A 141,534-nucleotide genomic window follows, 5' to 3' on the forward strand; every position below is an offset into this window, starting at 1 on the left:
TTTGATCCAACAATGTAATCAAATGACCAGCTAATTATGGATGATGGCCCAGCTAGAGACTTGGGCTAGGTATGGTATACGAAATCGTGTCGCAGGAAGGTTGATGCGAACGTAGTTGTCGAAGACGTTCTAGAGCGTTCAGACCCACAGAATATGTGGACAATCAAGGTACGGTTCTCTTTCAAGAAGTGCGCGCATTGCGATCTTTTCCATGTGTTGGATTATGAACTTCATTTGATTCTTATACCTTGCTTGGTTTGTTTGAAAAAGAAAAAATTATAGATAAAATTTTTTAAAGGAAAAAAAAAAAAAAAAAAAAAAAAAAAAAAAAAAAAAAAAAAAAAAAAAAAAAAAAAAAAAAAAAAAATATTTTTAAAAAATTAAAAAAAAAAAAAAAAAAAAAAAAAAAAAAAAAAAAAATAAACATTTGCTTTAATCCTTTACAAATACTATGTCACCAAACTCAAAATCAAGATGGTAAAACAAACGCTGCCTCGCCAAGAAAGATGCCACCGTATATACAAAGATTCTTGTCTAGACTCGGTCCATCAAGATCCATCACATTCAACGGCTCAAATCGCTAATAAATGCATAATGGACTAAGTCTAGACAATAATTTCACTCAAATATGTGGCATCATGCTATTCATCATGCGACGTGCACCTGACGGAACTATGTCTATAGTTTTTTTTCGAGACGCTATTAGCTGATTGTTTGTGAGGTGCGAAGTAATCTTTTCTTAGTCACGCAAGACTAGATGGGAGGCGAAGTCACTTTTACCGTTAATCTCGGAAGACAAATTAGCGTTTTGCTTGGGCAGCTTTTGAACGGTTGGAGACGATAAGTCGAATGCCCAACGTAATCCATGACAATGCATGATCTCACTCTCCCTATTAGTGCTGAAGGGAAATTCAAGTGTAAACTGAATCTTTCAAACACGACTACCAACAGCACGTGTGAAAAGATCATGATGGTCATGCACGATCTCAATCTTAAATTTAATGGTTGTACCTATGACTGGTGCCCCCAGTCATTTCATTGGGAATTTTCTACGATGTCGCTGATGGTGTGATTAAGTCATCGTTTTCGTCATCGGATCAGAGATGAAATTTAAGAGAAGGTGCGACGTAACTTGATCCGGCGGTTGATATAAGCGACCGAGAAATTAAGTCTAGGAATGCTGGATCATATGCCTTTGAAAGAGGACGTCTCCATCCATCTTGAGGTAATTGTTTTGGATAGACGAAGACATTATACGCTGCGCTCACTAAAAAGGTCGACCAAATCGTGATGCGATTCAACTACGAGTTACCACGGGTGCACAAAACATGGTTTGTTTCACTACTTTGTTTTGCCGAAAGGGTTTTGTTACGCGACTGTTGACTCGAGCGGTTAGGTAGGGTACATAATCTATGTTTCTATCTAACTTTCCTTGTACCCTTTTTTAAATGGTGTCATAAGTGGACTTTCGAGTACTAAGCTTAGAGGACAAAGACAATAGAAATGTCGGGGGATAAAGAGAGAGGGGGGCTTAAAATCCAAAGGCAAAGTCAAATGTAACTTAAACTTGGTTTGGATAGAGTGATTAGGAAGAAAAAGAAGGGGTTTAGATAATAATGAGAGAGGGAAAAAAAAAGAGGATTTGAGATTTTGAGTTGGACTTTTTATATGCTCTTTATATACACGTGATTTCCCTTCGCCTATCGACTTAGGCTTTTGAGATGAACTTTCTATCATATACATGGATGATTTGTTACGGCGCAGGTGATTAAGAACGTCTACCTTGAATCTTCACCACCTTATCTTCTCATGCCACGCACAAGCTGTCTCCACCAATAGTTCATTGTTGATTATTACTAATATTAATTCCATGTCGGGCGTCTAGATTTTCTTGACATCTTCAGCTTCTAGGAATTCCCGTCAATTATATAATACATCAAATGGTGCCCACATGAAACTTCTAAACTAAAGGAAAGAGACATCATCTGCTAACCATTTTAAGCTATGTAATAGAATACAATTGATGCTTTTCTTATCTTGTCAACTTTCGTATTAGTAATATATAGAATACAATCTTACCATATATTATATATGGGTTCGACAGCATAAGGTTGCAAGCATATATAGCTAAACATGCCCAAACGAATCGAGTTGCGTCCAAAGCTCATCATTGACGCTTCAACTTCATCGTGCACACGATATTGCTGTTCCATTCTAGTGCAATAGATGCCTTCTTTTGTACAAGCTCACCATTTTTAAATCCATTTGTATTCGAGTCTTGTTCTTATGCTGTGACGACAATCGACACCCTTATAGACATTTAGTGTAGATATTAAGTTCGGGTGATTTTTTCCGTAATTATATAGGTGGTTGTCTGAATCCCCGTTTGGTCTCATTTAGCACTAATTTAGGCTCATTTAGTACAATTTCTACAAATTCAGTCAGTTAACATTTTCATTCAGGTAATACAACCCGGTTGATAATTTCCATTTATGTTTCATTCATTACTATAGACTCAATGCGATAATTGATAGAGTCATTAGCTTAATCAAATGGATTAACAATGTGAACAGCTTATCTCTCAAAGAAGCCGTATTGTTCTATTACTCTTTTCAGCAAGGATGAGGAATGTTGTAGAAATTTTCTCCATCAAAATTGAAGAGAAAAAGGAAATTATGAACATCCAAAACACCGTTTAAATCAATGCGTGTTGTTTCGACTTGTGTAATATTGACATTGCTTTCTCTTCTTCCCTAGGGTTTCTTGTTTCTTTCGAAGTCCTCCGTGCATGACGTTGTTTTCATGCGTATCACAATCAGAACATTCTCGCCGCACATGTTAGGAGTTGGATTAATCCCTAGCTTAGTAAAATCTTATCCATAGCACGAATATATATGTGCCTACTGATATTTGTATTTGGACATGTCGATGTTGTACAGTGCAACAATGACTATACTTCGTACAATATTCTATTAATATTACCGACAACATAGTACGAAAAGATAGGTGAAAGAAAGGAGGCGACGAAATCTAAATGTTTTCATTGGTGTCTCCTCGCTTGAACTAGCCAAGGTTTCGGAATATATAGCTTGTGATGACAAATAGGGCGATTTCCTATAGATTGTTGAGTTCGCTAAGAATAAGTGAATGAATTTAACTCCGATTTTGTGCTGAAGCAATTTTCGCAAGAATGGGTTTTGTCCACATCTTGTTCGGACATCGTAGGCCGGCCACCTTGGCTAATTCTGGCCAAATTTGGTGTTGGAAGGACTCGATTAGAAAATCTATGAATGCAGAAGAACTTGATTATATAAATTTAAAAGTACACGAGCTTAATTAGAAATGGCGTGTAAGTACATGTATTAAAAATACATAATTCCTGGCACTTTGGGTCATCCTCCCAAAATTTGCAAGACATCTTATGCAGCTCATGAGTCAGGCAAGTACTTCATGAAGCGGGCATTTTTATGAATCCGAGATTAATTTGTTTAAACAGGGCTTCCTGAAAAAGGTTTTTTTTGTGAAAAATTATCAAAAAAGTCATAAACCTTTTCAATTGTATCAATCCTAAACTTTTTTTTTTTGCCAATTAATTTTCTGTAAAATTACCAAAAAAAGATTAATTTGTCTAAACCTTTAGTCCATCTCGCCAATTTTGGCTGGAAATCGCTAACGTGAACAACGACCGTCTTACGTGACATGATTAGCGCTGACGTGGACTTTTTTAAATAATATTTTGAATTTTTTATAATATTTTGTTTTTTTTTCTTTAGTTTTTCTTCTTTTCCTTGCACTTAGATTCTGCGAAGGTGTCACGACCCTCACCTAGCCAAAGCCGGTGAGGGTGCCGTGGCCCTCACCAAAGCCGGCAAGGGCGTCCTAGCCCTAAGTTTAGGGAAAAAAAGAAAAAGAAAAAGAAAAAGATAATAAAAATAATAAAATATTATTCAAAATTGTTAACAGCAACGCCGACCATACCACATAAGACATCCGGCTCCATGTCAGCGATTTTTGGCCATGACCGGATGGATTGAATAAGCACAAATGTAAAAAGATTTAGGACTCAATTGGCAAAATAAAAAAAAAAGGTTTATGACTGAATTGATACAATTGCAATAGGATTAAGACTTTTCTGGTAAAAAAAAAGACTTTTCTAGTAATTTTCCCAGATTCTTTGTATAGCAATCATACCATGTCACGTGATAAATGGAGAGAGACCCTCCAATAAGAAATAAGATTCTTAAAATTCCAATATTTGGCCAGAGTGCACGTTGTGCGTGGATAGCATGATCGATCAGTTTAGGGGTAATCATGGTTCAGGTGGGCGGTTCTAGTCCGGTTCCAAAAAATTGGAATCGGGAATCAACTGTTGGTTCCATGGATCCATCGAAAATTGATCCAATCCGGTTCCCAAGTGAGTCAATAGAACTGGTCGCTAATCCCCACAAAACTGCATTCATCAATCAATACCATGGTAAACCTAGTTTCTATGTGGGTACTTCTTTGCAAGAGAAAAGGTATATATACCGATTTGTAGCTAAGATTGGTGTAAACCGGTTTGTTCAGTCTTTGATTGATCAAGGAAAAACAACTTTACCTATTAATGGCTAGACCTTGGAAATCTTACTAACATAATGCCTTTCAATTGGTATATGCATATCAAATCAACTATGAATCTCACACGGGCCTAAACGACGTATGCTCACAAAATGATTTCCTTTGTCCTTCAAACGAAATATAGATGGACTAAGAAATGAAACTCTAATCGCTCGATAGACACATCAACGGCGAGTTAATTGTTCAAATGATGAGTACTTGTGTATTATAATTGACATTTGATGCTCTTCTGATTTTATCAGTTCATAAATCTTGAAGGATATACCAAAGAAGGTATCTGTATTTTTTTTTATACAAGTTCTTGTTGAATCTTTTTGGAATTTATAATTGAGGGTGGAATTTTTTTTAATATATATATACACACACCGGTCCGGTCCGAGTGGATGGGTCCACGCCTGGAATCGAGAATCGGACTAGTCCCCATGGGAATGCCAGTTCTGGGCTAGTCCAATCCGATTTTGGGCGATTCCCCATTTCTTTGCACCCCCTAGATCGGTTACCCCACATCGGTCGTGTAACCTACTTGTAGAATACTTTTCCGCAAAGCAAATATATCAACATCTAAAGCATTGAATTGGATGGCTTGAACTAGGAATTTCTGTCAATATTGATACAGTAACTTAGTGTTCACTTGAGCTAAAAAATGAAAGAGGGAAGGAGCCCAATATCAGAAGGAAGGGGAGGGAGGGGGTCAGCATGAAGAAGGGCCAAAGTGCAAGGGGACTGCCTGAAAAGCCATTCATAATTGCCTCTGTATTTCCGGTGGGTGGTTGATGCAGCCTTCAATGCTCTTGATCACTCCCTGTTCAGCTAGCAGTTAGCATGTGACGTTTTTCAACGATGTCTTCAAAGTTTTCCCTAACGAAGAATATAAAAATGACTAATACCAAATCAAATCATGAAGAAAAAACCTAAAAAATAATAGGACAGGAAGAAAAACAATGGAAGGGAACATAGCCAATCTCCTCGCGCGTTCCCAGTAGTTCCAAAATCTCTCTCTCTCTCTCTCTTTCTCTATGTCTGTTGTGTCTCTCTCTTACCAAGCTCTGCTTCTCTTTCTTGGGCTCTCCTATAAATGGGTTATTCCTCCTCCGTATAAACTTCATAGTTGAGTGAAATCTCTCTCTCTCTCTCTCTCTCTCTCTCTCTCTCTCTCTCTGATACTTGTTCTTCTGATAGAGAGAGAGGGTCATGGCTGAAAATGGAATTCATGGAGTTGTGGTGGACATGAAGGACTCGAACTCAGCCCCCAGGATCAAAGAAGAGGCAGGCCCCTGTTTCTGTCTGCCTTTCTTCCAAAAGGTAAGAAGAGTCGAGGACTCTCTTCCTCTGTTGTCTCCTTCCTGTTCTTCTCGTACCCGTGCTGCAACAGAAGAGAAAGAAAACGAAATCTCTCTTTTCCCCTTTTCTTTCAAGTTTGTTTGATGTCCTTGCTTCTCCATTTGATCTGTAATTCCTTGGCATCCTGCTGCCCATGATGGAAAATTTCGTGTACTCTAGTTTTTCGAAACATACGGATCTTTCGGAATTCATTTGGCAGTACGGATTGGTGCAGTCCTGTCCCACACTGACTCCGAAAGATCAACACGGAGTTTCGTGCCCACGTCCAAAACCAGAGATTTTCTCCTCGTTATTAGTCTCAAAGGTTAAACAGACGCAACTTAGGGGCAAAGTTAATCACCATAGAACCTGCACGAGCGATGTGGGATCGACTTTAACGTGTTCTTCGGCTGATCGCAGGTGATAGCGGAGTTGTTCGGGACCTACTTCTTGATATTCGCGGGTTGCGGGTCGGTGGTGGTGAACAGGAACAACGAGAAGGTGGTGACGCAGCCGGGGATAGCCATCGTGTGGGGGCTCGCGGTGATGGTCCTTGTGTACACCGTCGGCCACATCTCCGGTGCCCATTTCAATCCTGCCGTCACCATCGCTTTTGCCGTCACCAGGAGATTCCCATTGAAGCAGGTAACTTTAGAAATTTTTATACTCTACATTTCTAGCGAAACAAGTTCAATTTTTTTTCCCAATTTTTCTCTTATTTTTGACACTTTCTTTGGCGATGTGATTTGCTGTGGATGAATATATGTAGGTGCAAAAATTTTGATTTCCTATTTTTTGTAATTTGTCATGAAGCATGAAGCTTATGAGAGTTAATTCTTGACCGCTTACGAAGGAATGAAAGTTTCCATGAAATGACTGAAATTTCTCTCTGCAAAGCAATTTTTTCCTTTGGAAAGATAAAAGTAGAATGGGGCAATTAAATTAGGTAAAAGTTAGAGCTTATATTCAGCATGCATCTAAAATCATGTTTGATGCACTCTCTTAGATGTTAAAGAAAGGTAAGTTTTCGCTTTGAAAGGAGATACCGAGCCTCGCGAGGTTCTTACACATCGGTGATCGCCTCTATCTACCATGTCAAGGCACCCCAAATAGCCCATTCGCCAATTTGGTGATGATTGAACAATTTGCCATCTGTGTTCCAACTGTTTTTCCCTTAATCTAATGATGTTTGGATCCTCCTTTCAGGTACCGGCTTATGTATCGGCACAACTAATCGGGTCAACCCTCGCGGCCGGGACACTCCGGTTGTTGTTCACGGGGAGCCACAAACAATTCGCTGGGACAGAGCCTTCCGGGTCAGATCTGCAAGCCTTCGTGATCGAGTTCATCATAACTTTCTACCTCATGTTTGTCATCTGTGGTGTTGCCACTGATAATAGAGCTGTGAGTTTCTCTTCCTGTGTTGGTATCTTTTTCTTCTTTTGGCTAAGTTCCACATCTGTAATTCTGATAAAGAACTGGGCTCTATTATCTGAAATACAAATTAGGAAAAAAAAAAGTTGCTGTTCATCATGTGTGATCACATTAATCATCATAATAAACATACCCAATTATATTCTTATGAAGAAATCTTATCTTGATGGACTGTTTATGGTATGGACTTGATCCTGTAGTTTAATCCAATAGCGACAATTATCCGTTATATGAATAACCATTATGCCATTCTTTAATCATTCTGTGTTTGATTTGTTCAGATTGGAGAGCTTGCTGGTCTTGCTGTGGGTGCAACTATATTGCTCAATGTGATGTTTACTGGGTAAAATTTAACTTGTCTTTTCTATAGTTTTAACTCATTCCAAAAGGTCTTGATGATGCTTATTCGTGTCCACATTAGTCTACACAAGATGGTGACAAATATAGATCTTCGATTTAAACCAAAGTGGTCAAGATGAAAGCATTTATATTTCAGTCTTGTTTCTGTTTCAGAGCTTTCTTTGAGCAAGAAAGCAACCTTGGAAGAAAACTGAGAACATTGACCATTGAATTGTGTTCTCTCGTTTATTAGGCCGGTTACTGGAGCGTCAATGAACCCGGTGAGAAGCTTGGGGCCGGCGATCGTGTCTAACGAATACAGAGGGATATGGATATACCTACTCGCCCCGACCATGGGCGCGATATCGGGGGCTGCTGTCTACAACATCATCCGGTTCACTGACAAGCCTTTGCGCGAGGTCGTGCAGAGCGGCTCGTTCCTGAGAAACGGCGGGAGAAGCAGCTCCAACTGATGAGAGAGGAGATAGAGGGAGAGAGAGAGGGAGCGAGGGAGAGAGAAAAATAAAACGGTTTGTCAATGTCATGCAATTCTGGCACTTTTCGTGTTCGGAATGGGAATGTAACAGATCTTACACGGTTTAACATTATGAAACATCCTTGATTGTATAAAAAACAGGATGCGACTTGCCGTTTTAAAGCCTCCGCCGGCTATTATGGACAACCTTTGAAATCTTGGTCCCTTACTAGCATGTTGCCCTTTGATGTCCCAAATCAGATCTGCTTTCTAGTCCCACGAATTGTCACTTTCGTAAAACTCTTTTACTTCTTGTATGACTAGCGACCACCATGATCATTTATTTGTTAAACTTACTTATTTTGATAAGATGAGCAATCCCAAGCTATCAGCTCGACTAGTTCCGCGGATGCATGCTAATTGGCCCGTCCATGTTCATCGAGTAGAGCTCCCACCGCGCGTGGCCCCTAAAACCAGAGGAGCAATCCATACCTATAGAGGTCCCTGGGTCTATAGAACTTCTCGGCATTGCCCAATTTGATTAAGAAGTAATCCTCCATGGCGGGTGCGATCGGGAGAGGTGAAGGGGTGCGGAATCGAACCGTACATCTCTTGATCGTGGTTGTGAAGACCAATTCATCGTCACAAATCTAACACTCTTTTAGAAGTCGTCTGTCTGAATTAATCAACAGTCAATGTACCCGAGTCAAACCATGTTTTTGAAATCGAAAATCTTCTTCATTTGATTACTTAACGCTCGCTTCAAAAATTAGTAAAAAGAACCTTATCATATTGATAAAATAATATTGCCTTATACTAGTCCAACATCCCGTCCAAAGATTGAGAATTTTTCTTTTCAGTGGTAACTGCGGGATTTGGTGCTGAGAAGGTGCCACCTTTCATGGCATTTTCCAGCCCTATGCTTTCGCAGTGTTTTGCTCACAAGAGACAGAGAAGAAGATTCACCCCAGAGAGGATGGAAAATATGCATAGCATAATCGTAGCCGTGAGGCACAGTAGCACATATATTGATATATTGTCCAATGATTGCACGTTGGATCATTGTTAACCAAGGTAAGATTTAAGAATAGAAGATGTACTGGCATGCACTATGAATAGACAAGTAGGGCAAAGAATATACAATGTTGTAGAAGCCTAGAAGGAAGAAAGGAAAGGGGTTAAGAAGAGAATTTATGGAGGAGGAATTCTAGCTGAAATGGATGAGTAGGGCTAAAACAATCATCCTAGCGGTTGGAAAACTTCCTCCAACCTTGCCTCTTATTGGTGGGTTACCACTTACGGTTACCATAATGATTTATCTCGTTAAGTTTGGTGTGAGCGATGTCCGTAACTTGTAATGCATCAATTAAATACATGATCGGAGGAAGTTTCTTCTAATCAGAGTTGAAGCAAAACATGATCCTTACTATGCAATCTACGGTCCTATGTACTATCTTTTCCCCCCGCGAACATTATGAATAGTACATAGTTTTAACTTCCGGAGGACGAGTTAAGGAATTTGGTAAAATCCATGTTGAGGAGGACGAGATACATAGATTCCAAAATAAATATATACAGTAACAAAATTTGTATATTCTTCTGTACAATTACCATAGCCACCATCGTAGCCGATGAACACAATCATCTCCCATTGTTTGGCCTCCGTAGATCTGCCTCTCCACCCGCAACACAAAATCTCTGTCGAGAAATCTCCTTTATGCCCTCTACAATTTTACATACATGTCTTAAAGATAACAAAATCATTCTAAGTATGTAATGTTGTTACACAAGTGTTGTAAATACAGGAGCCAGCATCGAAAACATTATGCGATAGCATGATGAATATTGCGATGCACGTGTGAGTTGTGTTAAGAAAATCTTACACTACAAAAAAACAGGATTTTTGCCACGAAAAAATTTTCGTCGCAAATTTGTGACAAATTTTCCTACGAAAAGTAAAATTCGTTCGAAATTTCCAACGAAAAGTAAAAGTTTCCAACGAAAAATTTTTCGTCGCAAAATTCGTTGGAAATTAGCGACGAAAAATTTTTCGTTGGAAATTTCCAACGAATTTTGCGACGAATTCAAAAAACCCGGTATTGTTCGGCATTTTTTAAATTCGTTGGAAATTTCCAACGAATTTTCCCACAAATTTCAATTTTCCACGCAATTATTTTAGTGTGTACAATTTTCGTTGCAAAATTCGTGGGAAATTTCCCACGAATTTTGCAACGAAAACCCTACTCCTTCCTTATTCAACATTTTCGCGCTCATTATTCCCGCAACGATTCTCAATTTCCACTTTCTCTCTCTCTCTCTCTCTCTCTCTCTCTCTCTCTCTCTCTCTCTCTCTCTCTCTCTCTCTCTCTCTCTCTCTCTCTCTCTCTCTCCACGATCGACGCCTGCTCCATGCCCACCAAATGGTATTAAAGTTTAATAACGAAACTAATTTTGCCACGATTTTTCGACCAAAAAAATTTTGTTGGATTTCCAAATTTTTCGTTGGAAAAAGTTTTTTTTTGTAGTGTTTCCAACGAATTTAGCCACGAATTTTCCAACGAAAAAATTTCGTCGCAAATTTCCAACGAAAATTGAAATTTTTCGTTGGAAAAATTTGCGAAGAATTACCGACGAATTTTTTTTCGTTGGAAATTTCGTTGGAAAAAGATGTTTTTTTGTAGTGTTACATCAGAGAATTGTTATGATGTAGAGCAGTTCATAAGTCATTGGCTTAAGCTTTTGAGTGAAGGTGGATCTCATTGAATAGGTTGACAGGCTCGAATTTGGACTCTCTCAAGGCAATCTCCCCGAGCTAAAAGTATTGGCTTTATGCTGCGTGCTCTTAACAAATGGTATTAGAGCCGATGGTAGATTGGTGGGTCTCCCTATTTATTTCGGTTGTTAGAGGAACTAATATTTGTATTATTCAGTAAAGTTTTATATACATCAAAATAAACCCTAAAAGGTCCTAAAGGACCACTTTACCCTTTACCCTTCATACTGCTAACACTCCCCCTCAAGCTGGAGTATCAAGATTAATCATGCCCAGCTTGTTACAAATATAATCTACCTTCCCATTACCCAAAGGTTTAGTAAAGATATCCACAAGTTGTTCAACAGCTCGAATATGACAGGGAAGGATTACTCCACTCTGCAATCTCGGATAAAATGACAATCAACTTCAATGTGTTTTGTTCTCTTATGAAACACAGGGTTTGAAGCTATATGTACCGCAGCTTTATTATCACACCATAGATTCATGGATACTGAAGCTTTAAAGCCTAACTCAGTCAATAACTGTTGAATCCACACTAATTCACATGTCACTTGTGACATGGTTCTATATTCTGACTCGGTATTGGAGCGGGCAACAACACTCTGTTTCTTACTCTTCCATGATACCAAATTTCCTCCAACCAAGGTACAATAACCAGTGGTTGATCTCTTATCATCTAGAGATCCTGCCTAATCAGCATAAGAGAATCCTTCAACTTTGCCATGAACATGATTTTGGTAAACAATTCCTTTTGCTGGTATCTTCTTCAAGTACCTCAATTTCCGAATAACTGCATCCCAGTGAGATGTACGAGGATGAGGCAAAATCTGGCTTACCACACTAACTGAAAAGGCAATGTCTGATCGAGTAACTATGAGATAATTCAGCTTACCTACCAATTTTCTATATCTCTCGGGATTATCAAGAAACTCTCCTCTCTTAGCAACCAACTAGACCGCTTGTTCCATTGGTGAATCAAGAAGCTTTGATCTCAACATACCTGTCTCGGTGAGCATATCCAGAACATACTTCCGCTGTGATAGAACAATACCTTTATGTGATTGTGCCACCTCAATTCCTAGGAAATACTTCAACTTTCCCAAGTCCTTAGTTTGAAACCATTGCTGAAGATAGGTCATGAGTTCAACTATACTGACCAAGTCATCTCCCATGATGATAATATCATCAACATACACAATCAAGAACAGTTTGCCTCCCCCTGACTATTTATAAAAGAAAGAATGATCATTTCCACATCTAAATAGTCCAAAAGAAAGTACAGCCTCAGAAAATCTTCCAAACCACGCCCGTGGGGATTGCTTCAAACCATATAAAGATTTTTTTAATTTGCAAACTAGTCCTCCAGACTCCCCCTCAAGAACGAACCCTGGAGGTTGCTCCATATAAACTTCTTCATGAAGAGTACCATGCAATAAAGCATTCTTGACATCAAGTTGAAACAAGGGCCAATTATATGTAGCAGTAAGAGATATCAAAATACGAACAGAAGTAAGTTTGGCAACAAGAGAAAAAATATCATGATAGTCAATCCCATAAACTTGAGCATACCTTTTGGCAACAAGTCTTGCTTTTAAACGAGCAAGGAAACCATCAGGATTGACTTTTACAGCATATACCCATCGACGACCAATAGCAGTTTTGCCTGAAGGAAGAGGTACAAAGTCTCAAGTTTGATTAACCTCGAGAGCCTTTAATGCTTCTTCCACCACTACTTTGGTACAGACAGGTAATGCTACTACATGCCTTTCAGTTGCTTCTCGTAAGAAGCAGGCTGTGAAATCTAAAACCGGTTGTACCGAGCAAATTCCTCATCAGACATAACCACTACCTTGCCTTCGGAAGACTATGGAGAAGGGTTAGTACTAGAAGTAGTATTTGCAAACTAGTTTTGCTGCCCTGGTCTCCCATGTAACTTATAACAAAATTTCTGAATATGACCAGGTTTACCACAGTAATGACAAGTTCGTGTGGCCCCTGAATTATCGGTAGACATGTGGGATTGTCCATAAAGATGCTGTTGGCCTTGGCCTCTCCCTATTCCTGTGGCTCGACCTCCCCCTCAGCCACCACGTCCACTATATCCTCCACGGTTTTCTCCATCACTCCTACTACCACTATCAGTTCGAGTCTGGGACACAAGAGTTGCATTATCTATTATAGGTGTAGTATCTTGAGAAGACTCGCGAGATACCCGAAGAACCCAAGCAAACGTATCTGTGAGTGATGTAATAATCTCTCCTCCAAGAATCTGAGACCAAATGGTTTCATATTCAGGACCAATGCCTCCTAGGAATCCCATTACAGCCAATTATTCTCTCTGAAGCTGTATTTGCTGAACATTGGCCGAAATAGGGAGAACAACATTCAACTCCTCATACATTCTCTTAAAATCAGCAAATTACTGTGTAATAGAATGTCCCTTCCTTTTATATCGATAAAACTCCTGCGATAGCTCATAAATCTGTGACAGGTTATTTTGGCCAGAATATAACACATTCAAATACTCCCAAAGTTCTCTAACTGTATCAATATGAGTTACTAGATCGACTATATTATTCTCCATAGAGCTTAACATCTGAACAAGAATATGAGCATCAATAACATCCCAAGTTGCATCATCTCTGGCTTTAGACTCAGTTAAGTGTCTATGTTAATTCCTGCCTATCAAAGTAAATTTCACAATCTTCTTCCATTGATGAAAGTTAGAACTACCCTCAAGCTTCTTATCAGTAATACAATTAGACGAAAAGGAAATCAACTCAGTCATCACAGAACTATTCTTCTCATGATCATCCTCAATTTTACTCTTTGTCGGATCAGTCATTCCCAAATAATAAGAAAATTCTCACAATAGTTTCCCTCAGACAACTCAGCCTCAACAATTCAATAACTCAATATTACCAAACAAAAGAATATCCACAACCCACAAACATCACCAAATATGTCAAAACCAACCCATATATCTGCATTAATCAGCAAATACCAATACCTGAAGACATCCTCAAGATGCAAAAATAAATATATTAACTATATCAAGAAGCGACCAAGTCTGATGACCAAACAGCAACTCATCAAATATGGTGACCAAATCTGATGACTCAAGTCATCATTCAAGACCTACCGATGGCCAAATCCTTCAATTGTGTAATGACCTAGTAACTCAGCGACCAAGATTAGCAACCTAGCGAGCCACGGGAGGTGACTTAGCAACCCAGTGACCCAAACCAGCGACCTAGCGAGCTGCGCGAGTCACGCGAGGGAGCCACGCGAGTCCTGTGAGCCTCGCGAGGAAGCCGTGTGCTTTGTTGCGCGAGGAAGAAGAGTCGCACGCCTAGTTGCGCAACTCAGAATCACGCGAGGAAGGAATTCGCACGAGAGAGGGATGCGTGACAGAGACAAGCCATGTCAGCAATTGGTGACTGTTCCGGCGAGTGGTTGACGGCGGCGAGTGGCTGCTCTATCGACTAGGGTGAAGCCCTAAGCTCTGATACCATGTTAGAGGAACTAATAATTGTATTATTCAGTAAAGTTTAATATATATATCAAAATAAACCCTAAAAGGTCCTAAAGGATCACTTTACCCTTTACCCTTCGTACATCTAACATCAGTGTTTGATGAGTATCTCAAGGAATGAATCTAATGACCAACACGATTTCCGGGCAGGTGGGTGTTATGGTGTAGGAACGCGATCCCAATCACAGCCTTCAATGTTCGGTCCAAAGAAAGAGACCATGGATGAAAGTGAGCGTTGGAAATTTAGATGGAGATAAGTTGATGTAGAATGATGCACGTGTGAATTGTGTTAAAGAGATCCCACATTTGAGAATTGATGTGGTGTGAAGCAGTTAATATATCTTAATTAACCCATACCTCATTAATTTAAGCTTTTGATTGAAGGTGAGTCTAACTAGATATTCTAACAGGCTCGGGCTCGGACTCGGACTACCTCTTAGCATCTCCTCGAGCTAAGGTATCGGACTTTTGCTGCCCGCTCCTAACAGTGAATCTGGAAGCAATTGCATGAGAAGCATTTTAAGTAAAGCTGAGTTTGTGTGATTACACGGGGTTGCATGCATTAGATTGTAGGACTTGCCTCCCAAAGTTTAGGTCATGAGACCTCTATTGAGAAGAGAGAAAGAGTCACGAGCTGAGACCGAGATGACATTGATGGCCCGGTGGGCCGTGGATATGACACCAAACATTGTGGACTGTAACGATGAGCCCAAGCTTGACCTTGCAGTGGCAATGGCATCCTGTGGCGACTATGCAATGGAGAAGGAAGACCAAGAAGAAGAAGAAAGTAAAAGGAAAGGGAAATAATATTTCTTGAGTTGGCATACCAACACGTAAATTTAGCTGTGTAAGAGAGTCGCATCAGTTTGATTCGAAGGAGGCCTCATAGCAAGCGCAATTTAAAAAGTTAAGATACTCGGTTTGAACGGAAAACAATTTGAGTACCGATTGCAAAACGAGCAAACGTTCAAGCACTTATGAAGATTTGTGGAATTGTCAAGAATCACTTTCTCACATCCTAGAGCAGATATTAAAAGTTGCACAGAGAATTGTACTCGAGATATAAAGCTCTTTGGTGTGCAAAGTCTCTCATTTTACTAATGTAACCAACCTAGGTTGATAAATGATCTGTTTACATGCCATATAGATTAAACATAATTAAGCGTGTTGATATTCAAGTGTAAACAGATTCACTCATAAAAGGGTCAACTTGTTTGTATACAAATATGCATTGATTGACCCCTTCAATCCTTTCTAATATGATACGCTTATACACAATTAGGAAGAAGGACAGTAGAAGTGCCAAAAGTTGTGTACAGCGCTCACTTTAGTACCAAAATTTTTTTTCGGATCACTTAAGTGTCAACTCCGATTTGGGTTGCCAGAAATCCGACGTGGCTATTTTTTATTAATTTCTCAGTCCTACGTGGCTTGCCGGCGTGTCCAGTCAGCATATAGCCTCTAAACAACGTCGTTTAAAAGTTGTAAATAATGATCGTTTGAGTGTCAATTTTTTTTAAAAGTGATCACTTCAGTGCCAATCGTTGTTAAAAAGTGATCATTTCAGTGCTAAGCAATTGCCCAAACAAGCGCTAGTGCAATTTTGTGCTTTGCATCAGCTGCACAAACACGTGCTGGTGCAAGCACAAACCAGCAGCAACTAGTTGTACCACCTCATGTAGCTCGACCAATAAACACAACTAAAAACCCCTCCTCGACAAGGTAATTTCACTCCTCTCTTTCCTGCCTTGTTCTGGATAAGGGTCCACGAAACCTATTCGTAAATCACTAAAAATCTAAGTTATTATTTGATGATTGGTGACGATATTATTTTTCTAAATACTGATTTTAGATACCGCAAGCACATAGCTGGTGCAACCACAAGATGCACCAGCACTAACTTTGCACCAACAATGCATAGTTGGTGCATCTTGTGCTTGCACCAGCACATACAGTTGGTGTTAGCACAGCCAGCAAAACTAGCACACTAGCACAACCAAAAGCAATATATGGAAATGGCAAAAGCATAGACAAAATAAAGTCCATTGATATTAAACTTAGTTTTTACATTTGGTCAATTAAAATAACCAACTAGAACATTCCAACATCCAGGGGTTGGCTTCCTACAAACAAAAACATTCAACTCAACACCTAATAATAGGCTTAGGCTTTCCTCGCTAAAGACCGCTTTTCACTTCAAGTGCGACTCTACTTCGCTTAAGTAGGATGACGGTCTCTGCATCAACACTTCTCTTCCTCGGGTCAAGACCCTCCGCTTCAAGGAACCGCCGTTGATGCTGTTGCTGCGCTTCGCCTTCGTAATCTCCACTCCGATCTTGTTCATCACAGCCCGCCTCTTCCTCCTGCTCTTGATCCTGCATGCATTGCACAGAGACTATAGGACCAAAGCACAGATCGATCACAAGCTGTGTCAAAATCAAAACAACTATTGAGTGGTGAAGTAATCTTTGCTGGCTTATCATTCTCCATCACATTGACAAACTCAACCTCAAGGGGAGTTTCACTAGTGTCAGAATCATTCAATTCTTGAGACAATACTTTTTATATGCATTTTCCCTCCATGTTGACCTTCCTCGTGATCTTTTCTTCTGCAAGTCTCCCACAAAATCCCAAATGTACTATATTAAAAGGGATTAAACAAAATATTATATCCACTTCTGGATGGAATCGTTGCCAAAGACAACTCCATAGGGCTTTTTGCCCCCTTTTAGGCCAAAACTAACAGAGGCCTTGGTTACAAGTATAGAACTAACAATAACATGACAAATCAAAAGCCCATCGTAGGCCAATGAAACTCCATATCAGTAGAAAGGAAAAAGAGCTCAAAAAAGAAATTGCACAAAGATTGCAGGACCAAAGCACAGATTAATTACAAGCTACGTCAAAATCAAAATAACTATTGAGTGGTGAAGTAATCTTTGCTGGCTTATCATTCTCCATCACATTGACAAACTCAACCTCAAGGGGAGCTTCACTAGTGTCAAAATCATTCAAGTCTTGAGACAAAACTTTTTGAATGCATTTTCCCTCCATGTTGACCTTCCTCGTGATCTTTTCTTCTGCAAGTCTCCCACAAAATCCCAAATGTACTATATCAAAAGGGATTAAACAAAGTATTATCTCCCCTTCTGGATGAAATATTGCCAAAGACAACTCCATAGGGCTTTTTGTCCCCTTTTAGGCCAAAACTAACAGAGGCCTCGGTTACAAGTATAGAACTAACAATAACATGACAAATCAAAAGCCCGTCGTAGGCCAATGAAACTCCATATCAGTAGAAAGGAAAAAGAGCTCAAAAAAGAAATTGCTTATAAAGCTTCCTTAATTGTGAAATGGACTATTAGCCAACCTAAGCTAGCATAATTCCAAAAAAAAAAAAAAAAATCAAAGGCGTAAATTTTCTTCTTCGAAAGCAATAAGAGACACCGGTTTATGAAAGAGATGAAGTTAGAAACACGCATTGGAGCAACCTCAGAATCGCAGACAAATTAGCAAATAAACCAATGCAGGGAGAAACTGAGAAGACAGTATCCAGAGCAGAGTCGAATTCAGTAATCACCGAGAACTGAGGAACGGCATGATCATCGTGGAGATCGTTATTGTCTTCAACGACGGACAATGGCTCTTCAACCTCTGCACCGAATACCATCGATTTGTGATCGTCTTTGAAGACAGATGATGATGGTTTTTCCACCTCTGCACCAAAACCCACATATCCCCCAAGATCATTACTTCACTGCAAAGCAATAAAATTCAAAAAAAAACCCTAAACGAGAAACAAAAAAGGCAAGAGCTAATCGGCGCATATCTTCTTCCCCTCCATCGAAGCTTTGTCGAAACAATCCATCAACCCCTACAACAATAGCGAACCAAATCGAGCGATTTCAGTCTCCTACCCAACGCAAGAATTTCGAGATCTCAACAAGATGGTCTCGCATGAAGTCCCGATCAGTGCAACCACTAACCTTTTTCACCCAGATCTGGCATTCGCGTCAAATCTCAGTAAGATCTAGCATATCTCCGAAGCCGGCAAAGTTCGACAAACCATAGCGATTGGCGAAAGACGACCCCCAGGCATTGGGATTGGGGGGCGAATAAGCAATCGCACTGTGAAATCTACTGAATTGAAGTAGGAAGAAGGAGCTGGAAGCGAATCAAGCCTAGAATGAGGGATTGAGAGAGAGAGAGAGGTTAGTGATGATCTTGAGGATGGAGCCGAAAAACACAAACAAAGCGAGAGAGAGAGAGAGCGAGACTCTATAGTGAGAGGGGGCAAAATTCCACGTGGACTGGATTTTTTTAACAAATACGCCAACTCAGCTTATTTTTTTTTAATTATGAAAGCCACGTAATTATTTTGGCCGAAATTTCTCGCTGTTGGCACTTACTTGATTGTTTTTTCTCCGATTTGACACTTAAGTGAGCCGACGAGAACTTTTGGCACTAAAGTGAGGGCCGTACACAACTTTTGGCACTTTTAATGACCTTCTTCTTACACAATTAATTATTAATGTTAGCATGTTATTTGTATAAATACGACGCGTTTAGATAAATTAGATATCTTTAAACACCTCTAGACACGGTTATACATTTTTTTTTCATAAGGTTATAGTCTTTAGCGTTGTGTTCTATAAACTGCTGAATAGAAGTATCGCGTTTGGGTTTCAAAGTTGTGATATGATTAACCAACATATATGTTCATATCATACCTAAATTTGACACGGCACAATTACACGAGTTGCCTCAATAATTTTGATGTAAAGCAAGGGGAACAAAATATTGGATATGTGAATTAAACCCTTGTATACATTATTACATAGATTTACAATTATTCACGAGAACCGAATCAAATGCAAAATGAAATACCTAAAGATGAGGTTCAAAGAAAATAGATATGCTATATGTATGTAACTTGATGATTTCTTAATCCAATTTGTACGAGCACAGTGTTGATAAACTCTTATGGTAAGTAAGGCCTTACGAAATAACCAATTTAGACTGATACTAATGCCAACCTCTTCTGATGAACTCAAGCCCATTGATTCCAAATCCATGGTGGACCTCATCGACTTAGCCTACTTCAATCCCAGAGCACAAGCCTGTTTGTTCATGTAATCGATATGTATAAAACCGGTTTAAACTCGAGCATTGTACCATAAACATCTCCTTGTTGGTTCTGAAGCATGAACAATATGTCTTTGCCGGTCTTGTGAAAATAAGAAAAGCCACAGTTGATTCACATATGGTGACAGCAGATGAATGACAATAATGATTGGTATCCAGGAAGAGACTGTCCAAATAGTTAATTGCCATAAGGGCATATTGAACCTTTGAGTATTCCCTTTCCGTGCCTTTATTCATCAGTTTCATCCCACAAGTCACACTCTCCCAACCCTAGGAAGAAAGTTCTTGCGGAATATCCACAGTACATGTCATTGGCGCCAACAGCAGCCGAACAGCAGTAGACAGCAGTAGCGATCGTGGCGACTGACGGCCACTTATGACATTCAGTGGTTAGAATGGAGCCAAATTAATAGGGATGAACTTGTAGCAATATCATTGCTTAATCCTCACCTCTCGAACTTTGCACAGTGCTTAAACAGATTTACTTTCCATGTGCTTCCTTATCAGCTCCACCAAACTTAAACCCACTGTTTAAAGATAACTTGAAGCTCTTCAGTCCTCAAAAACAGCAACAAGCCAACATGTATTGAAAATTGTACGCACATCTAAAAGCGACATAGGCAACAAGTAACAAAGCCGAATACTCTTTGCCAACATATACTCGAGCACAGGCATTATATTTACTATTCAACTAAAGAGGAGAAAAAGAATCAAAGAATGAGCAGGAGTACATTACAAATGTCTCATTTATCAGTTTAAAAACATGTTTTAAATGGCCTTACAACTTTGTCCAGACCCCCACGAGTTTGGCCCGGCTTGGTCGCTGTTCCCCCACTTTGCAGAGGGAGGCACTCAAAACGCAGACGAATCATTTCTTTCAACGGAGGACAAAAGTGCAGATGCCAAAAATTAGATGTTACCTTTGTATCATCTATCTGCAGGCCAAAGTTCCAAACCATCACTGTGAGGGGAAAGCATTCCGAGCATCACTCCTAGCAGAATCAGCGCTCCACCTTGTTCGTGGTATAAGGATGGGATTGCAGCAGATTAGAGTAAAAAGTAACTCCACAGTAAACATAACCATGCTAATCCAGATAAATATGGTCCTCTTCCAATACCATAGGATCCTTCTTAAAAGAGGAAGCTCGGACTCCAGGGTTAGCGATGCGTCATATATTTCAGGGATGCCAGCTCCTGGAAGGAATTCTGCCCGTTGTGCAAGGACCACCTTTAAGCAGGCAGTGGGTACATCGCCTTCAATAAAACCTTGAAACTTCACGTGAATGGTTTCAGATTCCGATCCATAGCCAGCAATCAGCGGAACTACTTTAAGGAAAGTTAAGAGAAGGCGGATAGGCTCGCTTTTGAAGAGCAGCATACACGGACGGCTCAAACTTGAAAGTACTTCACCATCAGCGGACAGCAGATCAACCCTGACCTAACAAAAATTAAGGATTTGGAAGTCAGTCTTCAAGATAAGTGGTTATTTTATTACTTTGGTTGTAACCTACAAAGTTAGACCAAAAATAAAGGAGAAAAGATGAGCAGCAAAACAATACTATTTGTGCGAAACAAGAAAGAAGAAAAAGCTCATACATATACATAACATAAGAGTAAATAATATAGACATAGCAATGATAATGTCAAATTTGCTTGAGCCTCTGCTCAAGTGGGATAGATAGCAATACTTGCAGGGTAACTACAACTATTTCGGAGGAAGAAACAACACTTGATAACTCGTGCACTTCTGGTAGACCAGAAACTACCAACAAGTTTATCACTACTACAAGTAAATCTTTTCACATGAAAAGGCAACACTAGCCTAGGCTAAAAGCATATGGGTCGTGAACTGAACCCCCACTAAATATGTTGAGTATGTCTTAAATTCTCTATTGGCTTAGGCCAACTTTAGGGCTTCGGGGCAATATAAATATTGTTTTTTTCAAGTTATTGGGTTAAGAAGTTAAGACAGAAAGAGTCTTAGATTTTTGAGCCACCTTTTGTAATCCTTGAATCACTATAATGGATTTTGCTTCTCCTCTTCCCGTGGTTTTTCCCGTAAGGGTTTTCCACATAAATTTGGGTGTTCTTCATTCTTCTCAATTTTAATTTCGCTATAGTTTCCACATCAATCATAAAAAAAAAAAAAAAAAGCTTGTCACGCTACAAAATCCCAGGATGCTACTATTGGTGAATCAGACGCCTTGCAAAGAACCCTCAGAACTAGGATAAGTGAAAGTTCCCAAGAATCTGGCAAAGATCTAGAATTGCAGATTCCAGTGCTAACTGAGAAGAAGCAATAGCAACTCTTGAAGATGATGCTCTCTACGGTCAGTATATAGAAAGGAAAGGGCTAAGGCAAATAAATACATAGCGCACTTGGAAAGGCACACATCTACCTTAAACAAGACTGACATTTCGGCGCCTGAGCAGATTAAGTTCTATAAAACATATACCCATTCGCTACATAGCACACATATAAATCGCATCACACTATGAACAGACAAAGCATAACACAACATTTCAAGCCAATCAAACTGGACCCAATTCGACAGCAATAAGAAAGTTACCTGAAAGACACCTAAATATCTGTTGTACTCAGACTCTGGCAATGTCAAAGACACGGTTGCTTCCAGCTTGTGATGAGGAGGAATAACCCGCGATCTCCCACTCTTCCCCGCATCAATAATCTCACCACACTTGATACCGCATTCCACACCGGCACAAGAACTTATCGGTACATAAGCAGCCGGGCTGTGTTTCGTGTAATCAAAATTCAATTTCTCCTCTATCCTGATTGGCTCCTTCACCAGAAACCTCATTACAAGGCCACTGATCAGAGCAGCAGACACGAGTAAACCGAACAAGATGAAACAAACATAAACCGACCAAAAGAGCCCCCACCCGCATCGCAGCACGAGCTTCCAAAATGACTTATTGTCCTTGAACCATTCATGTACAAAAGGACTCATATTATCGCATACCGAATTCCATATGCCCGATAACTTCCCAGTTATAAACTCCCCGCCTCGCCTTATTGTCGCATAGGGGTCGAAGACGACCGCGTAAAATGCACGAAAACACCAAAATGGGAATGTGAAAAAGCTAACTAACAAGTTAATTTGGAATCCAATCGCCTTAATTAGCAGTCCCGCCATAGATAAGAGCAAACCCGAAGAGGCGGTTTCGCCGAGCGCAGCCGGCGAGTCAGCCGAGTCGCCGACTCGTTCATCAACCACCGTGCTCGCTGCAGACACGTCGTCCTTCCGCTCGCTCCCGCCATTACAGGCCTCGAACGGAGTCGCGATCGACTCCGCCGAGTCGCCGACGACTCCAGCATCGTTCGACGTTGTTACGGTGGAATCCTCGCCCTTATCGCGCCAAGCAATGTCCGGAACCGAAATCGAGCCCATCCCGTCCACATCCGAGCGCGCCCGCTCGATAGGACCCTCGCCTCCCTTCAAATCGCGATGGAGCCGGAACCTCTTCTCCCCGGAGCGGGCGGCGAAGCCCGATTCCGCCTCGGCCGCCCCTCCGGCGGGGACCCGACCCGAATTCCGGCGCCGGAGGCCGGAGGGGATCGCCGGCGAGGGCTCTGGCCCCGGTCCGTCGAGAGGAGAGGCGGCGGGGCCGTCGGGAGGCGGGCAATCGTAGAACGAGAAGTCGTCGGAGGCATCGTGGAAGACGGCGCCGTCGTCGTCGTCTTCGTCGCCGGAATTGGGCGAGCCCATGGAGAAGCGAGGCGAATCGGGCGGCTAGGGTTTCGTCAACATCCTGCGTTTCTCGGCGCGCTTCCGGATTGGGAACGAAAGGAAGGGGAAGGTTTTGCCGGGAGGCACGTGGCGAGAGGGGGGAGCGCCACGTGGCTTCTGGGTCCGGGGAGTCCTGGAAATGTGAAAGGAGCGGAGGAGGAGGTAAAAAGTCCGAAAACACCCAAAAGCTCGGGTCCGGCCCGACTGTTTTGGGGCCCGAATATCCCCGGGCCGGGCTGCCGGGCTTGAAGGAGAGGGGTAAGAAGAGAGAAGGGAGAGGCGGGGAGGGATTGGGCCGGGCCGGGCCGAGCGGCACGGCCCTCGACGGCCGGCGACAACGGGTACCCCCCCTGGCACCGTCATGAACGCCTCGGAAAGTTTTTGATATACTTCAATTGCATATCGGATTCAAGCTCATTGTGGGATTTTGGAGTTTTGAGCGATCTAGACAACTTACGACGTTGCTTGAGCTCTTAATAAAGTGTCCATAAACACTGTATGACTAACCCCAAATTAATGAGCCCGAGCGGAGCTCTTGATTTGGATACAGTAGATCTTTTACTCTAATTTCAGAATCTCTACCCACTCAGAGTACCATTAGGGATGCCGTAAGGCCTTACATCGGCACCTGGAATGAGGCTGTTTGCAAACACACAATAGTTCTCAAATCAGTGTTATCTAGCATCAATCATTAGGGTTTGTCCCGATAGACACCCTTCCTACTTAGTAAAAGAGAGGTGAGGAATTCGATTCCCCGCCTTCTTAGAGGGGCTAGGAATGGGGGCGTTTACTTTCAGATGTGGATTTTAACTCTCACGTTTTGTAAGGAGACAGGGCAAAAGTCTGAGAGTAAGTTGAAAGTTAGAGTATGATAGACAAAAAAAAATGTTATCTCGCATCACTTCATTACGAATCTCAATGGGTTTTATATACATGTTGTCTCTCTCTACAAACCTGGAAGTGACTCGTGGACCGAGCCACAATGGAGACCATATACATGGTGATCAGTTCCCAAATGGTTCGGTTCCTACCCAGGAGCTAGGAATCGAGCTAGAGAGATCAGTTCTCCATTTCTAGAACCGAAAACTGGACCATCTGGTCCTGAAATTGGATGCCAACTCTCTCTCTTTCTCTCTCTCATTGAGAGCACCACTTCCGCACAATCGCATTGCCATGCTCTCTTCACTCCAAGCTTGCTCGCCATCCCTATCATGTAGCTCTCGATCTCAACTCTGTCTCTTGAGCCTCCCTCTCTCTTGGTTTCGGGGTTCAATCAGGGAAGAAGGAACGAAGGTAGCCTTAAGAGGTTCGGTTAGTGATGGAAGCGAACGTGTCCTCCTCCACAAAGCGAGGCAACGCAGTGGATTTGTCAAGCGAGGGCAAGAAGATCAACAGAGGAAGAAAAAGGCGTGAGTGAGAGGGATTAGGGTTTTGTTTTAGTTTTGGGAAAGACTAAAGAGGCGTGAAAGCGCGATGAAGATACTATGAATTTTTCACATTTGTCAGAAATAAAAAAAATAACTTCAAATAAAAAAATCAATCAAGTCCGGATGGTTCGGATGGGCAGTTTAACACTTGAAATCGAGAACTTGGTCGAAATTCACCGTATCGAGAATCAAACCGATGCCCCCAAGGATCGCTCGGAACCGATCAGTTTGATTCGATCCTGTCCGAATGGTTTTTGATCCGAGCGATTCTTTTTGGTCGTCCCCGCACATAGATATGCTAAACGCGTGTAATAATTTCTCCTGGACCCTACCAGCTCTTTTGTCGGAGCAAAGGTCTAGTCCAGCTCCAAAATTATCAATTCTTCGTGATGAGGTCTCTGTCTCCTGTGGGACACCCACGTCGTTGTCAAAGTATGCAAATTGCATGCAATCACTCGACGATGAATCGACGCAGCCCCAAGCGGTCAAAGTCACCTCAAAAGCATTTCGATGCTTTGAACGTCCCTTCACCAAAGTAATATTCTTTTTAGAACCGTCATTAGCCAGTCTTTATGGGGAGTTTTGGGGCACTTTTCTCTTTGTAATGAAACTTTCATGATGCCCTAAATTTAGGGATAATGATACTATAATTATAAATGTCATAATTTTCGTACGGCGCTCACTTGAATGTCATAACTCTTTTTTTTTTCGATCACTTGAATCAATCATTTAATTTTTTTTTAAAGCGTTCACCCAAGTATCGGAAATCCGACACGGAATAATACTTATGGTGAACGTTTTTAAAAAGTTATGATACTTTAGTGAGCAATTAAAAAGTTATATGTCACTTGTGATCGGAAAAAAAAGTTATAGCAATTAAGTGAGTGTTATAACAAAAAAGTTATTACATTCAAGTGAGTGCCGTATAAAAGTTATGACACTTATGATGCCTTTTTTTTCCTAAATTTGCAAGGATACCTGGCATTGATATGATGCCTATTTGATGCCAAGTCAGCAAAATGGGCTCTAAATTATTGGAAAAAAAAAAAAAAAGAAGGAGAGAGAGCGATTGGACCATAGGACACATGGTGTAGTATGCATTCAACTCCACAACGATAGTTTGAACCATTAGAAGTTTTTTAGAACAAGGCATTGGTTTTATGCATTTATTCTTAAAATACATTGCAATTTCAAGGCCTCTAAGATTTTTTTTTTCTAGGGATAAGTGTATTGGAAGTAATAAAATTTGTTATGAAAGTGTAATTAAGTCCTAAAAAAATTTCAAGAAGTGCAATTAAGTCCTAAAAATTGTCAATTTGGTGAAATCAAGTCCTTCCATTAACTTCGTCCAACTTGATAAACGGAAAATGGTAACAAGTTTTAAGACTTGATTGCATCAATTTGACAAATTTTAGGACTTAATTGCACTTTTTGAAATTTTTAGGATTCGATTGCACTTTCGTGATATGTTTTAGGACTTGATTGCATTTTTTTGAAAGTTTTAGGACTCAACTGTACTTTTGTGACAAATTTTAAGACTTCTAATGCCTTGTTCGTTTTTTTCCAAGTGTAGTTGAATAATTCATCAAATGACTAGTGTACCTACTTAATAATACTCCAATTGTCCTATTCTTGGAAGAAAAATGCTTAGTATGAAGATCTACAACATTCATAAACTAAGCAGTGCGACAATGACAAATACTTGTTGGATATTGAATATAGCTTAATTTTGTAAATATATATTAGTCAAATTATACAAATGGTACATCAACTTTAGCCAAACGTGCAATGTGATTCATGGACATTTAATTTGTTTAATATGGTTTCTAAGCTTTAACCCAAAGTGCAGTGTGGTCCATAGACTTTCAATTTGTTTCATGTAGCCCTTGGACTTTTAGTACATGTTCAATTTAGTCCCTAAATTGCATGAAAAAGTTCACGGACTATATTGAATATTTTCATGTAATTCAGAGACTAAGTTGAACATGTACCAAAAATTTAAGGACCACATTGAATAAATTGAAAGTTCATGAATCACATTGCATATTGAGTTAAAGTTCACGGGATATTTCTATCATTATCCCATATATATTTTAGTTTAGCAAAACTTTTCGCTTCTAATCACGGGCTCAAGCCCTTCTAATGTGGCCTAGCAACGGTTCGCCCTACGAGGGCATTGACCGCAAGAGAGATCCCCCCTTCCAAAAGGTTCTGCCCACAATTAAATTGCGGTTATGTTCCCGTTCTTCGTCCATTTGCTTAAGCATCGAAGGATTCTCCCGAGGCTAAGCCCGGAGGATTCGTTTACACTTTCCAGTATGATGTTAGATCCGATCCTTCGGAGGTCCGAGCAAGTCCGACGGGACCCAAAAGACTCCACATCAACAAATTTTATTGCCCCATTAATCATGTTCATCTCAAAAGCAGTAACGATATTAGCGGGAGCGTTGATTGAGTATGGACAAATCTAATAAACTTTAAACTTGAGCTAATTTCGGCCTCAATCTTGATTATTATTTTAGGATGGAAGAAAAGATAAATGTATGCGTAGGACTTGGTAAGTCCTACACAGTATGATTAGCATTTTCTAGATCCTTAATTTTTGTCATTGACGAAATCTCTTTGTGATATTATTTTTGAATTTGACCAAAAGGGTTAAGATAATCAATATGCATCCATGTAGACAAAGGGAGAAATGTTAGTTGGGATGATTACATTCATATGTGTTCTTTGATATATATTCGCTGATGGTGATGATTTTTTATGCCACAAAACATGAGTTTCATTACATATCTTTTCTGTTTGCATAAGCATGTAGAATATGTAATTTCTGAAAATTGTGTTTCACACTTAATATTTCTAAAGAAGTTGTGTGAACATGAGCTGAATTGCATAATCTATATGTGATACCCTTTATTCTATTATTGCTTTTTGATTATGACAAAAAGGGGGGAATATAAATATGCATATATAGTTGGTTGGTTGTATTTCAGTCATTATTTGGAGAAAAACATCAAGCTCCAATTATATTTCCATTTATTATCATGCTCAACTTATTTAGTTCACATGATGAAAATTCATTCCTATTTAATACTCATGTCACTAAATAATTTGCGTTGAAGCAAGAGCTGCTGCCGTATAATGTTATTCTTTGCTCATATTATTTATTTGATTATCTCCTATTTATATTCATTGAATATCCTAAAATTTGGAGATTGCATTACGTGCTTAATAAGCCTTAATCTGAATTCCCATTTTTGGCAAAATCAAAAAAATTATTTTACTATTCACGCACGCAAAATTAAATATTTTAAAATATCTACATATTGAGAGATTATTTTGTCATTATAAAAATGGGGAAATTGTTAGAAAAATCGCTTATGATATTTTGAAGATGACAAAATAATGAAATGTTACTAATATGTGTATTGGTTAAGTAGAATAAGCTAAGAGATGCACAAGCCAATATGGTGATGATATCCTAATAGTATCATCTAAAGACTAGAAGTGCTCTGCTACTATCAAGTGTGAACAAGCCTAGAACGGAGAGTTCAGTAAATCTTGGAAGGATCATGGAAAGCTGAATAGCTGGGTAGAGCCATGATCGTTGATATGCTTTGGAGGACCAGAAAATAGAAGCTCGGGTGAAGTTGACATGAGGAATGTTTTGCCAATATAGAAGGATTCAAAGTACATAGTAAAAAGACATCTAGAAGCTGGATGGACCTTGATAAAGGATTAACAAATCAGGAAGAACATGAAGCTCTTGAGATCTTGGAGGAATCATGATAAGATTAACAACGTAGTGAAATCTTGATCTCTAATGTACTCACAAAGACCAATAGGTAGCATTTCGTAAGTCAATCCCTAGCGGGCAGCTTGGATTGACTCACTAGATTGCTAATATAAGCAGCTTACTATATCAACTATAATGAACATATTTGTCATGTGCTTAGATAATATCGATAAGACGACCTCAACATTTCTTTAAATTTGCAGGTCAAAAGATATATCAGCTAGCTTCCAGCCTAAAGCACTGGAAAGAAAATATGAAGCTAAATGAAATCAATTGTTGGCTTAATCAGAAGAATGAAATTTCGACATATAAAGCTGACATTATTTTGGGAAATCTCACCATTAACAAAAAGAAGATTTAATTGTATGAGCGATAAAATTCCCCGTGATCGTGTCTATCAATTCCGCCGGCTAATTAATCCTCTTGAAAATCTCTGGATTTAAATTCCAACCATCTCTTATCGGATTCAAATTACTGAAAGTTAAATCCGATAAGAGATGGAAACTGGCAGATAGCAAATTATGGTAAAAACTTATTGGTCCAATATGTGGCGCGTGGCAAAACTGTCCCCCTCATATCATAAGCGAAGTGCGAAGCGGCGAGTGCTGGACCGAACATGCTATTAACTCCGGCATTGACTATATGTCAGTAGGTTTGACCATGCGTAACCACATGACAGCTTGACTTTTCAAGGTGGAATAGGCTAGATCAAATTTTTTATGCTAGAACTTTCTTTTCTTTATTAGCAAGTAAATTCTACTCTAAGCTAGAGTTTACATCAAGTAAGGACTATATTTCTTAGTTATTGTAATTTTGGTGAATTTATACGCGTAATTAAAACATAAAAGTTTGATTACTCTATCACGAGTACATTATAATGTTATAAATATAATCTTGTGCATTTGAAAATTGAATTAATTGTTTTGAAGCTTACACTGAACTGAGAAGTTCAAAATTCCAGAAAAAATTGTGGAAAAATCCTCTAAAACTCGAGCACAAGTAATTGCAAATTTTAACTGGCTAACACCTAAGTAGCACCGACACCAACACGCGACACGTGACGCGACACGACTCGCCGACATGTCATTTCTCAAAAAATGAGAATTCCGACATATTGGGACACGTTATATATTATGTGTATATTTTTATATATACATAAGAAATAATCATTTTTATGATTATTTCAATTAAATTAATTTAATTCAAATCCTTAAATAAATAAATAAATAAGTAAAAAGTATTTGATGAGTGTCGGTATCCGACACGATATGGAAGCCTCCGGAGGGTGTCCGTGCTGGAGCTAACACCTTCCGCATCCACAAAAGTCACGAGGCAAAACAAAGAGAAAACAGAAAATTAGATAATCTGACAAAAGAAAAATTACAGGTGGTTGACATTTTTGTCCTCTGAAACCGAAATGATAAAGAAAGAAATTTTTTTTTTTTTTTGGTCAGAGATAAAGATAGAAAGTTGACTCTTGACTTCTGAGTTCGTTTGGCACCACCGGCGGCTACGCGTCAGCATGCATCTCCAAGGCCAAGAAAGGTGAAATAATGCACACAGAGATATATATAGAGAGAGAGAGAGAGAGAGAGAGAGAGAGTGCTTGAAAGCTATTCCTCCTTTTCACATCAGGCAAATGGATTTCGCTCCCTTGTCGTCTTCACGCGCTACACATTTACCAGTTTTGCTGTTTCTTTTGACATTACTCTGAGACCGTAAGTCCAAGGCGATAACAGCTATCCGGGTCTTAGTTTTAGCTGAAACCCACGTTTTTTCTCTTGATCATGGTTGCAAAGAACTCCTTCACTCTCCTGATTTTTGCCTTGAGCTGCTTCGGGGTGCTTAGATTGGCCGAACCAAAGGTTTCTCCCCAAGAAGGTGAGTGCAGAATCTTCATTTTGTTTGCATAATGATTTGAACTTTGGAGCTAATTGAAAGTTTTGTGGTGAGTTTTTCTGAGCTTTGCATTCTTAAGATGGTTTGGAGTAGCTAACTTGGCTTTACATCTATCTTTGTCCATGGAATTTTGTGTTTTTTCAGCCTTTCTTTAGTGGGTTTGAAGCACAATGAGATCTGCTGTACAGTAACATACAACAGAATAAAAAAGAACAGAAAAAAAAAAAAATCTAGTTCTCTCTTTCCTCACATTGTCCACAATTCTTATTTTGCTTTCCATTATACTGATTCTGCTGTTTCTTGGATTGATCTTGGTTGGAGTGGGTTCTCCTCTTGGGTCTGCATAGTAGAATTTCTAGACTTAATCTAGGAACTTGGAAGCAAATTTACAAAGATTTGTTTGGGGTTACGATTGTTTGTTATACTTAGTACTTTTTCATTAAGTTGTCCTGTTCTTGCTAATGATATCAGGCAAATATCCTTACATATTTGATTGGCTACTCAGGTTTCTACAATGACACTAATCTTTTGCGTTTTTTCTTCTTTACGTGGTTCTGAATGGGATTCAGTGGATGCTCTTCAGCAGATTGCTGCTAAAATGGGGGCCAAGTATTGGGAATTTGATGGCAATTCTTGTGCAGTTGTAAAAGTTGGTGTAACAACAGAAATACCGGAAGGAGCTGAGAGTACCATTGCTTGTGAATGCAACATCCCAAATGATACCCTCTGTCATGTCATAAGCATGTATATACCCCTCAGCTTATTACTCAGATTTAATGCATAGTTTTGCACCTTCACTGGAGAAAATAATCCTTTTTTTTTATGTATGTATAATCCACAGTCTCTTTAGAAGGGTTGATGTAACTTACGGCAGTAAATAATGTGAATTTTTCGGGCTGAATTGAGAATGTTTAGATTCTTGATTGCAAACACAGAATAGGAGGCTGAATAAACATTATGCATTAAATGACAAAACATGAAAAGGTTGAGCCCTCAATTTTTCTTGGGAAACTAGTTATAGCAAGACTTTGAAAGCTGAGACTGTGATTCAAATGAGAGCCTCACCAGTTATGGATTTGAGAAAAAAAGGACCTCTTTTCTGCAGCTGGAATTTTTTTTATACATGCAGACTAGGTAAAATATGTATAGTTGGATTGAGTCAATTTCCGCTATTTTTTGTAATATTCATCAAAAGGAACCAAGAAGATGCTGACTTTCTTTAAAAATTCTGTAAGAAGAGTAATATATAGAATGTTTAGATTGTATTCATCTACCTAATGTTACCGTGCTTAGTGGACTGCCAGGCTACTATTGAGTTTGAAATTCGTATACCATAATAACATCCAATTCCAAACATGACACTTTAGAAGATTATTTTAGACACACAGAGGAGCTCACGGTGCCCATCTGAGCAAGAATTTCCTAAAATATGTTTAGTATCTTTTCAAGTGTACTCTTTCATACTTCGTTTTACTTTTCGTGCTAATTGGTTAAGACACATTCAAGACAGTAAGTATAATTCTTTGTAACCTTTCAAAGAACAGCTTATATGCAGCACTGGTGAGTATAATCAATGGATGTGCTTTGCAAATTCAACAACAGATTTTCTTTGCATGCTTATAGCATAGCCCTTAAGGACCTCTTTCTGCTGATTGTCTGTGTAGAAATTGTTATTATTTGATTATTATTTGTGTGATGTTACTTGAGTTTGTCTAATTTTGGTTTTGATGCTTTGTAGAGTTCTCAAGGGCTATAGTCTCCCTGGAAGCCTTCCCCCTGAAGTTGCTAAGCTTCCTCACCTTAGAGAAATGTGAGACCTTGATAAAAGTGCTATCATGTTTCTTGCAGATATATGTTGATATATGGTCATGGAATACTTACTTTGAAATAGTACTTTACGAATAAATACTATCCTTTTTCTTGTAGTGACTTCGCTTATAACTACCTCTATGGGACAATACCTCAGGAGTGGGCTTCAATGCAGTTGACTTCAATGTAAGATCCTTCTAATAATTCTCTCTCGTACTGGCATCTCATTACCCTTGGTCTAAATAATTGGAGTGATCGATGCAGCTCTCTTCTCGTGAATCGCTTATCTGGGGAAATTCCAAAGACTTTGGCAAATATCACCTCTCTCACATACCTGTGCGTTTTCAACATCTTTGTCTCTGTTGCTTGCAAGTTTGCTTACAGCTGTGATAATGTCTATGGAAACTCTTGGTTGCCATGATTACCTTTTGCAGTGAAGCTAGGAACTTACTATGCAATTTCCTTGTCTTAAGTTATGTTGGTTCATACTATTAGTGATTTGACTAGAGATTCTAAATCAGATGCCTTGAGGCCAACCAATTCTCTGGCAATGTTCCTCCTGAACTCGGAAGTTTGATCAACTTACAAACTCTGTGAGATGCTCCATTGTTTTTTAATTGTCCACTCGTGCTGATTGCAAGTTTTGTATATGTTAGACATTCATGAGGGTTTATCCTTGGCATATTATGCTGGCAGGATGTTGTCCTCCAATCAGTTAACTGGAAACTTGCCGACCACTTTTGCTGGTTTGATAAATCTTACAGATTTGTAAGTTGTTGTCTTGTTCCTCCCATACAGATTATATATCTTAATTCAAATGTCTGATGACATGTTTCGATTGCATAATGCAGTAGGATAAGTGATAATAACTTCAGTGGCAGAATACCAGAGTTCATCCAGAACTGGAAACAACTCAATAGATTGTAAGATATTTTGAATTCTTTTAAGCTAGAGATGATGAAGAAAAGCAAATACTACTAATTCCAAGCAAGTAACTATGATTTTCATATTGTGATGTGAAGAGAAATGATCGCAAGTGGGCTGGAGGGGCCTATTCCAACTGGTGTCTCACTTTTGAATGACATGGTCAGCTTGTAAGCATACAGTATCCTGTCATGATCCGGCGAAACTCATATTTGAAAATTTGACGTGCAGTTATCAAGTTGAGAAATTTAGAGCAAGTTCTTATATCTTTTTCAGGAGGATTAGTGACATAATTGGTCCCAGACTGCTCTTTCCTAATCTCAGTAATATGACTGGCCTTGTAACATTGTGGGTTTGATTCTTGTTTCACTCATTTCTCTACTAGGAGGTCATTTTGTTACAAGTCACGGATGTTTGAGTAACTAATCTGTTACATTGTCAGGGTGCTAAGGAACTGTAACATATCTGGGGAGATTCCCTCTTACATTTGGAACTTCAAAGAACTAGAAGTTGTGTAAGTATAACTTGTGTGAGTTATCGTCTGTAAAATTTCTTAGCTTGCTTTTTGCATCATTTACAGTACAAATCATGCTAATGTCCATGTCACTCGTTCTCAATTTTGAATAGACTTTCTAACCATCTTCCATAATCTGAAAGATCCTTCGGAGAAGTTGGTACAATTTTTCATTGTTGCACAAAGGTAGTGGTTAATCTTGTCTGGGTGCTCGAATGAATTTGGAAGTTTCTTTTTTAGCCACTGTATGAGAAACAGTAGATGCACAAGTAGGAGTGCCAAAATCATGCTGTGCAAGAGAGCTGAAAGTGCATGACGATAACGTTCCATGATCGAAGGATCTATTCTATTGACGGTGTTACCTTGCATATGCCAGAAGTTTGGTGGAAAATTCAGTTGGGACTTTAACTTATACTGATTTTTCTTTTAATAAAAAGAACAGTTAACTTGTACTTTTTGTTTAAAACTCAGTTAACTTAAACTTGATGTATCCATATACCATTGTTGGGTACTTATAGGGTCCAACACCAAGTCTCAGACTTGTGCGTTTTGTAGTACTTGTTTGTTACTCAAAGGATCCAGCAATTACACCCTTGTATGACATCTCAAGTCAGACCACTATATTTTGGGGTGTTTATAGTGATTATTTAGTTTTGGACCTTTTACTAAATATATATCAGACTCTGATCCCTAACTGCACTTACATTATTTGATCGTGTCAAATTTAAAGTGCTATATACCAAACTTATGTTTCTACAAAATGTGCTATCGAACGAGGCGTTGTTGTTTTTTACATAGATTTCTCTAGCTGTCGGAGGCCTTATATTGAATCGGTGCAAATACAACAAAGTCAGGCATTCTGGGACTGACACAGAATTGCCTCCTGCTATGGTTGTCCACATCTTCCTCTTCCAATCCGCAATGGTGGACTGTTCTGAGCGCCTAGAATAGAGCCTTGAAAGTGGACATTTTTCCCACAGCCAAGACATGGACTGCTGCTCCTTCTTACTTGTACTTTACAACTGACAATCAGTGTGAGTTGCAATATTATAAATAGGTATAATTAATGACCTCAAAAGATTTGGTTCCACTCCTGATTAACAGCCACAAACAATACTTCACTGACATAGCCAAGCCATTATGGCAATAAACCATGCATCTTGTTTTTATTTATTTTTTCTGATTGGAGGACCACACTGATGTTGCATGGAATTTGTGTATAAATTGGGGATACATGATTCATTCTAATCCAAAGTTCGTTTTTCAGTTGGTGACCAAAATTTACTATACAAGAAAGTTACCAATATGGGCAGGGGGTTTTCTTGGTGGGATGTTTGGCATTAATTTCTGCATCCGGTCAAGTTTGTGTACATACTGTCTTCTCAACATTGCTACCCTCTGATTATGTCCTGTGCACAAGACTTAGAACTGGCTGTGTTATTGGAGATATCTCTTTTCAGTTTTTGGAGTAATATTTCGCATACGAACACTCATATTCTCCATTTAACAGGGATCTCAGCTTCAACAAATTAGTTGGTGAAATTCCAGCTACAATCACTGCAAAAAGTGCGAGATTTATGTAAGTCTGTATCCTATCAATTGTATGAGATATAATTAAATGAGTGGTGACATGACTGTGGACATGGACATTCTTTTATGGAAATCTTTGTTAGTAGGATTGAATTAAAAACAGAAAAATTGAGCCATGTGATCATCACATATGTCGGTGTTTTTATTTTATGCACCCTTAGAGGCAAAGCCACGTTCTACAAAACCAACATGCTTGTAGTAGCAGATGTTCCAACCTCAAATGGGCATTCAATCTGTAATTACGTCACAGTATATATTCAGATGAATGAATAATTTTTGTTTTTCTCATGCTTTTTGTTGCTCAATTATTTCTTCATCAGTGCTAAAACCACAGATTTTGTTTTTGCTAGCTTTCTAACAGGCAATATTCTGAGTGGACAAGTACCAGACTCGATCTTGAAGGATGGAACCAGTGTGTATGTTTTCTTCTCGTCAATGTTGATTTTACAAACTTACTTTCCGAATTTTTAGTTTGCCTCCTTTTGCTTATTTGGGATTAAATTGCTGTCAAATCTTCATCTTAAGACAAAATTACTCAAATGTTTTTTGTTGCATGGATGCAGCGATCTTTCTTACAACAACTTTTCATGGCAAAGCTCTGAGCAACGAGCTTGTCAGGGCAACTTGTGAGGATTCTCGTGATTTTTGCCCAATAAGTCATAGTGTTGTGTACTTAAGAAATCTGATAAGTCAGTTTTTCTTCTTCTGTCAGAGACCTAAACTTGAACCTATTCAAAAGCTCTTCACAAGAGAACAACTTGTAAGATTTCTCGTTTTTTTTTTCCTCACTTTACTTTCTTTACTCAGTTTAGACTTGTATCATGTATTATTTTTGCTAGCTCTGTTCAAACTATTATGTCCTTGATTCATTTTCAAAAGGCAGGAAGATTTATCTTTAACTATTGGTTTATGTTTCTACTCTGCTGCAGAAGTAGAGCCGTTCCATGCTTGGACAACTTCCGCTGTTCACGCTGTAAGTATGTTTTTGTGAGCTGCAAAACGTGTATTGGATAGAACGCCACTCTGTATTAAAACTTCCAATTGATATATATGACTCAGTAACAGTCTAATCAATTAAATGGTCACTTCAATGTTTCTCTATGGAAAATGAGAAGGTTTTCTTTTTCTGTTCATGGACAGCATCTCCTCATTATCTTGTTCTTGATATGCAGAGCATTCTTTTTGTAAAATTTTGTGAGACCATTGTCAACTATTCTCAACTTTTAAATTATTAGATTAAGGCGTGATTTAATAATGCTTAAACACTCCCCCTCTCTTGTAGGCTGGACTTTGGTCTACAACTAGAGCATGAAAATGTATAATAGGGAGGGCAAATAAAGGCCTGATAAGATTTGTATTTAGGACCTTTTGCTATGATATCATGTAAAATTTTGTAAGACCACTTCCAACTATTTAAAAAGCTTAACCTGTTAGATGAAGGCGTGATTTAATATTCAAATATGTTAACACTTTTTCCCGGCTTTCTCATTTAAGGTTCATCCATTTATTTTGCTGAAGTTCGAACTTGTCCTGACAGATTCGAGTTGCCGATATGTTAATTGCGGCGGACAAGATGCAAACATCAAAGAAAATAAACAGACTGTTCTGTACGAAGGAGATGGAGAGGTTGAGGGCGGTACTGCATTATACTTCTTTGATAGGGTTTGGAATTGGGGATTTAGTAGCACGGGTGACTTCATGGATGACAATGATTTCCAAAATAAACTATACACTGTCACTTCATCAGATGCAAACATGGATGTTCTGGATAAAACGGCAAGAATCTCTCCGATTTCGCTTACCTACTTCTTTTATTGCTTAAGAAATGGACAGTACACTGTACATTTGCGGTTTGCAGAGATTCAGTTCACCACCGACAATGCATTTAACAGTCTCGGGAAGCGAATTTTTCATATATATGTTCAGGTAGTTCCACGTGTTACCATCTTGTGCTTTTTACATCTTTTGAGTTGGACATTTCTCTCAACACGCTACAATGTCACAGGACAAATTAGTCAGGAAGGATTTCAATATCAAAGATGAGGCAGGTGGGGTTGAAAAACCTGCACTGGAAATATTTACTGTCAATGTGACCAATAATATGCTGGAGGTCCGATTTTATTGGGCTGGTAAAGGAACAACAAGAATTCCCCGTAGAAGTGTTTATGGTCCTCTAGTATCAGCAATTTCTGTTGTCTCTGGTGAGTCAATTGTTTATCTCTTTTCTTTACGTATAATTGCACCAGAAGTCATTAAATATTTTGCACAAAATTGTTGCAATCTACCAAACCAGTGTAATTTTTGCCTTTCCTTTGCATTGACTGTTTAATATTATTAAAGTCCAACTGCTTCATTGTAATTTGGTCCCAATGAATAAGTGTACTTATTGGGTGAGACATTACCCACCACAACTTAGGAATAAACCAGTGTCCATTATATGCTCCGACTAATGGTAATACTACTTTTTTTTTTGTAGAATGTCTTTGTAGCTTTCTCTTCGCAGGTCCAGTTTTAGTATGTGTGAGTAGAACTTTCTAGTTGTTTGAGCCTCCAGCTTGCTTCGTTAAAAGGTGGATTGAATACGTGTGGGAGGCATAATCTGGTCAAATTTTATGGGCATTTGGTTATCTTCAGAAACATTATACTTCTGCTAAGGGATGAAGTACACTTCCTTTTGCTGGCTAATTGTCCAATGCCGTGTCTATAATGATGAACATAGAAAAAATTTCAAATCTTTGTTTAGTCAAATTGCTATAGTAAAACAGCTCGAAAAAATGCACCTGCTGCTCTCCTCTATGCCAAGAGTAGATCTCATTCTTTTCTTCTCTCCATGTTAAAAACTCAAAACAGATCAAGTGCTTACATTTGCATTTACCGCCACATGGATGAGGACATGACCTGGTACATTTTCAGAATCATGCTTGAAACAGAGTGAATTTTACTAGTCTTGCAGTTTTGCTCGTATGATAATATATCAGTGGTATGAAACCATATATAGACACGAATATAGAGGAAACTGTGTGTCTTGTTTTTTCCAATTGAGTGCAGAAAGTTCCTAAGGAGGATTTGTATCTATTTTCTTCGTGAAATGAAATCATACATTAAATGACGTTGGTTTTCAAAAGCAAAATATAAGGATTTCTTTTCTTCATCCATTGTATAATCTAGAGCTTGGACTTTTCCTTTGATATTTTTCCTTAGTGCTTTGTCCAGAAGTAGTATTATTTTTTGACTTGTTTCCTTGGGCAGATTTTGAAGCTTGCGCTAGTCGTACAAAAAGGAGAATTAATTCTATCTTCATAGGAGTTGGGGTCTTGTGCTTTGTTTTCTTCGTGCTGTGCATCCTTTGGTGGAAAGGGTACTTGACTGGAAAAAGGGAGAGAAGAAAATCTGCAGGTTATACCATAAATCCCTCCCTTTCAACGTGGATCATACGTATATAAGTTTAAATGAAATCCTTTTTTGGGGCCCGATATATGTATGTCTATGTATGCATACACCAATCAAAAGAGACAAACAGAAACACAGAGGCGCATTTATTCACACATGTTCCTTTCTACTTGTTCTCCACTTCGATTCCTTCATTCTTTAATTTGCTACTCCTCAAGAAGCAAGGTTTTCTCGATGTGTTCAGCAACATATGTATTTTCTGTAAGAAAAAGGTTCTTCAGTTGGAAAATAATGGATACATGTCATCTTAATCTGCATTGCTACGAGATTTTCCTTTGGACATTGCAGAACTATTTCCTGCTGATTTTTTGAAATCTTTGTCCAGATGACCGCAAAGGATTGGATCTGCAAACACGGACTTATTCTTTGCAGCAAATTAAAGCAGCGACTAATGATTTCGATCCTGCTTTTAAGATTGGAGAGGGTGGCTTTGGTCCTGTATACAAGGTATAAAATTGCTATCTGTATCTCCACAATACAAAAGTTCCCCCTTGGTTTGCTTCGGAAGAAACTGTAAGTTATTGTGTGTGCAGGGTCACTTACCTGATGGTGCTGTGGTAGCAGTGAAACAGCTCTCATCCAGATCAAAGCAAGGGAATCGCGAATTTTTGAATGAGATAGGAATGATTTCTTGTTTGCAACACCCGAACCTTGTCAAGCTTCACGGCTGTTGCATTGAAGGGGATCAACTGTTACTGGTCTATGAGTATATGGAGAAAAATAGTCTTTCCCGTGTTATGTTTGGTGAGTTTATGAATTTTTCAATTGAGTTCTTGCTAAATCCTTGTGCCATGTGAACTAGACAATGAATGGGTATTTTGTAGGTCCACAGAACTATCGACTTCAACTTGACTGGCCTACGAGGCTTAAAATCTGCATCGGAGTGGCTAAAGGTCTAGCCTTTCTTCACGAAGAATCCAGACTTAGAATTATTCATCGAGATATTAAAGCTACTAACGTGCTGCTGGATCAAGATTTAAACCCCAAAATATCTGACTTCGGATTGGCTAGGCTCGACGAAGAGGAAAAGACTCATATTAGCACCAAGGTTGCCGGAACAGTGTGAGTTGCCATGACCTTGTGAGAATATCACAAAAACCATATTTTAACTTGTTCTTATATGTGTGACGTAGATGTCTGATGAAAGTTTGACCTAGAACTTATATCCTTATTTGCAGAGGATACATGGCGCCTGAATATGCCCTATGGGGATACCTCACCTATAAAGCAGATGTGTACAGCTTTGGAGTTCTTGTTTTGGAAATTGTTAGTGGTCAAAGCAACAACAGTTTTGTGCCGAGCGACGAGTGCCTTTGCCTCTTGGATTGGGTAAGTTCTTCTCATTTTTAACTGCCACAGGTGCTCTTTATGATGAGCAATCTAATGAGATGGCATGGTAAGACCAGATTCATGAGAAAGAGCTTCTACTCATGCTGTCATGTGGAGATAATATTAACTTTTAGATTATCTTGGTGTTTGATGGTAGAAATTTTGGGGCATTTCATCATTGAATTTAATAAAGGTGCTTGTCATATTAGAAAACGACCCGAAGCACAATATGGTGATCCGTTGGTTCCATGCTGAAGATACTAATGCTGTTATTACAGGCCTGTCAATTACAACAATCTGGCAACTTGATGGAACTCGTGGACGAGAAGTTGAAGCCTGAGATTGATCGAGGAGAAGCAGAAATGGTCATCAAAGTAGTTCTATTGTGCACCAATGCATCTCCATCACTAAGACCAACAATGTCTGAGGTGGTGAACATGCTCGAGGGAAGAGCAACTGTTTCAGATCCGATCCCAGAACCAGGCAAGTACAGCGAAGACCTAAGGTTCAAGGCTATGAGAGACATTCGCCGGCACACGCAAGGTCGAAGCATGAGTGGAAACCAATCGGGGAACATGACATCAGGGAACGTGACTGCGGTACACACTTTTGGTTCGTCTTCCGTATCCACCCACAATGAATTTGTGGAAATTAAACCGGAGTCAAGACCTTATTTAGCATAAGTGTCTGTTTTCTTAGATTTAGCAATTTTGCAGCTGCATCAGGGAAGCTTGCGGCCCATGTACAAATGTTATGCCACGGGTCGTAACCATCATGCGATGATTAAATGGTGATGCGTAGAAGGACGCATCATCTGTACAATATTCTCCTTTGCCGATTTTCCTAGTTGTAGTAGTCGAAAGATGTTTTTCTCTCGCCTTACCTTTTCTATCTCACCGTGGTCGTTCTTATTATGATTACCATCAGTAAACATGTTCCGTTCAGTTGTGTAGAGTTTACTCATGGAACGATATTCTTTTAGTCCTCTTTTATCTCCTTACCTATTTGGAATGGCCCTTTTTTTAAATTTAGCAGCTCCTGCAATTTGACTTTTTATTTAGATCAATTCCCTTATTTTTTTCTGAACATACAAATAGTGTTGTGTAGATCAATTTGCAAAATTTTTCACAACTCCTTTTTTTTTTAATCAAAGTTTGAGTGACATTTTAACTTGTTTCCAATGGTGGTACATGCAGATTTTTTTTTTCAAGGAAAATGTACTTTACATATTTTCATTTCTTAATGATTGATTTGACCGGACAGCGAGAACCATGTGTTGATGCTTCTTGTTGATGGTAGTGGTGCCGGCTAACAATATAAAGAGTTTGAACGCATGAATCATTGCCTAGAAATTCATCTTTCATCCAAAAGACGATTTTTTTTCTACTGATTCTTAACTAATTTGAGCACCGAAAAGATGGGGAAAGTTTGAATTGCTTTGCAGAGATAGCATTTCTTGATTGCAAGCAATGTTGGCTGTCTTCCTGCCTAAACTGAATGGAGCTTGCAAAACTTACACGAGAGATATAACATGAATGACAGTATAATGTAAACCAAATAAAGTGACAAATTATCATGAATCAGAAAAGGTAAAAGAAAGGTTGAAAGAACCAAACAGAGAGAGTAGCAACATACCCAACATTCAAAGCCGGACCTAGTCTAACTTTCATTAGTCCACTCGTGCAGGCGGACTGCCGAAAAAGCTGCAGTATTTGACTTTTGTTGCCGAGGTACCAAACAAACCGCAGAACAGCATCGCTTCTCCATCTCTTTCCTTTTGTTCTTTATTTTTCTTTTGCCTTAAGAGGACCAGTCAAACCGGAATCCTCCGTTCGCAAAAGAACGCGGTATCCAATTTATTACGGTCAAAAGACAACCTTGGAACGAACAAAGCAAACGCCCAAGAAACCAGCACCAAACTGCGGAGTCCAATCTTAGCCCACCACAACCCACCAGAAGAGAATTCACCCTTTTGACAACTTTGAGAGATTCCTCTTGGGATTGAACACCCCGCTCGATCGTCCCCCAGCATCCCCATCACCAGTGACATCGTTTCTTGATCTTCTTTTGGATCAATGAAAGATCCTCAGTCCATGGAAAGCTTGAGCTTGAGCCCGGATGATGCTTTGACCACCACCCTCTTGAATTCTGTTCAAGCTCTGGGCAGAGGATTTGATGTCACTTCTGATATCAGGCTCCTTTATTGCAAGGGTGCTCCTGGGTCTAGGCTTGTGGTTCTTGACGATGATCATGCGAGGGATCTTGAGGTGTCTGACGGTGTTGTCCTGCCGAGTGTGTCCGCTGGTATTGAGTGCTCGCAGGGGAGAGGGAAGATCGAGAGGACTAGTGTCCGTAGCTTCCATAAGGTGAGAGTTCTTGATCTTGAATTCTGGGTCATCCTCTTTCTTTTCTTGATTGATTTGTGGATTGTTTTTGGGATGAACTTGTCGGCATATTTTATTTTGCTTATTGATGGCTTGAGAGCGTTGGGATTTCGTTGTGGCGTGCTCTAACTTTTGGTTTTAAAAACTGCATCTGAGGACATAATGGATATGCAGCATCTCTTGTTGCTTCCAAGTTAGCTTCTGTATATGCGCACAAAAAGTTGGCAAGTCTGGCTTAGTTTCATTGATTTATCCATGTTCATAGGAGAATTTGTGGTTTGCTTCAGTTTTCTATTTCTTCGGTTGTTCTAAGTTGACCTGAAGAGAACAAACTCTTGCACTTGCGGCAGTCTTATGTTTATGTGGAGAGAATGAAAATGTCAAGCTTTACTAGGATATCCGACATTCCATTTAGCGATGTGAAGAACATTTGTCTTTGCACTTCAAGCTAATGGTACGGTGAGCACTGCCATCTTCCAAGCTTACACATCTTGCTCAAATTGCCTACATGTTTTTTATTCAGGGATGCTGCCCCTTTGGTTTCCTGGTAAAAAAGAACATTGAGATAGATCTATTGAACTAATGCTGAGTCCTTGGTGGTCGGGGAACTCATGCAGCTTATATGTTTGACAAAAATTCTCTTCCAGTCTTTAATTATATGAAATCAGGGATTAGTCAGATTGATAGCATGCGGGATATTATATCCAAATCTCACCCGAGCAGATCCTCAAGTAGTTGAGTTGAGATGTCACTATCCATTTGGGAAGATAGTTAAAATTAAGTCAAGTTGAAGGAGCTCTTAGAGGGCTAATGAACTAAGAGAGAAATTTGAGTGAGATGAGAAGAATTTAGATTGAGATGAGAAGAGAATAGATGACAAGGCAAATGAAAAAGAGATAGTGAGTTGAGAGAGAATATTGCTTCTGTATTTCATTCGTTAAGGAAAATAGCAAAAGAGAACTTATATCTGCTCTTACAGCTTCCTCACTCACAAGCCACTCACATGACAATGGCATAATAGGCAATAGAACTCAAATAAGCCATCATAATTGCAATTTTGCTACTACTATCTAACTAACAGCCATATGACAACCATCATTCTCTCGTCTACCCTCTCGTATGATTTATTCACTCATATTACTCTGGGGATATGACATGTTACGGAAGCTGGTCAGAAAGTTTTGCCTCGTTTTCTCATTCTTAATGCAGATTTACTTAGAGTTAAGGTGTTTGTCGCATTCAACTTGACTATTTACTCGAGGAGAGTAGTTTTTCGGTGGGAGGGATAAAGTTGACTGAAAAATGAGAATATGCAAACTTTGTAAGCGCCAGAACTTGGCTGCAGTTCGAGCGAGCAGTTATAACTGAAACTGTTTCATACAGTGTTTTACATCACTGTCCTTTTGTTGAGGTCAATTCACTTTGGTTTACTGTGGGGGTGGTTTGGGAATTTAAATTAGGAGTGAGATAAAGAGCAGTCTGTCAAAGTAGTTCTTTTGACCTGATAACTGGTAGAGTTTAGTTTAAGTTTCATCTTCCTGAGGTTTTTAAATGTGTTGAACCTGGAAAGCGAGGTAATGATCATGAAGGGTGGACGGTGAACTAAATTTTGGCTTTGTTCATACTGTGATGCACAGGGTGTTAGGTACTAAAATCTTGCTCATGAGCTTACTGCATGAAAAAGGTTTATTTGTCTCAAGTGCTTCTGCTGTTTTCTCTTTGCATGTCAGTATGTTAGTAAGAATAATGGTTTACTAAGTAATAGTGCTCTGATACTATGTTAGAAAGTCCAATCCAAAAGCTTAAGCTGATAGGTGGAGGCTGATAGGTGGAGGGAGACCACATGAATATAAAGAGCATTTAGGACCCGTTGTCAAGCGTTGTGGGATAATATTTCAGCATACAGTCCACCACGTTACTTTGCAAACTTATATGTATATTGGTGTTCGTACACCTTGCTTTACTCACGTTAGTAATTACTGGAAACATAGGGTGATATTGTCCGAATGCTTTCCAGATAAGGTAATCTGGGTTTCAACATCCCAGACAATAATTGATTGTATGTCAACTCTGTAGATTATGATGGTAATTTTTAGTGTTGATCTTTTCATACAAAATTTTGCTCTAGCCAGAAAGGGCAGTGGAAGATGTAAAAGATGTGAAATGAGACGAGAAGTAAAAATTTTGAGCATTTCGAGTTTCGAAAGACTTGATAAAGAGTCGAGTGCAATGGTAAAAGGATCATATGGCGACTTTACCTAGTGGGATAAGGCTTATTCTGTTGTTTTTTTGATGCAGTTTCAAGTTTCAACTTCCTTCTTGTTCCATGGTTTATCTGGTTTAGTGCATCCCCAGAGCATCCAATTGGTTTCACTTGGAACTTTCTTAACTTGTTGCTTTCTCTGCATTGGCAAGGATAAGATGATGAGAGCTCTGTTCCTTACAGTGAAGCTACAATATACACCTCACCTATTGATTTTCTTTACCTCTGTATCACTTTAATTTAACAAATTACATTGGAAATGTACAATCTGATGAGACGTGGCATACTTTTTTTAGCAAGCATAAACTATCTAAATTGACATGTTTAAATGTTGAGAGCCATTACAAGCTCATTTTTCTGTGATACTTCTTGTGCAGTGCTTTAACTATAACATGTATGGTATTATCAGAAGTGTTCATGTCAAGACCTACATAATTCAGTTATAATAGGGCAGGAGAGTACAGTAGCTGTTTAATTGTTGAGACATCAGAAGAGAGATGAAGGAGAGAAAAATTGGGGTTAGAGTGTGCTTGCATAAAAACCAATATTACATATATTCATTGGCACTAGATAACCCTTGAAAATCCATATGACAAAGATCATGACGAAAATTACATCTAATAAGCTCATCTTACTCTAGCTATCTTCAAAGTCAAATTGTTAGATTGGCAATTTTACCTGAATGTTTGGACTATTAAATACAGTAATAAACACATAAAAAGTTGCACTTGCATCAACTGTGTTCTACATGCGAAATTCTATTTATTGAGTCATAAGGGGATATGTTACTGGAAAAGAAAGGGGCAGGAGTAGTCGCTTAAGATGGGAAACCATGATTTGTGTTAAAGTACGAAGCTAGGACAGCAGGAGAAAAGATATTAAAGACAGGTTTCCTACCCATCTCTCATTTCCAATAAACAACTCAGTACCCTTTAATACACTTAACAAAGCTATCTATGTGATGTAGACTTATGATGCTATAGCTAATGCTTTGGGTAATTTAGGAAATTCTATCACATTTGGTGCTATTTTTAATCAGGTCACTTTATTAGAATTTGGCCATTTTTACATTTGTAATGGTTTGAATTTTAATTGGCTCTGTGACTTATCCTTCAATTGGCTTTCTGTTGGTGTTTTCATGGGGCGGTTGACAGAGTGACTCAATTAAATCATTATAAAAGTAGCATGGGTTGGATCAAAATATGATATATCGATCTGTTCTAAAAATCAGTACAAAGATCGATGAAAAATAAAGTCATTTACTCCAAATCCTTCTGATAAAAAGCTCTCCAAGAGCCAACTCTTTGAAGCGGGGGAATCTTTTTCCTTTGCAACTTGCACGATGCCTCATATGCCAGATAAGGCCAGACAAGAATTGTCGACTTCTCACTCTTAAATGCATATAACATAGATCATTTTGCGTCTTTCTTGCATCATGAATGGACTCCCTGTCTACATATCGGTTCTTGTGGATGGTTTTGATTCTTTTTCGGCTGATAACTCCAATGGGTGGTTTCACTAAGACTATTACTGTCAAAATTTCAGATGGCCGAATATTTTAATAACCAGTCAGGTATATCAGGATCAACACCACTTGGAAGCTTCAATGCCATGTTCAATTTTACCGGCTCTTGGCAAGTTGATGCAGCATCTACAAAGTCACTTTCCATGGTTGGGTACTTCATTCCCTTGTTTAAGGTTGAATTAACCAAGCGTAAGTTGGTTTTACGGGAGGAAATCAAGCGCGCTGTTCCCTACTCATGGGATCCTGCTTCTTTGGCAAGGTAATTGTTCATAGGCAATCTTGCATGTACATTCTGGGCCAGTCTACTATATTTATACTCTTGGTGCTTCTCGCTTACGCACTTCAAACTGTGTCTATCTTTATCACAGTAATTAACAAGTCCAAATTAAAATATGCCAATTCCGAACCCTCTGTATCAGTGCAGTATGAAGTTTTAGTTCCACCTTCGTGCATCCATCTTTACATGCAGAAACAATTCTTTGATTCATCTTTTAACATTGAATACCAATATGGAGTTTTCCAAATCAGCTATATCTTGAAGCTTTAGATACTTCGTATCTTTTCTTACCATCCCCGTCCATGACATCATAGGACTTCCACCTTTCTAACACGAATCTCTATTCCTAATCACTTTGCCTGAATGGAGCATTAGAAGGTCTTCATTCAACGCGATCAAAGCATCTCAAGCAAGCTTTTCCATGTTATCTTTAATTGTGTTAAATTTAAGTTTATTGCGCCTTTAGAACAGTCATTATGAGAAACTTGTAAACAACAGAACACTTTTCCTCTCTATTTAAAGATATAGCTAAGAACACCTTGAATTACTTTGGAAAAATCGAGCCATATTATAACTTTATCTGTTCAAAAGTAGCAATATGTCCAAAGCTAGTGTATGCCTCATTCCATCACGTGATGAGGCTTTATGTGGTGAGTTCAAACTCAACACATCATGAGTTTGAGTTATATGTTGATTATTCTAATATTGATACTTCTACAGTCTAAATTTTGGGTGGGGAAATGCTGGGCTTCCCTGGTGTCCCCTTGTATCTGTCTCTGCTACTCCTATTGATGTATCTACATGAAGACACAGGAGTAATTCAAATTAGCCACCAACTTCCTCACCCTTTGTTTTCGTGTTCATCTTCAGCTTTATCGAGAATTTTGGTACCCATATTGTTACTTCTGCAACTGTCGGTGGAAGAGATGTAGTTTATATCAGGCAGCATCAATCATCTTCTTTGTCAACACCGGACATTGAAAGTTATGTAAAAGACATTGAGAGTCATCGGTTTCAAGAATCCAGGAATCAGCCAAGTGCAGGCCTCCCAAAATACAAAGACAAGGTTAGTATCAGAATATTGCTTAGTCAAAAAATTCTCCTTTTACAGTGTAGAAATTTTCCTCATAAACTTGCAACAGTCCAACAGTGGAGAAAGTGACTATGACCTTCATTTATTTTTTACTCCTAAAAACCATATCCAAATTCTGTCATGTGATGTTCTCCTCATTTTGGAAGCACTAATCATGTAAGGCTCGCAATTATTTGCTGCAGGATGTCACAGTAATCTTTAGGAGGCGAGGTGGTGATGATCTCGAGCAGAATCAGGCTAAGTGGGCTGACACTGTAAGATCAGCACCAGACGTAATTAACATGACATTTACGCCCATTGTTTCACTTCTTGAAGGAGTGCCTGGGATAAAGTATTTGGCCCGTGCTATAGACTTATATTTGGAATGTGAGTGTTCCTTTTCCTATAACTGTTCATTAACTTGAGTGATTGGTAAAGGCAATGCTTTTTGAGGTTTTCTCAGTGTATTTGCGATATGGATCCATAGAGATTTAATTTTTCTAATCTTTGGTTTTGTTGTGAAGATTATTGAGGTTCAGAAAACTCTAAGATGAGCAACATGATTTGAAGTAGATTTTAGTACAACACCTATTTCTGGGGATTGGTGGAGTCTCCTGTACACGTGTATAAACCCAGATCAGAAAAACTAGATCGCTAACTTGTTGAGCTTCTGATGTTCTGTTTTTTTCCTATTGTAATGACTTAAAACAAGTGAATTCTAACTCGATGCAGCTATGGGAACTTAAATCAGCTTAATTTCTGGATGAATTCTGTCCAGTTATTCAGTCCTATTCCATGGCATTTCTGATAAGTGTCAGAAACTTCAAAACTTACTTGAAATAGTTCAATTTCTACAAGTTTCTGATTAGATATGTTAGGCGACTAATTTATTTCTTGTTTTTGTGTGAGAGATGAGAATGTCCGCATCTGATTTTACTTTAGATAATCAAATGTGTGCAACTTGTTTGTTGTTCCAACCAGATAAACCTCCAATCGAAGATCTACAGTACTTTTTGGATTTTCAAATTGCTTGTGTCTGGGCTCCAGAACAAAAAAATCTTCAAAGGAAAGAGCCTGTCTGTTCATCCCTCCAGTTCAGCTTGATGGGTCCCAAGCTATACATTAGTCCAGATCAGGTACGTTACAATTTTATCGAGCTGGAAATATTACATAAGCAGATAACAAAGGAAGATACTTTATATTACAACGGAAAAAGGGCAATAAAAGTGAAGGATTACTTATTTAGCTAGCTGAAAAGACGAACTTTTATCCTGCGTCTGTTTGAAGTCCACTAACTGCACTTGCCAGAAAAAAAGCAAAATAAATGAGCTTTTATGTTCATCACTATCTAGCTTGAATTTTTTAATGTTTAGTTTCACAGCATACCTACTTGTTAAACTGAATAAAGATGAGCAAGCAAATAAGTTGTCCAAAATCAAAAGAAGTGCAAATTAAATGCACCAATACCATACTAAAATGTTTCTATTTGCAATCATGACCTTTGACTAATCCATTCATCCAAACCCAGCGATATTTTCATGTTCCTGAATAATTTGCTAAAATTGCACATTACTATCTGATTTGGTAATTTTTCAGTCAGATGATCTTTCTTTTTATTCTTTTTCAGGTGACAGTCGGTCGTAAGCCTGTGACAGGGTTGAGACTTACAATTGAGGGGAGCAAGCAAAACCGGCTCGCTATCCATTTGCAACACCTGGTTTCTCTTCCCAAAGTTCTCCAACCCCATTGGGACGCGCACATGGCGATTGGTGCTCCCAAGTGGCAAGGCCCCGAGGAGCAGGACAGCCGTTGGTTCGAGCCTATCAAGTGGAAGAACTTTTCCCATGTCAGCACCGCACCAATAGAGCACACCGAGACCAGCATCGGCGATCTCTCAGGAGTCCACATCGTGACGGGGGCTCAGCTCGGCGTTTGGGACTTTGGGTCCAAGAATGTACTTCACCTTAAACTCCTCTTTTCCAAGGTCCCAGGTTGTACAATAAGGCGGTCTGTATGGGATCACAACCCGGCGAGTTCATCTTCACTAAAGAATGATGGTGCTTCCTCATCAGCATCCAAGGATAAGACATCCAGTGACAAAAAGGAAGACAGTTCAAATAAACCCGGAAAACTGGTGAAGATTGTGGACATGACAGAAATGTCCAAGGGCCCACAAGATATACCCGGTCATTGGTTGGTTACGGGGGCAAAACTAGGGGTTGACAAGGGAAAGATCATGTTACGCATAAAGTACTCGCTGTTGAACTACTGATTCGTCGTGTATTATTCGGTAGGTTGATTTTTTTTTTTTTGGTGGTGTTTAGCTTAGAAAAATGCATTCTTTGCACAGGTGATCACCTTGAATTGTTCTGTACATTCTTCTTTTGTATGCCCTTTTTCTGGTCATCTATTGATGATGCAGTATTATTGACCTATGTTTCGGTTATTCACGAATCAACCTAGTGGCTGCTGGATGATAACCTTGCTGTGTAAGAGTGGTTCATTTCATTATGGAGAACAAAGTAGTGATTGTTTCCCGAATAGCCATTGTACTTCTGTAGTCTACTTTTTATAACTGGCGGTTTCTTTGGTTTTGGTCCCGGTTTCACAAGTTCGACTAGAGTGAAAGGGAAACACAAAGGGGAAAAAACAGAAGAAGAATTGAGTTCCATAAGAGTGAATACGATGGAATAATTGGTCACGTCGGACACACCAATGACTCATTCTGTGCTTGTTGTTTGTGATAGTCTTGAGGCTATCATGTCGCACTCGATGCGGAATCATGGACTGCTTCTCGTTCGCTTCTAGAGCGTTTTGTTTTTGTCAATTGCGTTGCAGCCACTGCATATGAAATTTCTATTCAATGGAACTAGCATTAGTCCTTCATTATTGCGAAAGTATTGGAGGGTCAGTTTATCTCTTGTGTTACTTACAAACGCAAGCCAACATCTCCATCTTCGAAGACAGCTACCTGGGAAGACCATTTCAGCATAAGCGCGGGAGTGCGAACATTCAAAGCGCGAATTGTGCGATTTGGACGTCCTCCATCCGTTTGAGCTACAACTTTTAGCAAGAAAGCCGACGTACGAGTTGCCTTCACTGGACCCCCTGTCTCAAGCTGCCGTTGCAGCCAATCACAACATTGAAATGAATTTTTCAGAATGGTAATTAGAGTGTCCGATATTGCAAGATATTACATAAGACTTGAGCGGAACTTTTTTCCTTTGGACAGGAATAAAAGCTTGTACTAGTTGAAAAATGGTGGTGACAATGATGTACTGCGAAAATTTGGCGCCCTTTTTTCCCCTTTCAAACTCCATAGATCAACGAATTCCATCTCTGTTACACTAGGATGATCAATATGTCCAATCTTAATCTCGACCGTGAATAATCGATGAGACCTATCGTATGAAGTTTCCGCATCAAAGCTCCTCCTTATGTCCACTCAGAGCATGGCCCAACCAATCCATGAAGGATTCAAGATTTGATTCGAGAAGTCCCATTTTTTATGCCGTCATGAACTTCGAGCAAGCACTGGTTGATCCAGATGCTCACACCAGGCCCTAGAATCTGCATGACTGGGTAAATTTGCTGTGTTTTAGGAAGAAGACGAAAGGAAGCATCATGTTTACACAATGGCACTTGATTTATAAATTGGACCGTCTTCATGCAGTCAAGAGTAGAAGGGTCCCTCAAACAACATTTGCGTGACTGAGATTGCCCTTTCTCTCTGTCGATTTTGCTAAAGACACTAATCACGACCGAGTCCAATGAGCATCTCTTCCATGTTCGGCAGCAACAACATCAAGAAGAAGATGCAATCACAACCAGACAACAAAGTGGGTATTGCCAGAGGCAAAGAAGTGCTCATAGCATCTCATGGGTACTGTTATAAATACAAACTAGCGAAGGCCTAAACTTAAAATTCTTCCAAGAGAATCACTGACCAGTGACTACCCTTTTGAACTTCAAGAACTAAATGGAGCTCCAAACTAGGGTCTGATTATTGTCCGTTTAAATTCATTGCCTTCCTTGTTTATTTTGCTTTTGCTGCTGAGTGTGAGATGTTCTGTTTGCAGGAGAAGCCGGAGCTCGTCGAAGGGAAGGTGGACTGGAAGGGAAGAACGGCTCGGAAGCATGAACATGGAGGAATGCGAATTGGTTTGCTTATTCTCGGTATGGCATCATATTTACCCAACGTAACAATTCAACCTGAGTCGAATGCATAGTCTTTAGCTTAGTGAATTACAGTTTAAAGTCAGGTAAAAGGTAAACCGAAACCTGCCAGAGGGAGGAAAAGAATTTTGGACTACGATGTTGTGCTGTGATCATACTGTACACTCCACTAGGCATGACCATTGAAACGTTTCTTTATTTGCTTTATCGAGATGTTTCTTGCACGGTTCATGTTCCAATGATTAGCATCTATTGTTGCAGCCACATTCGGTTTCGAGCAGATGGCGACCGTTGCACTGGCTGTGAACTTGGTGATATACTTCAGTGGGGTCTTGCACTTTGAATTTGCTGATGCCGCCAACCAGCTCACCAACTTCATGGGCTCTTCCTACATTCTTTCCATTGCCGTGGCCGCCTTAGCAGACGTTTACATCGGCAGATTCAATGCCACTCTCATTTCGGGCTGTGTTGAGTTCTTGGTATAAATTTCACAGGCATCAAATTCTCTGGCAAGCTAATGAACCGCATCTCATAATTACGATGATCATCATCTTCTTTTGTTCTGTTCAGGGACTGGCATTACTGACTGTACAGGCTCACTATCCCGGGCTTCGTCCACCAAAGTGCAACATCTTCGATTCTACTTCTCACTGCGAAAAAGTTGGGGGCGGAAACGCTGCACTCTTCTTCATCGCGTTGTACCTGTTGGCTGCTGGTTCAGCTGGAATCAAAGCTGCATTGCCAGCCCACGGAGCCGACCAGTTTGACGAGAAGGACCCTAGGGAAGCGAGGGACATGTCGAGCTTCTTCAACTTCCTGTTGCTGATAGTGTGTCTTGGCAGCGCAGCTAGTTTGACACTCATCGTGTGGATACAGGACAATAAAGGATGGGACTGGGGCTTCGGGTTATCTACTATAGCCATGTTCTTGGGCGTGGTGTTATTCACATTAGGACTCCCGATGCACCGGATACAACCCATACAAGGAACCAGTACAATCGTCGAAATTGTCCAGGTCTATGAAAGTTCCCTAATTAGCTTTGTCCTAACTTATGATCTGCATCATGCCAAAACAGAAAAGTATTCAGGGCTCAAACTGTGGTTGATCTCTCCGATGTCTCAGGTATTTGTTGCTGCAATTCGCAACAGAAAACTTCAACTCCCTGAGGACCCAACGGAGCTGTATGAGTTTGACAGAGATGCAGAAGCTGCTGGAGATAAAGAATTTCTACCTTACAGAGATACTTTCAGGTCATCGCGCATTACTTTCCCTACAAGAAAAAGAACATTTATTCAAATTTATGATCTCCAGATAAATTGTATCAATGGATCCTCAGGTTCCTAGACAAGGCGGCCATAAAGGAAACACCGGCGCTGCGACACAGGCAGTCCGAATCTCCGAACCCGTGGAAGCTGTGCCGGATGACCCAAGTGGAGAACGCAAAAATAGTGCTCGGCATGGTTCCAATCTTCTGCTGCACCATAATTATGACCCTTTGCCTGGCTCAACTCCAGACCTTCTCCATCCAACAGGGCCGAACGATGGATACAAGCATCACAGGCTCGTTCAAGATCCCGCCCGCCTCACTTGCCATCATCCCTGTCTCCTTCCTCATCATCATAGTCCCCATCTACGACCGGGTGATCGTCCCGTTCGTCAGGAAATTCACTGGCCACCCGACAGGCATAACCCACCTGCAGAGAATAGGTGTCGGGCTTCTTCTATCGTCGCTCTCGATGGCTGTGGCTGCGATCATGGAGGTAAAGCGGAAAAAGGTGGCCCGCGACCACGGCATGCTCGATGCGATACCTGTCGCTCAGCCGCTGCCCATCAGCGTGTTCTGGCTCTCCTTCCAGTTCTTCATCTTTGGGATCGCCGACATGTTCACGTACGTCGGGCTCCTCGAGCTGTTCTACTCCGAGGCGCCGAAGGGGCTCAAGTCGCTCTCCACCTGCTTCCTGTGGTGCTCCATGGCGCTGGGGTACTTCTTCAGCAGCATATTGGTCAAGATTGTGAACAGGGCAACAGAGGGCGTGACCAGGAGTGGTGGTTGGCTTGCAGGGAACAACATTAACAGGAACCATTTGAATCTGTTCTATTTGCTGCTCTCGATCATGAGCATTACCAACTTCTTCGCGTACCTGGTTGCTGCTAGGAGCTACAAGTACAGGCCTCGGATCGTGCCTGCTGTCTCCAAGTAGATTAACCAAGTTAGAAAGACGGGCAATTCATGGACATTTGTGTCGGTACTGTTTGTGTTGCGTTTAAATTGCATGTGTTTTGTTGGTTTGTGTATGTTCCTTCTGGCAGAAAAGAAAGTGAGGGGTACAATTTGATATTGCTGATTTTTTCATCTCGCGATAGAGAAATGATTAGATAACAGTATTTAATCTTTGCAAGAATAACAATTTGATCTGGACAAGAAAAGTAATAAATAATTATAAATTATTATTGGGTCAATTCCTTCAATAATTTGACGCTCATATTATACTTATTACTTTCACATTGCCCCAAAAACTATTATACTAGCTAGGGTCCTGCTCATTTGACGGTACCGTTATTTACCACAGATAACGGTGCTACAATGACCACAGAATCCCATTTATGAGGATTTGGCAACTGGAACTTGGGAAAGTCAAAGAGATTTTTAGAGATATTGAAAAGCAAATTAACGGGGAATTATTATTTTATTATGAAATGACAAGATACTGAAATATTGAGTTTAGAATTTTTTTTTCTGTAGTTCCTTTCAATGGCATTAAAAATGTTTTCCCTTAGAATACTCTCAGCCAAATATCCAAAAAAAAAAAATTGCATAGATTACATACTGGACAAAACTATCCTCGCTTTTCAAATGAAAACAAATGAACGAACTTTTACTTAAGTGGTAAAATAACCCATTGTTAAGTTTTTAATTTTGATGAATTGACTCAAATCATCGATTTGGAACGCTAACTTTTGGGTAAAAAAAGCTCGGTTCACTAACCCTGGCTCTTTCAATTTTGGGGTTGCTAAATTTTTTTTTCTATTTTCTCAGTGAAATAGACAAGTTGTTGATTAAATAACTACAAGTTTAATATGTTTTGCAACGGTGCTGCCATTAATAGTAATCCAACATTTATTTTCTCTTGAGATAAAGATGTTTAGATAATTTTTTTGGCACTTAATGTAAAAATATCTAACATTGATGATGTAATAAGTTCCTTTTCTATTCCCTTATTGCTATTTTGGCCGATTTTTTTTTTTTTTGTCTAATAGGAGAAATCCCACTCGGTTGGGCTTGCAAACCCACCAAGTGGGATTTATGATTTTCCCAAGGAACCGGGTAAACAAGTCACCCGGTTTCCTTGGGAAACTATGTGGCGTACACTTAGACCGTTACTCTCACCTAGGGAGCATGGACACTCTCTGGGGGCCTTCGTGTTGTGTCGGACATGTGTTCGTGTTGTGTCGGACATGTGTCGGATACCGACACTCGTCCGACACTCTTTTTATTATTATTTATTTATTTATAGATTTGAATCAAATTAATTTGATTGAAATAATTATAAAATTGATAATTTATCATGTATATATAAAAATATATATTTAATATACAACGTGTCTCAACGTGTCGAAGTTTTCTATTTTTGAGAAATGACACGTCGGCGTGTCATGTCGCGTGTTGATATCGGTGTCGGTACTACTTAGATTTTCATATAAGTAACCGTACCGTCTTGCTTTCATTTCCCTACTAGCAAAACCCTTTCATTGATTGCATCTAGACAATGTTCCTTGATTGAACGTGCTTCCAATTAAAGCAGATAGTGTTTCGTAAAGTAAAGCTTTATTTGTCTCGTGAAAAATAAATATTTTTAAAAATATTTTCTTAAAAATAATCATTTATATCTCTTCAAATAATTAGTTAATGAAAAATATTTTCATTATCGACAATAATTTATGTACCCATTTTCGTAGACGATGAATATATCTTTCGTTGATTCATTTTTGTAAGCAATACAAGTAATTTTAGAAAATATTTTCCACATTGTTCATTTTACATGAAATAAACGCATTCTAAAATTTTAAAAAAATTATTGAAAGAAGAGAAAGAAGGGGAAGTGCAGAGGTGTGCAGCTCCTTGTCGTGGGGTAGCCTGCCCAAAGTTGTATCGCTATCATTCATTTCACAGCGAAAGCTTCTTGATAACTCCAAAGACCATCCCTCAATATCATCCCACGTAGCCACCTCACCACCGCCATGCACGGCGGCGTGGCCGTCCCTCGAACCCCCCACGTTCACCACCCTCTACTCCTCTCTCTATAAACTTCCGCCACCTCTTCTTCAGCCGTCGAAATCTCATCAGTCACCGGTCGTCGCTTTTCACCGAAAGAGAGAGAGAGAGCGAGAGAAGAGGAGTAGAAAAAGGAAGAAATGGCGTCAAGCGACCGGCCACCGGGGCCAATGCCGCCGACGGCGGCGGAGGGGGAGAAGGCGCCGGGGAAGCGGATGACGGTGGGGGCAGATGCTGCTGGACACGGGGGCGGCGATGCTGCAGTCGCTGAAGCCGGTGAAGCAGATGAACCAGCACGTCTGCACCTTCGCCCTCTACGCCCACGACCTCGGCCGCCAGATTGAGACCCACCACTTCGTCGCCCGCCTCAACCAGGACTTCCTCCAGTGCGCCGTCTACGACACCGACTCAGCCTCCGGCCGCTTAATCGGTATGGTCTACGCGGTTTCATCAATTTTGTGTTCCTCTTTGCATGAACCGGTTGGGCTGCTCACCGAATTTAATTAATGAACGAATTCTCAGAAACTTTGCAAATTCACAAGGATTTTCATTGGGATTGAAATGATTGATTGCGGTCATCATGTCAATCATACGATATAACTATGTCTTTGCCTAGATGGACTAGATTTCCCCTATTCTTTAAATCTGAAAGGTGAGACGTGGTTGGTGCAAGATCGAGAATTTTGTTTTAGAAAGATTTGAGGCTAAACTTTTACTTAATCTTCATTTCTCCCAATCGTGAAATTACCCACTTTCGAAATAAAATAAAAAATTTGGTGTCGGCCCGTGGATTCGACTACCTAGGGTTCTAGTATGGTGTGCACCTAGGACCGACCTCAATCCGGTTCTAGTTGAGCTCACCTGAATCGGGTGCGCGGCGCAGGCAATCGTTATTTTGTCGCTGCCAGAGAGTGTACTGTTGTACTCGTGTCTAGATATGTTATATTTGGTAACTTACCAACTTCTTTGCATTGGTAAATTCGAATGAAAACGATGCTTATATATTTATATTGAAATACATATGTACTGTGCAGGAGTGGAGTACATAGTGTCGGACAAGATATTTGAAGCTCTTCCTCCGGACGAGCAGAAGCTCTGGCATTCCCATGCTTACGAGGTCGTATGTCATTTTACTAGTCTTTTTTCCGGAGGCGTTCGTCGTTTCTTGAGATAATCTTTACTATACTTTGCAGATCAAATCTGGTCTATGGGTCAATCCTCGGGTCCCTGAAATGGTAGAAAAGCCAGAGCTTGAGAATCTGGCCAAGACTTATGGCAAATTTTGGTGCACATGGCAAGTTGACAGAGGTAATTTAGACAATGAACTTTTGTCATTTGAACTAAGTCTAACGCTGGAAAATGCCTGGTCGGATGTTTACATTGGGCGAACATTTTTTTTCGCGGTGGAGCTCAGGCGACAAGCTGCCACTGGGTGTGCCGGCCCTGATGGTGTCGCCCCAGGGCGTGAATCTCGGGAGGGTGAGGCCAGACCTGGTCCAAAAGAGGGACAACAAGTACAACACATCGACCGATGCCGTCAAGGTCTCGAGGCTAGAGATCGAGGAGCCGGAGTGGATCCACCCGCAGGCCGACTACTGGAAGCAGCACGGCAAGGCCTTGGCGATCGGCATCAAGCGAACCGAGATGAAGAAAATTGCGCCCTTCCTATGAAACGCAGGAGTCGAATTAGAGTAATAAATGTTCATTTGGATGGTTTGTTTTTGTTTTGGAATTGTGTAGGTACAGTTATGAATATGTTGAATGTAAGCATGTAGATGCGGTCTAATTCCTCATGGATTTTGGTGTACTGGACTGTGAAGCCGTTTAGGTAGTTCAATAGGAGAAAAGTTGGTGATCGACTTCAATTAGGATTGGCAAATTTCTAAGAAAAGTTAGGTAATTGAAGGCGCTATTAAGAAATAATAGAAGTTTGTAAAGCCGAAAAAGTCAGGGATATTATGTAAAAAACTTAAATTAAAGTCTAAATGAGAGATTTTAACTCGTGGTTAGATTGTAATATAATGAGAGAAAAGTTGGTGATGAATGATGCTAATTTTGGTCAATAATCTCTCAAAACTGTTGGTAAGTGGTAGGGAGGTTGCCAATCGAGGCAAGCAAAGAGGTAATCCAAACTTGGTAATTTAATTCAACAAAAGTTGGTTAATTCACAATAGTAGGTAATTTAGTGTATATATTAATAACTTCGAAACCTAAATAAATTGTAATTTTAATTCACATTTTTTAAAAACTTTACTAGCACACAGAAAAGGAACCCCAATTGAAAATTTTCAAATATGGTCACGTTAGGATATGGGATAGAAATTTGTCTGAAAGAGCAAGAAAAACTAAACCATGATGGCCGATCACAGAAACACAAAGTGCTATGGCAAATTTACCGAAAGAAGAAGAAGAAAATCAGAAAAAAAAGGCAGTAAAAAATGAAGCTTATAAACTTTGTCCAGAATATGTACTTGCACATTTCTCCGATGAGTAGCTACTGTACCATTGGGGGAGATCGTCCCCGGCGACATGGCAGTCGTGTTCACGTATATGAACTTGGCTTTGGGTAATCGTCCGTTGAGCTCATCGACGAGTTGCTTGAGCTTGTCATTGAAGATCTGCACCGCGCCATTCATTTGGTCCCCGCACATGTTGTTGCCGGATTTTTGTGATCGCGAAGGGCATGCAGCCTACCGGCCCTGCTCTGAACAGCGCGATTTACCTCGCTCTGTAGCCGTGCAAAGTCTAAAGAGCCAAAGGGAAAAACGATTGAATCGCACGCACAGACTCATGTCGGGAATCATAGTTCATTGCCCTCAATTTGGATCGAGAGAACTGGAAATTTTACGTAGCAAGCACCGGAATGAATGGCCTGTCGGTCTGCTCACGACTTATGTATGATACGGACCGATCATCAACTAGTTTGGGACACAAAGAACTCCACGAAAATGACCAAAACTTCACTGTTTTTACCTGTAGTTGAAAGGTGTATTCGTTGATAAGAAGCGAGGCGAGCTGTTCCAGAGTGTACTCGCCGCTTCTGTTCCCGGAGGCGAAGTAATCGTTGATGTAGTCGTTGTTTCCCACTCCGATGCTGTACAAGCAGCTGTTCAACAGCTGCGTGGTCTCGTTCGGATCTCCGAGAGAAGAATTGATGGAATTGATCACATTCCGGTGATTCTCGAGCTGCTTATTGAGGCTGATCTGATCACCCTGTGAATAAAACAGACATTATTTGCCACAAAAATGCTTCAAGAGTTTCCGATACGAACATTTACAGCATATCTACTTGCACGACGTCATCGTTTGTTACCAGGTTCGAACCCCGTGTTGCGCGGATGCCGGCGCCAGATGAAGCCGATGCGTAGTTCACGCCTCTCGGTAAGTCAGACCTGCTCGCGGTTGCTTTGGGGCAAAATAAAATCCGCAAAGCCGAGGGATTGAGCTGAAAAAAAATTCGAGAAGCATCTTCATTCGACCAAAGACACGTATTTTAACACTAATCGATCATAAGACTTCAAGTTTCGTTTGCATGTTGTGTTTCATAGATTGAATCCGTATGATCACGCAACTCTGCAGAAAAAACTTGGACCAAATGAAGAAAAAGAATCAAGCAAAAACATCATAAGAATGTGGAAATAACGTAAATTAGGAAAAGAAACTGCACCGCAAAGAAAGGCATTTGAAGAGAGAGAGAGACCAATGAAATAAACCATGGCTCGACCATTGGTGAACCGTCCCGACAACCCGACGCCGGGGAGGTCGACCCCGTAGGGCGGGAAATTGGCTTTCGCGGTGGTGTTGAGCATGTTGTTGTTACCATTACCAGCTAATGGGTCTCAAAAAATGAAATGGCAAGGGACTATAGGGTTCCCATGGGCCACATTGAGAAAGCTTGAGATGGCCAATATCGTGAACACCACCAGCATTTCATCGGTGGCCATGGAAGGAAGAATTACAAAGGACATAAGGCAATAGAAACCCTAAATAATTGATATATAGATGAGAACAAATTGAAGGCCATACTTGCATATTATATAGAGTCTAGGGAGAGGGAAGAGAGGTGAGATGTGAGATTACACATGCACAATACGTTACAACATATCACTAATACGCGCCTCTAACTTTCACTCGTGCAATGACATCAGATTTTAGGGTTTATGGCCGGCTTTGATTATTTCATTAATTATCTTATTGTTAATTAATGTGGATCTTGTGATGGATCCAGCTCAAACAACTCTATCAGCATCAAGGGTACTCACATTCATACATAGATCATATGAATCTCACATGGGATCCATATCATCCCATGGTACTAATATTTCCAGAGTGTCATATTAATTTGGTCAAAATTGGAAGAATCCATTTTGTAATTACGTGGAGGATATATGCTTAACGCGGACCTTTTCATTTATGTGTATATCTATGACTTGATTGATTGAAGATCATCTTGCAATTACAGTCCACTCAATTCGATTGGCCACCCGTAGGAGAAAACATAAAAACGCATATTTTAAGCTCCATTTGTTTCGTGCAAATGAATGATTCGAAAAATATTTTCTTAAAAAATGATTGCTTGTATCGCTTACAAAAATGTTTAAACATAAATAGTCCACGAAAATGTTTTGGAATAAATAGTTATAATCAGTGAAAGCATTTTTCATTGATTAATTATTTCAAGTGATATAAGCTACTATTTTTAAGAAAATATTTTCCAAATAATTTATTTTCCATGAAACAATGAAGCTTTAACATAGTGGGTACTACTTGAACGTGAGTGATTGCATGACACATGCGAAGTGTATCTCACTTCGACATATTTAATCGATTTTCTAAATTTCGAATAATTTATGAATGTGAATAAGATCTAAAGAAAACTATAATTTATAAGTCATTGTCACTGTTTGCCGATTTTATTGACAAGCATAAATTTGTACAGGTAATTCTTGAATTTGAATTTCTAAAATTTTTCATTTGAATGACATTTTTTTATGCATCCACCATGATATTTCCGGTATAAAAAGTTCTATTGGAGTTTAAAGAATAATACTTCCAAGAACCTTAGAAACCACCCTACTTCAAAAATTAGTGTGGGAGTTCAGGACACTTTCCTTAATCTTAACATAAGAGCAACATAAGTAAATCTGTCTATTCATTAAAGAATGGGGAATATATAATTTCACGATGAAGCAAGTATAAAATCTGAAAGCATACAAAAAAAGAAGATGTTCTTGTCCATTGCTTATCTTCATGTTGAGAAAAGCGTCAACGATACCTCAAATTTCACAACGGATAGGAGAGACTCTTTTTAGATTTATAAGTAAGATCCGCCTTCAAATGTTACAAATATGTATGGTCGTTTTAATATTTCTTTTAGGAGCTTGATCCAAGTGGAGCGGGCCATTTTATTACAAAACCTATTAGGTGGTCATTATTCCACAAGTGTCGTGGTTTTAACTATAACTACGTGTATCATGTAATTAAATATGGTAAATTAAATTTACTGAGCTTAACGTAGTTCCTAAAACAGTGTTAATTCCAGTAATCTCTTCCTCTTCTAATTTCTTCAACATATTTTTTGCACACATATAGTTTCTCTTCTTAGTTTGCTTGCAATTCACATTTAATTTCCTATCAAGGTCTTTCACCTTAATCGTTTCCCCTCATGGAAACAGGGAGCAGATCAATCAGTTCATGTTTTTTTGTGGCACGAACAAACGAAGTGATGGAATACACGTAAACTCAATTATTCATTCTGTCAAATGCCTAAGTCAAGTGATGACAAAGGGTCAGCCAAATGGTAATGGACAACACTTGTTCTGAAAAGAAAGAAAATCACAATCTCCTTGATCTAGGATGTCACCAGGTGGGAGATATCAGTAGGATAAGTATCTGTCGTGGAACTTGCGTGGTACGCTCTTCCTGCAAGTCCTTGATTGACGACTTCCGTCGGATGGAATCCATCGAAAAACGCATATGTACTCCGATCAGGGCACGGCGTGGAGTTCGGCATGCACAGCCCGGTCTGACCCGTCGGGCAGCACGAGGTTCCTAGTACCGTGATCGCTATAAAAAGAAAAAAATCGTCAATGAAAAAGAACACTTCTGTCGATCTGGACTCATTGGCAAAATCGAAAATGAAACAGCAGATCGTCGGCTGAACGTGATGTACCGTTTGTCGAACTTGCCGACATTCCCATGACGTTCACAAGAATGAACTTGGCACCGGTGAAGGCGCTGTTGAGCTGATCCACGAGTGGGTAGAGCTTGTCGTTGAAGAGTTTGGCTGCAGAGTTCATCTCTTGTACGCATGCGTTTTTCCCACCTGATGCAATCGCAAAGGGGGTGCATCCAATTTGCCCCAGCCCAAACAATGCAATCTTTCTCGCTCCAAAACCATGTAGAGCCTAAAAATCCCAAAAACAGAAAAAAAAAAAAGAAGGTACGTTGCATCTTTATGTGGTGGAACTAGCATTTCGTGCATTTGATACATATACTGAATTGAATATTGACCGTCAGATCTGATAAAATTTATTTAGAACCCACCATTTTTAATGGTGCAGATATAGTTTGATATATAAACTAAAGTTATTATAAACTAAGTATAAGGGATGAAAAGTTGCGTGAGAATTTAGGGTTTTCAAAAACGCACGAGAACAAAAAAAGGAATCGCGAAGCACGACCTAGTTACAGTGTTGGATCAAGCCATGCGTGTGGTTCTTTGTTACCTTTAATTGCGAGGAGTACTGGTCGATGAGGAGCGAGGCATACTGCTCCGGAGTGTTCTGACTCGTTGAGCTTCCGCTGATAAAGTAGTTGTTGATGTAGTCGTTGCTTCCCAATCCGACGGTGTACAAGCAGCTATTTAGCAGCTGCGTGGCTTTAGCCTCTCCGACTATAGCAACGATGGCTTTGATCACATTTTGGTGATTTTGCAGCTGGTCATCCAAGCTGATGTGAGCGCCCTGTAAATTGTCGAGGAAGAAAACATTGCTACTTGTTATAAAGAGTTCGAGATTCCAGACTGCCATGCACAAGATGATATATGCGTGCACAGCGTTATTGTTATCGTTATAGAAGCGGGTTCGTCGTACCAGGTTCGATCCCGTGTCTGGACGAATGCCCGATCCACCCGATGCGTAGTTCACGCCTCTCAGGAGATCGTTCCCGGACGCAGTCGCGTGAGGCAAAATGAGATCCGTGAACCCTAGGGATTGAGCTGAAGGAACAAGAAACAGTCGATCTTTCAAGCAAGCACCAGCATCTAAAGATACTGCTATACATATTATACATATTTAAGGCGGGTGGATCATAGTATCCCACAACATAATGGCAATGATCCAGAAAAAAACAACAGAGTTTCACATACATACACAAAAGCTTGTAAATGCATGAACATGAATGTGTCAATATTTTAGGTCATGGCACATTTGAGGACGACCTGTAGGCATTGAGATAGTAATAAAAGATCATAATCGCTAACACTTATTTCCATTTGCTAAGAAACATTAACAAAATAATCCTATTACTTATCTAGGTTAAGTAGAGTTGGATTATACTTATGTAAATGCATGGAAAGCGTCATGCTTTAAGCCTGTTGATCTGTCATTCGGTGTGCATGTCATCTTGAGTGAAACGATATACTTCACACAGTAAATTAACACCGTGAAATGAAGTTAATGATCTCTAGAATCTTAAATTCAATGCACGCTTTATTTTAGTACAGATGAAATCATTGTGACCACTTGACTCGACAAGAATCCTTGGCTCGTAAAGAAGATCAAAGCAGGAGAAACCAGGAAAAAAGAATTAACCGAACGAAGCACGTGGAGGGAGAGAGAGGGAGAGAGACAGACTGATGAAATCGACCATGGTTCGAGCATTGGTGAACCGTCCCGACGGCCCGATGCTGGGAAGGTCGATCCCGTACGGCGCGTAATTGACTTTGGCCGAGGTTTGAAGATTATTGTTGTTGCCATTGTCGGCCAGCGAGTCCCCAAAAATGAAGTAGCAGGGCACGACGGGGTCTCCATGGACCACTCTGCCGAAGCATGAGATGGCCAAGAAAGACAACAAGAGCAACGCCATCTTAGAAGCCATGGAGGAATATGCAGAGCTTGGAATTGGGAGATTATATAAAGGAAATACGATTAGAACGTGAAAATGGGGTAATCGTTTTTAATTAGAAATTACAAATCTCTTGGATCTTTCTTGCTTTTGTTTTGGATTCTACGTCATGTGTTTTCGTTTCAAATGTTATGTCGTAATCAAATAATTCCCCACCCGAAGATGATGCTGCGTGAAAATCCATGAACGTCACACGAACATCTATGATCGAGGGACGAAAGAATTTTTGTCTGTTGTCGCCAAATTTGAGTATGTGAATCGAATATGTGAATAAAGACTTAAAAGTATACTATTGTCTAGCGCATGAAAATATATTATAAAGGTAAAGTATTTTATATTATTGGTCTTTCTTTAGGTGAATCTTGAGACCAACCCAAATAGCTCTACTAATGTCATAAGGATTCATTTCCTTGTTAATGTGGATCTATGGAGGGTAAGTTATCTTTATCCATTGATCACATTGATGTGTCACGTAATAAGGTATCTACAAGATTTTTGCATATATTTCTCTTGACTGTGCATATCCCTTATTAATTGTAATTGATATTGTAATGTTTCGTTAGCCCATAAATACCTCATAAATACCTCATGTACTTTTCATTATGGAAAGTATAGAAATCACGTTATTTTCTCTTCTTCATATTCTTATCTCCTAGGAGTCTGCTACCACGGTGTCAATAGAGATAATCTTTCGAAAAATAAAGAATTTCAATGGAATTTCGATCCCTCGAACAACTGTCGTGATTATGATGAAATGCCTATATTTGAAGCTTTACAGAATCGCTATGTGTCCTACAGCTCATATGGTAGGTCTTAGATTCGAGATTCGAGAGAGCTTGGGATGCTCTCATCCTCTCCCTCACTCACTCACTCTCTCTCATATAACGGGCTCAAACTTGTGACATACTTTAATCGTTACAAATTTCACCCGGTTCAATTGGGTCGGAAGTAGTTGGGATCTCCATGTCAGCGAATCAAGTACCCATCCCAACCCGCGGGATGATTATTGCATGCCTCAGAACTAAAATGTATCGAACTGTCAAGACACTCTTTTAAGACTTTTTCACAAAGAGCCAGCTGCATTTCCTTCATCTTCGTTAACATGACGATTGCTGCAAAAACCATTGGTGTCGGACTCTGCCTTTCCTCCATTAACCTAGCTTTCTTTGACAACAATGATACCAAGAGAAGAAAACCTATGTTAATTACAAATTTGTCGCGCACACTCAAATCGTAGATAGAGAAGGATTCTGAATATTTGATTAATTAAAATGGGTTAGTGGTTGAAATATTTATACGTTATAAAGCAGAGCAATAATGTATACTAGTGTTACGAAACAATAATATTAAGGAACATAAAAGAAATTAAGGGAACCCAAGATGCCCTCAATCTAATTTTATAAGTACTAAAACCACCTAAAAGAATCGAAACAATATGTGAAAGCCTAGAAATAGAGGAAGAATAAAAATCAATCCCGGCCTAAGAAAAAAGGAATAAAATCAAACCGCCCCGACCAAGAGTATTCAGTCTCTCGCGCACCAATTATACACTGAGATCAATGCACGTTAGTAACTTTTGTAGATAGGCCACAGAAATTTCGTACCTCAATTTGTTGTTCTTAAATCGGGAAAATTGTCAAATCAGTCCTAAACCTATTATACGGCGGCCAATTCAGTCCTAAACCTTTTAAGTTTGCCAATTCAGTCCTAAACCTTTTAAATTCTTGCCAATTAAGTCCTTCTGGCCAATTTTGGCATGCCGGTGCTGACGTAGCCGCCGGCCGTCCGGTCAAAGCTGACATGGCAATTTTTAAATCTTTTTCTTCTTTTTTTTTTTTTTTTTTTTCTGCTTTCTCCCCTCTGGCCGGCTGCCGGTCGCCGGACCCCGGACCGGCCAACGGGGAGACAGCAGAAAAAAAAAGAAGAAAAAGAAAAAAAAAGATTAAAAAATTGAAAAAAAATAATTACAAATTGCCACATTAGCGTTGATCGGACTGCCCGCGTCGGCCGGCGGCCACGTCAGCGCCGGTCGGCTAAAATTGGCCGAAAGGACTCAATTGGCAAGAATTTAAAAGGTTTAGGACTAAATTAGCAAACTTAAAAGGTTTAGGACTGAATTGGCCGCCATACAATAGGTTTAGGATTGATTTGATAATTTTCCCTTCTTAAATCATTTAGGTAACCCTAACGAGCTAAAAGTACTATGGAGACTTCACTATGTGTTGCATATTATCATGCATTGAATCAAAATCGGAAAAGTGTGATTCTTTGTTTTTGTTGGTCATATATTCGGAGATGTTTCTTTGGGGTTGGAAAGGATTTAGCTCTCTCTAACGATCTTATTTCGCAATAAACCAGGGTCGCGCTATTTTTATTCTTCAAAAAGCTTTAAGACCCACCATAAAATTTAGGGTTAATACCACGAAAAATCCTAAACTGGTACACTTGTGACACATTTATCCCAAACTATTTTTTTGACCATAAAAAACCCCAAACTGGTACACCTGTGACAATTTTATCCCAAACATACCACCTTTGGCGGTCACCGGACCGCGGCCTAAGGTTTGAAGATGAAAAAAAGAAAAGAAAAGAATAAAAAATAAATAAAAATTCAAAAAATAAAAAATAATATTAAAATTTTAATTCGGAAGTAAAATTGTCACATATATCTGATTTGAAGGTTTTTGTGGTAATCGAGGTAAAATTGTCACAAGTATACCGGTTTGGGGTTTGGTGGTAAAAAAATAGTTCAGGGTAAAATTATCACGGGTGTACGATTTGGGGTTTTTTGGTCAAAAAAATAGTTTGGGGTAAATGTGTCACGGTGTACCGGTTTGGGGTTTTGGTCAAAAAAATAGTTTAGGGTTTTCGTGGTATTAACCTAAAATTTAAAGTTGTCTAAAATAGTTCTCATTGGGAACTCATTAATGGTAAGATCGATGAAAGAAAAAAAAGTTAAATGTATATCAATCGATCTAATGATTTCTATAAACTTTTCCTAAACTGTTGTTTATTTATTTTTTCTTTTTTTTGTATTCAACTCTGACAAGTTTACATGTTCGTTTTTTATTTTACGGGAATCATATAACATTCGAGTATTTTAACAAATTTAGTGATCGGGATTTTAATTTGATATTAACTCAGTATATTTACTTACAATGTCTCTTTAAAGTTCAATCTCTAATAACTCCTTGTAATATACAATTCTATAGCGTTTTCATTAGGAGGATCCTTTGGTTAAAGTTGTGAACCCTTTATGATTAAAATTTATATTTAAAATATGTTAGTTAACAAAGATTACCAATAAGGTTCAAACTCATTACAAAAATCCTTTCTAGAGTTTAGTTTGAGCAAATTCATAAGTAGAAGAGAGGAAATGAAACTTGCATGAAAATGTTTAGAAAATAACATAAGCTGATGGTATAAAACATCATTGTTTTGATTAATACAGACAATCGTATATTTTCATTACAATGTGCGGCATTTGCATCTTCAATAAGTAGCCACTTTCACCCTTTCCATTTGCAATTTTGATTGATTAGTTCTGTTAAGATTATTTTCATTAACTCCATAAGTTAAGGAGTATTATAACCGTATAACCATTAGAGTGTGAAAATAGTGTAAGTCTAAAAAAACTATTTGAAATCTATAAGTAAATAGGAGAATGTGAATAATACATATTAATGATCTCTCTATATGTATATATATACATATACACACAATTTGGCATCACTATTCGGGCTACATAGATCATACAAAATCTACATACTACTCGGCGGATGAATTGTGGTTGGGGCGAAAGGATATATTGGAACCAGAGCTAGTAAATTCTTCTCGAAATGCGTTGAGGCAAAATAGTTAATTGAACATTCAGGAGTAAAGCACTGTCTCGGTGCGGCCGTTAGAGTGGTATCAATTCCAAGAGCTCAACCACAATAATGCATTAAGTGCATCAAGTAACAGCATTAAATTGGAAGTGAATTAAACAAGTACCGTAACTTAATTGCATCACGCCATACATTTTCAGACTCTGGAAACACTATTACATTCAATAAAAGAGACAACTGCAAAGGGAACTTCGCCTTCTTTTCATCCTTGCAATTGTCGATTATACCGATAGAGAAAAAGAAGTTAGAAGAAGAAAATCTCGACGACTATTTCAGCTAAATATGACCTAATTTGAAAACCGCCTTCAGAGTGCATATGGAACTGATGAATTTATCCGGGATTTTCAGAGCATGGCGAGGCGGCGGATGTCGGAGGGGTAAGCGTCGGCGCTGGACTCGGCCATGTAGGACCTCCGCCCAACAATGTTGTTTGCAGCCTCGGTTGGGTGGAAAGCATCCCAGAAGAGGTACTCCTTTCTATTTTGGCACGGGCTCTGAAGAGGGAGGCATGTGATCTGGCCATTGTTCCTGCCTACTCCACAGCATCCGGTATTAAGGACCTTCAAACCTGAAAATATCACGACAAGATAAATTACCGTCGCTGATAATTTAATTTTCCTCAAATTGGGCGAATCAGTTCGTTCAAATTCATAATTTGCTAGATGTACTTAAGGCCACGTTATCTTAATCTCTGAGCATCAGTCATCTCTAATCACGAAACGAAGACGGCGGCAGCGGCGGTGATGAACACAATTAGTTGAAAGCTATTGAGACGGTATACAGGCTCGAAAAATACCCACCATAAGATGAGGGTTTGGTGAGCAAGTCTTGGAAGATATTGTAAGAGTTGATGTAGGTGAATTTCGCGTTTGCGTAGTTCTTGTTGAAGTCATCGACGACGGACTTGAGCTTGTTGTTGAATATTTGGCAGGCGTCGTTGATGCTCTGAACGCAGGTGGAACCATCGGAGCTGTTCCGAGCCAACTCGCTCGGGCTGCAACCGATCTGGCCTAGCCCGAGCAGAGCCACCTTTCTTGCACCGTTGTTGTACATAATCTACATCCAAACGAATAATTGGTTATAGCCAGGGAAGATTTAAATGTAGAGAAGTGTCTGAACTTAGGAAAATAACTCGCCCTTAGCTGTTGGACGTAGAGTTGAATGAGAATGTTGGCCCATTGCTCCGGCGAGTACTGGCGACCACTCGTGTAGAACTGGGGCATGTAGTAGTTGTTGAGGTAGTCGTTGCTTCCCATGCCCACCACGAATACACATTTGCTCAGATGATCTGCCGCCGCGCTCTCGCCTCCGAGGATGTTCACCAGCTGCGACACCGTGCTTCGGTAGTTCTGCACCTGCCTCGAGAAGGTAATCCTACCTCCCTGAGCCAATAATTAAGAACACAGTCGTGAGCGATATAAATGAATCCGCTCCTGAAAAGGATTTCCCGGTCTAGGAAATCTCATAGAGCAGATGTGCATTGCTTAATCAAACAAAGTCCAAAATGAAGAAGATTAGTTACCAGTTGACGTCCGGTTTCTTCTCTGATTCCTGCAGCTGCAGATGCATAGTTCACTCCTTTGAGAAGAGCATTCCCCGTGGTCGTCGCGTATGGAGGGATGTAGTCGCTGAAGCCCAGAAGCTGAGCTGTGGGATGATGAACGCACAACGATCTCTTGCTCCATCATTTGCACTCTATAATCACGTATCATCACCATACAATATCATATATATGTAAAAGGAGCTTACCGATCACATCGACTGCGGTTTTCCCGTTGGAGAACCTCCCGGTAGGACCCGCAGGGAAGTCGATCCCGTAAGGCCTGTAATTGGCTTTAGCCAATGAATCTGCGATCCCGTTGTTATTGCCGTTGTCCAGCAGCGAATCCCCAAGTATGAAGAAACATGGGACTTGAGGCTGCGCTTGCGCCTCAACCCCATAATTTCCAGCATTCAACACCAACACGATAGCCAAACCCACCAAAGTTCGCATGAGCTTGCCACTTTCCATCGCTATAACTTGGTTAAAATGCACTATTTGAGATTACTTTGGGCAAGTATTCTGAAGTGGGGTTTGTGAGAGATTGCAAGGTATTGGTGAAGCTTATATAGGATCAAGAAGAGGGTCATGAGCGTGTTTGAACTAGTACACTGGTGCAGTTGAAGAATTTACTGCATTGCATTTAATTTCACGCGGATGTGTAGTGCAGGACAGCGTCGATCTTTCCATGAAATGGCCGAGTCAAACGTAAGTTTAACGCTGTACAGTGGTGGATCAGCTGCCTTTGGGATGGGGATACATGTGATCCTCTTTATGTTAGGTGAGCTAGATATGATTCGGCTGCATGTCGGAAGCTCGAGTATTAGTTGAGTGATTGCTCTGGTACTTTGCTCGGTAGTTTACAAAGAGAAAGGATATCATGTGACGCTTCTATCGCATGACATGTTAGCCGTGATGTAAGGAGAAATTATCAAAAAAGTCCTGAGCCTATTATACTTATATCAATTCAGTCCTAAACTTTTAAATTTGACCCATTTAGTCCTAAACCTTTTGACAATTAGACAATTATTTTTTGGTCAGACAATTAGCCAATTTAGTCTTAAACATTTTAATGATTTGCCAATTAAGTCATTTCGGTCAATTTTGATCAGAAAATGCTAACGTGGCGGTCTAGTCAGCGTCGGTTATTTTTTGTGGCATGGTTGGCACTGATATGAACAATTTTTAAAAGTATCTCTGAATTTTTTTTCTTTTTTCTTTTCCTCTTTTTTTTTCAACTCTTGGCCGGCGAGGGTTGGCAGCGACCTCGCCAGCCATAGGCTGGTCTGGGTGAGGGTGTCACGATCCTCGTCAGCCACTGGTGAGGCCAATAGTTGAAAGATAATGAGAAAAAGAAGAAAAATTTAAATTCAAAAAAATTCCAAAATTGTCTGCGTCAGCGCCGACAGTGCTACGTAGGACGATCGACGCTGACTAAACCACCGCATCAGTGTTTTTTGGTCAAAATTGGCTAAATGATTAGATTAGCAAATCGTCAAATGGTTTATGATTAAATCGGCATAATCGAAATATTTATGATTAAATTAGCAAATAATCAAAAGGTTTAGGACTGAATTGATCAAATTGAAAGATTTAAACTGAATTGACACAAGCACAATAGATTTATGACTTTTTTTTTGGTAATTTTGCCTTTTGATGTCACTCCTTCCTAAGATAAGTGCAATTGTTGTCATTCAACGTGTACTAACCCAGAATACTTGATTAAACGTACCAAGGGACATAATCGTGATATTTCGGAGAAGAGGAGTGAAAGACAAGGGTAGTGTTGAATATGAAGCGAAAAACAAAAAAGTTAAGATTGTTGGCTAAACTTTAAATAAATATTTGAACTTGTTATGTTTTTCTCCATACGTAATCGGAAGAAACTTTTATCTTCCCAATATTTGATTGGTGGAATTTTTTTTGGTAAAAATAACATATTCCTATATTTACAGTCTATACTTGAAATTATTGAGGTATGACACTGAACAATGAGGACAATTTAGTGGATGACCGACTTCATTAGCCCTATATATCACTATATGAGATGGGCCTTGAATAAATTTCATCTGATCATTTTGATTTTACTTGAATTTGGGATAACTTATAGATTTTGGTATTTAGACGCTAGATCTACTCTTTAAATTGTTCCAACTTGCAGAGTGTGCCAGACTAGTTCAAGACCAACATTTCCCAATGTCCATAGACTGCAAGGGAAAAATAATCGTGTCAATCTACCAATCTAGTAGGTACTTAGCATGTCTTTTCGCTTTTGACTTTTAGGGTTTTCTTTAATGTTTAGAGATTGAATTTAGGCTTTTATAATAGATTAAAAAATTTCAATATCTCTACATTGCAAGTCATGAAAATTAAAAATAAAGACTTAAAATACCTTCATTTTTTCAAATAAGAATTTGAAGTGAATCTTATTTCAAATAAAGGCCTAAAGTGCCCTTATTTTCTTAAATATATACTTGAAGTGGACCTTATTTCAAATAAGAGCCTGGAGTGCCATTATTTTCTCGAAGAAGGGCCTAACCTCACCAACTAATCAAATGCATTTTTTTGTCTTTTTATTTTCTTTTTTACCATTTCTTTTTTTTTTCTCCGTTGCCAGCCACTTATGGTTGGTGAAGGCTAGCCTTGCCAATGGTCATTGACAACCTCACCTGGGCAAGGTGATCCTCGCCCTACCCAGGCAAGCCCACCCTCGATGGATATAGGTGAGGGCGGGGCAGGGGCGACCCTATTTAGCGAGGGTTGCCCTCACCAGCCACTAGCAAGGTTGGCCCTTGCTAGATCTGGGCGAGGGTTGCCAAGCTCGCGGCCGGCTGGGCCCTCATCTAGTGGCTGGCGAGGGTCACTAGGCCCTTATTGGTCAGCGATGGAGAAAAAAAAAAGAAATGGGAAAAAAGAAAAGAAAATAGGAAAAAAAAAGACGAAAATTCCCTTAATTAGTTGATGAGGTCAAGCTCTTTTTTGAGATTGATATGATCACTTCATGTACTTATTTGAAACAAGATCCACTTCAGATCATTATTTGAGATAATAAGGACATTTTATGCCTTTATTTGAAACAATGTCTACTTCAAGTTTTTATTTAAGAAAATGAGGACACGTCGGGTCTTTAATTGAAATTTTCCATTGAAAGTCATGCCATTATTTTGTAATTTTAGTAAATTAAATTCTTCTCTTTAGCGGGAAACTCAAATATGCCATATTTAATTGGCTTAAATTATTAGATGGAAGGCCACTTGTTTTGCAGGATCTTGCTAAAAGAATATCGCTGTCTTTATTCTTTTAAACGATATTCACGTTGGTGTTCAAAGTCTGCACAAAAAATGTCAATTAAGTAGTGGTACTGAGACGTGGATTATCATAAATATCAAGATCTATGTGCTTGTTAGGCATTTTAAGTATGACCCATTTGTATAAATATATGGTTACACCATATGATATTATCTTTGAAAATTCAAATCGTAAATTGATCTCTCCAGGTGGGACCGACATTTTATGCTTCCCCGAGACGGTGGTGTGAAAGGTCAATAACAACTGCGATCTCTATAAATGCTGCAATTGGTTGGGCTGTGTACTTTTTTGACCCATGAGTTTCCAACACCACGCGAGTCAACCCATGGCATGTGCTTTTTGTACCACAGTTTCTGGAAAGTCATCTATTTGACGGTCGCTATACGTATTTGGTTACATTTATTTCTTCGAAACATTTGCGCAACAAAGTCAATTTCCTTAATAATTGCAGCTCTGTGTTGTGTTGACTGCCGGACTACCTAACGGGGGACAATTTAACGGGGATTTTACCACTTGTTAAGGCCGTCCAAAGGTGGGGTCTGGTCGGGTCAGGTAATTGGGTTTGGGTCGAGTCGAAAGCGATTTGATCCCACTTATTTAATCTATACCGTGTCATTTTTATTCAGTACAATTTAGCAAATCATATCCAATTCATATCTCGACCCGACACATACTTGACCCAGTCCAGGCTTCAATTCTCAGCAATTTTTCTTATTCAATTGTTGTATGAAGAATAGACAACTCCATGGACCGGCTCGTTGAGTCGGTGAGGTAGCTCAGGTGCTTGGGTCGAGTTGTGGTCCAAGACTTCGCTTGGCACATGACTAACGCGGAGATGTGGGGGAAACCCGCGCTGATGGACAAGAACACTTGCATGGACGAATTTGGGGGTGGGTTATGGATAGGGGAGTAAAGATGGTGGCGAGGCAAAGGGTGGTGAATCCTGCCCCGGGTAACGAGCAATACTCTCATTCTCGTGAACCAAGGCTGGCCTTTGTGGACTCAGGCCCAACCTCGTTGGACCCAGGGCCGAACGCCTATGACTTAGGCGTAGGAGTCGGGTACCTGGGCATGGCTGCCAGAAACCCGGGCATGAGCACTAGGGCCAATGACTTGGGCTTAGGAGTTGGACAACCGAGCATAGTCATGAGCCTGGCCTCAAGGGACTTGAATCCATCGTTACTGTTATATATACTATTATTATTCACTGTATAGTAATCGTTGAATTAGAAAATGTTGGACGAAATTGTGATCTTTACAAAGAAAAAACATCTAATTTTCAATAATATTTTCGGATTCCTAATAGCAAAAGAGATAAAAGCAAAAAAAGTCGGCAGACGTATGACTTAGTAAAGTTCCTTTCCCATTTCTGGATAAGTCCAACACACTCGTTTCTTTACAATAATGATTGGACGAGTCTAGACTTTACGAGGTCAACTAATATCCTTTCAGATTATGTCAACTACTAGTCGCTTATCAAGAGTTCGACTAATCATTAGCACTAATCGTGTCAAAAACTCTTAATATTACATGAAAAGGACCCATCCTAAACTTAGTATTGAGATGTGCCTTGAGTCTCTAGGGGTCTATTTGGGCTCGAGAGGCACTTGGCCCAAAGTTTTGGTATTTGGTAGCACAATTTTAAAAATTCTGGTGCATAGTTTTTCTCTGAGAATGCTCAAAGCTCGAGTAGCATCATGTAACTTAAGGGGTTCAATGAAATTCTTTCTTCTAGCCTTACCCTCACTAATACATTAGTATTCTTGTTTCACCCCTCAACCTTGGACAAAGACGGAGAGAATGTTGTGGTCGATCGTGGTTGCGAAGCTTTGAGGGGGAGGTCGAGGGACGCCAGTGCAGCTTTGCCAAGGGTCAGGGGACATTAGCAAAGCTTTGTTGAGGTCGTGCGACGCTGGCAAGCTTCGTTGATGGTCGCTAGACGCCAGGAAGCTTCGTTTGTGAAGGGCTGCGTAGGTCGGATTTTGTGATTTGACGCCTGAGAGAGTTGCAGTTTGAAGATCTGGCGGAGTGGTGTCATGCCTGCGAGATTCAGCTTGTTGCTCAAATGCCAGTGTGTCGTGCAACGGTGCCGCCTTACCTAGGGTTGCGCGACCTGTATGTACCGTTGCATGAGGTTGCGCCGTTCGTCTCCGGCGAAAATCACGTTTGCAACTTCAATATCTGCTTGCTCTCTCAGTTTTTCTAATAATTATTTTTCATTTTACAAGTTGCTTTCTAAAGGATAAGTTTACATTGGTTACGAAACAATATTTGCATCAAGTGACTATCCTTGGAGGCAAAGTTTTTATCTAGATGCATAGTCACGAAGCCAAAACATTGCCAAGCTCACCCTACGAAATATGGAAAATATCGTGGAACGTGACTTGACTATCAATCTCAATATTAATAACGAATTTAGGACGGATAAAATTCTCATCTTGTGGGTTTTTCTAAACCAGTGTTGATGATTTCCTAATTATGGTTTCGTTTGTTTTCCAAAAAATAAATGATTTGGAAAATATTTTCCTAAAAATGATTTCTTGTATTGCTCATAAAAATAAATGAATGAAAAATATTTTTATCGCCCTAAAAAATGTTTGGACATAAATTGTTATCGTTAATGAAAATATGTTTCTTTAACCAATTATTTCAAGCGATACAAGTGATCATTTTTAGAAAAAATAAATTTTAAATTATTCATTTTTCACGAAACAAACGTTCCTTTTTCAAGGACTAAATCGTGTCATAAAGTTCATGTTGAGGTCACAAGTGAGAGCGTGAGATCATGCTTGTCTTTCTCTGGAAAAAAAAAAAAAAGAACTCGTGAAATGGTGCTTGTGAGAAATAATCTATGGGACAGTGTTAGAAGAGGTTGTCGCATCGGAGAAATCAGAGTAGGGATGACTTGAAAACATTATTTACGATTTACAATTACGGCGAATCATATGCGAGATGCATCTCGAGTCCTGAACGGTTCAATTCGCTTTTCACAATAATGTGTTGTGACTATCAGTGAGTGAAAATTGTGAAAAACAGGAACTTTGTGAGTATTTATGTGCAGATGTCCTTGGCCCATGTTTGAGCCCAATTGTTTATTGTCATAATTAATTTTTTTTTTCACCTCGGTGCTTCATTGAGTCTAGTGGGCCTCTGGTTTGGACTTGGGGCAGTTTGGAGTTGGTTGACGAACTCCCACTTTTTTTTTTTTCTACTTTTCAAACTTTGAAAATGAAGGGAAAAATTTGTTTCAAGCTTTAAATAAGTATTGAAAGAATCATATGCAAAATGTAGGTGAATACTTGTACGTATTGAATTTAGGTGTTCATAGTTGAATGAAAAGTCAAGGTGGGTGAGTTGCAAGAGTATGAAGGAATGGAGAAAGAAGATGTGGTGTTCTCCACCTAAGTGTCCACCTTTATCAATGCTCAACTCATTAAGGTTTTTCATCACAAGATAACAATATTGTTATATTAGATTTGGGCCCTAATGGTTGGGCTCATGTGGCTGTCATCCAATCACTAGATTATTGACCCAATCCGCCCCAATGACTGGCCGCCCTAACTATTAGGGGTGATCGTTCCTGGGTGGTCCGGTTCTCACCCAGAAATCAAGAATTGGACCAGAGTTTTTGGAACCGAGAACTAGCCCACATGATCCTAGAATTGGATCAACTGGTCTGGTGCGGGGCCAATGGAATCGGTGGCATGTTGCGAGAAAATGAAAGGAGGCTCACTACCAATTTTGGCGATACTAGAGAGGGAACTGATTCTGCTCTAATCCCATGCAACTTGCTCTACTCACTCACTAAGCTCGCTAAAACCAAGTAAACTTATTGGGTACAGGCGAAAGGTCCTTTTCTTGGAAAAGTGATCACGTGATCTGGGAGCTCCTTTTGGTCATAGCATCTTTCGCAATGTGCGAGCCACCGCTAGAGAGAGAGAGAGAGAGAGAGAGAGAGATCTTATGTATAGATTCTACCTCCCAAAGGATATATGAAGAGAGGGGGGGGGGGGGGGGGGGGGGGGGGGGGGGGGGGGGGGGGGGGGGGGGGGGAGAGAGAGATCTTATGTATAGATTCTACCTCCCAAAGGATATATGATCGAAGAAGAAGCTGACACGGTGAAGATTTTGCGTCTGCAAGAGAGAAAGAGAAATAGATACTATAAGGGAGAATTATTAAATAACTGGCATTTTCATGTATTTAATGGGAATTAAATAATGAATGATAATAAGAGAGAGAGAGGCAAAGAGAGACCAAAGCGAGAAAAGAAGTGAAGTGACTAATGAGTAGAGGTGAGCGGTTCTAGATTCTTTACATGTTCCACCTAGAACCTGAAATCTATCCTTGGGTACAGGTTCCTCATTTTTTGAAACTTGAAACTTACCTATCGGAACTTGGAACCTAAAACCTACCCTGTCACAAATTCTAGGGTAGGTTCCAGGATCTAACAGGTTCTTTTTTTTTTTATTTCATTTTTAGTTAAACAAAACAAAAATGAACACAATAATACTGAACAAGCTTGTTATTCACTAAAGAGAATACAAAAGACTAGTTTTTCTGCCATCACGGTTCAAATAAATATAATTAAATTGAAAAGTCATTGTGTGAATTAATACTAGGAGTGAGCGATTTCATGTTCTGTACAAGTCCCACTTGGAACCTATCCATGAGAATAAGTTCCTCATTTTTTGGAAATTGGAACCTGCTCTATCACAGGTTCTAAGGTCAGTTTCAAGTTCGACCCTAGTTTCACCTGTATTATTAATTGAATAATTGCAGTGAATCATCACCTTTAATGATTACCACTTACTGTTATGATTCACTTATCATAACTTATATTTAGACACATAAAAAATGCGAAACATTAACAAGTCATAAAATGAAAGCTCAAATTAGTGGTTTCAAATTATACACTCATCATCTAACGCCATGAAACACCGCAGGATCATGTTAAGACATAGATTAAGAACAAATACAAAAAACTTGTTTAGGTTTCAGATTCCAGGTTCTATGTTCCGCCTACCTAGAACCTGTAACCTATCCGTTGAAACATGTTTCCCAATTTTTTGAACCTGGAACCTACTCTGTATACCTTGGAACCTGGAACTTACATGTTCCCATCGATTAGGTTCTCAGGTTCCAGATTCTACCCTAGAACCATGCTCACCCCTACCAGTGAGTATGACTTGAGGAAAAGATGGAGAGAGGTACTTATCCTATGCTTCTTTTTTTTCTTTAATTTTTTTATTATTTTAGTTTTATCTTTTGGCTTTTGCTTTTTGGTGATTTTATGGTGATTGAGAAAAGTGGTGTGTGCGTTGAATAAAAAATAATTTTTCATACAATAATTCGATCCGATTCAAATGGTCCGGTTGAGCAATTCCATACATGGAATCGGGAACTAGACTGAAAATCACCAATTCCAATTTTTTGAAATCGAGAACCGGATTGGTGCCCCTAGGAATCGCTTGAAACCGGCCAATTCAGTTCAGTCCGAGCGATTTCTTTTGCTCACCTCTACTAACTACGTATAGAAAAATGACCGTTCGGGGAAAACAAAGAAACTTCTATAAATTGGCTCAAATCCTCTTATGTTTTGTGATTCCTCAATCATCATTCACACATCATTTTAGACTCCCTTGCTCTCTAAAATCATTTGTAAATCTAATATATCTCTTTTCTCTTTACAACATGTTAATCTCTTTTTAAGTATCACAGTGAAGAAGAAGAACAACAACAATAATCATGTCCAATTATCCCAACTAAATAGGTACTTCATCGTGCAATTGACGTGGGACTCGTTCAGTGAGTTTCATGACAACTACGTATACGTATCAGCTTTGCCCCGCAACAAGTCGAATTTGACTATGACCAGATACAACGACCTGACGATTGGGAGGAATTGCAAGGGCGAATGCCGGAAGCTACTCCTCGCCAAGACGCTTTCATGACGATACCCCTACCGTTGAAGAAAATCCCCAAGCAACTACGGTGCTTGCTGTCCTAGAGAAAAATGTCAGGGGTCTAGAAGACACTTTGCCTCGAGATCGATGCCGATGGTGTTAAGAAAACTATTTACAATTGATGGCAATGAATTAAAAGGCGAATTGTCAAGTGGGACTAGCCGTGACATGAGGAAGAGATGTACACAAGCCCGTTCAAGTACGATGAGACGAAGAATTAGCAGGAGCATGCATATTATTGTCTTGTTTCCGAACAACCATTTGGCTTCGCTGAAGATCCTTGCTTCATCCACTATGTACAAATAGCTTTGCAGCCTTAGCTTAAGCTCATTTTGCAGTCAACAAACAAGATATTGCAAGTCACTGTACATAGAGAAAAGGGAGATGTTGGTGCCTCTACTGTCAACGAGTAACTATAAAGTCTCTTTAACTTATGTTTTCTGGGCTAGCCCAAAAAATTAGGCATATTGTGTTGTCACTGGCCATCAGGTAAATTCTGTTTAAAAAGTTAATATTTCTACGGGATTCCCAAAACGTGACCCACCGAAATAATGACAGTTGCAATGAGTGAACACCTAGATTATGCCAGCGTGAACACCTCCCTGATCTAGAGTCTGGTCCACTAGAAAAATCGAGTTTGAAATGGGACTTTCTTCCATATGCGGTGCATGAGTAGGGGCATTAACTTATGTGTGCTAGCGGTCTCTCTCCATCAGTTTTATGATTCTGTGGCCATCATAGGTGGGTGGGTTCAATTTGTTCGCTCCACCCCATTTCACGCATCGAAAGTTGAAGGTCGTCCACATGACAAATGGAGGGATAGCTGAAAAATTATCTCTGGATGTAAGAAGGAATTGGAATTCAGCGTGCAAGATGTCGAAGAAGGCATGCAAGGAGGTGGGTGTGTAGACACTCTACTCCACCACTCGTAATGGAATTGCGGGTCTCCCCCCATTGACATAACTAGTTGGAGGTTTGTTGAAATCTTTAAGGACTTTAAGCAGGTTTCTAGCGACGCTACGGATGCTTCAAGCAACCCACTCATTTGATTTTATACGCGATATCGGTTCAATTGGCGAATAAGGAGGGTGAACTCTACTTCAACGAACCGGTATTGGCCATGAAGGCGAAAATGTTCAAATATTACAAGGACATTCCAGTTTAGGGGACTCGAAACTCTCATTGTTCATATTACGAAAATTTGGGACTAGGTGACGAGGTTCAAGTGGATTAGATATTGACGATATGATGAATTGGTTCCGGAATTCTATGTTGCCACACCAATCGAATAAATAAAATGAGTTCCACCCCACAAACTAGATGACGCCCTCATTGTTCGGCGCAAAAAAAATATGTATGGTCTCTGTTTCGTAAGAGGAAGAACACACCACAGCTGTCCGCTAGGTCTTCGTCTTCGTCGACAAATGAGTTGGAGACATACATCTAAACAAACTACTCCACAGCCTTCTGCTAAGTCTTCGTCTTCGTCTTCGTCTTCCGCTAGGTCTTTGTCTTCTTCTTCATAGAGTTGGTGAAGACAAGTTGACTTTTTGAAATGGGGGAAGAGGAGAGGCATTAACTTTTCGAATCTTTCCACCTTGGCTCGTGACTTATTGACCCAATCGGTGTCTATAATACCATCTGAGTTAATTTTCCGCCTTAGTCAACGAATCTTCGAAGACAATAGTCACAGCTAGTTTGCGAAATATTTGGAAGTGGTTATCAATAGGGCATGATTGGCTTTTACGAGACTTGACTCCAGAGGAACGCGCCCAACCTTAACACAGGGACAGTGATGACACTATATCATCCAAATCATGGTGAGGTACATGGTGCGAGAAGTACCAAATTTAGTAGACATTCTCTTTAGTGTAATTCCTGTGTAATCAGATCCCATAAAGTTGGGCAAGTAATGCAGAAACCCACATATCCCATAAAGTTGCATGGAAAGTAGTGTGTTCACCAAAACAGGAGGGAGGATTTCGCTTGCTTGATCTGAAACTCTAGAACAAAGTATTGCTGGGCCGAATGCTATGGAGTCTCATGAGGCATTTGCCATCATCCTATTGAGTACATGAGTCCATCACATCAAATGTAGAGGTACTCCGATTATGCAACTAGACATAAATGGCAGTATGGCTTGGAGTTGGAGATGTATTCTTAGGCTAATATTTGCTCTAACACCTATCATCTCAAGCCAAATATATTGTTGCAAAGAGAAATACAAGAAACTCAGACAGGAGGGACCGCCTGTGGACTGGTATCACCTGATCTGGACCAGTGGTATTAGCAGGCATAACTTTATAGGCTAGCTTGTTTGTAGAGATAGGCTACCGACGGCAGTAGCCATATCACGTTGGCTGCCTTCGGTTGATACTAAGTGTAATTTCTGTATGATGGGTATAGAAAACAAAACTCACTTATTCTTTGAGTGCTCTTGGACCAATATTATATGGCGTAGTATCCTCGCACAAAATGGGATCTGGTGTTCCGTAGGAGATTGGAATTTTGAGCTTCAATGGATGATTAGGACCACCAAGGGCAAAAACTTAGAGGTGAGACTCCTCAAGTTGTCATGCTTAATAACTATCTGTTGTATTTGGATGGAACGCAATCGTAGACGATTCCAAAGCTAGTCTCTTGAGGCTCATCTACTGTTGGCTAGAATTTGTAAGGTTGTAAGGGGTAGGGCGTCATTCTACCAAAACTGTCGTTTTTCCCAGGCGAATGTTTTATTGGCTATTGTATGGAGACTGCCATCCTCTATCTTCTTGCATAATTAGTCATTTTGTAATGCTGGGAGATGCCTCTGAGTTCTTGTACCTCATCTGATTAATGATACTCACGTATTTACACAAAAAAAAAAATTCCTATGTAATCATTATTAGAACACCATTACATGTGATTTTTCTTTTCAAATTATTTGAGATGTACTTGTACTGATATTTTGATTCAATTGAATGAGTTTTTTTTCAGTAATTTTCCTATATTGTTTCGTTTGTTATTTCCATAAAAAAATTCTTTAAAAATTAAATTAATTCCATTTAAAGAAAGGTTATGGGTGCGACACGTTCCGGTGGACACTTCTACCAAAACTACTGAAGCCAAGGAGTGCTACAAGCACCCCAAATGAACAAGCCAATGGGATATTTGCTATGAGAGGACTGAACAGATACATTCATGACATGTGGCGATTCTGGTGCAGGGAAGTCAGCAATCGACAGGTGTCATGAGAAAACAAGCGAACGATGGTTTGTCATGTCTCGAGACGACACGAGCTGTTGATGGGCTTCCACACGTCAGAAAGATACGAGGACAATAGCAAGCCCACTAGAATAGTTTAGGGGTAAACTCAATTATTTCTCATGAGCCTCACTCCGAAGGTACCAAGCTAAAATTCCTTGAAACATCTCGAACGGATAGGGATAACCAGGATGCTGCCACCAATCCTAAGTTATTCCCGCATAAATCGTAAAGCAAAACATAGAACAAATCTCTAAGCAAAGGATGATCGTAAGTGGAAAAGACTTGAATTACACTTCCACAGATAAGCAAGCTGTTATTGCCTTTTATCTTTGGTGATCTTCTATACAGAAGATTTTCTAATCTCAAGAACTAACTGTTAGAAATATGGGATAAATTGATGGGTGAATGAATGAAAAATTGATGCTCAAAGAACACCCTTGAGTTGGAAGTGGGAAGTGGAAAAACACTAGTCCCACATTGGAAAAGAAAGAAGGCTATGTAGTGCTTTATATATAGTTATACTCATTTGAAGTGGCAACTATCATAGCACAAACACTATGCCTCGCGCGCAGGCGCAGGGGGTGCAAATCCGACGCCTGACAAGCTGAAACTTGGGCGCGAGCGCACATCCCATGTACACGATTGCAGGACTGAAAAGTGGGCCTCGCGACAAGCCCAATTTTGCCTTCTGATTTATTTTTTCAACTCAAACTGTTACGAATTTTGTAACGTGTGGCAGATTTAATCAGCCGTTATTGCTCTGCCATTCTATTTTATCGAAATCATTCTTCTTCTGTTTAATATTCTCTGCATTTGCACTGTTTTTCGATCGTGTTCATTTCGAGTTTTTTCAAGTTCACCGGAAGCTTGGAAGTGCCGTGATCTCTTCTTCGCTGTCAACCGTTGTATCCTGAGAGATAGACGTTCACGAAACCTTGGTCGCGTACTGGAGGGAACGAATCTGTTTTAAGGAAACTGTGTCGAACACAGGCCTCGGTATCTATTTGTATCGATTCCAATTCTGTTATTGTAATTTCATTTCTTTACAATTCTGTATTGTTCGTAATATTTATACTAATGCCAATTTGAATTCTGCAACAATCTTAAAACGGATTCGTGGTTTTAAAATTCAAATGGCTACTGGAAACGAAGTTGTGGATGTGGCTGCTGACAACATCACCAAAGACTCTACCAATGCCTCGGCTGTCCAACCTATGCCGGCTCATCCTCTGTTCCTTCGGCGGTTTCTATCCACCATGGTGAGAAACCGAAAAGTTCGACGGATCGAACTTTAAAAGGTGGCACAAAGATCTTGTTTTATTTAACAACTTTGAATCTTGCGAGATTCTTGACGAGGAATCTCCTAAGTTATCGATGGAGAAACGGATAAGCAAGCCTTCAACTTGTTGAAGCATGGAAGCACTCGACTTCTGTGTAGGAACTATGTCATGAATGGCTTACTCGACTCATTGTACAATGTCTATTGTGCAAAAAAGACGGCAAAGGAGGTATGGGAAGCCTTGGACCAGAAATATAAAACAGAGGATGCCGGAGCAAAGAAATTTGTTGTCGGTCGATTCCTTGACTATAAAATGGTGGATTTTAAGACTGTGATTAGTCAAGTGCAAGAAATTCAAGTGATCTTGCATGAAATTCAGGCTGAAGGAATGAACTTGAGTGAAACCTTCCAAGTGGCCTCTATTATTGAAAAGCTACCTCCTGGGTGGAAGGATTTCAAGAACTATCTCAAGCACAAGCAAAAGGAAATGAACTTGGAAGAGCTGATTGTTAGACTTCGAATCGAAGAAGACAATAGAGGATCTGAGTGCAAAGGGTTCAATCCTAATACAGCTAAGGCAAATGTTGTGGAGCTTAGGCAAGGTCACAAGAACAAGAAGATTGCCAAGCAAAAGTTGGGACCAAAAGGAGGAGTTTCCAAGAACAAGTTTCAAGGAAAATGCTTCAACTGTGGCAAAATGGGCCATAGATCTGTGGATTGCAGACTTCCGAAGAAGAAGAATTATGAGACAAATATGGTGAGTGGCATCGCTCAAGACGTGTCAAACATAAATCTTTCTGCAATGATTTCTGAAGCAAACTTAGTTGGGTCCAATCCGAAGGAATGGTGGATTAACACTGGTGCCACTAGGCACATATGCTCTAATAAGGACCTATTCACAAATCTTGATCCAATTAATGGGGAAAAGGTTTTTATGGGAAACTTTGCCTCTTCTGCTGTCGAAGGCCAAGGGAAGGTACTGCTGAAGATGACATCTGGAAAAGAGCTGATTCTGAACAATATCCTATATGTGCCAGAAATTCAAAAGAACCTGGTCTCTGGGTCTCTGTTGAACAAGCATGGATTTCGTATGGTGTTTGAGTCGGACAAAGTTATTTTGTCTAAATCTAGAATGTATGTGGGGAAGGGATATGTATCTGATGAGCTTTTTAAGCTCAATGTAATGACAATTATCAATAAAGATAATAAGTCTTCCATTTATTTGCTTGAGTCTTCCAATTTATGGCATGGTAGACTAGGACATGTTAATTATGATACATTGCGTAGATTAATTAACTTGGAACATATACCTTCATTCCAAATTGATTCAAAACATAAATGTGAAATTTGCGTTGAGGCAAAATTAACGAGATCATCATTTCAAACAATTGAAAGAAACACCGAACCCCTTGAATTAATTCATAGTGATGTTTGCGATTTGAAATTCATACAAACGAGAGGTCGTAATAAATATTTTATTACCTTTATCGATGATAACACTAAATACTGCTATGTGTATTTGCTTAAAAGTAAAGATGAAGCCTTAGAGAAATTTGTTCTCTATAAGAATGAAGTTGAAAATCAACTTAATAAGAAAATTAAAAGATTGAGAAGTGATAGAGGTGGCGAGTATGACGTACCAATTGGTGAATTCCGTGCACAACACGGAATTATACATGAAATAACTGCGCCTTACTCTCCTCAATCAAATGGTGTTGCTGAACGAAAAAATCGCATATTGAAAGAAATAATGAACGCGATATTACTAAATTCAGGTTTGCCTCAAAATATGTGGGGAGAAGCTATTTTGTCAAGCAATGACCTTTTAAACAAGGTACCTCGAAAGAAAGAGGATAAAACCCCTTATGAGTTATGGAAAGGTAGGAGACCATCCTACAAACACTTACAAGTGTGGGGGTGTCTTGCAAAAGTGGCGGTTCCAACACCAAAGAAGACAAAGATAGGTCCTAAAACGGTGGACTGTATCTTTATAGGCTATGCACATGATAGTAATGCATATCGATTTCTTGTACATGAATCTGAAATTCCAGATATACACAAGAATATGATCATGGAAGCTAGGAATGCATCATTCTTTGAAAATGTATTTCCTTATAAATCCAATGATGGATCAAGTTCATCTAAACGAAAGAATGAAACTATGAATGAAGAAAGTCATGATTCGGCTCATGAAATTCATGACTCAGATCATGAACTAGAACTGAGACGTAGCAAAAGAGCAAGAGTGGAAAAATCTTTTGGAAATGATTTTCTAACTTATTTGTTAGAAAAGGAACCATTAAATTATGCAGAAACTGTGAATTCTTTTGAGGGACCTCTATGGAAAGAAGCAATAAAAAGTGAAGTTGATTCTATTTTGCAGAATCATACTTGGGAGCTAGTGAATCTTCCTTCTGGCGGTAAGCCTTTAAAGTCCAAATGGATTGTTAAAAAGAAAATGAAAGCAGATGGCTCCATTGATAAGTATAAAGCCAGACTTGTGATCAAAGGATACAAACAACGAGAAGGCTTAGATTACTTTGATACTTATTCTCCTGTGACGAGAATAACCTCCATTAGGAGGATACTTGCAATTGCAGCATTGCGAAATCTAGAAGTACATCAAATGGATATAAAAATAGCTTTCCTAAATGGTGATTTGGATGAAAAAATCTACATGGAACAACCTGAGGGTTTTATAGTTCCAGGACAAGAAAGGAAAGTCTGTAAATTGGTGAAATCATTGTATGGCCTAAAACAAGCACCAAAGCAGTGGCATGAAAAGTTTGATAATGCAATGATTACCAATGGATTTAAGATCAATGAATGTGATAAATGTGTCTACATTAAAGAGACAACAAATGGCTATGTCATTTTGTGTCTTTACGTAGATGACATACTAATTGTTGGTAGTGATGATAAAATGATCAAATCTACTAAGTATATGTTGAATTTAAGATTTGACATGAAAGATATGGGACCTACTGATATGATTTTAGGAATTAAAGTCACAAGAACGTCAGAAGGTCTTATTTTAAACCAGTCACACTATGTGGACAAGATTCTTGAAAAATTCAACATGAATGATTCTGGTATTGCTAGAACACCATTAGACAATAGTCTTCATCTATCCAAGAATAGAGGAGAGAGTATTTCTCAAGTAGAGTACTCTAGAGTTGTTGGAAGTCTAATGTACTTAATGAGTTGTACTAGACCAGACATTGCATATACGGTTAGTAAATTGAGTAGATGTACGAGCAATCCGAGTGCTGACCATTGGAAAGCAATAGTGAGAGTATTCAGGTACTTACGATATACTCGGAATTATGGCTTGCATTATACCAGATACCCAGCTGTTCTGGAAGGATATAGTGATGCAAACTGGATATCTAATATAAAAAACTCAAAATCTACTAGTGGATATGTATTCACACTAGCGGGAGCAGTCGTATTTTGGAAATTCTGTAAACAAACTGTTATAGCCAGATCCACAATGGAATCTGAATTTATAGCTTTAGATAAATGTGGTAAAGAGGCTAAATATGGCTACGCCATTTCTTAGAGGATATTCCAAAATGGCAAAAACATGTGCCACCAATAAGTATACATTGTGATAGTCAATCTGCGATTGGAAGAGCACAGAGTAATATGTATAATGGTAAGTCTAGACATATACGTCGTAGACATAATACCATTAGACAACTACTCTCAACAGGAATTATCTCTATTGACTACGTAAAGTCAAGGGATAATATTGTGGATCCGCTAATCAAAGGGTTAAACAGAGAGTTAGTTGAGAAATTGACAAGAGGAATGGGATTGAAGCCCATGAAAGAATAAATTAGTATAAAGGAAACCCAACCTAGTTGACTGGAGAACCTAAGATCTAGGTTCAAAGGGACAACCTAATTATATAAACTTAGTGATGTCACTGTGGGGGTTATCCCTAAAACCATTCCTATATAAAATATCAGTGATATTGTAAAGAAAAAGATAGCAATTTTGCTTTAATGATTCTTAAGTGGAGTCAACAAATTACTCAAAAATTAAGTAATCACCTATGTGAGAGAGAAGTGGGGCCGCTTCAAAAGAGAATTATTTAAGGGCTAAATTCTTTAGAAACTCTTGCAGAACCAGGTTGATGTTCATGGCCAAAACGAACATAACTATAAGAACTGAACAAACGTTTAGATGATTCCTGTGTGAAGTGTATGGTTCATTTACATAAGAAAGCTGGACAGTTCAAGGACATCATGTCTACTGGACAACTTGTAAAGTAAATATACTTTCACAATGGAAGGTTCAAAGGGTAATACCTACCTATCCTATGCAGGTTTCAATTGTTGAACACTATCATAGAGTCAAAACTAAAACAATTTTCATTCATGCGGGGGATTGTTGGAAATATGGGATAAATTGATGGGTGAATGAATGAGAAATTGATGCTCAAAGAACACCCTTGAGTTGGAAGTGGGAAGTGGAAAAACACTAGTCTCACATTGGAAAAGAAAGAAGATTATGGAGTGCTTTATATACAGTTACACTCATTTGAAGTGGCAACTATCATAGCACAAACATTATGCCTTGCGTGCAGGCGCAGGAGGAGTGCAAATCCGACGCCCGACAAAGCTGAAACTATGGGCGCGAGCGCACATCCCGGTGCACACGATATGCAGGACCGAAAATTGGGCTTTGCGACGAGCCCAATTTTGCCTTCTGATTTATTTTTTCAACTCAAACTGTTACGAATTTCGTAACGTGCGGCAGATTTAATCAGCCGTTATTCCCATTCGTATTGATTTTGTAACGGCAGATTTAATCGTCCGTTATTCGTATTGATTTTATAACAGCAGATTTAATCGTTTGTTATTCGTATTGATTTTATAACAGCGGATTTAAATGTCCGTTATTCGTATTGATTTTGTAACAACAGATTTAATCAGCCGTTATTGCTCTCCCATTTTATTTTATCGAAATCATTCTTCCTCTGTTTAATATTCTCTGCATTTGCACTATTTTTCGGTCGTGTTCATTTCGAGTTTTTTCAAGTTCGCCGGAAGCTTGGAAGTACCGTGATCTCTTCTTCGCTGTCAACCGTTGTATCCTGGGAGACAGACGTTCACGAAACCTCAATCGCGTACTGGAGAAAACGAATCTGTTTTAAGGAAACTGTGTAGAACACAGGCCTCGGTATCCATTTGTATCGATTCCAATTCTGTTATTGTAATTTCATTTCTTTACAATTCTGTATTGTTCGTAATATTTATACTAATGCCAATTTGAATTCTCTCAACACTAACATCTGCCTTCATGACCTATCCCTCTCAAAATCCGATATAGGATTAGTGGAAAAGCTTGAAACTTTGGAAGTGGATGAACTAGGAGTCAGGTTTAGCTGTGGCTTTGTAGCTTTCGGGTTAGCAAGTAGTGGTGGGTCGACCCCAAAATCCCACGCCATGCATGGAACTCGCAATCACATGGACCACATTCTGATTTTTCTAAGGAAACTACAATCCCTTCGAAATCTGAGAGGACCATTTGAGCATTCTTCTTTTCTGTGTAATCCACCATTGACTAGTTCGAGTACATGATAATGATGAAAAGTCATCTGTTGAGGAGATTCTGCAAGAGCCTTTCTATTATTGGGCGCTTCCTACTGGTATAAAACTAAAAAGGCAGTACATCAGATATATGCTCGACGGTGCTTCTGTGATCCCTCCAAAGACTAATTCATCGTTTCTTATTCATCTTAATCACATGCATTATCATATCATAAGGGTGTCGCAGTTGAGGAGTGTCAAACCGGAGATCACATTTTCAAATTTGTTCAACTATGTGAAAAATACTGTCAGTCGAGTCACCTAACATGTCAAAGGGAAAGTTAACCGGTTCATGAAACTTGCAGGGGATTTTATGAGTCTCATGGTAGTCGAGTCTTTCCACTCGGTGAACCTACATTTATAAAAAATAATTAAAAAAGTTTTTAAGTCAACCGTGAGACTTATAGTCATGGTGCGTTGGGCTCTACTAATTAATTATATCTCCGCTCTTAATTGTTATTATTATGCTAATGCTAATGCCAAATGTTATGTACATTATTACTCACAAATTATAATCGTTTAACACATTTTGTGTATTCTTTGAACTTTTAGCAACTCGGCTCCTTAATTAATGTAAAAATAGCAGTATGTCCAACATAATTTGATGCTTGCACAAGGATAATCTAGAGCGGAAAAAAGGAAAGATGCTCTCGGTGCATTGGCCAAAAGTAAATAGAGAGATGATCTCAGCGAGCAACAATGATTCTAACAAATCACATATAAAAATCGAATTTTAACCCTACAATTTTGATTTGGTGCCGCCTCTAAGGTAAGATTTCGGTACCCGCAAAGTTTAGGGACGGCAATTCCTAATGGGACGGACATGATTACAAATTCGAAACTAACACGAATTATATATTTTGACCCATTTATAAGTAAAATCAGGATAAGTGTTCAAAAAGTCCTAAACCTATTGTCCTGCAGCCAATTCAGTCATAAACTTTTCAATTGTGCCCATTTAGTCCTAAACCTTTTGACGAATTGCCAATTTAGTCCTAAACTTTTTGATGATTTGCTAATTTAGTCCTAAATCTATTATTTGGATATTTGGCCAGAAGGACTATATTAGCAAATTGTTAAAAAGTTTAGAATTAAATTGGCAATCATCAAAAGGTTTAGGACTAAATTGACAAATCATCAAAAGTTTTAGGACTAAATTGGCAAAATGGAAAGGTTTAGGATTGAATTAGCTACTGGACAATAGATTTATGAACTTTTGGACAATTTTCCGAAGTAACAACACTTCACAACCACGCTGATAGACTATGCGATCGATATGAATACAATAACCCGACATGAACCCCACCACTAACCTAGTCTCTTTCTCCTTTTTGGGTCTCGCATCTACTTCAAGATTGTCATTAACATGCGAGCAAATGAAGAAGATTCTTGCTTTGTTAGGACAAAAACAAGGTGGTAAACTATTTATATGTCATTATCCGAAAGAGAAAGGCATGCCATTTGCCCCCACTCTTCCACAATGCACGACCATTGCGGTCTTTGATGCTTTGACTTTGCTTTCAAAGGAAGCTTAGGTAGTCTCTAACGATGAAGCAGGATGGTCCTTGAGAATTCCACAAAATCAAACGCATGCGTTGTGTCCACAAACTCCTAAGGAATTGTATGCCGTCCGCTTGAGGGATGATACTCTTGTAGACTCAATTAATAGACTAAATCAATCACATTTTGCAAGATAAAACTTAACCTAAAAGACATCAATCATGTAGGATTAATTTCCTAAACTAAACACGTGTAAGTTGGGATAATTATCCAAAAAGTTCCGAACCTATTGTATGACGGTAAACCTTTGGGAAAAGTGCTGAATAAGTCATAAACCTTCTAGGGTGGTGTCAATTTAGTCCTAAATCTATTTTTGGTGCCAATTGAGTCCTAAACCTTTTGATATAGTGCCAATTCAGTCCTTTTGGCCGGATTTTGCTGACGTGGACGTCGGCCAGCCATCGGCGTTGTCGTGGACAAAATTTAACAAAATTTTAATATTTTTTGAATTTTTTTTTTCTTCTCCCTCTTCCTTCAACCGGTTGCCGGAGCGGCGATCGGCCGAAGGCCAGAGGCCAGCGAGGTTGACCTTACTGGCCTCGGGCGAGCCTCGCCGACCACTGGCGAGGCTCGCCCGGCCCTTGCCATGGCTAGGCAAGGGTCAACCTTGCTAGATCCGGCGAGGTCGAGCCTCGCCCAGCCGTCGGCGAGGCTCGCCCGGCCCTTGCCAGACCTCGCGACCTCTGGTGAGGGCTGGGCGAGGCCCGACCTCGCCGGATCTGGCGAGGTTGACCCTCGTTCGGCCATGACGAGGGCTGAGCGAGCCTAGCCATGGCTGGGCGAGGCTGGACCTCGCTAGCCCAGCGCGAGGCTCTCCCTTGCCGGCGACGGCGAAGGCGAGCCTCGCCATGGCTGGGCGAGGCTCGCCCGGCCCTCGCCAGAGGTCGCAAGGTCTGGTGAGGGTTGGGTGAGCCTCGCCGGCGGCTGGGCGAGGCCCAACCTCGCCGGATCTGGTGAGGTCGACCCTCGCCAGCCTAGCGCGAGGCTCGCCCTCGCCGGCGACGGCGAAGGCGAACCTCGCCATGGCTGGGCGAGGCTCGACCTCGCCGGATCTGGCGAGGTCCAGCCTCGCCTAGCCGCCGGCGAGGCTCGACCTCGCTAGATCCGACGAGGTCGAGCCTCACCCAGCCATGGCGAGGCTCGCTCGAGGCCGACGAGGTCCTCGCAGGCCTCTGGCCTCCGGCCGTTCGCCGTTCCGGCGACCGAATGAAGGAAGAGGGAGAAGAAAAAAAAATTCAAAAAAATATTAAAATATTATTAAATTTTGTCCACGTCAGCGCCGGTGATCGGTCGCCGGCCGGCCGACGTCCACGTCAGCAAAATCCGGCTAAAAGGACTGAATTGGCACTATATCAAAAGGTTTAGGACTCAATTGGCACCAAAAATAGGTTTAGGACTAAATTGGCACTACCCCAAAAGGTTTAAAACTTATTCAGCACTTTTCCCGTAAACCTTTCAATTATGCTAATTTAGTCCTAAACCTATTGTACGGTAGCCAATTTAGTTTTAAACTTTTTAACGATTTATCAATGTAGTCCTTCTGAGTAATTGTGGTCAGAAATCGCCGAAGGGCTACATTGGCAAATTGTTAAAATATTTGAGACTAAATTGACAAATCATCAAAATGTTTAGGATTAAATTGACATAATTGAAAGGTTTAAAACTGAATTGGCACAATCGAAAGATTTAGGAATGAATTGGCTACCGTACAATAGGTTTATGACTTTTTGGATAATTTTCCCCGCATAAGTCTATTTGATAACTCTCACACTAGAGATGAATAATTAAATAGGATTGATTTTCTAACGCAGAGGGGGGGAAGTCTTGCCGCCTTAAAAACTTATTTGAATTGGATTATATACCCTAAATTTTGGAAATTTATTTCTTTTGGCCTCCCAAAATAATTGTGCAATGCGATAGAGTCATATTATACTATTCTTAAGTAAAAACTCACTCTTTTCTCACAAAGCCATAGAGTAATATCTATTAAATAGGCAATTATTTCACTTAGCCCTAGACATCAATATCAATATATAAGTTAATTTCATGTGACTAAATTAAATGGCCATGCGTTTCAAATTTTTATTTAAAAAAAAATTGTCAAAGTTTTCATTTTTATTTTGGTCCCCCAAGTCTTCAATCCTAGATCCGTCCCGAACCACATGAACAATAGGTTAGGACAAGATAATGATTTCCTGGGCTGGATTAGGACAAAGGACAATTGGCCGTAGGTTTGTCCATTTGCATGCAATACTTCTTCATTATTGCAACATCGTCAGAAACGTGGGACTAGCACACATGCAAATTGACACTTGAGTTGAAAGTTGAAACTATTGGTGAAATGCATAGGTCAGAACAAATTCTTTAGCCAAATTGATGCACGCCTTGGACTTTGGTGGTCCTTTTTCCTAGAGTCCCGACTTGAATGTCCATGTTAAGTAATCAAAACACCATACCATTTGTAGCCCGACTATTAATTCAAACATAATCCGTGTCGAATTTGATTTATATCTACTGTCAAGAATATAAGTTATATGCATTTTTAAGGTTATTGTTGGAAACAAAATCAATTTCTTCCAAAACTAATGAAGTCTGTTATCAACTACTGCATCCATTAGTTCCATACGACAACCTACATGGACATCACTTGTATATTTCTCATTAAGGCTCCGTTTGTTCGGTTGAAAATGAATGATTTTGAAAAATATTTTTCTAAAAATAATTGCTTGTATCTCTTACAAAAAATATGAACAAAAAATATTTTCATCATAAACGAAAATATTTAGACATAAATTATTATCGATAATGAAAATATTTTCAATTGACTAATTATTTTAACCAATATAAACAATCATTTTAAGGAAAATGTTCTCTAAATAGTTCATTTTATGCGAAACAAAGGGAACCTAAGTTTATATGTGAGTAATGTTCATACTTGTAATTCTTCAACTAGAGATTTATGTCTCGTCTGATTAAACCAAAAAATGAGTGCTGGAAATTTAAACAATGAATTTTAAGTATAGACAATTTTAAGTGCTGAAAATGGAAATCAAAAGTTGATTGATAATTCCATGTATGGCAAGAAATCAGTAATATTGATTTTTTCAGATAGTGATTATGATTATCAAACAAACTTAGTTATTCAAATAAGCACGATTCTTTAGAAAAGACCATATTTTCCTACATTCCCTAATTAATAGATTTTTTTTCAAGAAATTTTACAGTTTACACCCTGGTAACCAAATTGAAAAAAAAAAAAAATCTCTCTCTCTCTCTCTCTCTCTCTCTCTCTCTCTAGCCTCATGTTCCTCCAAACTTCGCCCAGTTGACCCTCCTGGTCCACTCTTATCACTATGCTGCCGGCGTGGTCACCACGTCCGATCGAGCAACAATTTATCTCAATTGATAAATGTGCTATGGCCTTATGTCACAAGATGGTACCCAAACCCTAGTACAGGGGTGTTTATTTAAGAAGAAACATGGCCGACCCCAGTTTTGCAAACTCTTCTCAAACAGAAATTCTAATGGTTATAACTCTCTAATGTAATATAAATTTTAGATGTATTATCTTGGATAAAAATGAAAACAGTAGATATATTCACTATATTAAAATACCATACCAATCAGGAAATAAGTACAACGAATTTATGAGAAAAACGTAACTCTAAGTGATGTAATTAACCAACCAACGTGAATCACAACCTATAAATGAACATGTAAAACGTAGTTAATTTAAACAGTATATAAAAAAAATGGGATAAGTGCATTCAAAGTCCTAAAACTTGTCACGAAAGTGCAATTGAGTTCTAAAACTTTCAAAAAGTGCAAACAAGTCCTAAAACTTGTCACGAAAGTGCACTTGAGTCCTAAAACTTTAAAAAAGTGCAAACAAGTCCTAAAACTTGTCACGAAAGTGCAAACAAGTCCTAAAACTTGTCAAATTGGTTCAATCAAGTCCTTCCATTGATTGTACTTTTTGAAAGTTTTAGGACTTGTTTGCACTTTTGTGACAAGTTTTAGGACTCGTTTGCACTTTCGTGACAAGTTTTAGGACTTGTTTGCACTTTCATGACAAGTTTTAGGACTCAATTGCACTTTTTTAAAGTTTTAGGACTCAAGTGCACTTTCGTGACAAGTTTTAGGACTTCTAGTGCACATATCCCAAAAAAAATTAAAAAGAGAGGCTGGAGTCTTAGCCATGACCGAGATTGGGGAACTCGACCATACTTAGTTGCAGCGATCCGGGTTGCTGTGGCGACAGTGGGTGGCATGTGGCACACGACCCTGATATGGCCGTGCGCCGCTTTGCAAAAGAGTTTAAAAAAGAAATTGATGACGGTGGTTCTCCGTAACCAGGGTTATTAGTAGCTACTCGGCTGGGGCAAATGGCAACAATCGGTAGCAATGGCGTCTGGGGCTGATGGTGACAATAAGGTGGGTGTCCATGTGGTCGTGAATTAGGGCAGAGAGGGGGAGAGGAAGAGAGTGAAATTAGGGCTTCAAAGAGGGAATTTAAACTGATATCTGGCGACCAATCAAATTTGGTCCACTAGAGACGACAATCCCGTTGCCAAAGGCCAGTTGTGGCGACCAAACAATGGCCTTTGGTAGCCAGAAGTGGCACACTATGGAGACCTTTTGGTTGCTAAAAGTTAGCATTTTGGTGACAAAACGCATTTTTGGCAGCTAGAACTCCCCATTTAGTGAACAAGCGTATTTTATTTTTTATCGTCAACGTCATATTTATTGTAACGGAGGGATAGAATTTTTTTTTTTTGGAGGGGGGGGGGGGGGGGGGGAATGAGATCCTTTGCCCCTATTAGTGTGTCCATTTGGTACCTCGTCTATCCAAACTATTAATACATATTAAATAGAGTAATTGTGAAATTTGTGACTAAGGGGATAGATGATCTTTGTCCCTTTTGGGTGGAGGCATCTAATGTGATGGAGGATCTATGTCCCTTTCGGGGATTGGGTAGTGTTTGGGGCATTCTCAATATTGTTAGGTTAAATTTTTTATGTGGGGGAATGAGATCCTCTACCCCTATTAGTGTGTCCATTTGGTCCCTTGTCCATCCAAACTATTGATGCGTTTTAAAAAGAGTAATTGTGAAATTTGGGACTACCATTTTAATGTTTGAGATTTATTAAGATATTGATGGAGGCATCTAACGGGATAGATGATCTTTGTCCCTTTTGGGTGGAGGCATCTAACGGGATAGAGGATCTTTGTCCCTTTTGGGGATCGGGTAGTGTTTGGGGCATTCTCAATACTATTAGATTAAATATTTGATGTGGTTGAACTCTTCAGTTAATCACTAATGTGTGTCAACAAATTAGTTGAGGTAAATTTATCTCTTAAATTTGGAGAATCCCAAGTCTTAAAATTGTGGTACGGGTCTTGTCAAAAGATGAAGTGATTCACTTCCATTGAAGCTATCCAATCTCTCGTGCGGAATTCGTGTAACAAGCAAATCATACCCGACCTCTGTCCTCTTCTTTTTTTCTTTTTATAAAAGTGGGTCAGGTGGTACATGCCAGCTTTTATGCACCTCAATTAGTCTACCTCCCCGGACGATCTTAAGGGCTTACACAATTCGGCCCCGTGAGTCCGAAATTTTACCTTTGCGAGGACTCCAAACAAAACTTGGACATATCATCGCTTTCTTCTGGACAACGGCAGTTTTGGAAATCAATTACCTCTGCGTCGCAGACGACCACTAGCCTCTCTTTCTTCTGCTGGACTACGGCCGGCCGTTTGGGAAATCACTTTCCATTCTGTCGTAGACGACTACCATAGTTATAAATACCCAATCATCGTCTTTCTCGTATTGTTATCTATTGGGAGGGAAAGAGATTAAGTGAATACACAAAGATGTACCACAATCTTTTATTTCTTTTGTTCATTATTCACCTCCCCATTCTCGCCTTCTGCTCAGAACGCCAGGTATGTCTGACTTGTGTCCTGGCCAAGATTTGGATTTTTTTTTCCGATTCTATTGCTCAAAATTGTATTGCATGTGTCAGGTTTACATAGTGTATCTCGGAGAGCACAATGGAGGCAAATCAAAGCATGAAATAGAAGACCACCACCTCTCGCACTTATCATCAATCAAAGCCATTGATGTCGAAGAAGCAAGGTCTTCTCTTCTTTACAGCTACAAGAACAGCTTCAATGGCTACGCCGCTGTTCTTACTCCTGACGAGGCATCCAGGCTATCCGGTGGGTACTTCAGTTACAGAGATTTGTTTTTTTCTTCTCTCTCTTACTCTCTCGAAGTTTGAGTCGTTCCGCCCGTTGAGTGTTGTAAAAGTGATTGGTCGGGCTCACCACTTTGACAAAATTAAACTTCCTACGTGTGACAATTTGTGGTTGGGCAGAGCTCGACGAAGTGGTATCGGTTATCCGGAGCGATCCGAAGAAGTACTCTATGCACACCACAAGGTCATGGGAATTCTTGGGCTTGGAAGAAGGGAAAGGACCTTGGACCCCTACAAAGATGAGAGGAGGCCTGTTGGAGAAGGCCAAATATGGAAGGGGAATCATTGTTGGGGTTATGGATAGTGGTAAGTATCTACAAAACATGAGCAAAATATAAATATTATTTTGTGTCACCTATCTTGATGTGTTGTATTCTCTTTTCTACTGTTTCTCATGTGATTCCAGCTCTTATCTTCTTTGTAGTTTTGCGGGAGATTCTATTAGGGTTTTATTGTGCTTTCTTGGGGTGCTCATCATTGATGGATGACATGATTGCGTGCATATGGAGGGTGATTGATTGGTGTTTCTATTGCTCCTTTTGGGGTCATCAGGTGTGTGGCCAGAATCGATGAGCTTTAGCGATAAAGGAATGAGGCCCATTCCAAAATCATGGAGAGGAATCTGCCAAACTGGACAAGAGTTTGACTCGTCCCACTGCAACAGGTACTGAGCCTAGTGTTCTTGTTTTCTATATTGGAGTTTCTACGTTGTTTGGATTCGTACTCAATTATAGTATAGCAAGTCACGCCATGCATAACTTTCGGCTCGTGACTTTGTAGGTGTCCTTTCGTGTCGATACATTTCCTAGCTGGCCATTATCAATATCGCTCTTGCCTGAACATCGAAATTGCACGTATTTGATATTTGATGTATTTTGTAGGCCTGTGAGTTTGAATTTCAAATTTACTACCCTTAGGATGAGATTTTGAAGTAGTGAGTCCAAGCATGGTAAGTTGTAAAGGCAGTCTATCTTGTGGGTTGATTTGGAAAGGATTAAAAAGTTGACACACATACTATTTAAGTTTTGTTTTTTTCACACAACTTGCATCCATCACCATTAATTTGGATAGTTGATCGACTTTTTAAATTCTAAGTACCAAAATGAATGGCGATACAGATAGGACATGAAGACAAACTGTACCATAATACCTAATTAACCTAAAATAGTACATGGGATATTGATATTTATAATGATAAGTATAGTATAGTTGACTAGAAGATTAAAAAATTTAACCCCAATTTAGAGAAAGTTAGGTGAGATTCTTTATCATTACTAGCAGATTTATAGCTATCCCAGGATTTGCTTTCAAGATTTGAAAAACATAAAACATAATTTTGCTTGTAAAACTATTATGTGAGGATTTTCAGAACAGTCCCAAAAAACGAACACTTAACTTTGTGCCGGAATCCCGGATTTTATCGTTTGGCTTTCTATTTTCTAGGCCCCAAATTTTAATAATTTCTTTCGGCCATTTGTTTTTTTTTGCTGTATTCTACTGTCAATTTCTTGACTTTTTCCAAAACGCCACGGGTTCCAGCTGAAACCGTGTCTGTACAAGGCGTTCACCATGCCCTACGCCATGTCGTTTTGCAAAATTCTACGTCGGATTGGCGAGGATAGTGCTTTGGACTTAATGTTGGCTACAAGTTATAGCCTTTGACTTCAGTTTGTCAAGTCGGAAAACGTGCAAGAAGCAAGGTGACAAAGTCGAGTAAATTAAGTTTTTTTGGCCCTTTGCTATTGCCATCTTGTGACCTTCCTCCCTCGTCTGTCGGGCTTCCCAATCCCATGCATTGTGAAATAATAATCACGACCAAGTCTTTTCAGGATATACCTTATGTGATGAAGAGACAGAGAGAGAGTTTATGTTGTTGTTGATTGCATCAATACATCAGGATACTTCTTATTGAGAAATACTAAGTTTACTGAGACCGGTTTACTAAATGGTGTCACAGATTATTACTAGGAGATGAATGGGGGTCACTTGATTGAGTGACGACTTGCAGTGTACCACATCATGTAGCAAACCGATTTTATAGACTCGTATTGAAATGCATAGCATTTTTTTCATTTTGAAAAGATACAACCCATGTCTCAAAAGTAACAGTCAAATTGGAATGAAATTGTAGGAAGCTTATCGGAGCTCGGTACTATCTCAAGGGCTATGAGAACAACTTCGGCCCTCTTAACACCACACTGGACTACCGATCACCACGCGACAAGGATGGCCACGGGACTCACACGGCATCCACCGTCGGAGGCCAGAGGGTGGCTAACGTCTCCGCCCTCGGCGGCTTCGCCCGCGGCACTGCGTTGGGCGGCGCGCCGCTCGTCCACCTGGCCATCTATAAAGCGTGTTGGGCGATCCCCAACGTATCTAAAGTGGAAGGCAACACGTGCTTCGAGGAGGACATGTTGGCTGCCATGGACGATGCCATCGGTGACGGCGTCGATGTAATAAGCATCTCCATTGGCACGAGTCGGCCCTTGCCATACGCCCAAGACAGCATAGCCTTAGGGGCATTTCACGCGGCCAAAAGCAACATTGTGGTGGCGTGCTCCGCCGGGAACAAAGGGCCTGCTCCAGGGACCCTATCGAACCCGGCTCCATGGATCATCACCGTCGGTGCCAGCACCATTGACCGAACTTTTGTCGCACCCGTGGAGCTCGGAAACGGGACATTGATTGAGGTGAAAATTAAATCACTTCTTCGTATGTTTGATAGTTCTATATATCTAGCACAATTATTAAATTATCCAATCTCCCAATCTATATACTGATAATATTTCCATATGGTGCTCAATATATGCCAAAAACTCATTTGCACAGGGACAAACAATCACTCAATATAATTCCAACAAGATGTATCCACTAATTTATGCTGGAGATGCAGTAGCCTCAAATGTATCCCAGGACGTCTCAGGGTGATTAATTGTTTATTTTTAGAAAAACTTCTGACTGTTTTTACCTAAAATTTGGATCAGTTGCTAATTAATCGCGCTATTTGGGCATACTTTGCAGTCAATGCCTCCCAAATTCCCTTAATCCAAAGAAGGTAAGTGGGAAGATAGTGTTGTGCATTAGAGGAAACGGGACGAGAGTTGGCAAAGGCATGGAAGTAAAGAGAGCTGGTGGTGCTGGCTTCGTACTGGGTAATGGCCCGGCCAACGGAGGGGAGCTGACGTGCGACCCCCACGTTCTTCCGGCGACTGCCGTGACTCATGACGATGCCACTCGGATCTATGACTACATCCGATCTACCAAGAGTCCGATGGCGAGAATAGTACCAGCAAGAACGGTCATGTATGCTAAGCCCGCTCCTGTCATGGCCGCATTCACGAGTCGAGGTCCGAATGTCATCGACCCCAATATTCTCAAGGTATAATTTCCCAGCAATGTTTTTCCTCTTTCACGACGACGAATAATCTATTGAAAAATCACAATGACATTACAAACTTATGGCATAACTATTTTCTTTTTCCTCCTGCTCAGCCTGATATCACGGCCCCGGGAGTGAATATATTGGCGGCGTGGAGCGAGGCAGATTCGCCGACAAAGTTGGAAAGCGATCCTCGAATCGTGCAGTACAACTTCGAATCGGGGACTTCGATGGCCTGCCCTCATGTGGCTGCTGCAGCCGCTCTCCTCAAAGCCATCCATCCAAAATGGAGCAGTGCAGCTATAAGATCTGCCCTTATGACTACAGGTAAAATTATCTCAAGATCATATTATTTAGATACAATTAGGGCCGACAATTCGTGTCGCAATCTAATTTTATGTTGTTTACAAATGTTGACGATCAAAACATTCACCAATCAATGAAAATGTGTTAATTCATGCCAATACACCGTATACAGATTAAGGTTGTTGCATTGTGTCCGTGTCACATTTAAGTTCTCTTTCTGCATTTCTTACTGCGCATGCCTTGTTCGTGGCCGATCATGTCAAGCGTCGCTTATACCGGAGCTTCCCACAACGGAAAATTAGTGTTGCCTAACTCTTTCAAGCCTCGCAAATTGCAGCTTCTCAATTGGACAACACGGGCAAGCCGATAACTGATGCAGCAGGCACTCTTGCAACTCCCTTCGCGTCAGGAGCCGGCCACTTGATGCCGCAAAGAGCGGCGGACCCTGGCCTCGTCTACGATGCGTCGTATTCAGACTATGCCGCATATCTATGCAACCTCGGTATCAAGGACCCAAGCTTCCAGTGCCCGAGCGAGCGGATCATCTCAAGCAATCTCAATTATCCATCTCTCCAAATCAGTAGACTCAATGGGACTATCACAGTGACGAGAACCGTCACAAATGTAGGGGGAAAACACAACAGTTGTTACTTCTCACATGTCAAACCGCCGATGGGGTTCTCGGTGACGATCCGGCCAAGTTTGCTGGTCTTCGATCGCATCGGCCAAAAGAGAAGCTTCACCATTACAGTCAAAGTGAGAGATAGCATGGTGAAGAGTATTCTTGGAGATGACTATGCCTTTGGATTGTATGGATGGAATGATGGGATTCACAACGTGAATAGTCCCATGGCAATATCTTTAGCATAAGCTTTCTTATAAAAAAAGAAGGAGAGTAAATTGGCCACATTTTGTTTTATGCTTGCAATTGATCTCTTATTTTATTTAATGAAGAATTGAGAAATGTAGAGATAAGAAAAATTACGAAAGCATAAGACAGTTTGAGTGGTTTCAGAAAAATTATCTGCCATGAATAAAGAAGGCTTACCTTGTCCCTTTTGGCATGATTTGGTATGGGTTTTTAAAATTCAATGCAAATAAATATGATTCATTCCGATCACCTCGATATATATATATATACGCGCACGCGCGTGAACGGAACCATATGATTCTTATTATTCTTCTGCTCCTTAAGATGGTCTTGGTGGATAAGCCATAATATTTTCGAATAAGATGTGGAGAGAAGACTATAGCCTTTTTATAAATCGTATTCTAAGAGAAGCGTTCAATCACATCATTTCCGAATCGAGATGTGCAAAGCCCAATATACCATGATCACGTAATTGTAATGGGCGTAAACTAAGGTACTATGATTAATGTTAGTCTACACTTATATTTAAGAAAAAATTCTTTCTTTCACAACATTAATTGCTTAGTATTTTGAACAAAACATGAATTTTGTAAAGTGACTCACAGACTGTTAAAATATAAATTGTATATGGCAACCCGGAGACAACATCTTGAAAAACAATCCAAGCAAAAGAAATCTCTAACATTGAGAGATAAACCATCACAACATATATCCACAAAGTAAACAACAATGATCACAAATGCGAAGCAATTCTCATGGTTAATGTGCGGGAAAAGTAACAAGAAAAGTCTTAAACTTATTGTATTAGTACCAATTTAGTCTTAAAACTTTCAATTGGACCAATTTTGTCGTAAACCTTTTCACATTGGTACCAATTCAGTCCATCTGGTCAATTTAGGCTGGAAATTGCTGATTCGGAAGTTGACCATCGTATATGGCATGGCTTGGCACGACTAACGCTGATATGGACATTTTTTTTATAATTTTTGTAAATAATTTTTATTTTTTTTATTTTTTTTATTTTTTTGCTTTCCCTTTTCTTTTTGCCAATGGCCTGCCACTAGCCACAGGCCATGGCTGGCGAGGGTTGCCTTGTCTGGCCGCGCCTGAGCGAGGGCGAGGCCCCCTTCATCGCGTCTTGCTTGGGCGAGGGGGACCTCGCTGGCGCTTCCCCTTGCCAAGGCGAGGCCATGGCCTGTGACTAGTGGCCATTCACTGGTGGCCGACAAAAAGAAAAGAAAAAGGAAAAAAATTCAAAAAAATTATTTAAAAATGTTGTTATTAGCGCCGGCCGTCCTACGTGGCATGGCGCCGGACGGCCATCCATTGATCCATATCCTCTCGTGGCGGAACTCTACCCTAAGGATATTTCGAAAGAGGAACAGCTTGACCTACTGGCGATTCTAGTAGTGGATGAAATCTATTGTGTCTTGAAAGCAATGGCCCCTCTTAAATTACTAGGCTGAGACGCATTCGACACTACTTTCTATACAAATGATGGGAAGTGGTGAAGGCCCCGGTACTCCACTTTGTTCAACACTTCTTTAGCGGCAAAAGTGCACTAGAAGTGCCATAACTTGTGTACGGTGATCACTTTGGTGCCATAACTTTTTTTCGGATCACTTTGGTGCCAACTTTTTTGAAAATCGATCACTTTAGTGCCAATGCTGACGTGACTCGCCGAAAATCCGATGTGGCACTGACACGGCTCGCCGAAGAGGTCCATGGTTCGCCGGAGAGGTCCAGTCAGCATTAAAAACCAAAAACGACGCCGTTTAGCCCGTTGACGCGTACTTTTTTAAAAAAAAATTAAATTATATTAAAAAAAAAACTAGCCGGCGAGGAGCCTCGCCGCCGCGCTGCGACCCACCACCGCCGGGAAGGGCGGCGGTGGTGGGCGCAGTGGTCGGCGAGGTCGCCGCGGCGGGCCGGCGACCGCCAAGCCCAACGAGGCGGATCCGGCGGCGAGACCTCGCCGTCGCGACCGGCGACGGCGAGTCACGCCTGGCAAGGCAAGGCGGACCGCGTCGCCGTCGCGTGAGGTCTCGTGGGCGGCGAAGGGAAACCTCGCCGTCGCCGGTCGCGACGGCGAGTTTCCTAGCCCGTGAAGGCGAGGCGACCTAGCCGTCGCGACCGGCGACGGCGAGGTCGGCTCCGCCTCGCGGGCGAGGCGAGACCGCGATGGCGAGGTTTGGCCTCGCCTTCGTCCGGCAATGCGAGACCTCGCCGTTGCGACCCAGGCGATGGCGAGGTCTCGTCTCGCCTAGCGAAGGCGAGGCCGACCTCGCCGTCGCGACCCAGGCGACGGCGAGGTCTCACCTCGCCCGGCAAAGGCGAGGCGATCGGCTCGCGGCGACGGCGAGGTCGCCTCGCCTGGCGAGGCGAGACCTCGCCGTCGCGACACGTGCGACGGCGAGGTTGCTCGCCTCCGCTAGGCGAGACCTCGCCGTCGCGACCCAGCGACGGCGAGGTCTCGCCTAGCCCGGCGAGGCCGACCCGTCGCCGACCCGCGACGCCGAGGTCACGCCTCACCCGCAAGAAGGCGACGGTCGCACCGGGAGGTCGGCCTCGCCGTCTGGGCGCGACGGCGAGTCTCGCTAGCCCGAGGCGGGCGACCTCAGCCGTCGCGACCCGGGACGGCAGTCGGCTCGCCCGGGCGAGCGAGACTTGGCCTCGCCGCGACGCACGAGGTTTGGCTCGCCTTCCCGGCAATGCGAGACCTCGTCGTCGCGACCCGGGCGATGGCGAGGTCTCGCTCGCCTAGCGAAGAAGAGGCCGACCTCGCCGTCGTGACCCGTGCGATGGCGAGGTCTCACCTCGCCTAGCGCGGGCGACCGCCGGACCGCGACGCGAGGTCGGCTCGGCCGGGCGAGCGAGACCTCGCCGTCGCGACCCGAGCGATGGCAAGGTTTGGCCTCGCCTTCGTCGGAGGTCTCGCTCGCGTCGGCGGCGACGCGAGGTCTCGCCGCCGCGAAGAGGCCGACCTCGCCGTCGCGACCCGGCGACGGCGAGGTCACGCCTCCTCAAAAAGGCAAGGCCGCGGCCCGGGTCGCGGCGAGGTCTCGCCGTCGCGCTGTCGCGACGGCGAGGTCTCGCTAGACCAGTGGCGAGGCCGACCAGCGTCCGACCAGCGACGGCGAGGTCGGCCGCTCGGCGAGGCGGACCTCGCCGTCGCGACGCGAGCGAGGTTTGCCTCGCCTCGTCCGGCAATGCAAGACCTCGCCGTCGCGACCCAGCGATGGCGAGGTCTCGCTCGCTCGCGAGGCCACCTCGCCGTCGCGACCGCGACGGCGAGGTCTCCTCGCCCCGGGCCTCGCGACCCGAAGGCGGCGAGGTCGGCCTCTGGCGAGGCGAGACTCGCCTTGGGCGAGGCGAGACCTCGCCCGTCGGCTAGGGAGACCTCGCCGTCACGACCCGTGACGGCGAGGTCCGCCGCAGTGAAGGCGAGGCCGACCTCGCGTCGCGACCCGACGGTGAGGCCGCCCTGCCCAAAGGCGAGGTGAGACTCGCGCGCGAGGGCGACGGCGAGGTCTCCTCGCCGGTCGGCGAGCCAACCTCGCCGTCGCCCGGTCGCGACGTGAGGTCTTGCTAGCCACAGGCGAGGCCGACCTCGCCTAGCCGGCTAAGGCGAGGCCGACCTCGCCGTCGCGACCCAGCGACGGCGAGATCGGCCTCGCTCGCGGGCGAGTCCGCCGTCGCGACCTAGGCGACGGCGAGGTTTGGCCTCGCCTTCGTCCGGCGAGGCGAGACCTCGCCGTCGCGACTCGAGGCGATGGCGAGGTTTCGCTCGCCCCAAAGGCGAGGCCGACCTCGCCGTCGCGACCGTGCGACGGCGAGGTCTCGCCTCGCCGGATCCGGCCTCGCCGGGCTCGGCGAGGGTCGCCGGATCCGGCCCTCCCCGGGCTCGGCGAGGTCGCGGGCTCCGCCGTGGGCCGGCGACCCGCCGACCATGCGCCCCACCACCGCCGGCCCTTCCCGGCGGTGGTGGGGCGCAGCGGCGAGGGTTTCCCCGCCGCCGCAACTTTTTTTTTGAAAATAAAAAATTCGAAAAAAAGCCAGGTAATTTTCACCGTGTACAAGTCAAACTATTTTTTTTTAATTTAAATGCCAGGTCAGCTTTTTGGCCGGAGTCACTAAAGTGATCGATTTTCCTCCGACTTGGCACCAAAGTGATCCGAAAAAAAGTTATGGCACCAAAGTGATCGCCGTACACTAGTTATGGCACTTCTAGTGTACTTTTGCCCTTCTTTAGCACAGGTGGGGACCTTCTCAATCATACTTTCATAGTTCTCCTCCCAAAAGCTCATACACATATTTAAACTAATTTCGCTCCATTAGCCTATGTGATGTGAGCTATAAACTCATTTCCAAACTGCTAGCAAATAGACTAAACGGGTTCCTCAGTCGTATTATTTGTCCTCGGCAATTTGCGTTTGTTCTGGGTAGAAGTATACAAGAGAATTCTATAAGTGCAAAGGAAATCATAGAGTCCATGCAAAAGAAACGAAAGGGGAGGGAGTTAAGGTTAAAATGTCAAAAGCTTACGATAGAGTAGACCGTAATATACTTGATAAAATACTCCGAAGCATGGGTTTGTTAGACCATTTTTGCAAGCTCATAAATAAATGTATTTAACTACTAGAGTTTGCCCCAATGTCTACCCTTCCTACTTGGAAAGAGGGAGATGGGGAGTTCGATTCTCCACCTTCTAAAGGGGGCTAAGGGTGTCGACGTTTAGTTTTAGATGTGGATTTCGACTCCCACGCTCTGCAAAAAGGCAGGGGCAAAAATCTAAGAGTGAGTTGAGAGTTAGAGTAAAACAGACAAAAAAAATGTGTATTTTGACGGTTCATTATACCATGCCCATCCACGGGAGACCGCCTAGAAGTTGCAAATGTCAAAAGGGTCTTGGACAAGGTGACCCTATCTCATTCTCGAGTCCTCCATAGGGCAGAGGATCTGAAGATGATAGTTGGAAAGTCCACCTTTGTCAAATATTATGTATGCCATTGGCTTGTTGTAATTTCGCAAGACACTAAGCATTAAGTGAAAGCACTAAAGGAATGCTTTAGTATTTTCCGTAGACTAGGTTATTTTGTGAGGGGGAAGGAAAATATTTTCCCACGGAAAACGTTTTCCCCGAACCCGGAAAACCGGAAAATATTTTCCGGGAGAATATTTTCCGCCAAACGAACTTGAGCCTAAGCATTAAGTGAAAGCACTAAAGGAATGCATTGATAGTGGTCAGGTCAAAGCTTGAATCGTCAGGGGTCGTCTATTTTCTTCTCTAAGAACTCTTCCCTGGGTATGAAAAGTTCAGTATGGGCGAGTTCCACATGCGGAAGACAGAATCTGAAGCATTGTATCTTGGTGATCTCCTCTTCAAACTAGAAGAGTGTAGGGCTAAATACCACTTCGTGGAATAGTAGGTTGATAACAAACTTAGCCCTGCGAAAAGGTTAAGTACCAATTCGTCTATTTTATTTTCTTTCCTTTTTTTTTTCCTTATTTCCCTCCGTGGGTCCATGGCCTCGACAACGTATGATGACCTAGCGAGGGCCGAGATGCCCTTGCCGGCTAGCTCTGGGCAACGGCCGCAACGCCCTCGTCGGCCACTAGGCGAGGGGCCGAATGCCCTCACCAAATTATGGGCCAAGAGAGAGCTAATGAAGGCGTCCCGGTCCTCACCTGTGGTCGGAGGAGGTCACCTGCCATCCCGAAGGCTAAGAACTGACGGAGAGAAATAAGAAAAAAAAATAAACAAAGATAAAGAAAAAAATTCAATGACAAAAATTATCAACTTTAGTTTTACCCATACTTCATAGGACGACTGGTGTTCATATTTGTGATAGATAGCCAAAATTAGCCGGAAAAATTATATTGATAAATCATTAAAAAGTTTTTGATTAAATTGACCAAATTAAAAAGTTTATGACAAAATTGGCATTCATACAATAAGTTTACGAATTTTTTCTTTGGTAATTTTCTCACCAAAGAAGTGTAGGTGGCGATACTAAACAATGGTCATTCCATTATATCTTCAAATTCAAATTGCATGCAAAACCCACTACTCATTTATTTCTTTTCAATCATTTTTCTGATATTTCAGGGATAAGATGTTGATATTAATCAACAAATCCTATCTACAAGAAGTAATCTAACGAAAAATCTAACTTCAAAACCACCTTTTTCTGAGTCAGAGGACCTTTTCCTGAGTCAGAGTTGAACTTATCGAAAGAATATCAGATTTTCCTCCCTTATCCTCGTTATAAAATCACGTCTTTCTTTTCTATCATCCAGAGCACAATCACCTCGATTCAACAGCCAATTGGAACTCGCAATGAACCATGTGTTCCTCCTTCTCATTTGCCTTCCCTTACTCTCGTCGTGCGCGGAACACCAGGTTCTAAATCTCAAGTTCTAGACTCAGTCGCATCGCTTCCTCATGAAGATTAGCATCAACAGTACTGTTTATAAGTTCGAGTATTCGAATGATTGATGTTGCTTGGTACACATAGTGTATTTCGGAGAGCACGATGGAAGCAAAGCAAAGCACGAAATAGAGGACTTCCACCACTCACATCTAGCATCAGTCAAAGAGGTTGAAATTGAAGAGGCCAGATCTTCTCTTCTCTACAGTTATAAGAACAGCATCAATGCCTTCGCAGCTGTTCTCACTCCACATGAAGCCTCCAAGTTTTCGAGTACTCGAAAAAAATAAAGGGTCTTCCTCAAAATTCTATTTTTGATTTAATAAATTTGATTGATCGAGTCAATCGTAGCAATATGAAATTATATGTGAGGGGTATTTTTTGTAGAACAGAAATAGAAGGAGTGGTATCGGTGATAGGAAGCGAGCCGGGAAAGTATTCTTTGCAAACTACAAGGTCATGGAAGTTTGTGGGCTTAGAAGAAGAGAGGCAACCATGGAACTTTTGGGACCATGATAGATTGGGACAAGGCCTATGGGAGAAAGCCGAATATGGAAGAGGAGTGGCTGTTGGCCTTTTGGACAGTGGTAAGTCTCGAAACGTAGAGATAAATTCGAGGTGATCTCGAAGCATCAAGTGCCACTCATCTCACCGATCACGGAACATCGAGTTTCTTTGTTTTCTTGTAAAGAGAATATATGTTATTTTTCGAAAGTACCTAAAAATGCAGTCCAATTTATTAGCAATTCTAATACTTTTTCCTATTTGAATGATGCATCAGATGCAAAATGAATGTTAATTGGTGATTTTTCCTTCCCCTTATCATTAGGTGTGTGGCCAGAGTCGAAGAGTTTCAGTGAGAGAGACATGGGGGCCATCCCAAAATCTTGGAAAGGAGTATGTCAAACCGGACAGGAGTTTGATACATGCCACTGCGACAGGTAATCATCTCAAATATGGTTAAGGCGAAATTTTGAAAATTTTCTTTCAAGTAGGTAATGACATGTGGCCATCTATTTTAAGGATTCAATTTGTGTGTAAAAGATAAAGTTCTGTTTAAAATAATTTATTCGACTTACCAGACTAAATACCTAAATTTGAAACCAAATTTTGTAATAAAAGTATTGCAAAGTGGATGAGACTATAATTGTGTTTAATTCGGGAAAAATTTTAGGGCCAATTCCATAAAAAAGCACGAACTTTAGGTCTAGTCGCAAATTTGGTCCGAATTTATTTTGTTTAAAAAAAAATCACCAACTTTCAGCAGTATCCTAAATCTGGACCCCGTTTACCCTCCATCCACAGTCACTATCCGCCACCGCAAGCTGACAGATATAAAGGTAAAACTACACATAAAAATGATTTTTATTGATTATAAATGATTTTCCGTTAACTAAACATTTTTAGCTAACTAAACACATAAAAATCCGAAAAAATTAATTCGCACGAAATTCTTTCGGTCAAACAAATACATCCTATGCCTTACAAAAACCGTTGTCTCGTGTACATGTTACCGTGCCAAAAGTACATGAGACAAAAACCAAAGAACAATTGGCGCACGAGGTCACAGCTTACGATGAACTCTCATGTTGCAGAAAGCTTATTGGAGCTAGATTCTACCCAAAGGTTATGAGAAATCCTATGGGCCTCTCAACACCACCTTAGATTACCGGTCGCCTCGTGACGTGGACGGGCACGGGACCCACATGGCTTCCATGGTTGGAGGCCAGAAGGTTCCGGACGTCTCGGCCTTCGGCGGGCTTGCGTGGGGCACCACTGCGGGCGGCGCGCCGCTCGCCCACCTGGCCATGTACAAGGTGTGCTGGGCGGTCCCCAGCATGACCAAGCAAATGAATGTCACTTGCTTGGAGGAGGACATATTAGCCGCTATAGATGATGCCATTGGCGACGGGGACGATGTCCTGAGCATCTCCCTAGGCAACAATAGGCCTCTCCCTTGCACCAAGGACTATCTTGCCCTCGGCATGCTCCAAGCAACGAGAAGCAGCGTGGTGACGGCGTGCGCCGCGGCGAACTCCGGCCCCACCAGGTCGACTCTATTGAACACAGCTCCGTGGGTCATGACAGTCACTGCCAGCAGCCTCGACCGAGCTTTTGTTGGGCCTCTAATGCTGGGAAATGGAACGTTGATGGAGGTAAGAGGCAAAAATAAATATGGAGATGATGTTATGCACAACATCCACTGGATACCATCAATTTCCAACAGTTGTTTGATGGGGACTCAATTTGTTTTGTTGCGATTCCATCTCTACAGGGACGATCACTCACTCCATACAGTTTGAACAAGTTCTATCCATAGCTTATGCTGCAGATGTGATTGCCCCAAATGTCCCCGAGTACTCTAGAGAGTAACTATTCATATCCCTTGCAAATATTTTGGCTTTCTCTGTATAATTTATATCTGAATCCCTCATTTTTTTACTTGCATGTTTCAAGTCTGCCTCCCTAATTCCCTTTCTCCTGAGAAAATATAAGGGAAGATAGTGTTGTACGCTTTAGGAGGCAATGGAACATTATTTGACAAAGGGTTGGAAGTGAGGAGAGCCGGTGGCGTCGGTCTAGTCATCATTGACACCGTATTTATCGAGCCGGACTTTCCGGACCCCATCAACTGACTTCCGACGACAAAAGTGACTTTTCATATGGCCGTCACAATTCTCGACTACATCAAATATGCCAAGAATCTGGAGGCGAGGATAGCACCTGTGGAGACAGTGATCAACACGACGCCGGCCCCGGTTATGGCCTCGTTCTCAAGCAGATGTCCGAACATCATCGACCCTAATATTCTCAAGGTACGATTTTCAAGCCTCAACTCGTTTCGATGAAATCTAATTTCTTGACGGACCGGAATAGCTGAATTCTTGATTTTGCCACCACCTTCTCTTTTTTTCCCCGCCTTCCCCTCCCCTTTCTCAGCCTGACATCACGGCCCCAGGATTGAATATACTGGCAGCGTGGAGCAGGCGAGATTCAGTGTCGATGTCGGAGATCGACCCGCGAACCGTGGAGTACAACCTGGTCTTGGGAACTTCTATGGCGGCCCCTCATGTGGCTGCTGCAGCTGCTCTTCTCAAAGCTGTTCACCCCAAATGGAGCAGCGCTGCTATAAGATCTGCCCTAATGACCACAGGTTTATAATTAAAATCCCAATCTGATCGACCCTCTAAATGGGAAACAAAAGAAGATTAATAAGCTCGAGGTGTAACTTTTCAAGTCACTAATTGGCATAGTGAGGTGTTTAGCATAGCAAAGGTAAACAAGAGGAAAAACAGAGGACAGACCAACTAGGAGGGCATATGTATCATTAGCTTTAATCTAACTGTTTGGAGTTTCAAATTGCAGCTACTCAGGTCAACACCATGAACATGCCGATAACGGAGGTTACCGGAAATTCAGCAAACTCCTTCGCATATGGATCGGGGCATTTGGTGCCGCAGAGAGCGGCGGACCCGGGCCTTGTCTACGACGTGGCGTTCTCGGACTACCAAAACTATCTATGTGGCCTCGGCATATCAATCAATAACTACACTTGCCCGAGAACAAAGACTGTCTCAAGCGATCTGAACTATCTGTCTCTTCAAATCTCGAGACTTACCGGCGCCATCACCGTGAAGAGAACTGTCACGAATGCTGGGCCGAACCACAAGGCTGTTTACATCTCGAACGTGCAGAAGCTGAGGGGAGCTATCGTCACGATCGAACCCGCGGAGCTGACCTTTGATCGTATCGGCCAGAAGCGAAGCTTCACAATCACGGTTACGGCAGATTGTAATGTGAAGAACGAACTAGCTGGTGAGTATGGCTTGGGATGGTATACCTGGACTGATGGGGTTCACAATGTCAATAGTCCCATAGCAGTATCTTTAGGATAGATTTTCGTTTTGGCCCCACTAATCTCGCGTTGATGATCAAAGAGAGATTCATCAAGTTGGATTGTTTGGATCCTTCCTTGACTTTTCTCCTTCTTGATTGCTTTTGAGTTTTTTTAAGGAGTTTAAATTGTGTTTCGTAAGAGAATTCGAAACGAGGGAGAGATTGACCAGGCTTCTTCCTGTACCTTGTCACAGTTCTCGTCGTCAATAGGTATTCTTCTTCCTTTTGAATAATTCCTCTGCCATGCATCTAGAGAAGGTTTCCACCAAAAAATACCAACCCATGAACCAATGCAACTTGTTAAAAGAAGTTGAGATAATTATTATTTCTTAACCCACAAAACATGTATGATCTTTTGCTAGTAATACACAACGCGAACCCACAAAGTTTTGGAAGCTCAAATATACATGACAGTATACTTCTGGTAAAAAGAATGATAACAGTATACTTTGCAAGCAACAAAAAGTTTAATTTAACAAGGTCGACATAACAAACATGTTATCCTCTAATCTTTCATGCATTCTAACTTCCATTCTAAAGCTTCCTCATTTAGCAGCTACTTAAGTCATTTTCCAAATTAATGTAAATCTTGGGAAATTTGCTTTCTGCACAAACATTTATCACTTTTTTGTCCTAGGTTGCGCTAAATCCACCCTTATTTTGGCTCCATACACATGTCGCAACCTTTCCGAGGTGAACCACCGAGAGAAAACTGACAGATTATTAAGCGATCATAAACGGTTCCTCCTATGAGATGGCACTTTCACTTAACACAAATCCTCCCAAGCCTTACCAATCACAACTTGAATTCTCAATTCAATTATGCAATTAAAATCATTTTGGGGTAGTTGAGAACCTGAGTAGAATGTGGAGTACAGCTTATTCATCCGAACTAGAGATTCTAAATATTGAGATTTGATTACGATGGGTTAATCTAATACTCTTTCAGTATCTTTTCTCTTTAGGATACACTTTGCATGCAATCTTCACCAATTTTATTTCTTAAACCACTAATATGTGAATGGTGATTATGTTAGAAGAGAGAGAGAGCGCTCTTGAGCGATTGGGTTATCAACAAGGCTGACCATGCCCTCTATCTATAGTGAGAGAATTAGTCCTAATTGGATTAGATTAAGGAGTGAATTCATAAGGACTTGCATGGTTGATCGTTGGCCAAGATTGTGCCAACTGGCGCCTCATCATGCTACCTTATCCACCTTGTTCAATGGAACTTGGACAAAACTCCCACAATTTTGGAAATGTCATTAAATCGTCAGCTCGCGTCCCAAAATTCCCACAATGTTGGAATGCATGTTTCCTAGCTCATCAACCTATTTTCTAGCTCCTAAGATGTTGGAAACATGATTTTGAGCTCGCCTTATTTGTCGGACTCAGGATTGAGCTCCAAGAAAGTGGGAAAATTAAGTTCGAAGCGCATACCTTTGGAGTGTCTCCAAAGATGTCACAAAAAATTTCTTCTGTTCCCCAAGCGGAATTGACACAGCATGCTTTTGCAGCTCAGAGTTCTAATCCCCAGTGATAGAACACGAAAATTTGGGCGCTGGAGAAGCCCTCCTTATCATCACAAAAGAGATGCCCTGAAAAAGGTCGGGTATTCAGCAGATGATATATCAAACCTCCGGGTAAGAAATCCCAGGTATTTCATCAGATTTCTGTTGGAAAGTTGAATTATGAGCTCGTCTCTCTTGATTTCATACTCTTACCTCATCCTGGGCCACTTATCGGGCTCACCTCTGGCTCCCTGTATCATGCTTGATGCTAATTGTTAGTCCTAAATGCTTATAAAAACCTCAATGCAATGTGATGCAACGTATAATGCCACATGTAACTTATGTAACTTCCAGGTTGAGTTTTATTTCTAATTTTCTTATCGGATGAACGACAAACAAATGAGCCAAAGTTTAAGTTTCAACAACACGTTCTAAAAACTAAGAAGACAAACTTGTCCAAACAATGGGTCCCACAGGCCCATTTGTTTGTTTTAAACATTTTCCTCGCACGGATCCCAGGAAAATTATCCGAAAAGTCCTTAATCTATTGCATAGTGATCAATTCAATTCTAAACTTTTCAATTTTATCAATTTACTCATAAACCTTTTGACGATTTGCCAATGAAATTGGCCAGAAATGAATGACGTGGACGCCGACTGTCCTACGTTATACAATCGCCACATTAGCGATTTCCAATCAAAATTAGCCAAAAACCTACATTTGCAAATCGTAAAAAAATTTAGGACTAAATTAGCAAATTTGAAAAGTTTACAACTAAATTGATCATCGTACAATAAGTTTGGGACTTTTGAACGATTGTCTCTACTGATCCCACTTCTCACGACTCGCAGATGGTTCCTTTTGCGCTATTTTCCCATCTCTGCCCTCGCAGCTTCCGGTTCTGAGGTCGCACCATTGTGATCGTTGGGATCAAGGCCGTTTGAGGTAGTCAGCCGGATCGAGCTCAAACTGATGTGAGTACTCGGCGATGGCCTCCATCCCCGAGCATGGGGAGGAAGAGAGAGAACGGCCACACCACAGCCTCTGTGGGACTGCGATCCATAATGTGAGTATTTTTGTTATTGTAACTCTTTCATATGTGTATGAAACCAAAGTTGGAGTCGATTTAGCGCCACCTTTCTTCCCCGCACGTTATCATTGGCATTTTTGGCTAGTCAAATAGAAAGAAATCAAGGTAGTCACTTCCACCTGAGCACTGAATATACTGTGATGAACTAGAATCTCTGAGAATTTACAGGGACAAGAGCCAACTTTATAAGGTTCCTGGACAAAAGTACATCCACTTCGAAATTGACATAATCAACACAAATTACTTCTGCAGTTCAGTCTTAATTTCTGCTTCGACCTCCACAAGAAGGATGAAAAAAATGAGTGATTCGCTCTCACTGATGGTGTGACTCCAAGCACCACTATATACAACATAAGCCAACACAATTACTGGGCTATCTTCGATTTTTAAACATGGAATGGCTACTTTTTTTGAATTGTATGTACCTTCATGGGGAAAAAGAATTAGCAGGATCTGAGAAAAGAGGCTAAAAAATCGAATTTGCAAAGATGAAGGGCTCCCACCAGATCAGTTATATCGTCAGTATATGTGCCAGAACATATTTACGAAGATGGTTTTGCTATTACCATCCTCTTTCTTGCTTTTAGAAATGATTTATTCATCTTCCTCCAAAGGTTGCCGACTCACTTTAACTCGCTCCCCATTGAAATGGATGTACTTCCACTTACGTTGGTATCTTTTAAGGAACAGCTTCCGCTTTTCTTCTTGACCAAGTCTCCCAAATGCGCACGCTATTCTCCTGACAGTATCTTCATCTGGCTTCACACCCAACTCTTCCATGTCCGCAAAGACCTTAAACATTCCACCAAAAAAATCAAAGTATCGACACAAATTTGGATGGAGCTAATGAAATCTTTCAATGAAGGAAAGAAAGTACAGAATCTAAAAACCTGTGAACTGTAATCACAAAAAGCTGTTTCATGCGACTTAAGCAATGAAAGCCATTTCTGCAAGTAGGAAACAGTACACACCTCTATTATTTTATCTTGCATGTCATGGTGATCGTATAAAGAGATCATCCTAGAAAATAACCGCTTTGAGATTGAGCGCGTATGCGTGTGCAAGATCATGTTCCACAATGATTCAGCCTCGTCAACCCTCCCATCCACATCAAATGCCAGCAGCAAGGTATCATATGTTGCCATTGTTGCTCCTTGACCTTTTCCCAGCATCCACTTTGCAACCTGAGTATTAATGAAAATCAAATAACTGGTTTAGTTTGAAGCACGTGAATACTTTTCTCCAGGAAAAAAAGTGGAAATGTCGCAATGTACGTACAGATTGCTCATAACAAAAGAAGCTCCAGCAAATTTTGGAACAACCCCAATAGCCTCGGATTACCAAAACAGAAAAAGCATATGATTGGAAAACAATGCCAACATTCTTGATTCATCTCTATTGGCAATTTGGTGGATTGCTTAGACTGGTCCATGCACTGTACCAATAAATTCATGTCTATTCACCTATCAACAGAAACTATAAAATAGTTGCACTTCATCAGGAACATAGACACAATACAAACACCTAGAGGACAAGGTAGACAGTGATTTTCGACAATATGATGCATATTTCTTGGACACTAACTTAAATAAGTTCTCTTTTCATAGCATCTTTGCTAGAATCCAGCATGGTCTACGACTTTATGCACAGATAGGTTAAATTAACCTGCATGTCCTAATAAGAACACATCCATAACCTAAGGCTCTGTCGTCATCTAGTTGTATATATCATCAATATTATAGTAGATGCTATGCAAGCCAGCTTCTTTGTGCATGTGGAATCAATACAGACTAGTTTGGGCTTTTTATTAAGTTCCTAGAACCAATCTGGTTTCAAACATACTTTGTCTTGCATCATGGACTCCAAGTAATTGTGCTTCATACATTGGTTGGACCACAAAATTATGATAATAGCAACTCTGCCCATGAATCTTATTCAGTCCATCGCATTTCAGATGTACATCGTCATTAGTTAAGTTTCAATCCTTATCCTCAATGGCACGCAGAATGCCACCACTTAACAGTAATAAAAACTTTGTAATGCTGGGGGATGCCCCTAAGCTGCTGTACTTCATCTGGTTTATAATACTTACATTCACACCAAAAAAAAAAAAAAAACAGTAATAAAAACTAGTAATCAAGAAAAGGACGCAATAAATTGGAATAGCTATACCTGAATCACACGCAGCCATTGACTTCTACTTTTCAATATCCTCAAAGCCTTTGCTGCGGCAATCAAGGGAAACTCCACCTCCCAAGCCGTCCATTTATCCAATGCTTTATAAACAGTCTCTTTCTCATGGGGAAGATCAGAAATCTGTTCCAACCAATAAAGAGACGCTTTACAATTAGAAGGGAATATGTAATATTACCAATCAAGTAGAATTAAATTTGCATAACAACCATAGAGCTATTTTTCAGATGTGAAATTTATACAATTTGTCCTCCAAAGTTCTTACAGTTCTTGTAAGAAAAGGAAGTCTAAATAAAAGGAAACTATGCTCTTACAATTCTCACAAGATTGAGAGCCTTTTGACCAGACCCAGCTGAATCCCTTCTCTGCCAAAAGTGGTGCTCCTTCTTTCCCTTCTTTTTATTTAACGCTATGCCTTTCCTGCGAAGAAAAATAAAGCACAACACCTAAATCAAATGGCAACAAAACAAGGAAGAATGCTTTTTAATGAAATTTTCTCACTTCTAGATCCAGTATGGCTCATTTAAAATTAGTTAGACATAAGGAAGATCAAGCAATCGAATTGGAGAAACGACCAACTTGGCAGTGGCTTGAGATTTTGATAAAGACTCTCCATCTCTATTGAGGTTTCCCTTGACATGGGAAAGACGGGTGTCCTACATATCACCCAAGAAATCTACTCACTAGATTATAAACAAAAAGAAAAAAAAAACAAATTTAGTTGAGGATGAATTTCCTGAGACACATATAATTGATTTTTATCATCACCTTTCCTTGGACAGCAAAAGCATCACGGTTTCGAATTAAGGAGATTCTCGAACTTCTAAATCCATAACGCAATGATAATGCAACTCCAGCATTCTTGATCTGGCGGATCATGCAAAGGAAGAATCAGAAAAAGATATATACGCTATGAGTAGCTAGTCAAGTCAATTAGATAAAATTTGAGGTGCTAAGATGCTAACCTGACTTATACCTGGATGGTAGAACTGGTGAGAAATTAAGTTCCGACAGTCCATGACCAATTGCCTTCCTTTTTCTTTCAGTCAAACCCAACCAAAAACACCAAATTAATCTGTTACATTTTCTCTATTTTGTCCATTCAACTAATCTCCCTCTCCCTTCTATTCTCGGTCACCTTTTAGATTATGTAGGCACGTGCAGTATGGTGGAGTACCCTTAGCAGAAGTCCAGTGACTTCACTTGAAAAGACACACAGTTTCTTGAAGGCTGGAATTCAACAGCAGGAAAAGTGAGTATCTGAATTATGAAGAATTTCGAAATAACCTTAATCTAACACGGGCAATTCATCAAATGAATTACATGTAAAATTCTGGCTGTTCTCATCCACCAGCTCACGATAAAAGGATGATATGAAACATCAACGAAGCTCCTCAAAGACATGCTTTATCATCTTATGAGGTTCATCAACTCGTACAAAAGGAAAAGAATAATTCAAATGCAGCAAGTGATTCAACTACTTCTGGTCAGATTGCTCAAAGGAAGATGAAACAACCAAAACAATTATCAAAAACAAAACAACAGTTGCCGTCTTAGGAAGAGCATAAGTTTCATTGTATTTTAAAAAAAGAAAAGCAAACAGGGATTCTACACAAGAAAAGATGTACAGGGATGCTGTATACGAGATAACACTGAAATGAAAGTCCACGAAAGAGTCATTGGCATTAATAATGACACGCGTAATCGTTCGTAAATTTTTCATAAGCTTTAAATACCATCCGCAGTGAGGCATTAATTCCTTTGTTTCCATTTTTAGGCCATTAATTACTCATGAAATTCAAATTCACGCACAAATTTCAAATATACTCCCAATGTTATGCATACGGGAGTCCTCAAAAACTGCAAAACCAGGGTCAATAATTTTCCTGTTCATGTATTCCTTTAAACAAAAAACTACAGGATTCTGTGCCGCATGTTCTCGCCCATTACATGCACTCAAGTCAGATATTCATACAACAGAACTTAATGAGTCGTGTCTTGAGCAATCTATCAAGCAGGTTGTGTGCATCCAGTCGTCAATTCGATGCTCGGCACCCATAATAAGTACATGGTCGCTGCTCAAATCAAGAGAATACCAGAACTTCGAACTGGAATCGGTGGTGAGAGATCAAAACAGTTCAAGAACATAACACTTGGACATATCTCGTCTTTCTCTTCACCCTACACATGAACCCGCAAAAGTAGGAAGCCGACATGGAAGTGGAACTTCTATGATGATCGGTGGACAAGTAAGAAAGAGAGAAAAGGACAAAGATCGGGAAGAGAACGAGGAAACGAAGGGTTACCATGTTGGAAGCTCGAGGCGACCGGGCAAAGGGAGCAGAGGAAGATAGCAAAATAGACCGACCAGTAGCCCATTCGTGCGCGGTTTAACATTATACAGGAGGGGTAACCCCAGGAAATTGAAATTGCAAATGGGGGCAGTTTTGTCTTTTCCGGGAGGCGGCGGGTGAGCAACGGGAGCCGGTTCAATCGGGAATCGAACCGGAAGGAACCACCGGTTCACGTGAAGACCGATTCGTGTTTCGCTCTTAACTCAGTGTACCGTTGGCGCTAGGGGTGTCAATGGGTCGGGTCGGGTTTCTATGATACCCGACCCGACCCAAATCACAAGGGGCACATGCTCTCTCTGACCTGGCCCGGCCCAAAACGCATAGTACCCAAAGCGAAAATCCGGGTCGGGCCGGTTCGGGTCGGGCCGGGTTTTCGGTTTTTTTTTTTTTTACCTTAGGTAAGCAAAGGATATAATTGCCTAAGGTATAATCTTCAGCTCTCCTTTTGAGGTCTCTCACAGTCGAAATGTGCTCCACCTGAGAGTGCAGCAAAACAGCTGCAAATCGAAGAGTGAAATCATTTCGAGCAAATGCCGCGATCCGTGCCATGGCAAACACATCTTAAACTCCACAACAGCATATTAGCATGTCTCTTAGAGGTTGCCACCAACTCGCGATGCGACTAACATAAAAGCTATGAGAAAAGCATAAGACCGACTCTAAGCTCGGCAGCCTGTTGTGTAGATTGACAAATTCGATCACTCGGGAACTCGAAGCAACGATTCGGGTCAAAACTAAAAGAAGAAATTCGAAGCATTCAAAAGAATATCTGTTGCTCTAATTCAAGGAACGCCTAAAAAAGTCGAAACAAATTTAAAATTCCCAGCTCCAGTCATCTTCACTGAACTGCAGTCAAAATCAAATGAACCCAAAACAGAGTCGAAGCAATTTCATCTTCCCGCACCAGCCATCTTCTCAGAACCCACACCAAAACGCAAAATCCCCCACCCACCTTCCAAACCCAGAAAAAATGGCTTAAAAAAAAAGAAAAGAAAAGAAAACCCAGGTCGAGAATGGATTCAAATTCAAATCAAACATCTCTCACCATTCATCTCACGGTCACCAAGAAAGGAACGAAGATAAAAGCAGAAGGAATCAATATCACAAGGGCTTAAGAGACTCGTCGGACACGGCGACACGCTCACCAGCAAACAACGCGGTCCGAACAATGAAGGAAATTCGAACCACAGGGTCGTTGACGACGAGGAAGAGAGAACGAAGACGCACCACCCTGCAAGCCCTTCGCGACTCGTTTGAGCTGCGAGACAACCGGGCACAAAACCGAAGGAGAGGGAGAGACGCACGCTGGAACACCAGAGTGCGCTAATAAGACTGAATAGCGAGCGAGATCTACGAAAACGGATCCCCAGTTCACCGGATCTCCGTCGAAGACTTCACTGCAAACCTGTAAAGAGGGGGTGAGCGGGAGCTTGAAGACGAAGTGACGAAAGAGATGTCGATGATACAATCTAGGGTTTTTTTAAGTCACGGGCCGGTTGTTAATAAAGCCCGATCCGGACCGGCCCGGCCCGGCCCGAAACAATGATAATATATGAAATTTTGAGCTCTTACCCAATCCAGAGGAGGCCCGCCCCGAAAAAGTCCTAAATTTTCGGGCCGGTCCGGGTCGGATCGGTCCGGTCTGGGTCGGGCCGGGCTTTATTGACAGCCCTAGTTGGCGCCATGAGTTCTTGCGACCCTTCCGACAATAAATTAGTTGACTGATTCTATGGCCTTTGCCTTTTTGTTTTCCCCTTCTGTTGTTCGTAAAGTTTTGAGTTTTTCTTTTTCTTTCTTACTAGGGGGAGTGTAGCTGCTTCGGAGAACGGAAAGACAGGTGAATCCAAAGTTCATGCGCGCTCACCATCACCCGAGGTAAAACCCATCATTATATTTCCCTTGATCCTGATTATCAGCGCTTGATCTTTTCGGTTATGTGCGTGTGTATTATTAGCGTTTTGAGTTATGGTGCTGGTGGATTGAACAAAATCACAATTGGATAGACAATTGTAATCGATTTCCCTACTTTGTAATGAATTGCGTAAAGCACCGATCATCGGATGATGGAGTTAGTTTGAGGATGTTTAGTTTTTGGCCATGACAATTCTAGGCACGAAAGTAAAAAAATGGCCGGTTCCGTTTTCAATTCCAAAATTTGGCAACCGACTGATAAGTTCCAGTGTTCCTAGTCTAGAACCTACCCACTCTAAAACTTTTCACCCTCAAAAAATAGACTAACCAGTAAACTTATGCTATGTCGATCTTTAAAGTCCTAGTTTCAGTTTGTCGCTCAGAGGAAAAGAAAATAGCCTCTTTCTAGTGGAAGAATGCTGAGCCAAACATGGGGATTCGCCAAAGAAAGTGGGAAATGAAGAAATTGGGGAAGAGTGAGTTATTTATCATCCAAGCATTCTTCTGACGACTATAATCCAATCTCTTGGTCCCTAGGAAAGGAAAAAGAATTTCACGTTCTTCCTTTCGAGAAGGGAGTATTAGGAAAATCCTATTTATTGTAGCTTTCTCTAGAACTCCGGGAAAAGCATGAATAAAAAAAGGCTCGAATAGTACGATCCCTCCATCACCCCAAGGTCTGGAGTATAAAGATGTGGTAATTTTCAATAAAGCCGTGTTTGTGAAGCAGGCTTAGGAGAATCACTTACCACCCTCAACGGCTATGGAGCAAACTACCTAAAAGACTTTTGTTCCTAAGTCAGATTTTTGCCATGCCACTAAAGGTGCACATTCTTCATGGGGGTGACCGAGTATGATTTCGGGTCGAGAATCAATATCCACATCAGTTAAATGGAGTGTTGGAAATGGGGGAAAATATATGGATCAGGGAAGACAAATGGCTGCAAAAAGCGAGAATCCGTAGCCACTAAACAAGGATAAAAAACGAAGTATATCGGAGTTAATCGATTCAGAAGCTGTTTAGCAGAAGGAACAAGTAATTGGAGAGTGGCTTGACGAGGAGACTGCAACCGAGATCTCATGTTTATTGTCATGAATTTCTTTATCATGTTCGTTTTACTAGAAAATGGCAAGTTTGTCAAAGAAAAATGTACATTGGAGTCATGAAGATGTGGAAATTTTTGTAAGTTGTGCATTGAACTATTTGAAAAAGGTCTTGCCACCAATGAGAGGGATGGATGGTCAATCATTATTAACAAGTTAGAGAAGTTGAGGTGCAAAAACTATGATAGAACTCAAATGAGGAGTAAGTTGGATCATCTTGAAGAAGAATGGAGAAATTGGAAGCAATTGCTCTATAAGGAAACGGGACTAGGATGGGATCCTAGCAAGAGACAATTGATGCAAGCGACAAATGGTGGGAGAAGAAAATTCAGGTGTTTATCACTTCTCTTTTTACCTTTTTTTTTTTAGTTCATCTTCTATGATGTGAAAGATACAACTCACGGAAATGTTCTATTTTAACGGGCCAAATCTGGGCGTAAGCCTTTTAGAAGAAAATGCATACATTCGGATGTTGAAGTTTTGTTAGATAAAACGTTTGCTTGTGCAGGTATCACATGGTCTCCTACACAAAGTTATACTTATAAGGATATTGAGGCTACACCACTTGATAGCGGTGATGATAATTTAGAGTATGAGATAGATGAAAATATTGTAGAATTAGGTGAAGGTAAGAGCCGTAAAAGAGTGGCTCGGAGCAAAGTGAGGCGAACTCAAGGAAAGAAAAGAAAGGAAATTGATAGGAGCAGCTAAGTCAACACAGCAACTTGAGAAAATTTGTTCAGCTGTCGAAAGTAGCAGCACGGCTGCATCTCAACGAAATGAGGGACTAGGTCATGCACAGAAGGAGCTCATACAGTTGATGGACACCATCCCTGAGATTCAGCAAGACAAACGGTTATATTTTTTTGCGCACGATCTTTTTAAGGAAATGAAAGACAATAGGGAGATCTTCGTGAACTTGGAGAGCAATGAAAGGAGAGTCGCGTGGCTCAAGCATGAGTTCGAAAAGGTTAGTCATCACTAGGATGTTGGCAACTTATTTGTACTACTTGGCAATTGGCATGCTACAACATTGTTTTAACTCTAGTTGCACTGCCTTTGAACTCTGTTTTGATTTATATTTCAATGTGCAAAACTTACCTTCGATGGAGGTCAGAGCAGCAAACTCTTGTTCCCCTCTTTCATCTTGACCTCTCCTTTTAACCCAAACACTAACCCCCATAGCGCTGAACCTTTCACCAAAAATGGAAGATGCTGTCCCTTCCCAAAACCCTATCCTCCCAAACACTGACCAACCCCTTTTGCAGGGAGACACTCTTCAGCTGGAACCTGATACTGAAAGGACCAACTCCCCGAGCCGATTAGGTCTCATTGGCAAGCTCATCTCCGAAAGATTGATCAACAAACAAGCCGTTCAAAACATCCTCTCGAACACTAGGAATCCTCTCGGCGGGGTACGTGTTGAAGGAATGGTGGTGAATGTTTTTTTTTTTTTTTGACCAGGGAACCCCGCACGGCCGACAGCCGGGAGGTAAACCCTGGGGGCGACACGCAGCCACCACACACGCTGCACCTAGCAGTCATCCCGTTAATGCACCCGATCTCGGGATTCAAGCGGTGAATGTTTTGCTCTACACCTTCGAACAAGAGGGCCAAGAGCCCAATAAGCTTCGAGTTGGACCGTGGTAGGAGCTTGTCTCATGCTACGTCCTTGGGTTTGGGGTGCAAATGCCGCGCTTGAGGAGTTTGATTTTACCACCACTTGGTTTTAGTTGTAAATCCATGAAAGTTCGCCTTGATATGAAAATATGAAATATTAAAATATTAAAGTTATGGAAAATCGTGCTTTCTTCTTTCATTTTATGAAAATGACTCTAATGTTTCACTTATTTTCTTTAAATGTCTCGCACATGTAAAGTAAAGGTAGAATTGGAAAGTAATGAACATATGACGATGTATAAGTGAATTAAACATATCAAATACTTAAACATTATCGGCAATCGAGCTACATCAAGGGCCATACATGAATTTTCAAAAGATCAAAAGCCCACAAGGCCCAAAGACTGCACTAAATTGGGCCCAAAAGGAAAAGAGGTCCATTGAAAATGCAGAGTAAGCCCACCAAAGACGTTTACTAATACGGGAACAAAAGCAACCTAGAGCTTTTCCGATTTGCATACGGCCGCCTTTCGTCACATAATGGTTTCACTGGTGATCGGACGGTGTTGCAGCGAGGACCGATTGGGGGGGTTTCGAGGCCACTACGACATGAAGAAGACCCAATTGCAATGTCTCGACGTTGCGGCAGAGCATAGATGATAGAGACAATCAGGAGAGCAGCGGCATGATGCCGTGGAGATGGAGGTGGTAGGCGGATGGAGCCATAGAGGCGATTAACGCTATCGCTTATCATTCATCTAATTTGAAGTAGAGCCATGGACTTGGAGGTTGAGACTCAAATGTTCTAGTAGGTCCCGCAAGATTATATCACACAGATGCAATTGTACCAGGTCCATAAACTCGATCCATGCGAAAATTTATTATCAAAGTGTTGTAAATATATTATCTAGTAGTCTTAGGAAAATGGAAATTAATGACATGTTCCTATCTCTTCACGTCTCGAGACGATTGTCCAAAAAGTTAGAAGCCTATTGTATGGTAACCAATTTAGTCCTAAACTTTTTAATTTGGCAAAGTAATCCTAAACCTTTGAGGGTTTTCCAACGTAGAGTTTCCGGCCAATTTTCGGAAATTGATGCGTGGTGGGGGTCCAATCAACGACAGCTATCCTATGTGTCACGGCCGTTGCTAACATGGATGATTTTTGTAGTTCTTTAATATAAATAACATAAGTTTTCAAGTCCAATGTTCCATAAGTTAGCTTTTGAATAGGACTGGCGCAGATATCATCTCGAAGCTTAAGAGCTTGCTCAACCCATCTAATGAAATTAAAGGATAAGGTCATATGCCAATTGTATTTAGCAGCGCAAACTGTGGGCAACTCTTACCATCACGTCTCTCTCTCTCTCTGATGTAACTCTTCTCTTCTCTCTCACTCAGTTGACCATCATTATATCTGTGTGCATGAAATTACTGTTCACCATCTTCGTGATAGCAATGTCGACCCTATAAAACCCTAATTTCAAAGAATAAAGCAACCGGTTCAGAAGAAGACTAGTTGCACGAAAGCTTCTTTTTCTTTAATTTTTTTTTCTGGGTACTGTGGTTACGTTGAGAATAGAAAGTGCTGCCCACACGAAAATGTTACATTTGTCTTCTCCAATAGGAAAAGTGCAAAGTTTAGATTAATAATTTAAGAGTGACATCCCTTTCGCGCATAGAAGATTGAAGAACTTTAACCTAATCTTGGTGACATGCCACGTGGAATAATGATTCTGAAGAGACAATTACAGGGGACTAGTTTATTTACTTGTGATTTTTGGCTCCGCGTTTCATTGCCTGGATTTTGTTGGCTTCTATACCAACAAATTCGCATTTACGCAAGTGAAATATTAGCTATTGTTTTATCTTTGATGAAGACTCATCATCTGGTGATATTTGTTTTCATTCGATCGAATATTTATATGTAGACCTGTTAAACGGGTGAGTTGGGTTGGGTTTGAGCTAGGTTATAAATAGTCCGACCCAAATTGACTCATTAACTCATTTATGACCCATTTTTTTGTAATGTAAATATCCCGACCCATACCCAACCCGACCCATATTGCTAAAATACTTCTATATTTAACCCAATATGAGAAAATTTGTTTCTTATAACCTTTTTTAAAAATTATACTACTAAAATATTTTCATACAATACAAATGCTAGTAAATAATTTTTATAATATTTTTTTAAAATTGAGGTTCTATTTGTTTTGCAAAAAATGAAACATTTTTGTAAAATATTTTCCATGAAGTCATTATCCAAGAAAATAAAAAAAATTTCAAGTGTTTGGCTAAAACCTAAAAATGAACTAGAAAATATTTTCCGATGTTTGGTATATAAAATTTGATTTGATTTTACTTCATGCATTCATTTTAATAATTTTATTTTTTTAAAATAAAATTTTTAATTTTTTTTCGTTTTTTCTTTTTCCTTTATTTTTGGCCGGTGGCCGACCACGGCGACGGCCGGCGATCGGCGACTAGCCACAGGCAAGGATGAGCTCACCGATCTGGTGAGGCCTCAACCTCGGACTCGCCGGCCTCAAGCGGGCCTCAAGCTCGCTTAATTCTGGCGAGCCGAGCCTCGCCAACCATAGGCAAGGTCAAGCTTGAGTCTCGCCAGATCGGCAAGGCTAGAGCCTTGCCACAGGTCGACGAGCCTGAGGCCTCACCAACCTTCGGCGAGGTTGTCCCACCCCTGTGGTCGGTCGCCGGCCACAGGCTGAAAATAAAGAAAAAAGAAAGAAAGGAAAAGAAAAAATAAAAATAAAAGAAAAAGAGAAAAAAATAAAAATAAAAATAAAAATAATTTCGATTTTTTTATAAAAAGGGGGAAAGTGTGTGTGGGCCTAATGAGTGGGTTAAAAATAGGTTCTACATGCAAACCATTTAGATCCATTTATGATAAGTTTAAAACTTTAAGACCCATTTAAGATGGGCTCTTCAAAATTGTAGTGACCCATATATGACCCATTTATCTTTTAAATGGATCATATATGGATTTAAGACCCATTTTAACAGGTCTAGTTATATGATTAGTCAAGATGTCCTCCCTTTCTCTAAGTAGCCCTTCTCTCTATCGAGAAAAAATCGAGTTATTTCTCTAAAAACACAAAACTAAAACTATTTGAACAATTTCAACTCAGGACGCTTCCACTGTCGATAAGAAACAATTTATCAAATTCATATATAGTGTATAGTTTGATATTGTATATCTTAGTGAGCCTCATGTACCATACGCCGTATCAGGTGACGTGATCTCGTGTTTTAAAATATAATAAATACATATTTAAATCTCATTAGAATAGCCAAAGTTAATGTTAACACGAAGACTTGAGAAGAAATGATGATGTTTAATGATTGTAACTCATCACCGAAATCTACAATCAAGCAACCCGTAAAATAAAAATAAAGCAGAAAAGAGAATTGTGAAATTTTTGTATATTTCAATATGTTCATTTTGAAGAGTACATAAGTGTATTTATAAACTTTACAAGATAACTATATAAAGTAACAAAATATTACAATATCAATTACAATCAATCGGGATCAATCAAGGAAAATAATACACAATTTTGAGAGATATACAGAATTGGGCGAAATAAATCGCTAGCATCCCCCTTAGAATCAATGTGATGTAGAACAAGTCAACTGGAGTTTGAAGAAAATATCTTGAAACACCTAGATGGATGTGCCTTGGTATGATCAACCAATGAAGTTAAGAAAGACAAACAGTGCCATGAAGCACGATGTCGCATGTGAAATTACAGTCGATTTCAAAATGCTTGATGTGCTCATGTAAAACATCATTATGAGCTATTTGAATAGCACTCCGGTTGGCGTAATAAATGACTTATTACCATTATGACGAACGCTCATGTCCTCCAATAACCATTGAAACCATTGTAATTTTGATGGTGTATTAGTAAGAGCATAATATGCTACTTCCGTGCTAGATCGAGCAATAGTGGTTTGTTTTTTATTACACCATGAGATAAGTGAGTTACCTAGAAAGAAGCAGTAACCTGTAGTGAAGCAACGATCAAGAGGGTCTCTAGCCCAGTCAACATTAGCATAAGCCTTCAATTCTAAGGTAGAGTGAGTAGAAAAGTGAAGACCATGAAATAAGGTACCCTGACATAGCGAAGAATTCAAAGAACAATAGCAAAGTAAGTCGTCTGTGGCGCGGTCATAAACCAATTGACAATGTGAATAGCATTGGTGATGTCAAGACCTGTAATAGTGAGATATACAAGATTGCCAACTAGCTGTCAATAGAGTGTAAGATTCGGAAAATGAGTCCCATCTTTATCATCAAAGTTGGAAGTAGTCTCAATGGGAGTTGTACAAATCTTGTTATCAGTTAGCTCCACTCGAGAAAGAATATTAATGGCATATTTCGCTTGAAAAAGATAATAGATAGAGGAATCTGAAACAACCTTCAAGCCTAGAAAATAGCCGAGTCGCCTGAGACCTTTCATTTCAAACTAGTGATTGAGATATTACTAGAGTTTTGTAATGCCGGCATGATCGTCACTAATTATAATCTTGTCGTCCACATATAATAGTAGCAGAATGTATCCACGAGATGTTCGTTAAACAAAGATAGCATTGGCATAGGGACTAGATTTAAAGCCACGAAGTTCCATGGTGGAATTGAACTTGGAAAACCATGCACGAGAAGCTTGCTTCAATCCATATAATGCTCGACGCAATTGACAAACTTTGTTAGAAGTATGAATGTATCCAAGAGGTGGTTTCGTAAATATTTCCTCCATAAGATCACGATTGAGGAAGACAATTTTAACATCTATCTAAAATAGAGGCTATCGCAATAACGGTGACAACAAGAAGATCCCGAACAGAAATAAGACGTGTAACTAGAGCAATTGTCTCATATTAGTCAATTGCGTTTAGAATCGCAAACTGTGGGCAACTCTTACCATCACGTCTCTCTCTCTCTCTCTGATGTAACTCTACTCTTCTCTCTCTCACAGTTGACCATCATTATATCTGTGTGCATGAAATGATTGTTCATCATCTTCGTGATAGCAATGTCGACCCTATAAAACCCTAATTTCAAAGAATAAAGCGAGCGGTTCAGAAGAAGACTAGTTGCATGAAGGCTTCTTTTTCTTTAAATTTTTTTCTGGGTCTTGTTGTTACGTTGAGAATAGAAAGTGGTGCCCACACGACAGTGCTACATTTGTCTTCTCCAATAGGAAAAGTGCAAAGTTTAGACATAATTTGAGAGTGACATCCATTTCGCTTATAGGTTAAAAGAACCATGACCTTCTTTGGTCACAAGCCAAGTGGAAGAATGATTTTGAAGCATAAGAGAATAGTTTATTTACTGGTGACTTTTGGATCCACGTAAAATGTTAGCTTATTATTTTATTTTATGATAGAGAAATTAATTTTTGGGCTCATTATCAGTTACAATTAATTTGAAAGGTGAACTATTTTATCATTCGACCGCATAAATATATCATTATTCAAGATGTCCTGCCTTTCTTTTTTTTTTTTTGGGGTAAGGATGTCCTGCATTTCTTTTTTTTTCTTTTTTTTTGGTAATCCAGGGAACCCCCGCACGGCCGACAGCCGGGAGGTAAATCCTGGGGGCGACATGTGCTAGCCACCACACACGTGCACCGATTAAGTCACCCTGCGGCGCTTGGGATTCGAACACTCAACCTTTTGCGAGAGGAAGAGTGCCCTTTCCAGTAGCGCCATCCAGGCGGGTGGTGATGTCCTGCCTTTCTTTGTTTCTCTAAAAAACACAAAACTAAATATATTCAAAGAATTTTCAATTAGAAACACTTCAACTTACTCCGATGTCAATAAGAAACGATTGATCATATTTATATATAATGTACAGTTTGATATCGCATGTCTTGATGAGCCTCATTTACATGTATGTTGTATGGGGTAATGAGATTTCCTTATGTTAAAAGTTATAACAAACACGGTTTCTAATCTCATTAAAAACTAGACCAGTAACAGAGTAAACAGAAGATAGAATAAGAATGAAAGTTTCAAGGCAATTAGTTTGCTCAAAATGATAGTCCGGTCATGCTTTTTGCAAGTTCGGTGAAAGGCGGGGAAAACACGATGGAGTCCACTTCTAAGTTAGTGTCACTACAATGATAATAATAATAGTATAATATCCGGATAAACTTATGGTGTTAATGTAAAATATTTCTTCCTTGCAATTTTCAACCCATCTTATCTTGATCAACTATTTTCAATTTTGCAATGACTTACCAACCAGATTGAGATTTACAAGTCTCCACAAGAATTAGCATTCGTCATGCCAATCCACATGCATCCGAACAACCAATCACTTGCTCCAAACTCATTATAAATCTATTCCTCTCAAGTCTTCTGGATCCGATTGGGTCATTTGAAATCAAATCAAATCAAAAAAACCAGTCTGACTTTCTTCCCTCTTCTTCTTCTTCATTCTCACATGTCACTGTCTCTCCTCGATGTTTCCTCATCTGCGAAAGCAGATTATTATAATGTAGAAACAGATGAACACACAGGCTCCCTCCCAAAATAGAAGTTAACCAATGAAAATCTGACACTGCGAAAGCCTGATTTTTAAATATAGGAAGATGTAGAATCTCTGACAACCTTCGTACGCATTCGACACGTGGCTGGCAATCATTAGGTTGGAAGTCGATGTCGCCAACGCTTGGCCTCGGTGTGCGCCCTTTCGTTCCAACTTTAGATTCGGACGCTTTTCATGCCGTGCTGGTCAATCGATCTACGATCGATGTTGTGCCTCAGTTCGTCTGCCTTAAGAAACCTAAAAATACCACGTAAAGAGTTGGAATACATATCTAATAAGGTTAATATTATGAAAAATCCTATACTGATACACTTGTGATACATTTGCCCCGGACTAAGTTTTTGACCACCAAAACCTCAAAACTGGTATACCTGTGATAAATTTACCATAAACTAATTTTTTTACCGTCAAAAACCCCAAATCGCTATATTTGTGATAAATTTACCCTCCGTAAAATTGGATTAATAGCACGAAAAATCATAAATTGATAAACTTGTGACAAACGAATGGGGTAAAAGCCCAAACTTGTACACCTGTCAACTATTATGTGTCATCCAACTCAGTAATTTGACGGTAAACTTTAATGAAAATTAACATAGGGTAAATTTATCACGGATGTATCAGTTTGAGATTTTTTATGGTCAAAAAATTAGTTCAGGATAAATCTGTTACAGGTGTATTAGGTTGGGTTTTTCGTGATATTAACCCTATCTAATAAATTATTATTTCGTAAAGAAAAGGAAATGGATTTTGTACTGTCTGTCATGATTTTACAAATGTATGTATTCTGAAAATTATCATGTGATCAGAATTAATTTATTTTCAATGCTTCCAGTATTGGACATGCTTTCAAACCAGTACTTTTGTGTAAAAATTAAACCCAGAGAGAAGTTATGTTTTTCAGGTTTCGTTTGTTTCGCGAAAAATAAGTAATTTAGAAAATATTTTTCTAAAAATGATCTTCTGTATCGTATACAAAACTGAACAAATGAAAAATATTTTTATTGTTCACGAAAATTGAGACATAAATTATAGTTGATAGTGAAAATATTTCTTGTTACTAATTATTTCAACTGATAAAAGCAGTTGTTTTAGGAAAAAAAATTTCAAATTGTCCATTTTTCGCTAAACGAATGAAACCTAATTTCCAAAGAAACTCTCCACATGTTAAATGTTATGTTGCTAGGTCATTTCAATATAGTAGGGGTAAGTGACTGGGCCGGTTCAAACTGGAAACCAAGAACTAAACTGAACCAACTTTACCCGATTGTATCAAGGGCCGGTTCACTCAGAGACTGGTTTGGTTCTCAAGTAGAACCGGTTTTGAACCAGTTCAAAATCAAATTCTAAGTTGTTTTTTAAACACTATCTCATTCCTCACTTTCTGTTTCGTCTTCTGTTTATTTGTTTTATGGGAAATTTCAGTAAAAGAACAAATATGTTTGACTCACAAAAAAATGAAACGGAAAAAAAGGAGCCTATTCTAGACCTTGGAATCGCCGGTTCAATTTCAGATCGGTTCTAGAGAGACAGGTTCGGTTCTCGCTTCCAAAACCTGGAAACAAACTTTGACAATGTAGATTTTAAATTCTTGATCTGAAATCTACTTATCTTGGAACTTGATTACCCATTCAATATGAGACATATTAATGTGATGCCCAGTTTTGTTCTTATTCTTGACTGTCGGCACTTGCACTTAATAGACACAATACAGATATTAATGCGCCTATAAGTTCAACATGAATATGACAATCACAAGCATCCAAGTCTGGGCATGAACAAACGTAGTAATTATTATTTTTTAATAATGATGATCACATACCGGTCCAAAGATCTATTTTTTTTTAACGATTTGAAATGACACGAGTCTAATTATCCCATTAATTTTTCCCTAAAAAGAGCCCAATCTACATCTTCCATTAGATAGGGTTAAACGACATGATCATACCGGTTCATTTATAGATTATTTATAGCTATTATTTTATCCAAGATACAAAAAATAAATTTTTGGACTCATCATCAACTACAATTAATTTGAAAGAGTAATTGTTTTTCTCATTCGACGGCATAATTGTATGATTATTCAAGATGTTCTCTCTTCCTTCAAGTAGATCTTTTTCTCTATCAAGAAAAAAATTCAGTTATTTCTCTGAAAACACAAAACTAAAAATATTCGAACAATCTCAAATTAGGACGCTTCCACTCACTCCGTTTTCAATAAGGAACAATTAATCACATTTATATATAGTATATAGTTTAATATTGTATGTCTTAATGAGCGTCATTAACAATTTGGGGTAATGGGATCGCATATGCAAGAAGATTTAATAAGCACGGTTTGTAATCTTATTAAAAACTAGACTGGCATGTAACAAAATCTTTAAAGATATAAAGTACCCACAATACGCTTTCGGAAACCCCATTGTATAGACATTTTTTTCATCGCCAGTTCCTTTCTTTATCCAAGAAACGAAACAGAATTAGGAAATATAGAATATGGTCATTGGGGAAAATTGTCTAAAAAGTCCTAAACTTATTACACTTTTACCAATTCAGTCATAAACCTTTCAATTTTGCTAATTGAGTCCTAAACCTTTTCATTTCTTGCCAATTGAGTTCTAAACCTTTTTATTTCTTGTCAATTGAGTCTATCCGGCCAAATTTGGCTCGAAATCGCTGACGTGGACATCAAACGACCATGTGACGCTAACATGGATATTTTAAAATAATATTTTAATCATTTATGATTTTTTTACATTTTTTTCTTCTTTTTTTTTCATTTTCTCTCTTTTTTTTTTCTGGTTCTGAAATTGGGGCCGGCGAGGGTGGTCGGCCAACCCTTGCCGGCCACGGGCGAGGGCCGGCCAACCCTCGCCGGCTCTGGGGGAGGGCGTCGCGACCCTCACCCAGATCCGGCAAGGGTCGTGATGCCCTCGCTAGGCGAGGGAGTGGGGTCGACGAGGGCGTGGGGCCGGCGAGGGCCGCCAAGCCCTCGCCTGGCCAGATCTAGCGAGGGCATTGCAACCCTCGCCGGATCTGGGCAAGGGCGGGCTGCAACACCCTCGCCCAGAGCCGGCTAGGGTCGGCCGGCCTCACCCGTGGCCGGCGAGGGTCAGTCGGCCACCCTCGCCAGCCCTAATTTCAAAACCTAGAAAAAAAAAGAGAGAAAAGGAACAAAGAAGAAGAAAGAAACATAAAAAAAAATCATAAATTATTAAAATATTATTTTAAAATATCCACGTCAGCACCACGTGGCCGTCCGACATCCACGTCAGGGATTTCCGGCCAAAATTGGCCGGATGGGCTCAATTGGCAAGAAATAAAAAGGTTTAGGACTTAATTGGCAAAGTTGAAAGTTTATGACTGAATTGGCAAAAGTGCAATAAATTTAGGACTTTTTGAACAATTTTCCCATGGTCATCGAGGACGAAAATCCTAGCGCAGTCAGACCGAATATTCCACTCTCTTGCTCATGAATAAACTTATGGTGTTTAATGGATAAAACTTCTCCTCCTAGCAATTCTCAACTCCATCATATCTTGATCAACGATTTCAATTTTTAAAATAAGCTTTCACCAACCAAAATTGAAATCGACAAGTCTCCCAAAGAATCAGCATTCGTCATGCCAATCCCATTCGCACCCCAACAGCCAATCGCTCGCGTCAAACTCAGTTATAATATCTATCTTTCAAGTCGTTGTTTTCTCATCTGTGAAAGCAATATTTCTGTTCAAAACACACAGGAACACACGCGCACTCTCTCCCAAAATAGAAGTTAACCAATGAAAATCTGACACTTTGAAACCCTAAACACTAATATAATAGGAACACGTAAAAACTTATTTTATTTCGGGGGGTTCTTTGATAAAATATGGATGCTGCAGAAATTTTCTGGCTCTGATGCTGTCCAGGACACAGGAACACACGCGCACTCTCTCCCAAAATAGAAGTTAACCAATGAAAATCTGACACTTTGAAACCCTAAACACTAATATAATAGGAACACGTAACTTTTTATTTCGGGGGGTTCTTTGATAAAATATGGATGCTGCAGAAATTTTCTGGCTCTGATGCTGTCCAGGTAAGACAGTGCCACGAGCTCGACGTTATTCGGTCCCCTACTCGGACAAAGCTTTTGTCTGCATATGGACACGTGCCGGATCGTCATTAAGGGTGGAAGCCGTGTGCCAACACGTGGCCCCGCGATTTTCACGAGGTTATGGTCAATTGATTTACGCTCGATATGGGGCCTCGGTCCATATCTACCTTAAGAAAACCTAAACAATGCCACGTAAAGAGTCAAAACATGCGGGTAAGATTTGAGTTATTTGAATATTATTTTGTAATCAGAGTTAATTTATTGTTACTTCTCTGTGTATTAGACGTGCACTCAAACAGTAGATTCGTGTGAAAATAAGAGAGAGAGATTGTTGACTGGTAATTTGCCTGTTCTTAGTTTTATAGAATTCAATTTAATCTTTAATTACAAAATCTTCATTACAAAATGATAAGATGGAGCAATTGAGCCGATTCAAGCCGTGAACCGACCTTACACGATTGTATCAAGGGCTGGTTCACAAGGAGACCAGTTTGGTTTTCGTGTAGAGCTGGTTTTGAACCAATTCAAAACCAAATTCTAAGCCGTTTTTTTAAACACTTTCTCATTTCTCACTTTTTGTTCGGTCTTTTATTTATTTTTTTTATGGGAAGTTTCAGTAAAAATAAATATGTTTGATTCACAAAAAAGAAATTGTAACAAAAAAAGGAGTCGGTACTAGACCTTGGAACTGGCCGATTTAGTTCCACATCGATTCTAAAGAGACAGATTCAGTTCTCAGTTCCTAAACTTGGAAACAGACTCTTGACAGTGCAAGTTTTAAATTTTTGATCTGAAATCTACCCACCCTGAAACTTGATTACTCATACAATACTTAAAATATAATTGTGATGCCCAATTTTATTTTTATTCAAGACTGTCGACACATACACTTAACAGACACAATACAAATATAAATGCGCCTAATATAAGTTCAACATGAATATGACAATCACAAGCATCCAAATCCGGGCATGAACAAACGTAGTAAAGCACAAGGCAATGATAACTGGAAGCGTCCAAGCATCTTGTCCCCTCTTGAAAATTACTTTCCTCTCTATACTCATCAACAATCTCATGAGAACGAATGCTTCTAGTAACTATGATTTTTTTTTTAAATTTGATGATAATACACCGCTATTCCTTCAACAATGTGAAATGACACGTGCCACATCATCCCATTATTTTTTTGCCCTAAAAAGAGCCCAATCTACATCTTCCATTAGAATATATTAAAAGACATAATCAATCCGGTTCATTTCTATATTATTTATATCTTTGAGTACCGTCAACTTTGCTTAAATGATTGGAGCAATCTTCCAAACCAGAGACAGGTAGCAACCCGGAAGCATCCATCATTTCTTTTATTTGCAGTAAACCCTCAATATTAAATTCCCGTGATTATTCAACCAATATTTCACATAACATAATAGTCGTATATTTAATTAATAATTCTTTAAGACAATGACCTTTTTGTAATCACCAAGACGGTATGCAAGACGGATTACAATATTTAATGTACAAAATGACGTGATAAATTTTATAAATTGGATGTTAAACGATATTTATTGATTTAAAGGACCACTCAGAATCTATCATATCACTTAATATACTAATTTTGTATTATTCCACTATTGTTTACATACATAAATTAATGACTTGCAACTAAAACTAATCCCCCATGACCTGCAATACCCTTTGTTTTTCCTCTCTCCAAAGGCCTGCAATAGCTTCGACCGTACTGTTTATACAATTATATGACCTACAATAAAGAAAGTCCCTCCCCCAGATAACAGCTGCTCAGGTATGGTTTTCGGACGATACACATGAAACCCACCATTAATGAATGCAACAAGCTAGCTGTCTGTACATGAATTTTAAGGAAGAAGAATGAATTGCACAAGAACCCACATTTACAACTTTTCCGATTTTGAATCCAAAGTTCTCCATTCCGTTACACTGAATGAAATCCTGGAAAGAAATTGAGAAGACATCAAGAAAATGGAGATGAAAAAAAACAGAAAGAGGACATTTTCATTTTCTTGACATTTTCCTTCCCTCTTTTTTGGGCCATTTTTTGTGCGCGCGCGCTAGGTAACAATAATGAAGTCTCCAAGAGAGATCTTCTCAAGACTCCAAAAAGCCAGTCATTCTAAGGATGGAATTCCGCACTTCACTCAAATGTCTACCCTTAAGCGTCCTCCCATGGCTGGAGCACACCAAGGACGCCATCCTTGCGGCCACACGCTGCCTGACGATCAAGTGCGGCGGCACAACCTCCCCTTCATCATCCCCCTCCTTAAACTCGTAGTCGGATTCGGGAGACCGGATGAAAGTTTCTGGGATATCGACCGGAGGTGAGTTTGTCATTCTCTTCTCCCTCTCCTTCTTCTTTTGCGATTTGCCGTGCGCCCACGAATCGTCGAGAATTGGCACCACCATCATATTGCGGAAACCACAGTAGCCGTGCTTGTCCTCGTCGCTGCTCCGATCGGTTTTCGCCTGATTTTGATCGGTGAAAACTATGTCGGATTCTTGAAATTCGAAATCCATGAAGATGGAGGAGCGAGAGATGGGAAGGGTGACGATATGGTGAGGTATGAAGGTGGGGATTTGAGTGGATGTGTTCATTAGTGGTGAAGGGTGGGAATGGGAGGGATTTATAGGTGGTGGTGATGGTGGTGGTGGTGGTGGTGGTGATGGAGGCTAGAGAGAGAGAGAGAGAGAGAGGGAGAGGTGAAGGAATTTGGAGAATCTGAACCGTAGTGAGCACACTTTGTGATTGTTAATGTTGTTTTTGTCATAGTATGCAATAATTGGGAAGAGGAGGGGGGATTGAGTGTGGTCCCATACACCTTCTTCCGTTTCTTGATTTCTCTCTCTACGAGTTCTTGAGTGCGGGGTTTTCTTTTCTTTGCCTTCCTTTTCTCTCTCTAAAGTCGGCCTGCCTAAACAAAACAGCTCCCCCTTTCTTACGGCTCACGGCTTGTTTCGGTTTTATCGCTTGTTTTGTTATTCAATTGACCTGGCAAAAGTTACATTTCTATACGATACAAAGTTTGTGTACTTATATTTGTACATACCCTATCCTCATCACCATTGATCGGGTAATTACGATTTGAAAATTTGTCCAACTATCCAAATCAATGGTGGTAGATGTGGGATGTATATACATAAAAGAGTATGTGGTTGTATATTTAATATTTTTTCCAGTAACAATTTGGAGGAATAAGTGCAAAGTCCTAAAAGTTGTCACGAAAGTGTAATTGAGTCCTAAAATTTTCAAAATGTGCACTTAAATCTTAAAACTTATCAAATTGGTCAAAATCAAGTCATTTAATTAAATGCACTTTTAGAAATATTTAGGACTCAATTGCACTTTTGTGACAAGTTTTAGGTCTTAGTTGCACATCTTGAAAGTTTTAGGACTAGTTGCACTTGCATGACAAGTTTTAGAACTTGATTGCAGTTTTTAAAAGTTTCAGGACTTAATTGCACTTTCGTAAAATTTTTTAGGATTTCTAGTTTAGTTATCCCAAATTTGGATGTGGCTCTAGCGGCTTCCTATGCTTCATGGTAATGAATTGTAAAATATGAAATGCATCGCATGGTATAAATGCTAACAAATTCATTAGCTGTCATTATCACGTGTTTATGCATTGGACAAAGAAGATGTTATTACATTCAGGATGTACCATATCTTGGAGTTGTTTCATGGATGTACAAGCGCTCTAATAGTTATTAGATACATCATGAAAATATGGTGCAGAGTACGGATTCGTCGTCTGTCTCTGAACTTACGGTAAATGAGTTGCCGGTTTTTTATTTTTCAGAAGCAAAAAGTACTTTATCGGTTTTGTCTTGAAAAATGTGATATCGTTCATTTTATAATGTTAGAGAAAAAATTACTATGAAAATTTATGTATCAACATTTGTATAGTGTAAAAGTTTCAGGTCTTATCGGTTCAAAAAGGTCAAATTGAGTGAGCCGCAAAATTCTTATAAAAAGGTAAAAAATAAAAGTCATTCCAAACACACACATGACCAAATTTAAAAATGAAATTGTCATGATTTTCCATCAAATGCTAATTGAGAAAAATTTCCATATTAGATTATATTCATATGAGTCGTATAAGTTTGTCAAAAATTGTTAGCATATCGCGATGTGCCTCTGTATACACTTCTTATTATCTCATAATTAACATGAAATCGAGAGCGTAAGAAAAATTACATCTACGTTGCAGATTTCGATTTGATTACCACCGCCCGCAGCGGCTATTTGATTACTATTAAACACTTAATTATACAAGAAAAATTGTCATATTATATCTCACGGTCAGCACTTGACTAATAGTATATTTAAGATATTAAGTTGAAAACTGAAGTAATTTCACAAATAAAGGTAATACAATGATTCATATATGAATAAACCGTTATATTAAAAAAACCTTTTTTGTTAATGTTAAATTATAAAATGGAAGCTACGTGTTCTATTTGTACAAGTAAGAGAACTTCAGTAACAAAAAAAGGCAATTAAATGGAATTTTATACGTATAATTTGAAATGACCAGGGCCATTTGGTTTACATGTTTACTTGTAAATGAAGATCTCTTGATTTAATAATTGAATACTCCCTTCCCTTTACATATGCTATGCTACAGCCTAGAGCATAGTATACGACATTGGAATTAAAAAATTTATTATAGATGAAGAGATATGCTATTAGCAAATTATTGTGGACACATGATCAATTCTCATACCATGGGTTTGAGGGATTACTTTTAATCAGTTTTAATATTTTCTTAGTTATTTATTTTATAAATATTGTGTTTATAGACGAATGCGTAAATTACGAATTTTACTTTGTCTTTCACGTTTTTTCATTATTATAATTTGGCTAGTTTCTATCCATCAGACGCCTGCTCAAAAAAGATTTTAAACATTGAAAATCATTCCCCTTTCATAAATACAATTTCTTTATGTTAACTAATTTCTTTTCATTAATTAATCATTCAAATATTTCCCGACAAACTCAATTTTTCAAATGTCAATTTCTTGCACATGAGCAATGCGTTTGTACATCCACTAGTAAGTATTTTCCATATTGGATTGTGCCTTCCTCAATATATCGAGTTTATTCTATTGAGTTTATTCTCCAAAAAAATCCCTCAAGCTTCTGCGTGAACATATTCTCTATAATGAAACCCCGTTAATTTTGAGTAACTAAAGCATCCACCATCGCCGTAAACTTGAATTTCACTATTAACCTGATCAATTCTTAATTTTGTGGTTAACAAATAATTAAGTGGATTATTGCAACCCACAAATTAAGGATGGAAAATATTGCTTGGGAGCAATTTTCTTTGCACCAAGCTCTAATTTTTCTTAATTTAACAATGGGTTCGGGATTATTCATGAAATGCATTCCTAGATTTTCGTAATTTCCTTCAATGACCCTCTCTCTCTCCCTAATGTTATGATTTAAGATCTTTCCATCATCATCTTTCCAAGTTTCGCTGCCTAATTTGTTCCCTCTCTTATGCCTGACGAGTGACGACAAAAGTTCTTTTCGATCAATGGCTTGACATGACATGGACGATATTCATAAAGCTTTATTGCTTGTGCTTCGTCCCAAGTTAGAACACCATAGTTGCCGTCACGTCTGTCGAGTGGATTGAAGTCGTTTTCCCTTCTTCAAAAGCAAGAATTAGCCTCTTATGGCGAAGCTTGATTGCATTATTGTATTTAAAAGATGTTCTGGATCGCAGAATTCAATTTTAGCACCTTATCATGATAGGACGGTATATCGTCTACAAAATGTCCATCAAAAACCAACCGTTACCTTTTCGGAACAAAGCATATGCCAAAGGGCCCATTGAATAGCCACTGATAACTGAAAAGAATTTAATTGGAGAGAAAAATCCACATGTACAAATAAAATTTGAAGCAGTTTATTCCTCAGTTAATGTGAAAAGTAGATGCTTTTAGAATATTGCATTGAAACTTGTGCCGTGTGTAGATATTAGGTTCTTTTGGAGTGAATTTTTCGATACTTTGAAAACAATTACAATTGTTGATATCCAAATAAATCGCACTGAGATTGAAGCGAGACTAACACAAAATTCAAACTGAATCAATAATATTACACTTGGAATATTACAAGAATTTTCTTTTTTATTTTCCAAAATAAAAAAGAAAATGACTAGTAAAATCATTTTATTACACTTGGAATAAAATGATTAAAAAATAAATCATTTTCTTTTCTTTTTTCTTGGATCCTAGGAATTTTATTTCATTATCATCAATTTTTCCCGGAACTTTTCTTCTGTTTTTTTGGTCCAAATAGAGATATCATTTCATTAAACCTGAGCTCACCTACAAGAGTAAGGGACATCAAAACACATGATTTCTCAAAGAGAATATAGGAGGTTAGAAATCCAATTTAGGGGGAAGGTCTTACACCTTGACACCTTTGCAACATAATTTGCTAGTCTATTTGAGTCATGGGTGTAGAGCACAAAATGTAGACTCTCAAAAAAAGCCAAGAGGCCAATACAATTGAGTCCTGGAGCTTTTCTTCACCTTGTGCAATTTGACCACATTTTCCACCTTTTCCTTACATTTCACCTTCTTTCGATAAATCATTTCTATCCGCCCGATCAAAATTTAATCAAACACGAACAGTTGATGATGGCGTTCACAATAATGATGTTGATCACTCCACGGACGGTGGAGATAGCAGGAGTCACAACGATAGTCGCGTCAAGCTTTTTCTTTTTTAATATCTATTTTTTATGTTGGTATTTTAATATCTAAATGGGTTAATACCACGAAAAATTCCAAACTAGTACACTTGTGACAATTATATCCCGAACTAATTTTTTAACCACAAAAAATCCTAAATTTGTACATCTGTGACAAATTTACCATGAACTATTTTTTTTACCATCAAAAACCCTACACTGGTACACTTGTGACAATTTTACCCGAACTAATTTTTAAACCACAAAAAATCCCAAACTAGTACACATATGACAATTTTACCTCAAATTAATTTTTTGACCACTAAAAGTCTCAAACTGGTACATTTGTGACAAATTTACCCTTCGTTAGTATCCGTTAAATTGAATTAATATCACGAAAAATCATAAATTGATAAAATTTTGACAAACAGAGGGGTAAAACCCCAAACTGGTACACCCATCAACTATCACGTGCCATTAAACTTAACAATTTGACGGTAAAATTTAACAGAAATTAACAGAGAGTAAATTTGTCACAGGTATACCAGTTTGGAGGTTTTTGGTTGTCAA

At 40.1% G+C, this 141,534-nt stretch overlaps 11 protein-coding genes and 2 pseudogenes across 19 annotated transcripts; 7 read left to right on the top strand and 6 right to left on the bottom strand.

The window, feature by feature from the left end:
• The first annotated feature begins 5,616 nt into the window (after positions 1-5,616).
• LOC115682144 (aquaporin NIP1-1-like) lies at positions 5,617-8,392 on the top strand. Its single transcript, XM_030606288.2, has 5 exons — positions 5,617-5,919; positions 6,358-6,582; positions 7,144-7,341; positions 7,653-7,714; positions 7,964-8,392. The coding sequence occupies exons 1-5, from the start codon at positions 5,809-5,811 to the stop codon at positions 8,181-8,183; spliced, it is 816 nt and encodes a 271-aa protein (XP_030462148.1). The 5' UTR covers positions 5,617-5,808; the 3' UTR covers positions 8,184-8,392.
• Positions 8,393-16,525: 8,133 nt separating this feature from the next.
• Positions 16,526-18,380, bottom strand: LOC115682118 (GATA transcription factor 15-like). Of its 3 annotated transcripts, none has more exons than XR_008818410.1 (2): positions 17,005-18,070; positions 16,526-16,891 (listed from the first exon to the last, which is right to left on the bottom strand). XR_008818410.1 is itself a non-coding variant. In XM_056319677.1 (2 exons), the coding sequence occupies exons 1-2, from the start codon at positions 18,164-18,166 to the stop codon at positions 16,688-16,690; spliced, it is 294 nt and encodes a 97-aa protein (XP_056175652.1). In that variant the 5' UTR covers positions 18,167-18,380; the 3' UTR covers positions 16,526-16,687. The 3 variants fall into 3 exon arrangements, 2 of the variants coding, with proteins under 2 accessions (XP_056175652.1, XP_056175651.1); XM_056319677.1 differs by lacking the exon at positions 17,005-18,070 and adding an exon at positions 18,077-18,380; XM_056319676.1 differs by having other exon boundaries at positions 17,476-18,027.
• A 1,989-nt stretch (positions 18,381-20,369) lies between these two features.
• Positions 20,370-23,463, bottom strand: LOC115682115 (seipin-2). Its single transcript, XM_030606257.2, has 2 exons — positions 22,212-23,463; positions 20,370-21,079 (listed from the first exon to the last, which is right to left on the bottom strand). Exons 1-2 carry the CDS (start codon positions 23,370-23,372, stop codon positions 20,600-20,602), a joined length of 1,641 nt encoding a protein of 546 aa, XP_030462117.2. The 5' UTR covers positions 23,373-23,463; the 3' UTR covers positions 20,370-20,599.
• Positions 23,464-30,196: 6,733 nt separating this feature from the next.
• On the top strand, positions 30,197-41,015 carry LOC115682112 (probable LRR receptor-like serine/threonine-protein kinase RFK1). 3 transcript variants are annotated; one of them, XM_030606251.2, is made up of 24 exons: positions 30,197-30,497; positions 31,085-31,259; positions 32,254-32,325; positions 32,442-32,510; positions 32,589-32,660; positions 32,846-32,917; positions 33,021-33,092; positions 33,176-33,247; positions 33,347-33,418; positions 33,525-33,596; positions 33,691-33,762; positions 35,273-35,341; positions 35,703-35,768; positions 35,916-35,978; positions 36,065-36,112; positions 36,282-36,325; positions 36,890-37,278; positions 37,358-37,553; positions 38,602-38,748; positions 39,128-39,249; positions 39,336-39,546; positions 39,627-39,864; positions 39,981-40,131; positions 40,410-41,015. In XM_030606251.2, exons 1-24 carry the CDS (start codon positions 30,404-30,406, stop codon positions 40,812-40,814), a joined length of 3,063 nt encoding a protein of 1,020 aa, XP_030462111.2. In that variant the 5' UTR covers positions 30,197-30,403; the 3' UTR covers positions 40,815-41,015. The 3 variants fall into 3 exon arrangements, with proteins under 3 accessions (XP_030462111.2, XP_056175532.1, XP_056175533.1); XM_056319557.1 differs by lacking the exon at positions 32,846-32,917; XM_056319558.1 differs by lacking the exons at positions 35,916-35,978; positions 36,065-36,112.
• An 866-nt stretch (positions 41,016-41,881) lies between these two features.
• LOC115682113 (MACPF domain-containing protein CAD1) lies at positions 41,882-50,132 on the top strand. The gene is made up of 6 exons (XM_030606256.2): positions 41,882-42,497; positions 46,324-46,562; positions 47,451-47,646; positions 47,856-48,039; positions 48,634-48,788; positions 49,280-50,132. The coding sequence occupies exons 1-6, from the start codon at positions 42,207-42,209 to the stop codon at positions 49,922-49,924; spliced, it is 1,710 nt and encodes a 569-aa protein (XP_030462116.1). The 5' UTR covers positions 41,882-42,206; the 3' UTR covers positions 49,925-50,132.
• A 1,496-nt stretch (positions 50,133-51,628) lies between these two features.
• LOC115682086 (protein NRT1/ PTR FAMILY 4.5-like) lies at positions 51,629-54,164 on the top strand. The gene is made up of 5 exons (XM_030606227.2): positions 51,629-51,828; positions 52,090-52,307; positions 52,399-52,842; positions 52,951-53,078; positions 53,165-54,164. Exons 1-5 carry the CDS (start codon positions 51,717-51,719, stop codon positions 54,027-54,029), a joined length of 1,767 nt encoding a protein of 588 aa, XP_030462087.2. The 5' UTR covers positions 51,629-51,716; the 3' UTR covers positions 54,030-54,164.
• A 2,077-nt stretch (positions 54,165-56,241) lies between these two features.
• LOC115682116 (oil body-associated protein 2B-like) lies at positions 56,242-57,896 on the top strand (annotated as a pseudogene).
• A 923-nt stretch (positions 57,897-58,819) lies between these two features.
• Positions 58,820-64,189, bottom strand: LOC115682085 (GDSL esterase/lipase At1g29670-like). The gene is made up of 8 exons (XM_056319808.1): positions 63,958-64,189; positions 63,196-63,320; positions 62,830-63,066; positions 62,274-62,508; positions 61,965-62,167; positions 59,415-59,546; positions 59,075-59,314; positions 58,820-58,846 (listed from the first exon to the last, which is right to left on the bottom strand). Exons 1-8 carry the CDS (start codon positions 64,187-64,189, stop codon positions 58,820-58,822), a joined length of 1,431 nt encoding a protein of 476 aa, XP_056175783.1.
• Positions 64,190-68,171: 3,982 nt separating this feature from the next.
• LOC115682056 (GDSL esterase/lipase At5g45670-like) lies at positions 68,172-70,204 on the bottom strand. Its single transcript, XM_030606192.2, has 5 exons — positions 69,865-70,204; positions 69,638-69,762; positions 69,252-69,497; positions 68,916-69,171; positions 68,172-68,683 (listed from the first exon to the last, which is right to left on the bottom strand). The coding sequence occupies exons 1-5, from the start codon at positions 70,124-70,126 to the stop codon at positions 68,460-68,462; spliced, it is 1,113 nt and encodes a 370-aa protein (XP_030462052.2). The 5' UTR covers positions 70,127-70,204; the 3' UTR covers positions 68,172-68,459.
• A 25,968-nt stretch (positions 70,205-96,172) lies between these two features.
• LOC115667509 (subtilisin-like protease SBT5.6) lies at positions 96,173-101,490 on the top strand. The gene is made up of 9 exons (XM_056319817.1): positions 96,173-96,560; positions 96,641-96,836; positions 96,995-97,180; positions 97,427-97,538; positions 99,006-99,567; positions 99,707-99,801; positions 99,899-100,256; positions 100,370-100,583; positions 100,900-101,490. Exons 1-9 carry the CDS (start codon positions 96,489-96,491, stop codon positions 101,430-101,432), a joined length of 2,328 nt encoding a protein of 775 aa, XP_056175792.1. The 5' UTR covers positions 96,173-96,488; the 3' UTR covers positions 101,433-101,490.
• Positions 101,491-107,947: 6,457 nt separating this feature from the next.
• On the top strand, positions 107,948-111,944 carry LOC115682084 (subtilisin-like protease SBT5.6; annotated as a pseudogene).
• Positions 111,945-114,453: 2,509 nt separating this feature from the next.
• LOC115682036 (pentatricopeptide repeat-containing protein At4g18975, chloroplastic) lies at positions 114,454-119,036 on the bottom strand. Of its 5 annotated transcripts, none has more exons than XM_056319822.1 (8): positions 118,863-119,036; positions 117,533-117,786; positions 117,325-117,423; positions 117,132-117,212; positions 116,871-116,976; positions 116,536-116,679; positions 115,335-115,547; positions 114,454-115,155 (listed from the first exon to the last, which is right to left on the bottom strand). In XM_056319822.1, exons 3-8 carry the CDS (start codon positions 117,345-117,347, stop codon positions 114,958-114,960), a joined length of 765 nt encoding a protein of 254 aa, XP_056175797.1. In that variant the 5' UTR covers positions 117,348-117,423; positions 117,533-117,786; positions 118,863-119,036; the 3' UTR covers positions 114,454-114,957. The 5 variants fall into 5 exon arrangements, with proteins under 5 accessions (XP_056175797.1, XP_056175796.1, XP_030462026.1 ...); XM_056319821.1 differs by having other exon boundaries at positions 117,522-117,786; positions 118,863-119,035; XM_030606166.2 differs by having other exon boundaries at positions 117,136-117,212; positions 117,522-117,786; positions 118,863-119,034.
• Positions 119,037-136,096: 17,060 nt separating this feature from the next.
• LOC115682128 (protein S40-1-like) lies at positions 136,097-137,067 on the bottom strand. The gene has a single exon (XM_030606272.2). The coding sequence runs from the start codon at positions 136,850-136,852 to the stop codon at positions 136,349-136,351; it is 504 nt and encodes a 167-aa protein (XP_030462132.2). The 5' UTR covers positions 136,853-137,067; the 3' UTR covers positions 136,097-136,348.
• Between the last annotated feature and the right edge of the window lie 4,467 nt (positions 137,068-141,534).

Source organism: Syzygium oleosum, unplaced genomic scaffold (genome assembly GCF_021117445.2).
Source record: "Syzygium oleosum isolate NSW1041296 unplaced genomic scaffold, Sole_v2.1 Sole_v2.18, whole genome shotgun sequence".
Taxonomy (NCBI): Eukaryota; Viridiplantae; Streptophyta; class Magnoliopsida; order Myrtales; family Myrtaceae; genus Syzygium; species Syzygium oleosum.

What these genes read in the sequence shown, in the direction of transcription:
- LOC115682144 (XM_030606288.2), top strand. Translation starts at nt 5,809, where the DNA reads ATGGCTGAAAATGGAATTCATGGAGTTGTGGTGGACATGAAGGACTCG. An exon ending in TTGCCACTGATAATAGAGCT is followed by an intron (nt 7,342 to 7,652) that starts GTGAGTTTCTCT and finishes TGATTTGTTCAG; the next exon opens with ATTGGAGAGCTTGCTGGTCT. An exon ending in CTCAATGTGATGTTTACTGG is followed by an intron (nt 7,715 to 7,963) that starts GTAAAATTTAAC and finishes CTCGTTTATTAG; the next exon opens with GCCGGTTACTGGAGCGTCAA.
- LOC115682118 (XM_056319676.1), bottom strand. Translation starts at nt 17,676, where the DNA reads ATGGAGTTGTCTTTGGCAATATTTCATCCAGAAGGGGAGATAATACTT. An exon ending in CTAGTGAAGCTCCCCTTGAG is followed by an intron (nt 16,892 to 17,475) that starts GTTGAGTTTGTC and finishes TTGGTCCTATAG; the next exon opens with TCTCTGTGCAATGCATGCAG.
- LOC115682115 (XM_030606257.2), bottom strand. Translation starts at nt 23,372, where the DNA reads ATGGGCTCGCCCAATTCCGGCGACGAAGACGACGACGACGGCGCCGTC. An exon ending in GATATTTAGGTGTCTTTCAG is followed by an intron (nt 21,080 to 22,211) that starts GTAACTTTCTTA and finishes AATTTTTGTTAG; the next exon opens with GTCAGGGTTGATCTGCTGTC.
- LOC115682112 (XM_030606251.2), top strand. Translation starts at nt 30,404, where the DNA reads ATGGTTGCAAAGAACTCCTTCACTCTCCTGATTTTTGCCTTGAGCTGC. An exon ending in TTGATCAACTTACAAACTCT is followed by an intron (nt 32,918 to 33,020) that starts GTGAGATGCTCC and finishes TTATGCTGGCAG; the next exon opens with GATGTTGTCCTCCAATCAGT. An exon ending in TTGAAGGATGGAACCAGTGT is followed by an intron (nt 35,769 to 35,915) that starts GTATGTTTTCTT and finishes GCATGGATGCAG; the next exon opens with CGATCTTTCTTACAACAACT.
- LOC115682113 (XM_030606256.2), top strand. Translation starts at nt 42,207, where the DNA reads ATGAAAGATCCTCAGTCCATGGAAAGCTTGAGCTTGAGCCCGGATGAT. An exon ending in GATCCTGCTTCTTTGGCAAG is followed by an intron (nt 46,563 to 47,450) that starts GTAATTGTTCAT and finishes GTTCATCTTCAG; the next exon opens with CTTTATCGAGAATTTTGGTA. An exon ending in TATAGACTTATATTTGGAAT is followed by an intron (nt 48,040 to 48,633) that starts GTGAGTGTTCCT and finishes TGTTCCAACCAG; the next exon opens with ATAAACCTCCAATCGAAGAT.
- LOC115682086 (XM_030606227.2), top strand. Translation starts at nt 51,717, where the DNA reads ATGTTCTGTTTGCAGGAGAAGCCGGAGCTCGTCGAAGGGAAGGTGGAC. An exon ending in AATTGGTTTGCTTATTCTCG is followed by an intron (nt 51,829 to 52,089) that starts GTATGGCATCAT and finishes CTATTGTTGCAG; the next exon opens with CCACATTCGGTTTCGAGCAG. An exon ending in CGGGCTGTGTTGAGTTCTTG is followed by an intron (nt 52,308 to 52,398) that starts GTATAAATTTCA and finishes TGTTCTGTTCAG; the next exon opens with GGACTGGCATTACTGACTGT.
- LOC115682085 (XM_056319808.1), bottom strand. Translation starts at nt 64,189, where the DNA reads ATGGCGTTGCTCTTGTTGTCTTTCTTGGCCATCTCATGCTTCGGCAGA. An exon ending in AACCATGGTCGATTTCATCA is followed by an intron (nt 63,321 to 63,957) that starts GTCTGTCTCTCT and finishes TTGTTCCTTCAG; the next exon opens with CTCAATCCCTAGGGTTCACG. An exon ending in CAACACGGGGTTCGAACCTG is followed by an intron (nt 59,315 to 59,414) that starts GTAACAAACGAT and finishes TTTTATTCACAG; the next exon opens with GGTGATCAGATCAGCCTCAA.
- LOC115682056 (XM_030606192.2), bottom strand. Translation starts at nt 70,126, where the DNA reads ATGGAAAGTGGCAAGCTCATGCGAACTTTGGTGGGTTTGGCTATCGTG. An exon ending in AACCGCAGTCGATGTGATCG is followed by an intron (nt 69,763 to 69,864) that starts GTAAGCTCCTTT and finishes ATCATCCCACAG; the next exon opens with CTCAGCTTCTGGGCTTCAGC. An exon ending in CACCAAACCCTCATCTTATG is followed by an intron (nt 68,684 to 68,915) that starts GTGGGTATTTTT and finishes TGATATTTTCAG; the next exon opens with GTTTGAAGGTCCTTAATACC.
- LOC115667509 (XM_056319817.1), top strand. Translation starts at nt 96,489, where the DNA reads ATGTACCACAATCTTTTATTTCTTTTGTTCATTATTCACCTCCCCATT. An exon ending in CCTTCTGCTCAGAACGCCAG is followed by an intron (nt 96,561 to 96,640) that starts GTATGTCTGACT and finishes TGCATGTGTCAG; the next exon opens with GTTTACATAGTGTATCTCGG. An exon ending in CGAGGCATCCAGGCTATCCG is followed by an intron (nt 96,837 to 96,994) that starts GTGGGTACTTCA and finishes GTGGTTGGGCAG; the next exon opens with AGCTCGACGAAGTGGTATCG.
- LOC115682036 (XM_030606166.2), bottom strand. Translation starts at nt 117,575, where the DNA reads ATGGACTGTCGGAACTTAATTTCTCACCAGTTCTACCATCCAGGTATA. An exon ending in CTCTCAATCTTGTGAGAATT is followed by an intron (nt 116,680 to 116,870) that starts GTAAGAGCATAG and finishes TGGTTGGAACAG; the next exon opens with ATTTCTGATCTTCCCCATGA. An exon ending in TGCAAGATAAAATAATAGAG is followed by an intron (nt 115,156 to 115,334) that starts GTGTGTACTGTT and finishes GGAATGTTTAAG; the next exon opens with GTCTTTGCGGACATGGAAGA.
- LOC115682128 (XM_030606272.2), bottom strand. Translation starts at nt 136,852, where the DNA reads ATGAACACATCCACTCAAATCCCCACCTTCATACCTCACCATATCGTC.